The sequence below is a fragment of the Lotus japonicus genome, chromosome 5 (genome assembly GCF_012489685.1).
Source record: "Lotus japonicus ecotype B-129 chromosome 5, LjGifu_v1.2".
Taxonomy (NCBI): domain Eukaryota; kingdom Viridiplantae; phylum Streptophyta; class Magnoliopsida; order Fabales; family Fabaceae; genus Lotus; species Lotus japonicus.
The window spans coordinates 61,625,574-61,768,776 of NC_080045.1; the positions used below are offsets into that span (position 1 = coordinate 61,625,574).

General features: G+C 35.6%; 11 protein-coding genes and 1 long non-coding RNA gene across 25 annotated transcripts; 7 read left to right on the forward strand and 5 right to left on the reverse strand.

Moving 5' to 3' along the window:
- Positions 1–16,379: 16,379 nt before the first annotated feature.
- Positions 16,380–20,383, reverse strand: LOC130719942 (subtilisin-like protease SBT5.3). Its single transcript, XM_057570533.1, has 4 exons — positions 20,337–20,383; positions 17,355–17,466; positions 17,077–17,263; positions 16,380–16,981 (listed from the first exon to the last, which is right to left on the reverse strand). Exons 1-4 carry the CDS (start codon positions 20,381–20,383, stop codon positions 16,380–16,382), a joined length of 948 nt encoding a protein of 315 aa, XP_057426516.1.
- A 2,666-nt stretch (positions 20,384–23,049) lies between these two features.
- On the forward strand, positions 23,050–45,817 carry LOC130718153 (pectin acetylesterase 9). Of its 10 annotated transcripts, XR_009012531.1 has the most exons (16): positions 23,052–23,620; positions 23,716–23,798; positions 25,407–25,536; positions 27,246–27,325; positions 28,199–28,285; positions 28,480–28,604; positions 28,821–28,881; positions 29,298–29,354; positions 29,432–29,509; positions 29,588–29,693; positions 30,144–30,292; positions 30,541–30,651; positions 36,961–37,035; positions 37,165–37,233; positions 38,650–38,697; positions 45,750–45,817. XR_009012531.1 is itself a non-coding variant. In XM_057568647.1 (13 exons), exons 1-12 carry the CDS (start codon positions 23,485–23,487, stop codon positions 30,643–30,645), a joined length of 1,197 nt encoding a protein of 398 aa, XP_057424630.1. In that variant the 5' UTR covers positions 23,051–23,484; the 3' UTR covers positions 30,646–30,651; positions 38,650–38,821. The 10 variants fall into 10 exon arrangements, 6 of the variants coding, with proteins under 6 accessions (XP_057424630.1, XP_057424633.1, XP_057424632.1 ...); XR_009012530.1 differs by lacking the exon at positions 45,750–45,817 and having other exon boundaries at positions 23,050–23,620; positions 36,883–37,035; positions 38,650–38,821; XR_009012529.1 differs by lacking the exon at positions 45,750–45,817 and having other exon boundaries at positions 38,650–38,821.
- On the forward strand, positions 43,541–70,594 carry LOC130718152 (tripeptidyl-peptidase 2-like). Of its 2 annotated transcripts, none has more exons than XM_057568643.1 (34): positions 43,541–44,056; positions 45,750–45,828; positions 45,914–45,987; positions 46,494–46,603; positions 46,704–46,784; positions 47,406–47,492; positions 48,511–48,653; positions 49,522–49,672; positions 49,749–49,871; positions 49,957–50,040; positions 50,140–50,327; positions 50,446–50,620; positions 50,730–50,851; positions 50,953–51,032; positions 51,776–51,834; positions 52,594–52,748; positions 53,496–53,674; positions 53,953–54,065; positions 54,128–54,298; positions 60,829–60,957; positions 61,061–61,161; positions 61,242–61,359; positions 61,499–61,578; positions 61,722–61,794; positions 62,190–62,275; positions 62,347–62,398; positions 62,483–62,617; positions 62,798–62,869; positions 63,500–63,592; positions 63,813–63,908; positions 64,085–64,183; positions 68,632–68,724; positions 69,653–69,865; positions 70,115–70,594. In XM_057568643.1, the coding sequence occupies exons 1-34, from the start codon at positions 43,666–43,668 to the stop codon at positions 70,271–70,273; spliced, it is 4,164 nt and encodes a 1,387-aa protein (XP_057424626.1). In that variant the 5' UTR covers positions 43,541–43,665; the 3' UTR covers positions 70,274–70,594. The 2 variants fall into 2 exon arrangements, with proteins under 2 accessions (XP_057424626.1, XP_057424627.1); XM_057568644.1 differs by having other exon boundaries at positions 69,656–69,865.
- Positions 70,595–72,554: 1,960 nt separating this feature from the next.
- LOC130716735 (cytokinin hydroxylase) lies at positions 72,555–75,506 on the reverse strand. The gene is made up of 4 exons (XM_057566746.1): positions 75,096–75,506; positions 74,610–74,839; positions 73,327–73,935; positions 72,555–73,233 (listed from the first exon to the last, which is right to left on the reverse strand). The coding sequence occupies exons 1-4, from the start codon at positions 75,388–75,390 to the stop codon at positions 72,808–72,810; spliced, it is 1,560 nt and encodes a 519-aa protein (XP_057422729.1). The 5' UTR covers positions 75,391–75,506; the 3' UTR covers positions 72,555–72,807.
- Positions 75,507–84,189: 8,683 nt separating this feature from the next.
- On the reverse strand, positions 84,190–96,781 carry LOC130716999 (uncharacterized). Of its 2 annotated transcripts, none has more exons than XM_057567083.1 (14): positions 96,529–96,781; positions 96,301–96,442; positions 95,913–96,034; positions 95,729–95,810; positions 95,049–95,197; positions 88,775–88,931; positions 88,601–88,662; positions 87,640–87,751; positions 86,542–86,682; positions 86,346–86,383; positions 85,967–86,059; positions 85,332–85,415; positions 85,098–85,247; positions 84,190–84,660 (listed from the first exon to the last, which is right to left on the reverse strand). In XM_057567083.1, the coding sequence occupies exons 1-14, from the start codon at positions 96,595–96,597 to the stop codon at positions 84,526–84,528; spliced, it is 1,536 nt and encodes a 511-aa protein (XP_057423066.1). In that variant the 5' UTR covers positions 96,598–96,781; the 3' UTR covers positions 84,190–84,525. The 2 variants fall into 2 exon arrangements, with proteins under 2 accessions (XP_057423066.1, XP_057423065.1); XM_057567082.1 differs by having other exon boundaries at positions 88,601–88,665; positions 96,529–96,780.
- Positions 96,782–98,192: 1,411 nt separating this feature from the next.
- LOC130718595 (uncharacterized) lies at positions 98,193–99,973 on the reverse strand. The gene is made up of 2 exons (XR_009012721.1): positions 99,886–99,973; positions 98,193–98,446 (listed from the first exon to the last, which is right to left on the reverse strand). It is a non-coding gene; the product is annotated as an uncharacterized LOC130718595 (long non-coding RNA).
- Positions 99,974–109,635: 9,662 nt separating this feature from the next.
- Positions 109,636–111,378, forward strand: LOC130720753 (uncharacterized). The gene is made up of 3 exons (XM_057571447.1): positions 109,636–109,795; positions 109,927–110,253; positions 111,043–111,378. The coding sequence occupies exons 1-3, from the start codon at positions 109,720–109,722 to the stop codon at positions 111,234–111,236; spliced, it is 597 nt and encodes a 198-aa protein (XP_057427430.1). The 5' UTR covers positions 109,636–109,719; the 3' UTR covers positions 111,237–111,378.
- Positions 111,379–111,820: 442 nt separating this feature from the next.
- LOC130720752 (tubulin beta-1 chain) lies at positions 111,821–114,173 on the reverse strand. The gene is made up of 3 exons (XM_057571446.1): positions 113,662–114,173; positions 112,856–113,125; positions 111,821–112,750 (listed from the first exon to the last, which is right to left on the reverse strand). Exons 1-3 carry the CDS (start codon positions 114,053–114,055, stop codon positions 112,068–112,070), a joined length of 1,347 nt encoding a protein of 448 aa, XP_057427429.1. The 5' UTR covers positions 114,056–114,173; the 3' UTR covers positions 111,821–112,067.
- A 4,702-nt stretch (positions 114,174–118,875) lies between these two features.
- Positions 118,876–122,328, forward strand: LOC130716723 (uncharacterized). The gene is made up of 5 exons (XM_057566735.1): positions 118,876–119,279; positions 119,470–119,611; positions 120,089–120,180; positions 120,258–120,360; positions 121,739–122,328. Exons 1-5 carry the CDS (start codon positions 118,986–118,988, stop codon positions 121,906–121,908), a joined length of 801 nt encoding a protein of 266 aa, XP_057422718.1. The 5' UTR covers positions 118,876–118,985; the 3' UTR covers positions 121,909–122,328.
- A 784-nt stretch (positions 122,329–123,112) lies between these two features.
- LOC130716722 (uncharacterized) lies at positions 123,113–127,842 on the forward strand. 3 transcript variants are annotated; one of them, XM_057566732.1, is made up of 5 exons: positions 123,113–125,074; positions 125,231–125,342; positions 126,523–126,619; positions 127,175–127,204; positions 127,446–127,842. In XM_057566732.1, exons 1-5 carry the CDS (start codon positions 123,323–123,325, stop codon positions 127,456–127,458), a joined length of 2,004 nt encoding a protein of 667 aa, XP_057422715.1. In that variant the 5' UTR covers positions 123,113–123,322; the 3' UTR covers positions 127,459–127,842. The 3 variants fall into 3 exon arrangements, with proteins under 3 accessions (XP_057422715.1, XP_057422716.1, XP_057422717.1); XM_057566733.1 differs by having other exon boundaries at positions 127,450–127,842; XM_057566734.1 differs by lacking the exon at positions 127,175–127,204.
- A 1,127-nt stretch (positions 127,843–128,969) lies between these two features.
- On the forward strand, positions 128,970–131,135 carry LOC130716724 (actin-depolymerizing factor 7). Its single transcript, XM_057566736.1, has 3 exons — positions 128,970–129,102; positions 129,726–129,985; positions 130,696–131,135. The coding sequence occupies exons 1-3, from the start codon at positions 129,100–129,102 to the stop codon at positions 130,844–130,846; spliced, it is 414 nt and encodes a 137-aa protein (XP_057422719.1). The 5' UTR covers positions 128,970–129,099; the 3' UTR covers positions 130,847–131,135.
- Positions 131,136–133,168: 2,033 nt separating this feature from the next.
- Positions 133,169–135,934, forward strand: LOC130720802 (protein phosphatase 1 regulatory subunit INH3). The gene is made up of 2 exons (XM_057571501.1): positions 133,169–133,344; positions 135,246–135,934. Exon 2 carries the CDS (start codon positions 135,337–135,339, stop codon positions 135,709–135,711), a length of 375 nt encoding a protein of 124 aa, XP_057427484.1. The 5' UTR covers positions 133,169–133,344; positions 135,246–135,336; the 3' UTR covers positions 135,712–135,934.
- Positions 135,935–143,203: the final 7,269 nt, after the last annotated feature.

The following is a 143,203-nucleotide window of genomic DNA, read 5'->3' on the forward strand; positions in this document are numbered from 1 at the left end:
TGGTGTTTCGAATATATCTCACTAGATCTCTAACCAGACTTAAGTCATAGATTGCTCCCGTCTTCCCACCCTCCTCTTTCTTGACAGAATTCTTCTCCTTCTCTTTCTTGACGAAATTGAAGAGGTAAGTACAATTCCGGTTCGAGTTGATAATGCCACCATGTCTCAATTACACAATCACGTTTTATCGCCTCTACATCATAGTTGTGGGGAATTGTGTTCAACTTGTTTCCAACTTGTGTAAGAAAACCTAGTCTCATCTCTATATTCCAGAAGAAAGGATGAGAGACAACAAATGATATATCCGGCCTTTGTAGCGGAGAATCCTTACCAAAAAAAAGCTAGACTCGACATGAACCTATTCGCTTTTCATGTTACGCAAGACTCTAGAAATGCAACACTCTTAGACTTAAATTGATTTTCCCTTGCCTAATAAAATGATTACGGTTAAATTAAAATTCCACTGATTAACAATTATATTAAATTAAAATTACTAACTAAAATTATTAATTAGAAACTAACATAAAAAATTCAAAATTTATAATTAATCTAATTAACTCATCTCCCTCAACTTCATCAATCTTCAACATCAACATCACCATGACTAGACCCGTGAAAACTTTTCTTTTAAGGCTTCTTTTTACTATCTTAATTTTTTCTTCTTTTACCAACTTTTGTTAGGGAAATTTATTCGCCTTTATACTTCTAAAGGGTAGTTGATGTCACAATATATAGAATTATCTCATCTATTCTTATCTCTCAATGGCTTATCTTTCTCATCACCATTGTTTGCCTTTGTCTTTGGGACTTAAATGGAATATAATATTATATAGACAAAAAAATCCGAACCACTCTAAAATAAAATTAGGCACGGAAAATTAAAGCATTTGAAGGAATAAACGGAGTTAGAGAATTTACTGTGATCATTATCTAGAACATCTCAATCTTCAGTGTAGAGAATCTCAATTTCAAGGTGGGTTAAGGCAAAATGTGTCGGTAGTGAACACTTGTTTATGGATTTTAAAAACACGTGGCCAGAAAATTTCTAGCCTCTATGGATTGTATAAACACGTGACCATATCTAAACTCATAAACATGTGACTATATATAAAACTATGTGAAACTAGAGTTTAATAATAACATGGAGAATGTACAGTTGTTTATAAAAAAACACTTGTTTATACAAAAAAATATCTTTAGTTAATATATCAAAAGATGTCAATAATGACAAACACTTATCTATGTTTAGTTGTTTCTATCTACAGTTTTCTCTGGTTCGTATATATTTTGCTTCATTTTCAGATCTTACAAGTCTGAGAGCTCATTAGTAGCAAGAAGAATCGAGCAACAAGGTACATGTATTTGTTCATTAATTACTGTAGATCAATAGAAATATGCTTAGCTTATAACAGAATTTTCTATGATGCACTTGATTTGTAACAATAAATGCTATGAGAATTTTCTATTTCAACAAATTAGTTTAGAAACGTTATCATAGCAACGCATTTTAAGGATGATGGAAGAGTCCATTCTATGTTCCACAATTTAAGACATTGCTCCGCGTGACCTATTTTAAGACATTGTTCCGCATTTTAAATTTGTGACATTGCTCCCCATTTTAAGACATTGCTCCGCATCTTAAGGAATTTGTCATGTCTGGTTTGCCATATGCATTTCCAATTCCACGTGACCCAATGATAAACCAAGCAGAAAAGTAGAAAATTGCTTGCTGAAAAGTTGGTGAGACACTTGGCAGTAGCTCCATTGAACATAGCATGCAGCTTACATTTGTTTGCCAAATGCATTTCCAATTCCACGTGACCCAATGATAAACCAAGGTGAGTGCACTCCAATTGAGTGTTGAATTTTATGACAATTTCATAGCTAAACTTAACTCCTGTGCTAATACCAAAACAGTCTAAGTTGGAGGGGATTGCACTATTATGGTCAGCATGAAAAGTAGAGAGGTTGATGTCTGGTTTAGTCTTCTTCTCAGTAATAGTCATATCCGCCAATTTCCAAAAAATTTGGATGTGAAATTCTTCCATAGTCTTTTACGATTGACCCAAATTTCTGACTTATTATCCCAGATTATTTCTTTTAACATTTAAAATCATAAGAATTTAGTTACTCAGTTAGCCTTATAACTAAATTTCTAAGTAGTTTTATTCAGTCAAGTATTGTTACAAACATATAAAAATCAATATCAAATGTATTTTTCATTTTTCTGAGTAAGCCAATTGTGTATATATATAAAAGCACAAGCAATGCCATCAATGAACAAGAGACAGACCAAAGGGCCAAAAGGCAAAAAAAAAACAAAACAAAAAAATAGAGGTACAGGGACATAACAAAAATAGGGGAAAATAAACTAGGGAAGAAAACAACAAATACCAAGACCACGTTATAGCAGTAGCATGACCAACAATTACAACACTAGACATTTCCCTGAATAAACTAGGCTACAAAGACTACATAATTCCCCGGGATCAAGAGCCTCAAGTCACCAACAATTTCTTCTCATTCAGTGAGTGCCCGAACCATCATTTTCTGCCCAAACCAGTGAATTCGCTACAATATCCATGAGAATATATCAAATGCATTTTATCATAACTTTTATAAACTAAATTGCTCAAACAGAAAATTCTCATTCATTGTCAGCTACACATTATTGCTTCAATTTACAAATCAGGCGCATCAAAGTTGATTTGAACTAAACATATTTCTACTAGAGTAATTAATGATGCAGTGAATAGGAAACTATGCTTTAATTCGTTGTTTCAGATGCATCGTACTAACTAATTCATGTACTTGTTGCTTGATTATACTACTGAGCTCTCAAATAGTTAGCATCTGAAAACACAGGGGTGAGGTATAATGATTGATGATGTAGAAAACAGCAAATTGTGCTCTAATTCATTGTTTCAAATGTATCATAGTAACTAATTCATATACCTCGTTGCTGGTTCTTCGTGATACTACTGAGCTTTCAAATGGTTAGATCTGAAAACGAGAAGTGTGTTAGAATATAAATCAACCATGGAACAAATTGCAGAGGAGATCAAGTTGAGAAGGATATGAATGCAAGCTTTAAACATGAGCTTTCTGTTAGAGTCCCACATTAGCTAGAGACTTTCCATAGAGAGGGAAAAGATAATTACTGATACTCCCCTTCTCCCCTACATGACTTCAAAACCGCTCTGCACATTCGGTTCTGCAAATTTCGTTTGCACACATTTTGCCTCAAAGAGACTTGCTCTCTCTTACTAGGTATGAAAGAAACACACAACAACAATTACATTATACAACAACTACATTATACACTCACCGTCTTCAACATTTTTGAAGCTTTGCTTGTTTCTTGATGGATCAAAAAGCCGATTCTGCTCCTCCTCCTTAGGTATCTGCGGTAATTAATGAACAAATACATGTACCTTGTTGCTCGATTCTTGCTGCTACTATTGAGCTCTCAAACTTTTAAGATCCTAAAACATAAAAGTGAAGTAGAATAGATACGAACAAGAAAAAACAAAGTACATAGGAAAATTGAAGATATAAACAACTAAAACATAGATAAGTGATTGCTCATTATTGACATTCTTTATTATATTAATTCAAGGTATCCTTTTGTATAAACGAGTGTTCATTGTCCATGTTATTATCAAACTCTAGTTTCACAAGGGTGTATATATGATCACGTGTTTAGACAATCCATAAACTCTCTTGTTTATACAATCCAGTGGGTTTGTATATAGTCACATGTTTATAAAATCTAGAGAGGCTAGAAACTCTCTGGTCACATGTTTATACAACTCATAAACAAGTGTTCATTGGCCATGCTTTGACGTTAAATTTGTGATAGAAATATAAAGAAAGCAAGTCTCTTAACATAAATTTAAGAAAAAAATTGAAAAAAGTTATATCTACTACATCTTATTCTCCAGTTACTATTCATAAGAAACCTCCAATGGCGTTGCGACATCTGTCCTTCTTTTCTTTCTCTTTTTTCTTTTCTTTTCTGAAACGTGGGAAACGACATCGTTCTCTCCATCACTCTTTCTCTCCAAGCAACCCTAGCTGGCTATTGTGTGTTTGCTCTCCCTTTCTACCCACTCTGCTGTACCTTCATCACCTTCTGTCATCGCAGCTGTTCGTTTCCGGAAAAGGTGGGAAAGAGATTGATGTTGTGAGGACACAGAGCATGCTTTTCCTTTTCCTTCTCCTCCAATTTTGAGGATTGGTCAAGTACTTCGCCCTCAAAGCTTGCTTTTCCAGATTTTCCGCAATCTTTCACCATCTCCGCTCTCCATGCTTTGTTCGTACGAGTAGGTGTTGTCAAGTCTTTGATGATGTGAAGTTTGGAGCTGAATTTGAAATTCAAATTGCAAAGGTATGGGCTTCAATGTGTTTCTTAAGTTTTGATTGTCTATAAATACTGGTGTTCATTCTTGCCTCAGAGGTGGAAGAGCCAATAGCAACAAGCTCTGGACCCCTTCCCTGTCACACTAAATGATGTTATTTTCGCTACACTCAGACCATGGCTTCTCCCCTAAAGAGTGTGCTTGATACAACTAATAGATGGTACATTTTCTATGGAAACAAACATCTTGCTCTTTCCATTGTATATATCCAATGTCATCAATTCTTGCTAATGTAATTGTTTGAAACACCATAGAGTTCCTGGATAACCAGTTTTATTGTTTGTTCATCATGTTCATGTTTATTTTTAACTTCTTATTATCATGAGAAAAGCTAAAGTCTTCTCATTGTCTAATGGCCTATGATATTAATAACCAACATACCAAATATAATCAAGATTCACTGTTGCTGCTTTTGGAGTTTAGAAGGAAGGTTTCATACAATTGATGGACCTCTCCATCATATTCAACTAGTAGGATAAGATGAAATTGTGATTATTTCTCTATTTTGAGGATGGGTACTTTGTTCCTTATTTTATTGAACAGTTTGGAATGAATTTTTAATGTTTTGTGATTTTGTAAACATCTACAAAATGGTATTTTGTTTTAAAGCTTTGATTTACAAAGTATGCCTTTGACAATATGTGAACCTTTTCATTTTGCAGGTTATAAAGATTAGAAAAATTGTGAGGCTTAAAGTCAAAACAGAAAAAAAAGATTATGTGGTAACTAATTATACATGTGAGTATCAATCTTGGCTTAAAGCTTGAGAAAATATACTTACTGCTATTTCATTTCTCATTCATCACCAGCAAGTAAATCTTGGCTTTCAGATTAGAAACAATCACTATTTTTCGTCTCATTTTGATATATTTATTGGTCACACAGGTGCAAGTTTAAAGCTGTAGTGGAGGAGGTTGATAGGATGCTCATAGGCTTGAGGGAAAAGTTATTATCCAGGACATTTTGAGATCATCAACGAGCTTCAGAGCTTGGTCAAGTCTATTCAGTGGGAGGTTCATAATAGGATTGGATGAAGTAATAATGGCAAGTGACATTCTTACTTCCCCTCAAGGCTTGCTACCCTTTTACCCTGAGCTCTGTATTTTCTTTTTACTGTACTCACTATAGGATATGTAGTTCACAGTGCTGGAGGTTACAGCTTGCTAGAGATTAGAGAATTAAAAGGGTAGAACATTAGTCCCAAGATAAAGGCATAGATGTAGGGTTTTCATTGAGAACCCTTTTATCCCATGAATTTACAAGATACTGTTAAAACATTTTTTTTGGAGATCTGGCAATCAAAACAGTAGAGTAGTGAAGGCTGATCTGGTTTTAGACATTATCGATGCTTACTTTGTTTATCTTATGCTTTTATGCTTATATCTCAGCCTCATTCTAAAGTTTGATGTATTTTCAATTGTACTATTTGCAACCTTTTTCCTTTCTTGCTCTTTGTTTTAATCCTATCAAAAAAATTCTTTGGATGATGCACTCAACGTGGTTAGTTATATGTTTAAATTGAGTTTCCATACTTCAATTTCATGGCTACAATTGTTCTATTTTTTTCTCTAATGAATGTTTGTTTTGATGTGTTGCACTTCTGGTGACAGATTACTTTTTAACTTCTAATAACAACTTCTACCTAATATCCAGCTCTACCTTCTTGACCTATTAGGTGTTTGTGGAATAAAGAGAGAAGAAAATTGTGTAAGGTTACGGATTGAATGTTATAACTTTCACTTAATGCCAAAATTGATTATAAAATTATTTTCTTTAGCTAACCTTTAAATCATTCACTCAAACCCAAAACTGAAACACCTTAAAGCCCTCATTTTTTCCCCTCCCAATGAGGAGGATCTTGGCAATGGAAATAAAAACCTAAAGTTCTGCATTATTTGTTTTTTTTTTGTCTTTGCAATCCTTTAATACTAACTATGGCTAAGAATCTTGGAGACAAAAATAGCTCTCTTGATATGGCTGTTTTGGTACAACAGAAAGCTGTGGAAAATATTTTGAATTTGGCTGCATATCAAAAGAATTGTGTAACCTGATTCTATGCTATGTTATTATGAAAGGTGTAGTGTTAGCATGAGAACAACATGTTTTTAATTCTTTGACTATCTATCTATATATCCAGTAGCTAAAAGAACAATTCCATGCTTAAATAATCCAGTTTGAGAGGTCTTTGTGGATTTTGATGATGAGTTATTCACAAGTGAGCTTTAAAAAGTAATGAAGGAAGGACATGTCTGCAAATGTAAGTTTGTATCTGCCAAATCCTATATCTCTTTAGTTTACAAATTTCAATATAATGTTATGTATTTTCTCACTAACATTTAATATCAGAAAGATTAAATGTATCTTTTCCCCAAGTGAACTCATTTATTTGTCTAGAAATCTGTTTTCTTTACCTATAGATGGTTGCCGATGTAATTTGGTGATTTTATTGTTATTTTCTGAGAAAACTCATTTGCTGCATTATTCTGCTGTTTAATCTGATTGTATGATTTTTTCTTTTCATTTGGAGAAGTGTGGTGAGTTTTATTGACATAAGTTAGAGTAGTTACTGATAATTATAACCCTATCCTCTTTATCAGGTAACTCTATTACTAAGGGTAGATTAAGAAGAAGTATTATGAAGAACAATTTAAACTTACCTGTCCTGTTCAAAGTAGTAATTCTGATGTAGATGTTTTTAGAGGAGCATCCATAAGGGAAAGTTTAAATTGAATTTATAGTTTTATACATACCTATCATCATTTTTATTTTGCTTTACTATCTCAATAGTAGAAGATTTTTTTAATTAGTTCATGGGAATCACTCATTCACCTATAAAATGATATAATGGAATTTTCTTCGGAAAATGAATTAGTTCTTTGACTCTTTTATTCCATTACAGAGATTGTCTTTGATGTCCTTGATGGTCTTGCAGTTTTTTTGTGCCTAGGTGTGGATTCTTCTTTCTCTTCATATTGATGTCAATCTGTTATTAGTTATGTTGTTTGCCATTAAACAACTAATATTAGCAGGACTGGTAATTAGTAAATCAATATTGAGAGTAGGTTTATTACAAGAATCTCATTCCCCTTTGATTTTGGGATGAATCCTAACTGCTAAGAATGTTAAACTTATTGATTTTCGCCGCTGCAACCGTTGATTCTACTTTCAAGCCAATCAACCAAGAAGTCTTATGTTGTTCCGTTCAGGATTTTTGCACAGTATCAGAATATTTTTTTTCATTGGTTTTGTGAAATTGTCCTGGATAAAGATAACATCGCTTGAATTGAACTGAGGGTGTTTACGCTACAGATTATCAAGGAACTGGAGTTGAATTAGAGGATAAAGTGATTGAAGTTAGTAAAGTTATGGAAGTGGTGAAGAGAAAAGACATTGAGGATTATGAGACTTGGAAACATGGTGTTGAAGATCAACATGACTTCGGACATTGTTGGGCCTTTACTCACTGGAATTGCTGCATGAAGTAAGATTCTATATTTTGAGTAATTAATTGATCACTTTTTAAGTAATACACCTGACATGTTATGATGTAGCAAGGAGCTCAAGGAAAAGCTCCTCGCTTCTTCTGATGCTGCCATGTAGTTTATTCCTTTCCTCGGTGGCGATGGTAGACCTAATGTCGTTCTCTTGAGGTTTATCAGAGCAAGGGACTTTAGGATTGTTGAAGCTCACAACATGCTTCTCAAGTGCTTGCCTTGGAGGAAAGAGTTTGGTGTTGAAAGCCTGACAACATCTAAGATTTTGGGGTTGAATGAGCTGTAAGGAATATTTTGTAACATTGATGAAGTTAATTTAATAAAGTGTAAAACAGTGGATTTCACCACCAACCAAACATTCGTCATGCTTTCGCCTCAGTAGACAAAGTTTTGGGTTCGAATGCATCTTCAAAGGTTGATCTGTGATCAAATGGTTAGTATCTATCCAAATCTCAATTAATTTTCGTACTACTTTTACACTTATGTATTCTGATTACCTACATGTGCTACTGGTATGGTTCTGTCAGTAGTTTATAATTTTTGCTATAAATACCTCCTTGCTGTGAACTTCCAGTCAACACATTTCCCCTCTCATTCTGTATGAAAAATCCCCTTGATTTCCACTGAATTCACTGATCTCTCTGTTTTCTTTGCACCAGTTTCTGGACACATGAGTTCGATTCGAAGCTTATACTCTGGTAGAGAAGCCTGGAAGATAAGAGCAAGAGTTATTAGGAAATGGTTAGCGAAAATTAGATTGTGTGTCTTATTAAATGTTATAATTATCATATGTCAAAACTGTTCTGCAGACCTTTTGTGACTGAGTTTGTGTGTGCTTACATGTTGTTTTAGGGTAAGTTCTCCTTTGAATACCCCCCTGTGATTATGGACTTAGTTGGTAGGGAGTTGTTATTGAAGGTTGAGGAGGCAGCTGATCATGCTGTACGATTTGATGATTCTTTCGGCGTCAAGAAAATATGTGATGATTTTAGCATTATTGGAGCATTTAAGGACAAGGCCAAGATTCAGACTCCAGAAAAGGTTTGCAATATCTACATTGTATAATTCTCATATGTTAATTTTATCTAATGTGCCTACTTTTTTTTCAGCTTAATTTTATCCAATGTCTTATTTAAATTGTGAATGTTCTGTCAACCTTTATGAAATGGGCCCAAGTGTTCCATCCCTAGATGATATTTCACCACATGAACCCTCCATTATTTTCTCATCGGTTTTGGTAGTATTAGCAGTGGAGAAACTATCAGTAGCTCAAGGACTTCAAAGAGGCTGAAAATAAGAAGTGTTAAATTAGATAGGTAGTCTTTGCATATTTGTACTGAAATGAATGGGACCTGGTCTGATTTTATCACAGGCTTTATATAAGTTGTGAATTTTGTTGTGCTATTGTTGTCATGTTAAGTAATTATTGGGATATCTTGGCTATGGTCAGTGCTACTAGATTCAAGACCTTATTTTCCTTTTGCTTATGTGGGTTGTCATGCCCTTTATGTTGGAGTCTATTTTAAATCTACTCTATGTTTGCCTCAATGTTGTGTTACATTACATATATTTGTCTTAAATTATGAGCATGTCTTTTGGGCAGACATTTCAAATTATGAGAATTTTCTTTTTCATCCTAATACACTGTCAGCTCTTGTCATCATGTTCACGAATTCCTTCTTTTATCCAAAAGTAAAATGTGTGGGGGCTGATATCATGAGTGGGGATACATGTGCTTCAGAAACAGTAACAGTTTGAACAATGAAGACTATGAGTTGTCTGAGTACTTTTGATTTTTGCATAAATAAGCGTATAGAAAAAGGCCTTTATACTTCTACTTCTTTTATGTTTGAAATATCAATATTGTGGTTGTAGTTGTGATAGTAGCATAATAACTGAGAAAGACTATTTGATTTTGTATATAATCTGAGATAGTTTTATGGAGTAAGAACTTTTAATGCTCAACCAAATTTAAGTTCCTTAATGAATCACATTAAATTATGAATTACTAAAAGGAAGCATCCAGATTAGTTCTCTGGAACTATGTTTTTCAGGTACTAGTCACACTGTTTGACATGCTTATCTTTTAGATGTATTTTGATCTTTGGAAGGGGTAATCTAGGATGAGGATAATCAAAATGATTTGTAGTCATCTTGATACTTAGTGCATGTTCTGATTTTACTGGACAACTTGAAACTTATACTTCTAACTGCACAAATCCTATGGGTTATTTCCTACTTCATATTTTATATGCATAAGATTATTTTTTTCAATTTACTAGATGCTTCATTTTCTATGATGACTTCAGAAGTGAATATATATGATTAATTGCATTAATTTATGTAGATTCTAAGGTTGGAGTTTGCTCATTATGACTACAAAGCTCGCAAAACCATATCAGCTAAGGACTTTGCACTTTCCATGGTTGCTTCTGCAGACATGAGTCATATAGGCAAGTAGCTTGAATGGGTTGATGAGTTGGGCAATCCACGCTTTAAGGACTTCAAAAGCTTTGCAGAGCTAAGAAAGAAGTTATCTCCACTGTCATTGGCCCTTTTCAGTTTTGGAAAATTAAATGGCCTGCTGACGAGAGATGATTTTCAGAGAGCAGCATCACATGTATGACATCTCTCTTGATTTCTTGCTTAACTTAATAGTGATGGTTAGGGGCAGTTACTACATTTCCATGATGGTAGAGGTTTTGCATCAATACAAAGGCAGAGCATGTGAAACAGGAATGGAATGGATGTTTCTATTAGTGAGGATTCTGTTAGAAGGTTTTGCATCAATACAAAGGCAGAGCATGTGAAACAGGAATGGAATGGATGTTTCTATTAGTGAGGATTCTGTTAGAAGGTCTGCATCAATACAAAGGCAGAGCATGTGAAACAGGAATGGAATGGATGCCTATATTAGTGAGGACTCTGTTAGAAGGTTTGTAGTTTGTACAATTTGCAAGTGAAAGTCGCATACATGAATTATAGGCAGATTTAGACACATACAAACTTACAAAGGAATTATTTGATGTTTGCTTTTATACTTTTGTTGATTTTAGGAGTGGACCATGTTTATCATTTAGTTCCAAACCTTTCAATTCCTCATTTAAGCTATTTTTCCTCAAGGTTAATAGCTTTCTGCTGTCTATCTTTGGTTTCGTAGATAAGTTACAGAGGCATGGACAATAACTTTGCCCAAAATCTCAAGGCCTACATATCACTGTTTTCAGCATCAGGTAACTGCGTTTTTTATCGATAAGACCAATTCAAAGTAATAATGTGATTTTTCAATGTTCACAACTTGATAGGAAGAGAAATAGGATTTTGATTCATGCTTTTGTGCCACTCAAGGCACTGTGTACAGAGATTCTTTTTCTAAAAACATGAAAAGATATATGTGGTTAAACAATTATTTTTTGTTATGAGTCAAATATAATTATCTTCCATTCATATGTTGGTCATGAATGTAAGTTAATAGGTGACTAAGCATGCTCAAATTCAAATTTAAAACATTCATGTAATCACAAAGTTTAATGTTTTTTCTTGAGGGAAAAATAGCACTGTTTTAAATTTAAGCTAATATGTTGGTCATGAATGTAAGCTAATAGGTGACTAATATGTTTTTTCTTTATTAAAGTTTTTTCCCCTTTCCCTTATTAATCTATTATCTAAGTTTCTTGATGAGCACTTGCTTAGATTTGCCATTACCATTTTTTATATCTTATCAACCTGCTGGTAAATTTTGATGCATAATTAACGTCAGCTAGCACTGTTTTAACCCATGGTATTGAAATTGAGTGGTTTAGTCTAATTAAACAGTATTTCAACACAATCATTTTGATATTTTTCTTCGTTCCAGCACAGTTTTAAACCCATGACATGTGCATTGATTGATGAGGCAACTTTGTGAGCATTGGATGCATGCTGCCAATTAGGTCTGCAATCCTGTACATAAGCATAGGGAGCTACTTCTCTAAACTGTTGGGAGTACTAACAGGGGAGCAAAAGGACATCTTTCACAAATTACATCCAATTTTCTTGACTGCTACTGCTATTTTTTTGCCCTTATTTTTGTTAGTATAATCTAAGGAAGCTGAAATATTTATGTAGTGTATAGATTATGCAGTATGTGTTATGTTTCATAAAAATAACAATTAATACAAATATGATATGTAAATGTTTTATTGATTACTAAATTTAACTTTAAATAATATTCCAACAATTTATATATTTAGCTCTGCAATCCGAGGCTTTTTGTTTTTTTTTTCTTTTGGTCAAAGTCTCATTGTCATTAAAAGGAGCCCAAGGGCACTCGAGCCAAACCGGCCCATGCATCCAAGAAAGGAAAACTGCCCATTGTTGAACACCTCCTGAAGATTAAAAATTCATGGTATCCATTTCATTACTTTGGAGGTCTTTTTTGTTTTTTGGCCCAATGTAAATTCTGCAATCTCTATCAAAAAACAATCTCCTACCAGCCATCCCTAATTGGCCCAATAACTTTTATTTCATATGTTATATTTATTTGTGACTTTACTTGCCATGTACATCCAATATTGTGCATAATATCATTCATATAGAGGGTGTAGCTATTACAAACTTGAAAACTATCCAAATAATCTCCACACCAAAGGTGAGATGTATAAACATCGATAGAAAATAATTACAATCAGTAACTACCTTATTACAACATTCCATATATATCAATACTCATCTAAACTCAATCATAATAATTAGTAGTTAATTCAAACGAAAATTTCCCGTGCATCACACGGGTAAACGGGCTAAATACTAGTTTGTATAATAAGTTGCATGTAGTCCCAAATGAGAAAAATATCAATAAAGTAAAAATTTGCACTCACAATAAAAATTGCTAGCATATAAAAGAAAAAGTCATATTTACTGCTCAAGTGTCAGAAGCCCTATTATACTGCTGTAATTAGTCTTTCCCCAGCAAACTCTTAACTTGGTGCTTATGTACTCTATCTAATTGTATTTGAAAAAAATCTTTCCTTGAAGCTGGCAGTTTTGGGTGGATCCACCCACGTTCAACTAGATCCATAATCCGTAAATATTACTCACTCGTACCCCTAATATACACCAGAATGGGAAACTTGGGTTTGAAACCAAATCCCTAATTTAGCTAATGGAAACTCAAGCTTAAGGATAAGTGTCGAGAACAAGGTGGGTGGTGGTGGCTGAGCTAAATGTCTGGGGTTTCTATTAAATGAAATAGTCCTTTAAGACATTGCTCATCTGTCATCTTTGATTAAACAATAGAAAGGCAGTCTAGTAATTTCCACATACATGGTGGAAGACAAAACCCAACAAACCTTCCTGCGTCAGATAACCAACAAATAATTCTATAAAAAGTTAGATGGGTCGTAAGACAAATAATTGTTCAATCCATCCTATGTTGCACCATACTCTTGTGGTTAAAACTGATGGGTCGTAAGACAAATAATTGATCAATCCATCCTGAAATTTAATTTGGTAGAATCGATGAAATGTATGAGAAAGTGGAGTATCAAGAGAGAGAATTAAGAAATATGACGTGTGATGTGATAGAAAAAATAAGTTGTATGAAATGAAATAGAAAGTGAAGTATATATATAATTGGAAATATAAGTTATGTTCTGGGATGCTCTTAAATTTTTAGGCTGGAAATGAAGACTTGATCATACCAAAGCCACCACAAAACAAACGTTAAAAGAGGACATAAATCTTGTTCAGATCTGACAAAATTTACCTATAGTATGGTCATATTAGACTTATTGCCCAAAACCTGCGAGGCTTACTACCTTATGCCTCCGCTATAGATAAAAATAACATATCTGAACATGACTTAAGTCCTTTTGTGTACTACCAGTATATATACATATATATATATATATACCTTATCTAGTAAAAAATTGCTGCCTGCAAAATTTGTGAGACATGTGGTAGTGCCGCCATTGGAAAATGCATGCAAGGTACATTCATTTGCTAATTGCATATCCAATTGTAAGTGGCTCAAGGACAAACCTAGCCGACTAGACTCAACATGAGTACTTAATCTTATAGGATGAAACTTATTGACGATTTCATAGTTCAATTTCACTACTGTGGTAATGTCAAAACAATCTAAGTCCAAGGGTGTTGCATTTCTAGGGTCCTTCGTAACATGAAAAGCGGACAAGTTCATGTCTAGTCTAGTTTCCTTTATGTTAATGGTCATGTCAATTAGTTTCCTAACAATTTGGATGTGAAATTGTGCCAAAGCAGTTTGCCCAAATTTCAAATCTATTGTCCAAGATAACCTCTTCTAACATCTAAAATAATAACAATCTTAATTGTTCAATCACTTAGAATTTAGAAGCTTATAAAAAAACTTAGAATTTATAATTTGTGAAAAAACTTAAATTATCTTTTGGCTAATTGGAGTGCTTCGAGCTGTTTGAAATATTGTTCCCCTAATGATCTATAAGTGTTGCTTTCTTTTCTATTGAAGTTAAGTTTGAACAACAACAAAAAGTCAAAAGCAGTAGCCAAGACTTATTCTCACTGATGATTCTAGCACACGCCAATACACTTGATCACATATGATGTGTTCATGAAGCCCGATGTAACTTAAATCCTATCTCTTTAGCCTTTTTTAAAGGGGAATTACTTTAACTTTGTATCTTCTTACACGCATATATGGATGTCCATCTCAAGCATCCTCAAATAGTCAAATGTATGGGTTTTTATCATTTTCTTAAAGCAGAAATTATATGATAAAAATGTGGATTATTATGATTTAGTTTTCCATGTCTTTTGCATGGATAGGCTCCTTGCTCGTGAGAATTTTAATGCAGAGCAGCTTGCAAGGGATGGTTCCTGCTTGTAACATTTCTTGCAAGCTGCTCTGCATTTAAATTCTCACGAGCAAGGGATGGTTCCTGCTTGTAACATTTCTTGCACTAGGCCTGATGATTCCTGCTTGTAACATTTCTTGCACTAACTTCTCTAACTCATTTCTTGCATTTTCTCTCCTTCGTTCTCCTTCGTTCTCCTTCATTCTCGGCGATCTCTCTCAGCCATGCATTGAAGCTTACTCGGTCATGGATTGAAGTCTCGATCTCACTCTACCATGGATGGAACCTCACTCAATCATGGATACAAGGTAATCATATCGTTCTCATCATCTCGCGATCTGTATTTCCTCTGAAGTCTCAATTTCGCGATTTGTGTTTCCTCTGAAGTCTCAATTTCACAATTTGTGTTTTGTGATTTGTGCCTCTTGGTTACATTGGCTTGTGGACCGGCCAATACATCACCACTTTGAACTCTGAGTTCGTTATTCAAGTGGAAAACGCCATCCTGGTAAGGACACCAAGGTTCTTGTGGCATGTGGTGAAGGACTGAGGTAATTAATTGAATTTGATTTGAAGCATTATTATCAATTTGTCACTTTGTGTGGTGTATGTGATTTTCCCCAATTTACAATATTGTGATTTTCCCCGATTTACAATATTAAAACCTAAAGCAAGTAGAACAAGTTGATTATGGGAATAAAGCGATTAATTGGTTGGTTTTGCTGAGTGAGTCAGGTCAATGGTAGCAGCTTCAAAGCTGTATAATGGTGGTTACAGAAATCTGGGATGGTAAATACTGAACAAAAATTTGGGATTCGGTAAATGCTGATTACTGCCGGTAAGATTCTAAAATCCAATTTTTTTATTGTTAAGTGTAGTATTTAATATTATGCATTGAATATTATATTTCCAATAAAAGCTTCTAGATGTTAATTTCTTAATCAGTGTTCTTATTCTTAGGGTTTTTATTTTGTATCAGTATCTATCTATTTTTTTCTTACAAGCCTTCCATGTTAGAATTAGGAGAGTACAAAATTATGAACGACTCCTACCTCTTACTTGGAGTAAATGGATTTCTTTGTGCTTTCTAATCAAATATACACTTGTTTTTTGCTTTTATTATTGGGGTTGGGACTTGAGTTGAGAGTAATTTGGAAAAATTAGATTGAAGATTTTGAAATTCTTAATTACAGGGAGCTTCAATTATATATAAACAACCGTTTATAATTGAAAAATTGTTCATGCTTTGAATTGTTCAAAGCAGCCCTGAGTTTAATGTTTAGCCATGATCATGAATAGAGTGTGTCATAGGTATAAGCTTGTTCATATATATATATATATATATATATATATATATATATATATATATATTTGAGCAGATGTTCATATATATAAAGGACGCGTTTTGGCATCATGCGCTCACACAAACACATAATATATGCATAGTTCATTCAAAATAAAATAAAATTAAAGGAGAGAAACTTCTCAATAATATTCTTATGATATTACTAATTTTTTGCGGGGTTACATATAGCTAATTAATGATAATAGAATATTTTAGGAACAAAATAATAAATTAAATGAAAGAAAATAGGATGACAAGGGAAATAAACTAATGCATTAAACTAGTGTCAATCAGAATCTGCATGTCTCTTGTACTTGGCAATGATCTTTTTTGGCCGAGTGGAACTAGGACTTGTACGACCCAACTTAACACATATAATGGAGTTTACATTGTGTTTTCCGTCCTTCCAGACTAAACTCCCAAACACGTAATCATTAGTGTCGTTAGGTTCAGAGTCTAGAGTGAATGTAATTTTGTACTTCTCCTTTTGATCCTTCTCCTTAAACTCTAGTTCTGTAGGATCAACCTCAACTCTAACTTGTGGGGGAGCTTCAACTGTCACTTCATATTTTCCTGGTGAACCAACATTTGTCAAGACGCGCGTTGCAGTTTGAGGATGATTAAACTGAAGGTTCGGTATTGAAATTGAAGGATAGTTGTACTTGTAGTTCAATATATTGAGCGTCGACTTAGATTCATCCTTGTCGTAGATGCCACGATGCCAAAAATGGTCCATGTGATCTTTAATATCGAGTTCATATATGAGATCAGGGTCTACGGCGAGATTAGGTTGAATTACGCCAGCACCGTAGGCAAACGGAGTTGCGTCTTTCAATTTTTTAAAATCTGATTCCTGCATAGGATTTCCACGATAATCTTTTGTGGTTGCTGCAAAAGGAAAATGGTTTTTATAAATTATATTGCAATGAATTTATATAGTTATAACTTATAAGTGTATATAAATAATACTATATATCATTTACCAGTAGTCATAAGTGCTGACTTGATAGCAGCGGGACTCCACTCAGGATGAATGGACTTAAGCAATCCGGCCACAGCGGCAACGTGAGGAGTAGCCATTGAAGTTCCCGACATGAAGACAAAATTAGTTGACTTTGATGATGGATTACCGGCAGCTAGAATGTCAATTCCTGGCGCAATGACGTCCGGCTGAAACAGAAACAAAATTACATATAGATGATCACTTAATTATTTTTAGAATCATCTAAAAAAGTGATTGATAATCAATTAAAAAAAAAACCTTTAAGATTGCTGGGTCGACAATATTTGGCCCTTTTGATGATATTCTAGCCACAAAAGGAGCGGGCTGTACATCCGTCTGTATTCTCACTTTCGAAATGCTAGCCGTGGGTCTGCATCATATGTGCAGGCATAATATCAAATATCAATAAATGGATAGGATAAGGAAGAAAATTAAATTAATTACTTTTCCGTGGTGTTGATGTAAGCCAAGAGAGTACGAGTATCTTCATAACTTAAGTGTGACGTCGGAAGCTCAGGAATTGTTCGAAGATTAGTATTAGTTTCAACTAGTTGGTCTCGGATTCTTCACAATTTGCTTCCACTCCCTTATTATATTCTTCATCAGCATTAAAACCGTCATTTAGGAAACCAAATACTATTTTCCCCTTTGCCTTGCTTGCGTCCAGAATTTTAGTTTGGATGCTAAAAAAAAAAATGGTGCTTGCTGTGGTACCTTAAGCCAGACTAAGGTGTGATACCCAAAATGAGTCGGTTCAACAATAATGACTCATGTACCGGTTAAAATTTTGATTGTGTTCTATCATAATAATGCAGCATCCTATTCTTAGAGACGTGAGATTTGAAAATTGTGTTTTCTGAGCTTTGTGCATCCATCAACCATGGTCTTTTTACGCGCATCTCCATCACCATCATTCGTTTCCACCACTCGTACATTTTTCATCAAAAAATGAATTTTATAAGATAAAGTTAATTGACAAGTAAAGTAAAATCTAAAAATGTAGTATTTACCTTAAATAACATGATAATAATCTATAGAATTACTTAATGGGGTACTATACCCAAAAAAAATTAAGGGTACCACAGAATATATATATATATCAATCATAAATAAAAGAGTAAAGTACACTCACCCCCCTTGAGGTTTGTTAGAATTACACTCCACCCCATTCTTATCTAAAATCTACATCCCACCCCATTTTATATAGAGGAAAGTTTAGTGACGAAAAATATTCTTCATTAATAATTAGTTATTATTTAAATTGTTAATCAATAATTTCAAAAAAAAAAATCAATATAATCCAATAAATTTAAAAATGAAAACATCACAATCCTCCTCATTATCTCAATCACGTTTTTCCTCCGTAAATTCACAATGCAAATTATGCAATAACACACCTGCCCGATTTACAAACCATATCTCGAGCATAGTGAAACATGCTTGTGTTTTCATATTTGGTAATAATTCAATTTTAATCAAAATAATCTCTTTATACCTCCAATTTTCAAAATTGGGTTGTAGGCCAAAAAAGCAACACAAATGGGTGAAGAAAATAGAGAAACAAAATTATGAAAATATGAAGTGGATCTGAGGTTATTAGAGCCCAACGAGGCGGTGGAGCATCGTTTTTAACAAAATCCAACAATATCTTAGACCAACAGAGCGTTCGCTCACAACTTAAAGGGGTGAAATTCACAAGAAGTAGTTGAACAAGTGGCTTTAGGGATGTGCGATTCACGTTCTGGGGTTCAGGTCGCAATAAAACTTTGAGGCATGGTGGTGCCATGGGGTTTCACATTGTGGGACAGTGAAGCCGTGTTAAATGGAGTAAAGGCTTGGTGGTGGCCGTTTGTGGTGAGAAATATGATTTGAAGATAGATTGGACGTGGACTTAACAGACAGAGTGGATGGTTTTTTTAAATTTAATTCAGTAAAATTATTTTCATAAATTAATGTATGAGAGTGTATATGCATTAAATTTATTTAAATTTTTACTAATTAGTAATTAGTTTTTAGTAGTGACGAATTTGTTTTCGTCACTAAATTTTGCCTTTATAAAAAATGGGGTGGAGTGTAGATTTTTAAAAAGAATGGGGTGGAGTGTCATTCTTGCAAATCTTGAGGGGGGTGAGTGTATTTTACTCTAAATAAAAAGTTATTTGAGAAGTTTAAGTATTCTTACGCGTCATAGTCCTGAATTTTTCTTCCTTCATTAACTTTGGAGGCAGTGACTATTTCGAAGTGCTCCTCATTCAAGTCAAACTCATGAATGTTTTTTCTCTGATGCTCCCTCCGTTCCTATTTATAAGAACCAAATAGAAATTGTACTTGGTCTTTTTTATAAGAATCAACTTAAAGTTTGTGGAGAATTAATTATTTTTGGACAAGAATGCCCTTATTTAATTGAATTTATCTCTCTTTCCACTTGTTATAGCATTAATGATGCATAGAAATTAAGAATATTGAAAAGTTGATATAAATTGAGAACAAATTTAATGCTTTTATCTAAATTAGCTAAATTTCTTAAAGGGTGTGAAGTGGTTGCTTGGTTCTTATATTAAGAAACGGAGGGAGTAATAAAAGAAAGATTAGATCGTATGCGTGTAAAGGTAGATTTGTCACTTGCCAATAAATATGAACGAGCTTGCGTCATGCATGCATCTTTGGAAATCACTAAAAACTTTAAAAAAATGGTAAAATATATTTATTCACCATGAAAAATGGTTTATGCATTTAAGGGATTATCCGGACTCGTTACAGGTTTGGAGTGTGATCGGTTTTGTGCTCCCGACAACCTTCTTCACACTCCAAGATTTTCAGGAGGTGTTGCGCGGATTTAAGGGGTTCAGCACTTCAGCCTGCTAGTGATTTTATCGACGACTTTGACAATTTGAAAAGTTAGGTGTAGAGCTTTGTTTGGTGGTTCGAACCATTGTGTGGAGCTCGATATCTTTGGGTGTTGGTGGATTCTTCATCGTTCGGCGGCTTCTGCAACAGAGCGTTGGGTTTGATGGTTCCGCCTAGGCCGGGTTTCGTTTCGCTCAATACCGATGGCTGCTCTGTTGGGAACCTAGGTCCCTCTGAGTTTGGAGGCGTGGTGCGCTCTTCTTAGGGCAATTGGATTTGTGGCTTTGCTAGGTATGCAGGTGTTGGTGATAGTCTTCGAGCGGAACTTTTGGCAATCCGACGATGTTTGAGTTTGTGTTGGGAGCATGGCTTTAGGAGTGTGGAGTTATTTACAGATTCAATGCTTGCGTTGAGGCTTTTGACTTAAGGTCATCCTCCATTTCATCAGTATGCTTGCATAATTAGTAGCATTAAGAGTCTTCTTCGTCAGAGTTAGGTTGTCTACTGTCACTGTTTGCTTCGCGAAGAAAATGTTGCTTTTGATTACTTGGCCAAACTTAGAGCTTCTACTATGAGCACTACTTGTTTTTTGGATTCTCCCTTGGCGGGTGTCACGTCTTCTCTGCACGTTGATGTCCTTGGTGTTGCCTTCTTGAGGCAGTGGTTTTCTCTTGTTTTTTTTTTCTTTCATTTGCTCCTTTTATCAACAAAAAAATTACTCTATTTCTCACATATTTCTCTCTACTAAACTTTTCTCTTTTTTACTCTCTCTTCTCTATTTCCCTTCTTTACCAAAAGAAGTGTTAGAGAGGGGGAATAAAACATAAATAAATGAATGATGTGATAGAAATGAAGAAAAATATAAGAAAAAAATCAATAGAAATGAGATGTAATAGAAACTAGAGCGTGAATATGTCGAAGTTATTATTGGAGATAACTCACTCTGAGTTATTATTCAAATTCATATTTCAAGAGGTGTTCAATGAAAAAAGGAAGCAAAAGTTTTAAGATGTTGATGTATAAGCAAAGCATAGGCAAGGTGAATGTGTTTGGACTTGCAATTATTAAGATTTGTTCTCCAAAGTGATATGAAACTTATCAATTTTGTGCAGCCCAAAACAACGAAAAATAACAAAAATTTCAGTCGCTTGCTCACTGGGCTGATTGACAATGGAAGAACGACAGGACTGCTTTCTATAGACCATAAGATTAAAACTTTCAGAAATGTAAATTTTATTTCAGAAAGTTCATGTTTTAATAGCAAAAAAGAAAAATCAATTATGAAACTTAGAATTCCAGAATTCAAGTACCAGATTTAATTTTAAAAAAAAATTCAGTTTATGGAAAAGCAAGTACACATATGAAACTTGTAGTTTTAGATTTTTTTTTATTTAAAGTGTAATTATATTTTAGAAAGTTCAAATTTTGGAATTAATAAAGTATATTTGAAAAGAGGAGATGATTTTAGAGATTTTATAAACACATTATAATATAGAAATTCAAAATGGATAGTTATATGGTGGAACCATGTTTTTACAAGTATGATTCAGTACATGTTTTTGTCAGCATCTCATCGCATTGATTCATCGTAGGAAGAAGAAATAAATATCAGACATATCCTCACTCACATTATCTGCAATATTTTTTTTAGCTACAATATTATCTTCAACCAAAATATTATTCATGTCTATCAACTATTATGTTCTAACCTCTCATCCTCAAGTTGGCCAACAAAATGGACCTACCATGATTAGATTCCTGAACTATAAAGTCCACAACCTCTTCCCCTGCTTTCCCACACCCTCTTCTCTACAAAGACCATTTAGAGTAAGTGGTTAAGTACCTAATCTAACTCGTGCTAAATTTCAAATCTCCAATTGACAATTACATTCTCCTAAACCACGCAATAATTTAATTCAAGATTCTCATATTTCACCTAAATTAGGAAATCAAACTGACCAAAATTCAAAACAAAAGAGAAACCATAACAACCATTACCTGTAAAGAAGGCTAAACAAAGTCAGTAAAATTATTCCTCCAAAGGCGCGTATTCAATTTTTGTTATCGATATTAGAATTGGATTGGTAAGCAATCTGTAAGTATTCCTATAAGTGATATGTAATCTCAGAGGCGTGTAATTTCATGTGGTGGTAACCGGAGTGAAACTCTCAATTTAAATAACAAACAAATTAATCAAATAATGGTCACATTAAGGACCAACGCATATTCTTTAGTGAGTTTGGCACTTGCACAACATGGCCGTTTTTAATGATAGGTTGTACGTGGCCTGTGGAGCATGTTAGGCAACAACTTGCGTCTTCGATTATGGAGTGTGATGAATTCTTAAGTCTTCTACCATCTCAACTTCTTCTCGCTCTCTGAAGTTACTTTGGTTTTGCCCAAGTGGTTCTCTAGTTAAGCTTAACACATATGGCAAAATATGGTTTACGCAAGCAACTTATTGGTTTGGGGGTATTATTCGCAATGCTTATGCTTCTTGGCCCGATGGCTTTCTGAGCTTCTCCAACAAGTCTTGTGCTCTCTCGACTTAGCTATTGCCATCAAGCATGGCATTCTTTTAGCTGTTTGTGAGACTGACTCGCTTGATATATACTATTATAATGTTGAAGTATCCTATTTTGACTTCGTATTTGGGAGCCTTATTGGTGTTGATATTCATACTCGTATGTTTTCAGCATGTTTTACAAGAGGCTAAATAAGTGTACTGACATATTTGTTTCGTGATCTTCAGAATTGGTCTTTACGCCTGACAAAGTTGATGCCGCTTGTTTTGGACTGATAGATGTTGTTGTGTTGGTCATGTTTAGTTGTCAATAAAAATTAAAAACATTAAGCCACTCTCCATGTTACCAAAATTAATGATCTCACATTATTAAAATATTAAGAAAAGTTATGAACTCTCTAACTAACAAAAAAAAGCAACAGAAAAATTAATAGTAGTTAGCCATAGATAGCTTAAAGAATGAACGTCATGACAACAAAAGCACCAAAACCACACGGCGGTAACATGGTTTGGTTCCATCTTGGTCCATGTTCTGTTACGCGGTGGGTCCACTACCCTTGTTTTCCAATATTTACTTATTAATCCTCAATACGACGCCGCACACCTTAATTCCCTTCACGTCTCCCTCCTCTCAATCTCTCAAACAAACACCTTCTTCTCCTCTGTTTGTTTTCACTTTTCACGATTCCAAACAGTCACTACAATACAAGCTACTAATCGCATTTCTGAAAGTGATTCTCCCATTTTCACTCCTTTCACGATCCAATTTCCCTTTCTAGCTTCTAGATTCCGCGTGTGTGAGTGAGATTACTTACCATTACCATTCATAATTACTACTTGTTATCACACTGATTGCGACGGCGACGCCAATCTCTATCCGTTTCTCTTCACCAATCAATGACGCGTCCATTTCACTTGCGTGAATTTCCAATTCCATTGTGATCTCTCTTTCTCCATTGCACTCTGAAAAGTGAAAAAACCAAGTCTAAACAAATAAGAACAAAGCAGCGAGCGAAGATGAACGCCGCCGCCGTGGCTTTGGCGTTGTTCTATCTAACCGCGGCGGTGGTGCCGTGGCGCGTTCTCTCGAAGGCAGAGCAGAGGCTTCAGGTGAACATGACGCTGGTGAAGAACGCTCGTGATACCGGTGCTTGTAAGTCATTTTTTTCAATTATTAATTATCTTATTAAATTATTAACAACAATAATAATTGTTTATTGAAATTTGGAGAGTCTGAGAAATTTGCAGTGTGTTTGGATGGGAGTTTACCGGCGTATCATTTGCATAGAGGATATGGAGCAGGACAAGATAACTGGCTTCTTCAGTTTGAGGTACAAATTGCTTTCTCACACTGTTTTGCTTTTTTCTTTAATTGAAAAAATAAATGAAAAGATTGGTTGCCATGTGAATAAAATACTTCTAGTATTATTATATCCAATTTATATGATCTTGTCTTGTGCTTATGAGTTGTTATTTGCATTTTTGCAAGGCTGACTATTATGTCGGGAAAGTAGAGAATACAAATTGATGTCAAATAGTGACAAAAAGATGTTAGTATTGCTAACCACAAATTACCAACAACGTCTAGTAGAGATACAATAGTTGAGCTAGTAGTTTAATTTTAGACGGTATATGTGAAAAAATAATTTGTAAAAAGAAAATTTATCCATTTATTGTGATTTTCGAGCCATGAAATGTCAGTTTCATGACTGCCGTTGTGAAATATCTTGAAAAACAAAAAAAGTTAATTGTAGTTATTCACCTAAGCTATTAACCGCGAGGTTCGACCCTTGTTTGTATAATAGTACATATTTTTGGTCAGTCGTTTATTGCTTGGTGTAAGCAAACAATGTTTGATATCGTTTTCGTTATGATAGTGCTGATGTGGTTGTGTTTTTCTTTTGTAAAGTTTGGAAAAAATCGCAAATCAACACACAAAATCAAAACAATGTATATGAATAAAAAACTCAGTGTACATTTAAAGAACTTAATGTATACTTTGAACGATCAAATTTTGAGTTTTTTAATTATTTAGTCCAAATTTTGATCATTAAACAATGTATATGAAAAAATATTTGACGAAAAAGATCTCAACTATTTATTTTCAAACCATGTGGAGATTAATCTAATGCCCGCCCGTGAAATACCTTTGTAAAAAAAAAAGTAAGTAGAGATTATGAATGATATTTGAAAAAGTGATTGAAAAATAAAATATCATAGAAGAGTAAAAAAATATGAATGAATGTGTACAAAAATTCTTCTGGTGTTGGGCGTGGTGATTATGAACGACAGTGCTTTTCTGTTGCCTCTGCCTAGAGTTTTGCGCGTGCACTTGCTTTGGGAGCTAAAATCCGCTGTTTCGCTTCCTCGCGCAGCGACACCATCTATGCTGACGTGGTTGCTCCCTATTGGTGACTAAAATGTTTTGGTATTCATCATCTTTCATCTCTATATAGATTTTCAACCTTTTAAAGGACTTCTTAATAAAAATATAACTAAATAACATAAATAGGAGTATCTATTTGGCATGTTATTTCTCAAGACTTCTCAATCCGTTCACATTTTTGTACACTGTAAAACGTACAAGCAATGATTCACCTAACAGCATTCAAATTAAGAAATCATGTACCTGATCATGGCCACAGGGCCCAACTTACATAAGCAGAGTGCTTCGATAACGTGGAGTTAAATTAAAGAAAGAAGGCATTTGCAATTTGACCCATCATGTGTCATGTCAGAGAATGAAGTATCATACCAAACTTTCAATCCAAGCAAGGAATTGGAAATCTGACATGATGGAATGAAATGCCAAAGTGAATAAACTAGCAACAAGTTAGTTCAGTTAGCTTGGTGGAGCCTGAAACCCCAATTGAAGCAATAAACACTTTAGTCCCACATTCAGAAATCATTAATGTTCATCAATTTATGGTATATACCAGGGAGGTGGGTGGTGCAATGACTTGACATCATGCTTGGAAAGAGCCAATACTCGCAGGGGTTCAACACTTTACATGACCAAGTGGGAGGTCTTCTCTGGTATTTTAAGCAACAATGCCACACTTAATCCAGGTAAAACAACAACTTTTACATTCTTTACTTTTTTTCTTCTTTCATATGAGAAAGTTTCTTTAATATATGTCAAGAACTGCTAACAATTTTCTAATTGGAAACATCTTTATATCATAGTAGTAGGTATTAGGGGGGACATCAACTTAGATCAACTCTCACTTTGCACTTTGGCTGTCACAACATATATATAATTGTAACACAGCTGTCCTTTGATTTTAGAATCTACGGTTGACTGACAAACAGGGCAATCCAATTGTTCATGTTCCTCAAGATTCCTTTTCACGTGCTCTTGTTCCTCCATTGTTCTTTCACCTTAATTACTGCCATTTTCTTCCACTAGAAACTGCTCTTGTTCTTCAGCATAATGCTTCCCAATCCTCTCTGCTTCTGTTGGCATTTAGTTAGACCCGTGACTGTTTGTTCTGTAATGACAAATAACACCAATATTCCAGTTTCATAAACACCTGTGTCCTGTTTTCATTTCTTCATCCCCAGATCCACATTCTCCATAGACATACAACATTTCTAAACTAGAGATAATGTTTCTCATTCTAATATTTAAAAATGATCTAGACAAAAGTTATTTTAAAATATTTAGTAATTCTAAAGCGAGTAATTTTATAAAAAAGAACAGACATTTTAACTACAAATAAAAAATTGAGATTATAGTTTAGTTAAAAGATGTTTCAGTGTCTCACATAGGTGGTTCAAGAGCAAAACAATGGTTATAAGTGAGACCTTTTTTTGGTCAAATAAGTGTGAGACTTTGCGTCTGTTTGGTTTGGGGGAAGGGAAAGGAAAGATTTAATTGTGGAAAGAAAGCACACAAACCAATGCACCTTCCCCCGTTTGGTATGAATAAAAGAAGGAAGGAAAGAATGGTTTTTTGTGGACCCCTCCAGAAAAACTTTCATCCCAAAATGAAGAGAAAAGGACAGAATGTGTATGATTTTTGCTCAGAAGACAATTTTATCCCTACCACTTTGCTTATTCTAACTGCCAATTTTTGTATAAATACGTTCTTTTACAAAACACAAAAGCTTTCATTCTTTTATATATATTTTCCATTTGATTTAACTTAAATTATTTTACTTCTAAACTTTTAATGCGTGGAACAATTTATTAAAAAAATATTTTTAAAAAGGTTTTACATTAATTTGGAATAATGAATATAATATAAAAATGTTGAGGATGTTTATGTCATTTTATACATACACACTTTTCTTTCCACCCACTTTTTCTATTCCTTTCTCCCTAAACCAAACAACCTAAAAAATCATCTCACTTTCATTTCTCTTTCTTTCCTTTTCCTTTCCTTTCTTTTCCTTTCTTTCCTTCTACTTTTCTTTCCGAACCAAACATAGCCTTTGAGTGTTGGAAATTGATTGTTAAACTTTATTTTTTTTTGTCAAAGATTGTTAAACTTTTTAGACTAGACCACATGTCACACACTCACACCCATTCTGTTGAACCTTCTCCAAAGTTTTGGGCCACCGGCCCACGTGCATCTAGCCCAAAATATTTAAGCCATCCAATAATTCCTTTTATTTTTACAATTTCCTATTATTCTCTCCAAAAAAAATTGTTCACTATAAGAAAGAATAGGGCCTATTCCCCTATATCCTATTTATTTCTTGCTCTTTGCTTTTTGGATTCTATGGACTGTTTTATTATTAAGTTCCTGCATTTGTCTGTGAATGCTTTGCTAGACTTTTACAATTGGAACCGAGTGAAGCTGAGATATTGTGATGGAGCTTCATTTACCGGAGATAGGGTGTTCAATAATGGGGTAATTTCCTGTTTTCTCAATGCATCTCCCAAAAATCATTTTAAAAAAGGAAAGAACTTGACATATTCCTTTTATATTTCTTCAATACTACTGTAAAAAGAAATTGTTAGTGAATAAAATCTTGAAATTTGGAACTTTGCTTATATGTTCGGTTATTTAGTATAATCTTTCTCTCACAGATTCAATTAGTTTTAAAATTTAAAAAACTTGTGTTTATAATTAAATTGTTTTAATTAATTCCTACTCTTTAAATTTTGAGAAAATAGTTGATGCGCGGTTGCAAACTTCCTTTACACATGTGTTCAATTGATTTTCATCACGTAATAATTCTCTTAATTAAAATTAAAAAGAGATGTAGTTTCTTGGTCCTATGTGATGGAATGTTTATGTAAAATTTCCTTACACGACAATGTATCTATTATATCTTGAAGTTTATTAAACTTTTATTTAATATTGATTTGTATAATGAATCATGGCATAATCCTAAACCAGAACACCATTACTAGTTTTCCAAAATTACAATGAAATCAGGAGTGGATTGGGTTGATTCACGATGATCCCAATACACCCACAATTCAGAACAAATGTTTAAATTCCATCTCACCATACATTAGACAAAGAACTTGAGATTTGTATATATAGTCTAGGACTCTCTCACCGCTTACTATTTTAGACAATGTAAGATTTTTCCAATATATTTTCCTTAACTGTTTTCTTCCTTTAACAACATTAGTAAAGTGTTACTTACATTACAATCAATCACAACAATCAACTTCACAAGCATAAGTGTTTCATCAACGTTTTTCATAATTTCCTTGCTCAAAGTATAAATTCAAGTTTACTGAATAACCTGTTTTTATTTGTGTACAACAGACAACAACGCTTTACTTCAAGGGGCAAAAAATTTGGGAAGCCATTATTCGCGATCTTCTACCAAAAGGTTTAGGAAAGGCACGCAAGGTATATATACATATTTGTGGACTCTGCTTATTTTAATAAGTTATTCATAATTTCATATATTATCTTATGAATAAACGCTTATATTGCATATAGTCTATTTTAGATTTATTTGAATAAGTTTCTCAAATTAGTTTATTAATATATGATTAATTAAATTGGTTACACAAACTCTCTAATATATGTCTCTTGTGTAGGCTTTGCTTTCAGGCTGTTCAGCAGGAGGTTTAGCAACCTTCCACCATTGCGACAACTTTGCCAAGTATTTGCCAGAGAATGCTAAAGTGAAATGTTTGAGTGATGCCGGTTTTTTTCTTGACGAGTATGTTAAATGTTCGGATTAGTTCCACTTTTATCAGTATCAATTCTCGCACCAAAAGCTTCTTCCTACAATAAGTTTTGACTTTAGAAACAATTGTATAAGGATTCCTAATCATTCACTAGGTCTATTTTGAGTCGTTACAACATAATGTCCATCTCTTTTCTGTATTTCTTTAAACTATAAACATTAACATTTCCTTTACTCCCCTTTTTGCAGAAGAGATGTAGGTTTGAATCACACTATGAGGTTCTTCGTCAAAAGTCTAGTATCATTACAGGTAACCCTTAGAAGTGTCACTTGCCTTTTGAAAATTTAGTTAGTTAATCATCTGACAAGAGCTTAGTGTGCTTTCTGATCAAAGATAAACTTAGAAGTTAAAATTCAAGCTGGAGAGCAAGTTTATTTCTTCATAATTCATACATATGCTATCTGTTTATCATCTTCTAAGCTGCGAGAGGTCAGAATAGTTGTAATGTTGTATGGTTATGTGAACAAATCTTAATGAAAAGTAAAGCATAGTGCTCAATTAATAGATATTCTTAACATGGCAAAATAATGATGATTGATATTTCTTAATCATTACTTCTAACCCATCACTTCAATATCTTAATAAAATAGACAAAGGAACCACATGTTACATTCAATTTTCAAATTGCATCACAGAAAGTTACTTGACAAAGTCTTGTGCAACAGGGGATAGAGCAGAATCTGAACAGAAACTGCACAAGTGCCTTGTTCTTTCCAGACTTGGTATGCTTTTTCATGAACCTGCATCATTTTCTCAGGAAAGTTATGCAAGATATTGACTTGTGTTATGTTCCATGCAGTGTTTCTTTCCGCAATATGCGATACGATACATATCAACACCATATTTTATCTTGAACTCCGCCTATGATGTGTACCAAGTAATATATTGCGCACTATCTTATTCTTATAGATAGTTGATGAATTATGAGATGAATACAATTTCTTAATGTCTGCAGTTTAACCATATATTGGTGCCACCTACTGCTGATATGCATGGACACTGGAATCACTGTAAGCTGAACCCAGCAGCATGCACACCAGACCAAATTAAAACATTGCAAGGTTCCTCCTTCAATTTCTCTGCATTCACTCTGCTTTTATTGGAACAGCTTCCACCCATTCAATCTTTTAACAAGTTTCTTTGGTGTTTATAAACATGTTGGTATTTTTTCAGGAGAACTAATGTAGTTTATAAACTAGATAGAATTTGAATTGTGAAAATGGATGCTTTTTTATTTGTTACACTCTATTAACAAGGGAGTATACGTTTATACTAGGATTAAAAAAATCCTTTCCTCAACTAGTTGATACTATTCCAGGTAAGAAATATCAAATTAAATGAAGTAATTACAAATTGGAAGAGATGATTCTGAGTGAAGATTTGCTCAGATTGGCAAGACACGTTTCATGTTATAGTGAGGATTTGATGCAATGAAATCTCCTCAGATTTTTACTCCATACATATGATCCTTCTTGTTGTAAATAAGACCGATTTTCCTCCCTTTTTATCAGGTTTTAGGCTCCACATGCTTGCAGCTTTGAGACCATTCACTATATACTCAGCAAGAGGGGGAATGTTCATAAATTCATGTTTTGCTCATTGCCAAAGTGAATCGCAAGATACATGGTTTGGGGATGATTCACCAAGAGTAAACAACAAGGTACCTATTTATAGTATGTGGAGTGTTTATGAATTCAATCTTGCTCAATAAAATCAATGAAATAAGAAAAGTGACTTCAGATGATTAAGAAAATCTGTAAGATAAGAAAAGGAGTTTGTTTGAATTGTAAAAAAAAACTCTAAGATCTATGAACTGTGTCAATGTGCTAGTCTTATATTGTTTGATTTTCATCCTAGCCTAGCAATTTTCGTAGTAGCTACATGGTTAAACTGCTCTATCTTTTACAGACTATTGCAGAAGCAGTTGGTGGTTGGTATTTCAGCAGAAACAAAACCAAGGAAATAGATTGTGCATATCCATGTGATACAACTTGTCATAATCTTATACCATGACCTCAGGTAATGCCTTAAAAACGATTCTTAGTGTCTGGGATATCATGGTGAATTTATAGCCTATTGGTCTTACTCAATATGAAATGCAGGTAAAGATTGACAGAGATTTTTCATACAAAGCAATATCAATACATAATGAATACTAGGCAGATAGAAAATTCTTTATAGGAGCAAGAAAGGGTGTAAAAGGAACGAAAAGAGAAAATGTGATTGAATGGTTGTTTTTCAATTATTTCTTATTAATTACTAGTTTTTTTTACCACTTAATAAAAATAATTACATTTGTTATCATGCATTATTTCTTGACTCTCTCTCCCAAGTCTCACCCCACCTCGGGTTGGTGGATTATCTGGGTGACTTACCTGATTAAAAAATTAGAGAAAAATATACCAAAACTATTAAAAAATTAGAGAAAAATATACCAAAACTTAAGAAAGCATTGTCAAACTTACATTTTTTGTTTTTTGATTTTAGAACTTAGGCTTAAATAACTTTTTGTCCTTATGATCTACCTTAGTTATGAATTTAGTCTTTGTAAAGAAATTTGTTTTAAGTATCTCCAAAATTACAACTTTCAGGTCTGTTTGATTATGTTCTTGTTTTTTGTTTTTGAAAACTATCTTATCAAATAATTTTGAAACTTTTTTTCAAAACAGAAAATTTAATAAATAAATCTGTTTGGTGCTATTGACTTAAAAATAATTTTAGAAATCAGGCAAAAAGAATTGAGCTGTTCGGGTTGTGAAAATTAAAAATTAGCTAATATCAGGATTGTGTCAAATCCTATTGCAATTAGCACCATCGCTCTTTTATTTTCTTCAACAAATTCTAAGAGCTTTGTTACAGCCTTCTGCACATCATTAAAAGCAACAAAAAAAAAACTCCTTCGTTCCAGATAAACTTGCATGGATGTCAACAGCAATCCAGAATATAACCAGCCCCAATAAATACATTGTCTGTACCGCAACAGAAATTCCCAATAAATACATTGATTGTTTTTTTTTTTATAAGCAATGAATTATATATATTGAATAGAAGTACAATGGGTACTTCAACCCAATACAAGTAGTAATATAAAAAGATACATATAAAGAGGATAATTGTAAAGAGGATCATTACATAATCCTAAGAATCATATGGCTAACGCTGTGAACCCACCCCCACCCTCACCTTGGAAGAAAGATCAAAGAAAAGGGCCTCATTAAAATCTTACTAGGAAAAACCACCTTGGGAAAACCTAGAAAGGAAAAAGAGTACCCCTTACTAAGATCAAAATGTAACTTCCAAGGGGGACAAAAAAACACTACAGATTAAGGTATCAAATTCAGTCCAAATCTACTTGAAGTGTACAGATTAAGGTATCAAAAAAACACTACATTGATTGTGTTTTGTATTTGGATTTTTATTAAGTTCTTAATATACAGTAAACCCATACTACTTACCTTCTCAAGAATGTTCCAAAAAAAATAAGCTTCTCAAGAAAACAACATACTCGATTCCATCAAGTCTAATTCGTAAACATATTATAACAAATTTTTTCCTATTTAAATGAATAAATTAAACTACATCATGCTTGAGATGGCAAAATAATTTGACAAAAAAAGAGATGGCAATATAACAAAATCAGGCATTTAGGAAGAAACGCTATATATAAGGGGAGAAAGAAATGTTTAGTTGTTTATAATTTTTAAATCCCGATTCTTTGCTCCTCCAATCAATGAAGCATTTGTTGTGTTTTGAATTTGGATTCTCTCTAGTTGTTGGATGGTGCAACAAGCGTAAATGTAAGAGAAACATAATTTACACTTGCTTTTTAGTTAAACTAAACATTACTCTCGCTTCCTAGGTTCGTTGTGCTAAAAGGTTATCCCGTGAATCCTTTAGGTCAAATGTTCTTCTTGTAAATGAATAGGCGGTGAATTTTCGCTTTGCTTATCCTCATACGAAGTGTCCAACATTGGGCTAAAGTTACATCAGCGTTTGCAGTCATCTATAAGTCAACCCGGTCAAATGAGGTAACTTGGCCTAGTGTAAGTCAGTTTGCATGAAAGTCGTAACTCAGACTGTATAAGTCAGCATGGATGCAGGTTGTAACTCGACCTAGTACAGTCTTTCAGGATATATGGGGTAACTCAACTAGTGTGTAAGTTGGTCAAGATGTGTATAGGGTAATCTGACCACTGTGTAAGTAGGTCTGGATGTATGAGGTGACTTCACCACGAGAAGTCGACCAAGATGTACGTGCTAAGTTGCACACTAGAACACTAGCTCCTAACTCTGAGTTTCATTATGAATGATGGTCAAATGTACAAAGTATGTTGGGTGAGGTGCAAAGTGCTGAATCGCACACTGAAATACCAATATTTATTTGTTTAAAGAAAATATTTAAAAACTAATTTTAACAAAAAAACTGATCTGCGAAAACTAGTAGTAGGAGTTTGAGGGTCGATTTATGCAAATGAAAAAAATAATGAATAAATTTCATAATATCCTCAACATATTTGTCCTAAGATTGTCGTGCAACTTTAATAATATTGAAAATATTTATTTTATTTCCTAAAAGGAAGATTAATATTTAATTTGTTTATGATTGTTCATTTTATATTCAAATTTTATGAATTCAATGTGAATTTATTTATGAAGAGAATTAATTTTTTTATTTAATAGATAAGGGAAGAATTATGGTGTTTGTTGTGGTTCCTTAAGGTTAAATTAAGGCGTGCTACCTAGAATAATGTGTGCCAATAAATATACATGGTTTGGTTGAGCCAATATTCATATATTTGTATTGAACATTAATATTATCTTTTATAAATTTTAAATATTAATATTATTATCATTATTTGCAAAGTAATCCTTCATACACTTCTCAACTTTTTCTTCTCTACATCACCGAAATTTTATTCCAAAGAAAATATGTCAAAACCTGCATAATCATATTCATCGATCACCGGCTAAGATCTCCAAATGTCGCAATGTCTATCGTCAATAGGTCTCGATGGCCAAAACTCTATCGCACATGACAATAATCTACTGAGTCACTTAATGCGGGCATCACATCCAAAATAATGTTTGGATACCATTTAGAATTCACCTTTTATTATTGGAGATGAGATTTTTCCATTTCGTTTAGAATTTTGATATACACATTTTACTTTCTCTTTCATTTTATTTTTCGCATTCTCTTTTTATCTTTACATTGTTTTATAAAATTATATTTCACATGAAATTTGTAATTTCTAACTTTTCTATTGCTATTTTTCTCCAATGAGTGTGGGTGGAATTGATGTCCAACTTTTTTCTCCTTTCGTTTTATATTTGGAGGGAGAAAATTTGTATAATTATGATTCATACATACCTCTACTCTTTTTTCATCTTATTTTTTATCAATTAAATCATATCACATCTTTAATATTTTTTCTCATTTGGGGACTACATACATGTTATTATACAAATATAACTTTTTTCACTTTTTTTCTCATTTGCTTCCTTTATATTTCTATCACAAATTTAGCGTCAAAGCATGGACAGTGAACATTTGTTTATGAATTGTATAAACATGTGACCAAAGAGTTTGTAGCCTCTCTGGATTGTATAAACATGTGACTATATACAAACCTATAAAAAAAGTTTCTGAATTGTATAAACCCGTGACCATATACAAGAGAGTTTCTAAATTGTATAAACACGAGAATATATATACCCTTGAAACTAGAGTTTAATAATAATATTGACAATGAACACTTGTTTATACAAAATGATATCTTGAATTAATATAACAAAGAATGTCAATAATGAGCAAGCACTTATCTATGTTTTAGTTATTTCTATCTTCCATTTTCATATGTACTTTGTTTTTCTTGTTCGTATCTATTCTACTTCACTTTTCTGTTTTCGGATCTTAAAAGTTTGAGAGCTCAATAGTAGCAGCAAGAATCGAGCAACAAAGTACATTTATTTGTTCATTGTAGATCAATAGGAATATGCTTAGCTTAGAACTGAATTTTCAGTGATGCACCTGGTTTGTAACAATAAATGGTATGAGAATTTTCTATCTCAACAACTTAGTTTAGAAAGGTTATCATAACAATGAATTTGACATTGATTTCTGAATGTTTGTAAAAATGTATCAGTGAATAGAATTAGTTAATCGTAAAAGACTTTGGCACAATTTCACATCGAGTCCTTCCCAAATCAGCCCAACCAGCCCCATAATAGATCCCACAGTAGCAGAAATCGAATCCATGAACCTGTGTGGGAAGGAGAAAGAAAGAGAAGAGAGATACATGAGGTGGAGGAGCAGCAGTGACAATATCTTCTTCCATTCATCTCACGTGTACATGACATGTGTAAATTTTTTATTGTCTAAAATATTCCAAATCACCTTTCCCGCACCTCCATCTCCACATTTCCCCTTCAATATAGAGACAACCCTAACTAAAAATCCCCCTATTGATCTTTGTGCACACGCACCCTTCCACTATGTTAACTAGTTCTCAAAATCAAATAAAGATGCTTTGTTACTGTAAAATGAACCGAACCCAACACCAATTTGGCATTTCAACTGACTAAATCCTTCCTAAGAGTGAGCAGTGTCATTGTCGTAACAGAAGAAAAAAAGAGTAACTAGTGGTGCGAATTTGCATACCTACTGGAGCTGATGATGAACCACAGACATTCTGAGGAAGAGGAGCAGCAATGACATCCATCTGCCACCAGAAACAAACAGAGCAATACCCTGGAAGCAGCAAACATTATTACAAAACTATTCAAGAGGAATGTTTCAATAGACAAGAGACATAATATTACTATATGATTCCAATTACAATCTATATATAGTTCACTAATGAGAATCTGAAGGATTAGGGAGATAGACAAGGGAGATACCTGAGGAGGAAGAGGAGGAGCAAAAATTTCAGGATCTTCCTCCATTGAAAGAGAATCTGAAGCTTCTAGATGTATCTGCAGCAGAAACCAGCGATGAAAAAATGGATGGAACGAGTTCAAAACACAGGGGAATAAGTGAATAACACGAAAGAAATTCTGTGACGCTGAGGGGCAAAGAAATGGGCAAACGAACAGTGCGGCAAGTCACGCAGGGGACGAGGATGGAGAGTAATGATTACTATGATTCTTTTGCAGCAATTTAGCCATATGCCCTTCTCTATAGCGCCAAAGCACAAAAGTATGGAGACTTGCTTCCTTTATATTTCTATCACAAATTTTGCGCCAAAGCATGGACAATGAACATTTGTTTATGAATTGTATAAACATGTGACCAGAGAGTTTCTAGCCTCTCTAGATTGTATAAACATGTGACTATATACAAACCCATAAAAAAGAAAGTTTCTGGATTGAATAAACACGTGACCATAAACAAGAGAGTTTCTAGATTGTATAAACACATGACAATATATACACCCTTGTGAAACTAGAGTTTAATAATAACATGGACAATGAACACTTGTTTATACAAAATGATATCTTGAATTAATATAACAAAGAATGTCAATGAGCAAGCACTTATCTATATTTTAGTTGTTTCTATCTTCAAGTTTCCTATGAACTTTGTTTTTCTTGTTCGTATCTATTCTACTTCACCAACCACCTATTGGGTTGATCATGTTGAGTTTCTCCCAATTGTTGTCGACCAACTAAGGCTTGTACTAGCCATACATGATCAGCCAATCATGCGTGGAAGATCTTTATCACCTCACATATCCTATCACTGACTCTACGACCTAGCTATGAGAAGTAGCGAGAGACTCAAGGCCTAATCCATAATAAAGAGAAGCCCCTTACCGTTGAATCTTGCAAACGGTTGAAGAACATGAAAATCCAACGCTCCACACTCGCTCGAGCCCTAAGAAATCATCACACCTTATTAGCATACCCCTAACCTACAAATGGGTATAAAAGGCCAAGGAAAAATGGATACTAGTGTTATGTGTAGTGGTGATGATCTACCCATGTGGTTTGCTCATTGTAGAAATCACCTAGAATTAGCGTGGCTATTCAGTTCACGATAGTGCTTTTGCACTAAACTATAGAGGAAGGGCATATGAGTAAATTGTTGTCAGCAAAAGAATAATAATCAATACACTTCCTCCTCCTCCCCTACGTGACTCAAAACCACACTGCACACTTCGTTCATCACATTCGTTTGCACATTTCATTTGCTCAGCGTAACAGATTTTGGTTCCTTCCAATCAACTCTCACTCACTCTCTTTCTGTAGGAAACAAACGCTCCAAAATCACATTTCACAAAATCACTGATTCAACCACACTCACCCTCATCAAAACTTTTGCTGCAGATGGATCCAAAACCTTCCGATTCTCTTCCAATGGAGGAACATACTGATATTTCTGCTCCTCCTCTTCCCCCTCAGGTATCTCTTTACTTCTCCTTCTCTCATACAATCACTCATGTGTTTGTTTCTCTTTCGTGTTATTCCCCTATTTTTGAGCGTTTAGAGCTCTATTTCGGTTCATTTTTTCTTCGTTGGTTTCATTTGTAGGTGGAAAAAAAAGCTTCTGATTATGTTGCAATGGAGGAAGATGCTCTCACTGCTTCTCCCCCACCTCAGGTACTTATGTGCTATGTTTTCGTTTCCCCTAATTTTGAACACTTATTGATTGGTGGTTTTTTCAACTTGCTAGATTTGCTTCATTTTACAGGGTTTAGACCCCTTAAAGAAATTTATATTAGCAATTTAGCATCTGTAACTAGTATAATATGATTATGGTCAATTTGGATTTTTGTTGAGAGATAATAGTAAATGAACAAATGTGCAAAAAACTGCAGGAAAAAATGTTTAAAATAAGATTTTCAAATTAAATTAAACATAATTCAATTAGTAAAGAATAATTACATTGAATATATCGGTATACCCTCAGATTGAGGGAGGGCACATCTAGACACCCTACAAATCAACTTTTTGGTTAAAATAAATGGTTAAATCAGTTTTTGGTCATCAACTTATACACTATAATCAGAAAATTTCAAAAATTTGTTTATTTTTTTCTTCTCCAAGGGACGTCATAAATGTGACGTGGATTTTTCACCAAACCAAAGTAAAATATAAATTCATCAATGACGTGACAAATAAAAAAAATAGATTCCCACATACAGTTAAACACATTTCGATGTATAGTTAATCAATCACGTTTCTCAAATCCTAAATTATAATTTCATTTTAGAAAAATTAATTCTCCAGAAAAAGTGATGGAGACTAGAGCGATGAGATTTCGGTGTGGCACTATTGTTGTTTGATTATTTCTTATTATAAACATATTTTACTCTAAAATAAAATTAAGCACGGGAAATTAAAGCATTTGAAGCAATAAACAGAATTAGAGAATTTACGGTGATCATTATCTAGGACATCTCAATCTTTAGCGTAGAGTATCCCAATTTCAAGGTGGGTTAAGGGAAAATGTGTTAGTAGTGAACGTTTGTTTATGGATTGTAAAAACACGTGACCAGATAATTTCTAGCCTCTATGGATTGTATATACACGTGACCATATATAAACTCTTAAACAAGAGAGTTTCTTGGGATTGGACACCTGTACTTTCTTGTGATATAGCTCTAGATTATTAACACATAGGATTCTCTTAACTCTCAAACTATATAATAGTATATTACATATTAAATTAGATTAGATTAATCACTAATCTAGTACGAAATTTGGTATAGAAAAAAAAAACTACCAAATTTTAGGAATTAAAAATCAATCAAATTTGAAATCAGGATAATTTTTATAAATTGAAAATATATCAAAAAATTATAATAAGTTATTAAGAGAAATATCACAATTATCTTCAGTTTCCTATGTAAATTGTTTTTCTGGTTCGTATCTATTCTGCTTAACTTTTCTGTTTTTCAGATCTTAAAAGTCTGAGAGCTCATTAGTAGCAATAAGTTATTTTGTTGGTGCATGTAATTATTGTATGATCACTCATTTGTATCTATGGGTTCATATGAATTCTTTTGCCTGCAGAGTGCATTCTCAGCGAAGAAGACTCGTTTGTTTCAGCTAATTACCACCGTAATCTCTAATTCCATTTATACCTTCAATAAATATTTTATGATTTTAATGTTTTCCTCTCTTAGATAGTTATACATTTTTTTTTTGTTAAGATAGTTATACATTGAAATCGAATATTACTCCACATGTGAATTTATTAGCATAGAACTTAATTAACTGTGTTTATTTATGCACATGAAATTTTTAAAATTGTTATATCTAGAATGTTATAGGAAATGTATAGTAACTCATGCATCACATAGGTAGATATTCTATATTACTTTTTTATATATCTTTTTAAACACTTTTACAGTGTTTTTTAAATAACAACTTATATGAATAAAAAAAACATAAATTTGAAGAACTTAAAATTCAATTAGAAGACAATGAAAAGAATATAAAAAGCTTGAGATATCCTGAACTGGCCTTTTCATCAGCAGTAGACACAGCTTCAAACTAAGATTTTACTTTCCAAAACTGTCAAATAAGTTTTGTCCTCATTCTCATGCAAGTTAGTTGTCTCAACAGTAACATGCTTCAGCTCATTTCTTGTAGCATCCACAAAAAAATAAATTTAAAGCTTTCTTCACTGATCAAAGCTAGCTCTATATATGTTGCCACAAATTATTCAATTGTAGTATTAAACATGTAGAGATTCAATTTCCCACCCGAAACATCTTTGTAGCTGCTTCAAGCTCTCATCAATGTACCGGTATTTTCTCCATTTCCTTAACAGGGTTGAACTCATTCGACATGAGTTTAACAACTGACACTGTCACGGGTAATTTCATTTCAAGCTCACTTGAATCATCTATCACTTCAATGACCTCTTGAAATTCATAAAAAAAAGACCAGGATGACCCCTACATCTCTAGCATTAACCCTCACCTCATCAGTGTAACTACTTCATCAAAATATGACTCACCACGACCAAGACACCTTACACCATGTTAATCCATATGGATAAGCCACCAATGGAAACCAGAAGTGTCTTGCTAATGACCTTCTCTCTGACAAAGAAAATGTCTAGCTCCATGTGTTAAGTGCGAGCATGAAGCACAGGGTTATCAGTAAGAGCTATAACTCCCATATTATCACAATAGATATGACATGTTGTGAAAGGAATGTTCAGCTCTTGAAGAACGGACTAGATTGAGATCAGTTCTGAGGCTGTGTTGGTCAAGCTTCTGTACTCTGCTTCTATGCTGGAGCGAACAACTAAAGAGCTCTCAGACTTGTAAGATTTGAAAACAGAAAAGTGAAGCAGAATAGATACGAACCAGAAAAACAAAGTACATAAGAAAATGGAAGATAGAAACAACTAAACATAGATGAGTGTTTGTCATTATTGACATCTTTTGATGTATTAACTCAAGATATCCTTTTGTATAAACAAGTGTTCATTATCCATGTTATTATTACACTATAGTTTCACATGGTTTCATATATAGTCACATGTTTATACAATCAATAAACTCTCTTGTTTAAGAGTTTATATATGGTCACGTGTATATACAATCCATAGATGCTAGAAATTATATGGTCACGTGTTTTTACAATCCATAAACAAACGTTCACTACTAACACATTTTCCCTTAACCTACCTTGAAATTGGGATACTCTACGCTAAAGATTGAGATGTCCTAGATAATGATCACCGTAAATTCTCTAATTCTGTTTATTCCTTCAAATGCTTTAATTTCCCGTGCTTAATTTTATTTTAGAGTGAAATATGTTTATAATAAGAAATAATCAAACAACAATAGTGCCACACCGAAATCTCATCGCTCTAGTCTCCATCACTTTTCTGGAGAATTAATTTTTCTAAAATGAAATTATAGTTTGGGATTTGAGAAACGTGATTGATTAACTATACATCGAAAAGTGTTTAACTGTATGTGAGAATCTATATTTTACCTTGGGTTTTTTTATTTTGGGTTTGGTGAAAAAGCAACGTCACATTTATGACGTCCCTTGAAGAAGAAAAAAATAAACAAATTTTTGAAATTTTCTGATTATAGTGTATAAGTTGATGACCAAAAACTTATTTAACAATTTATTTTATTGTCTACAATGATCTGTAGGGTGGCTAGATGTGCCCGCTCTCAATTTGAGGGTATGTTGATATATTCAATGTAATTATTCTTTACTTATTGAATTTTGTTTAATTTAATTTGAAAATCTTATTTTAAACATTTTTTTCCTACAGTTTTTTGCACGTTTGTTCATTTACTATTATCTCTCAACAAAAATCCAAATTGACCATAATCATATTATACAAGTTACAGATGTTAAATTGCTAATATAAATTTCTTTAAGTGGTCTAACCCCTATAAAATGAAGAAATCTAGCAAGTTGAAAAAACCACCTATCAATTCCCTCTTTGGGTTTTTCCTAAGGGGTTTTAATGAGTTTCTGAATAAGTTGTCTTTCACACCAAATTAGTTCATAGGTTGGTAAGGCTTTTTGCTTTGTTTTCCTGGGTGGGGATGATTGTATTTTCTAGATTATACTCTCTATCATCCAATCTACATGAGATGATTGTTCTCATGAATTATCCTTATAATTAATAAAATTTGTTTGCTCTCAAAAAAAAATTCCAAAACGCTCAAAATTAGGGGAAACGAAAACAGAGCACATAAGTACCTGAGGTGGATGAGAAGCAATGAGAGCATCTCCCTCCATTGCAACATAATCAGAAGCTTTTTGTTCCACCTACAAATGAAACCAACGAAGAAAAAATGAACCCAACAGAGCTCAAAAACAGGGGAATAACACGAAAGAGAAACAAACACATGAGTGAGTGTGTGAGAGAAGGAGAAGGAAAGAGATACCTGAGGGAGAAGAGGAGGAGCAGAAATGTCAGTATGTTCCTCCATTGGAAGAGAATCGGAAGGTTTTGGATCCATCTGCAGCAAAAGTTTTGAAGACGGTGAGTGTGGTTGAATAAGTGATTTTGTGAAATGTGGTTTTGGAGCGTTTGTTTCTTACAGAAAGAGAGTGAGTGAGAGTTGATTGGAAGGAACCAAAATTTGTTACGCTGAGCAGAGGAGAGCCATTTGGTACCCACTTATGTTGCCAAACATTGACACTCAGCCCATTACCAATCCTCCAAATACATCCTTTCTCAAAGATCTAGCTCGTTTTTAACATGCTAGCCCAAGCGTTGCTAGGCCGATAACCTTTTTTCGCACCACAAATGCTCCCCTTTGGGAAATAAATAGCTTTATAAACCTTGGCCAAAAGCGACCCAGGTTGTGTGTGAATCCTCCACCAGTTCTTCCCTACCAACGCTAAGTTAAAAGATTTAAAGTCTCTAAATCCCAACCCTCCATCAACCTTCAATCTACACTATTTTTTCCATGTTGTCAAATGCATACCCCTTCGGCTAGCATCTCCTCCCCCAAAAATACCTAGAGATTACCATCAATGTCCTCATAAAGACAGTCATGCAATACAAAACAAGACATCACATAAGATGAGATAGCCTGAGCTACCGCTTTAATAAGAACCTCACACCCTGCTTGTGAAAGAGATTTCTCCTTCCGCCCCTTAAGCTTCTTCCAAACTCTGTCCAAGACCCATATATCTGTCATAACTCTCAACTACCTTTACTCCCTTGTCCCTAATTATTATACCTTTTAGAGACATACTTGGTGCTCCTTTATATAAGACTTCTTACTATATTATAGAAATATTAATATCACTTCCAAGTATTCCACACTACTTAGTACATTAATTAGAGGTAAATGTAGAAGATTGTGTACACTTTAAAAGAAAAATAGTTATACGTTTCCATTTTTGATTACTCTTTATATCAAATATGAGTCTCTTAATATATATAATACTTATCTTTATCAGATATTTTCTTATGTGGTGTTAAAGCTCATATCTTATTTTCTTTGCCCATTATTGATATTATAGTGTTAATAATTATTGTATTTTTATTAATTGACAGTGCTATCCAAGTGATAGAATATTTGATTTTTATTTATATCATGTGGATGAACATTAGTCGATTAATTAGAGTGTATGATGTTTGAATTATTGATGTATCAATTAATAAAAATTAATATTAATTATAATGCTTAACCAATTGATGAATATTTCAATGAGAACGGCTTGGTGGCTCGAGTGAATTAAGCCACGAATTCAACGAAATTCAAATAAACCAATTCTATCATGTACTATTTTGAGAGTTAAGCGGTAAAAGCGAAACTAATAAGATGAAATTTCATATCGTGCCATTGAGCATTTCTATGTTCCAATTGAGTTTTTATTGTGAATGACTTGTGATAAGTTGAGTCATTCACTTATAATTCATTGATAATTTTCTTTCATTATCTGACCAGTTATAAAAGTGTTGTCATATTAGACTATGCGAGTATTATAATTAGGAACAGTAACTGAGAAACACATTTTCAACACAAAAATCATCAAACAGATTATGATGTTTTTTCCATTGAATAAAAGTTGATTAATATATATTCAGGAGACTATAATGATTGATTCAGCTGAGGTTGTTAATGCCATGAATCCATCATCTTGCCCTTCAAAGATTCCAGCTGTGATCCAGAATTGTAAAGATCTAAAAGTCTAATTTTCAATCTTTGCTATTATCTCATATTCTCATGTAAGTAGAGAAGAAAACAATGTTGCTCATGTTATAGCTTCTATTTGAACACTCAACTTTTTCTTCCCTACTTGTACACTCAACATTTTATTTTCTAATATATTACGAGCTTTTCCTAAAAATAAAAATGGATTAATATTTTTAACTATTTTAATACAAACACACTTTATATATATATATATATATAACTAATATAACTATAACTATATAACATTTAACAACCACATTTATTTTATTTGGAGTTGATGAAAGTTGAAACCACGCCACTCAAATTACATCCAACTATCCTAACCGCTCCTCCACCGCCACCGCCGCCGCCACCACCACCATAACACCACCACACCACACATTACGTTATGCATAATCAACACACGCTCTTACTCAGATTCCCCACATTGCCCTCTCCCTCTGTCATCGTCCTTCATCTCACAGAGGCAAAGCTCAGCTTCAACACGAGAAGAATACACACTGCGAGAACCTTCTTCAGAAGAAGCAACTGGGTTCTCCCCAAGGCAATGTCTACTAGCTCTTCCTTCAGCTCTCGCTTTGGTGGCGGCGATGATGACACCACCACCACCACCACCAACAACAACAACAACAACAATAACGGTGCTTCTTTCCGCAACTTCAAGCTGAACGAGTCAACATTCTTGGCTTCGCTCATGCCCAAGACAGAGATTGGCGTTGACCGGTTTCTCCATTCTCACCCACACTATGATGGACGCGGTGCTCTCATCGCTATCTTCGGTACCCATTTCGTAAAGCTCTTCATTTTTTGTTGTTGATGTTGATATTGAACATGGGTAGGTGTTGGTTTCCAATTTGAGTACTGGGAGTGGATGATTAGGTGATTCTGCAGCTTTAGCTGATAGTTTTATGGGAATCAGTAATTTGAAATTGAAGGAGGGTTGGGTGGGGCAGGAATCAGTTGGTTTAAAAATTTAAATATCTAATTGTACCCTTTGGTTTTGATCATTGATTCAATATGTGTACTTGGTTGGAGTCTGAATCCAAGTGGGCAAGTGGTAATCTTTCACTTGGTTTGGGTGGTTTATGTTTCATGATATCAGTGGTGCTGGATTCCTTCCTGAATATGGTTGCGGTGAAGCTAGATTAAAATATAAGCATTAACACGCAACAGAACTCGTACAGGCGAGCTTGGAATTATTGGATGTCATAGTATTATGGAGCTGAAATGCTAGTCGAATTTGAATACTCTCAACCAATAAAGAGTTCAGTTGCATTGTTTGAAACATTGTTTCTCGATAAGTTTTTATGTTAATTCAGTTAATTGTGTAGTCTTTTGTCAAGTAAAATTATTGAACTTATAAGTTATCAGGAGTGTAAAAGCACTAAGTAACATTAAGTTCTGAGATTTGAAATAGCAAGTCTAGTGGTTTGGGTTTGTCTCACAGTTATTCAAGTGGGAAGGGAATATCTAGTCAAAGACAAAACTAAAAGATCAGTTTTCTTTTGAAAAGGGATTTTTTTTTCCTGTTGTTTTGAAATATGTTGTGAGGTAAAATTTGTTAGAGTGCCAAGTAGTTGTTAGAAAGTAACACAGTATCTCTGTTTCAAGCACATTGTTTGCTATTGATGCAAACACATGGAATCAGTACAGTAATTACAATGAACTTGGAAAAATATAACCTGCTGACCAGATAATTGGTTGGAAATCAATTGGTTAGAGTAATGTTATTTAATGCTTTAGAAAGTTTATTTGGTTGGAGTCTGAAATTTAAATATCTAATTGGACCCTTTGCTTTTGATCATTGATTAAATATGTGTACTTGGTTGGAGTCTGAATCCAAGTGAGCAAGTGGTAATCTTTCACTTGGTTTGGGTGGTTTATGTTTCATGATATCAGTGGTGCTGGATTCCTTCCTGAATATGGTTGCGGTGAAGCTAGATTAAAATATAAGCATTAACATGTAACAGAACTCGTACATGCAAGCTTGGAATTATTGGATGTCATAGTATTATGGAGCTGAAATGCTAGTCGAATTTGAATACTCTCAAACAACACGCTTGCCCTTTCTGAGCATTATTAGTGATTAGCATTTTGTGTTGTGTCAATATTTCGATGTCTGGGATTTGGTACATCTTGACATATGCAATCATTACTAAGTTCGCACTCTTGTTTTCTTAGTCTTAGCACTGTCTATTCTCTTGTTTTTAAGAGGGGGGTGGGGTTAAAATCGACCCTGCTCCCATTTTATCAATTGTAAATTTTGCATAGATGCAATTTCCACCACTTGTTATGTTGGTCTTGGTTCCCATCTACTTTTCCCTTTCCACAAGTTTCATAGACTAATATCTATTGTGCAGTTGTGCTTGTATTCTGATTTCTGATATGTTTAGTGTTATGCTGTAATTGGTAGTGCCCTGCTGGTTAATATTACAAATTAATCATTACTTCATAAGATATGTGTTGTTTCAGATTCTGGTGTAGACCCGGCTGCTACGGGATTACAGGTTACCTCAGATGGGAAGCCGAAAATTCTTGATATTCTTGATTGGTAGAAGCAACTTGGCACTGTGAATTTTAACTGTTATATGTATCCTGGTTTGCCAATCAATGAGATGCCTTTTTTTAATCTTCAGCACTGGGAGCGGTGATATTGATACCTCAAAGGTGGTGAACGCAGATGCTGATGGTTGTATTTCTGGGGCATCAGGTTAGTGCAAGGGAATAAATTATGGTTAGAAGAAATTGATCAGTATATTGTTGTATTTGCAACTTGCAAGTAACTTCACTAATAAATAATAGAACAACAAAACTTCATGTCTCTAGTCTCTACATGCACAGCTTGTGATGACTGCAAGCTGCTTATTATCCATCTTTGATGAATCAGTGGTGTCACAATTGCTCGCTTTTCACACCTCATTTTTTAATGCAAAAAGGATAGCTATAATAAACTTAAGCAGTTATCCTGATTAGGGAAATCTGAAGTCAAATTAATACCCGAATTATATGTGCAGTAAATACTTGATTTCAATTAGCTCAATGTAGTAGCAAAAATGAAGCATTTTTTTCCTTTTCCTTCTGCCCGCTGGGTGCTCCCTTAGGATTAAAATACATGTAAACATTGTTACATATTTTCCCTTCCTTCTTCCAAGTCAAAGAATGTGCACCACACGTTAAGCTTGTCTGTGCTTAAACTTTCATGTGATATTTGTACAGGGGCATCTTTGGTTATCAATACTTCATGGAAAAATCCTTCTTGTGAATGGCATGTGGGTTATAAATTGGTTTATGAGCTCTTCACTGAAAAATTAACTTCTCGTATGAAGGTAGCATTATAATTTTTTCAAATATCATGGTTTGTCTTACATGTGGTTAATAGGTCTAAATCTAATCCCTCCTTTTCTCCTCCTAAATTTTTTTTGGCAGAAAGAAAGAAGGAAAAAGTGGGACAAGAAAAACCAGGAGGAAATTGCTAAGGCTGTAAAACAACTTAATGATTTTGATCAGGTTAACTTGAAAATTTACTTGATTCTTCATATTTATGCCATTATGTTAATTCACATATGAATATACTGGAAAAAATGTAATATTTTATTCAGTAGAATTTTGGCATCACATTATAGAGCAAGCTGCTGCATGTGTCGTCGTGTTATTCCTTTTTAATTCTTAGTATATTATTTCTTGTCTATCTTTTTCATTTTCATGCATAATTTAACACTTTCTGGAATAAAAAAGCGAAGTTCTTATCTTCTTTTGGGTTCCCTTGTACCTTTTCTGTCATATTTCGGCATGGTACAATGTTCTAGTTTCTTTCTGCAGATACTTGAGAGTAAAATTGTTCACTCTTAAGAGAAGAAGAGAACAAAAAAAACGAGAAAGAAAGGATCAAATGGAGCCTATGAATATAAATTAGCTTCCTGAGATGTGTGCTTGGTTCCTTCTGGCTACTCATGTATAAAGCTGAAATTTATATTTGATTTATTTTGAATTGAAGTTACCAGATGAAGTTGCAATTTATGTTTCTTGAAATTTTGTGAATAATATTATACTTGTCTAGATATAATGTGCTTGTGTGCATTACATTATATCTTCTTTTCCATGCATCTCATAATTTGATGCATTTTTTAGCAACACATGAAGGTGGAGAATGTTAAACTCAAAAAGGCTCGCGGAGATCTACAGAGTAGGCTTGATCTTCTTAAAAAGCAATTTGAGGTGGGTGCTGAAGATGTTACATACTTTTGTTGTTCTGTATATTTATGCCTTTTCCATTCCTTGAAACAAGAAACAAGCAAATAATGGCTATATCCATTTAATTATATGACATTCAGAATTTCTTTATTACCCAACATATTTTGTATGTCTGAATAAAATTCTGTGCGTAGAATGGTTGAATTTTAGTTGTTAGTGATGTACTACAAACCTTTAGTTTACGGGATTCAGTTGTTCTCTTGCTTTACCTGTGGGTGTCGGCTTATGGACTGTGGTTTTCTTGGAGTTTCTATAATGGGTATGAAGAGGAATTGAGGGGCAGAAATGAAGTTTAAGTGACTCCACACTGATCACTTTTTATACTGTGATTACAACCAAGTCCATAAAGTAAAAAAGGCTAACTAGGAGCAAATCATAACTACAGAAACTAGTAGCCTAATTGCTAGCTTAATTGCAGAAATCAGCATAATTGCTCTTGACCTTGGCATGCTAATGACATGTGTGCTAATATTAACAGAACTAAGGATTTCTTTTGGTTTCTTTTTCTTGGTGTTTCAAGGGTTGTTTAGGGGATTATTTTGCTCTCCTGCCAAGCTAATCCCTGTCACTTTAATATATTATTTATTTTATAGAACTTATGACTGAAGAAAATCCAATGGATAGTGTGGTGATGATCAGATGCCGTGATTTCATGTATAGTATGTTTGGATAATCTAGCTTAGTCCAAAATTGCATCCCGCCCATAAGCTACTCTAGGTAGCTTTTGATATTTACGTGATTTTGAGTCTATGTGAAATAATAATGTTTTGCAATAATAATTTGATAAAACGGTTGACACTGTGAAATAATGTTGGATGCACTTCATTCCCGGCAAAAACACACAATTCCCGTTTCTTCCTTCTCTCACATTAAAATAAGGCGTCTATACTTTATTGTGGTTATTTCCCTACGTCCTGGTCCCACTCAGTATTTATTTAATTGGGTTTTCTTACTCAGATGGCAGTGATGTTTTATGTTTTAGAGCTATGATGATAAGGGGCCTGCCATAGATGCTGTCGTCTGGTATGATGGAGAAGTTTGGAGGGTTGCTCTTGACACACAGAGTCTTCAGGATGATCCAGATTGTGGGAAGCTTGCTAACTTTGTACCCTTAACTAACTATAGGTAATCTTGGTTGTTGGTGTTAGCCTAAATTTTACTGTGAAATTAGCAGATACTCATTTTTGGACAGTGGATTTCCTACTTCAGCAGGGGGCTGAAAATTTCACACTAAGTAAAATTAATAATGACTAAGTGAACAAGACAATATAAATAATTTTAGGGTGGGGGGATACTACATTTAAATACTACTTTATTGAGAATTTTTTTCTCGAGGGGGGGGGGGGGGGCAACCCCTTCTTAATATGCCTGGGCCCGCCCCTGTACTTTAGATTCCCCATGTCCTATAGACATAAAACATCAATCAACCTTCTCTTTTTTTGCCATGGGCTTATAATCCTCAAATAGGTACTTTGAGTTGTTACTTAGTTAGAGGGTTAAGGGTTAGTATTGTCAGATTTTCACAACATCTTTTTAGTAGTTTCTCTTAATGTTTATGAGGTCTTCCTCTACCCCATTTAATTGGATTATCTTCTCATTGATCCACTTTTTTGAGCTATCTTGCTGAAGCCTCTATTGATCTCCTTCTCACATGACCAAACCACCTAGTTAAGTTCCCATTATCTTCTTCTATTCAATAGGTGCTATTCCAAAGCACCTCAACATTCTTTTCTCGTCATCATGAATAATGCTGGGAAAAATACAAATAATGAAAATTATTATCTTCGAGCAAGTAACAACCTGATAATCATGCAATAAAGCTCAATGAATCCCCCATCTTTATTTTAGTTGAGAGATATTTCTGAATTGAGTACCCAATTGGTGTTGTAGTTGTACATATTGATGGGGTTTAGATATTGAAACACTTACCAGCCGTTTTAGTTCTAACTATTAAAAATGATTCAAGTGCTAACTATTAAGGTCTATTTTCCAGGACAGAGAGGAAGTATGGTGTCTTCAGCAAACTAGATGCTTGTACATTTGTTGTGAATGTCTATAATGATGGGAATGTCTTAAGTATTGTAACAGACAGCTCTCCTCACGGCACCCATGTTGCTGGTATAGCTACTGCATTCCACCCAGAGGTACATACATAATTTCATCTATAGTGCAATTCCTATGAAAAGCAGTATTCATTGTATGATATGGTATTGTTGTTAGGAACCTTTGTTAAATGGAGTTGCACCTGGAGCACAATTAATTTCTTGTAAAATTGGGGACTCTCGCTTAGGTTCAATGGAAACTGGAACTGGTTTGACTCGGGCATTGATAGCTGCTGTTGAGGTACTTCAAATTAGTATTTTCTGATGTTTTACTCAAATAACACATTTTATGACTGTAGTGATGGTCTGTCTCGGTTCTTTTACAGCATAAATGCGACCTTATCAACATGAGTTATGGTGAGCCAACACTACTGCCAGACTATGGACGCTTTGTTGACCTTGTGAACGAAGTATCTTCTTAGACCTACAATTTTAATGGGCCAATTAAATATTCTCTTTGTTATTTTTCATTCTCTAAGCTCAAGATGCTTTCTGTGATTTTTATCTAGGCAGTAAACAAGCACCGTCTGATATTTGTGAGCAGTGCTGGTAATAGTGGGCCAGCATTGAGCACTGTTGGTGCACCTGGCGGTACATCTTCAAGTATCATAGGTGTTGGCGCTTATGTTTCTCCTGCTATGGCAGCAGGTGCTCACTGTGTTGTTGAACCTCCTTCTGAAGGGCTTGAATACACTTGGTATATTTGCTTCTCTCTGGAAACCTTAAAATTGGATGTCATTGTATACTTTTTGTATTTTCACTTCGTTGCTCTGGGTTTGCATATCATTGCATGATTTATGGAAAATTATTTGCAGGTCTAGCCGAGGACCAACAGCTGATGGAGATCTTGGTGTCTGTGTGAGTGCTCCTGGTGGTGCTATTGCTTCTGTCCCTACTTGGACTCTTCAACGGCGCATGCTCATGAATGGGACATCAATGGCATCTCCGTCAGCTTGTGGTGGAATTGCATTGCTCATAAGTGCAATGAAGGTTCTCGCATGTTGTTCTTATTTATATTGTATTCGTATGATGTAGTGGGTTGTACTTTGCGGTTTGCAGACATATGCATAATTTTCTGATGTGTATGATCTGCTTGTAGGCTGAAGGAATTCCTGTGAGTCCATATATTGTGAGGAAGGCCCTTGAGAATACATCTGTTCCCATAGGCAATTCACCTGAGGATAAATTATCTACTGGGCAAGGGCTGATGCAAGTTGACAAGTTCGATTTTTTTCCCAGTCTTTTATCTTCAGGAAAAAAAAATAGTAAATGGTAATTTTGTAAGATTTGGTATTGATCTGAATCAAATACTCAATTGACAGGTGTTATGAATATATACAGCAGTCTCAAAATATTCCATATGTTTGGTATCAAATAAACGTCAAGCAATCTGGAAAATCAAGTGAGTTTACATTCTTTTCTTTCCTGGAAAATGCCTTCCCATTTTGAGAAACAATAGATAGGAAATCTTTCGGCTTCCCTTTATGTGTTTTTTCATGTTTATACAATTATAAAGCATGTTATATACTACAGATAATTAAAATATTTGAGGATTTTTCAATTTGTTATATATATATATATATATTTCAAATTAGAATTTTTGATGCACTTAATTTGAAATGAACTTTGTCTTGCCTAAATTGTCTTGTAACCCATGATTAGAGTGAAAATGAATTGGCTTCTAAAACAAAATTGTGAACCCTTTTTTTTGTTAGGTGAAAGTGTTTTTGACTTATAGGTAGTTTAGAAAGTTCCATTTTGGCACATGGATGAAAACCTCATAAAATTTTTGTATGCTAAAAGGAATATAATAACACCATTCTCCTCTTGAGATTAATATAATAACACCATTTATTAGCAAAAAAATAATTTAATTATTGGTAAAAACTATCTTGTAATGACTACAATCCAAATCCTGCACTGCACCTATAGTAAAGAGGTCTCTTAAATAATGTGATTAATCTGACGAGTTTCAGACTTTGTGCTTAATTAAAGTGAGAAAAATAAAAAAATGACATAAAATGAAGGTTTATATGAAACTTGGAGGAAAATAATTTGTATTGATCTTAGTAAAATATTATAATAACGTAGGAGCATGTATTGAAAATTGACAAAATTATGTCCCTCTATGATTGTTGATGGCAGATCCTTCATCACGGGGCATCTACTTGAGAGAGGCTGCTGCTTGCCAACAAGCTACTGAGGTGAGAGCATTCTTTTGGTGTGCCTTGATGATCCGAGCATATTTTTGCCTCAGATCCTTGAAATCTTTAATTTGTAAAATGGATTAAAGATTGGATTGTGGGAAAACAAATAACTGATGACCCATAGTTGTATCACTCTCATGCTTGGATAGAATGATAAGAAGTTGTTGATATGAGTAACAAGATTAATTTACCTTGCTTTTTAGGGTGATGAATTGACAATAAAATAAAAGTAGTATTTGCTGAAATTTTGCTTGTTAGAAAAGTTTTCAAGGAGATATATAACTCTTACAATTGCTCTTAGGCTGCCGTGTTTAGGAACCCAAAATTCAGAATTGAAAGAATCTATTATTATTGAATAAAAAAATAGGAGAGTAATCTCCTCCAAGGGTTTCCCCTTACAACTGAGTCAATGCTCTGTTTTCCCAAATCTAAATGTCTCCCCCTCCAATCTCACATTGCCCTAATTATATATCTATCTAATCCCCTCCTAGTAACTACTAACTAAAACAGCCATAAGTCAGACTAACTACCAAGTCCAATCAGGCCCATTAACATTGAACTGTCAGATTATATCCGAACACAATTGGTCCTGACTGCTGATAGATGCTTTTAGTTTTCCACGTTGTGTATATATATTATCAAATCTATCCATATACTAATCTTCTTATCAGTTAAAAGTAAATTTTAGTGTTACCAGTATCACTCTGTGCTCTCAATTGGTAAAATTTCTTTATAATTTGTGGTCCTTATTGACAGTGGATGGTGCAAGTTGATCCAATATTTCACGAAGATGCCGACAAGTTTGAAGAATTAGTTGTGTTTGAGGAGTGCATTGAGTTACACTCATCAGATAGGACAGTAATTAAAGCCCCCGAGTATCTACTGCTCACTCACAATGGTCGTACCTTCAAGTTAGTCAGCTTTCCTTCATCATTATCCTTTCATTCTTTGTGTAAGATGTAATGCCTAATTTTTTTATAATTATGGAATTTTAGAAAATCATTAGGCCTTACCATATGGTGTAATTTTTTAATAGGACCATAACAACATATTTATTGAAATTTTATGATAATGAATAAAAGAACATTCGTGTATAGTTTAGCCGCATTATTTTTTAGGTTTTGAAAGTTGACTTTACATCCATGATTACATGGAAATATTAGTTGTATGGAGAAATACTCTTGATGAATTAAGTAAAATCTGATGACCTTATTAATATAACCTTAATAAATTAAGATAAATTGACATAAATAAATCACGTATGTTCTGACAGGTTTTGGAGAGCTAGGAATGTGTGTGTGTGTGAAGTGAAGTGCTCTTTATTTTATGGTTTAGATTACACGTATAATCAGATTACTCATGATCTCAACTGGTATATGAACTTCCCATTTCCAGTAATGAAACTAGGCATAGTTTTGTGAAAAAAGAGGTCCCCACGGCACTCTCAAGAGCATATATATCATCCCGACATCTATTTATCCTTGGAATTGTTTTACTATAATCTCTGATCTTCCACATTGATCTTTAAACTTTTATTCTTGAATGTAGTTCTTCCTTCAATCTTTCCTTTATATTTCAAGTTTCAACTAAGTTGCTGTTCAGTGATGCTAATTTGTAGTTTTGTTTATTTTGACTTACATGTTGTTTTCTACTTTCAGCATATTAGTGGATCCTACCAATTTATGTGATGGTCTGCATTATTATGAGGTCTATGGTATTGACTGCAAAGCACCATGGCGTGGCCCTCTTTTCAGAATTCCAATTACTATAACCAAGCCTATGGCTCTTACTAACAGATCTCCACAAGTTTCATTTTCAAAGATGTTATTCCAGCCAGGTGTGTTTTAGTCAATCAAGCTAATCTCTTGGCTTCTTTTTCTGGGGGCATATTGATGTTGGAATTTGGGATCTACGTTAATACATTCCAAGCGTGTTGTTTGAGCTATTTGCGAGGGGGGCCTCCTATTTTACCTAATCACTCATACTGAAAATGTTTTTTTTTTGAAATCTTAGAATGTTTTAATTTTTTTATCACATTGCATTGGGATATCTGGTCTAGTTTATATTCTTTAATCCTAAAACCAATGCTTATTGTCTTCATTTTTCACTTATTAGGCCATATAGAAAGGAAATACATAGAAGTGCCACATGGTGCATCTTGGGTTGAAGCAACCATAAACGCATCCAGTTTTGATACTGCTCGAAGATTTTTTGTGGACGCAGTTCAGGTATAATGTGCAGCTTGAAACTATGTATATGGACTTTCTATTAACATGCCTGCTATGTCCAGATATGTCCACTGCAAAGACCTTTTAAATGGAGGAATGTGATATCCTTTTCATCCCCGGCTGCCAAAAGCTTCACCTTTAGGGTAATAGGTGGTCAGACATTGGAACTAGTCATAGCTCAGCTTTGGTCAAGTGGAATCGGGAGTCATGAGACTACCAATGTGGATCTTGAGGTAACAGAATTCATGATTGTATATGAACTCTCTTGGCCCTCCCAGATATTTTGATGGAAACCCAAAACATAAAATAGAACTGAAAGCAATGAAACAGTAATCAGGATTGTTTATTGATGAATTGGAAATCGTTACAGAGAAGGAAAAGCCTTTCCTAGACTGACCAGAGCCAAGCTCCTATAGGAAGCTATTGCTTCCTACCCATTACTACACGCTCAATGATTCCCGGATCCCCTCTCTACCTCTCACTACCTTCCTTATATTATGGAATGGATTACAATCCTACCTCCCCTCTCTCTCACCAGCTCACCAGCTGTGTTGTTAGTTAGTTACTACTCCCTTTGTCCCTTTTGCCCCTTCTAGAGTATACCTTCCACTCTTTGGGCTTCGACCCCACATGGACTAATGACTCACTTGGGCCAGCTGCTGGATCATAGTTCCTAACAATGCCGCCGTCTGAACTCACAACCTTGTCCCCAAGGTTGAAGTTTGGGTATAAACTCATGATGGTGAGGGCATCCTCCCAGGTAGCCTCCTCAGCAGTTTTGCCTTGCCATTTAATTAGTAGCTGCTGAATGGTGTCACCCTGCAACTTCACCATGCGAGTGGCTAAAACAGTGTCGGGTGTGTCCTTGTCATCACACTCTCCCTCCAATTGATCTGGCAAATCTGCTTCTGCAGAGTAGTCCCCAATCGCCTTCTTGAGCAATGACACATGAAACACAGGATGAACTCGCGATCCTTCTGGTAAACGTAACCTGTAAGCCACCGCACCCACACGAGCCACGATAGGATAAGGCCCATAGTATCGGGCTGCCAGCTTTGCATGAACCCGGGTTACTACAGATTGTTGACGATGTGCGCGAAGCTTCACAAAGACCCATTCCCCGACAGTAAATGATTTTTCAACCCGCTTAGTGTCAGCTTGTGACTTCATTCGACCCTGGGCTCGCAAGAGTTGTGCCTTCAACTGGCGCAGAACCTCATCTCGATCAACCAATTCACGTTGCACTGCGTCAACCCTGGTCTCCCCGAGTCCCCAGCGTGTGATTGCTGGGGGTTTGCGTCCATAAACAACCTCGAACGGGGTCATATGTGTGGCTGAGTGGTAAGATGTATTGAACCAATACTCAGCCCAATGGATCCAAGTTGCCCACGTTTTAGGTTGATCAGCCGAAAAACAACGCAAATACGTTTCCAAACAGCGATTTACGACTTCCGTTTGTCCATCCGATTCGGGGTGGTACGCGGAACTCATATTCAACTGTGTGCCCTGCAACCGGAAAAGCTCTTTCCAGAAATGACTCATAAATACTGGGTCCCGGTCGCTCACAATGGATGAGGGAACTCCATGCAAACGTATGACTTCCTTGGCAAACAATTCAGCGATGCTCTTCGCAGAATAGGGGTGCTTCAGCGGAATGAAGTGACAGAACTTGGATAGGCGATCCACGACCACTAGCACTGCCTCGTATCCCCTGGATTTAGGTAGGCCAGTTATGAAATCAATCGAGAGATCTTCCCACACCTGATTTGGGATGGGTAGAGGCTGCAGCAAGCCTGCGGGCGATGAGGCCATGTACTTTTGTCTTTGGCATATATCACAGCTACGAACAAACTCTTGCACCGTGTTCTTCATGCCTACCCAATAGATGTTGGCCGCGAGCCGCCGATAGGTGCGGAGAAATCCGGAGTGCCCGCCATGTGGGGTGGTATGAAATTCCTTTAACATCTGTGGAATTAGAGAGGAAGTGTGTGACAAAACCAGCCTTCCTTTGTACAACAGAATTCCCTGCTGTAGACTGAATTCCGGATGAGTTGATGGGTCATTTTGTAACTCCATGATCACATGCTTAAGTTTTGCATCCTGCTGAATCTCTGTTGCTATCAACTGGTGATCTTCCCAGCGCGGGTACGTGCACACGGTCCTGATCTCACCATATTCCCCAACGCGCGATAGCGCATCTGCTCCCTTATTTAACTTCCCAGGTTTATAAACGATATCAAATTCATACCCCAATAGCTTCGCGGCCCAATTCTGTTGTTCCCCAGTAATAATCTTTTGATGGAGCAATTCTTTAAGACTCTTCTGATCAGTAGACACAAGAAATTTCCGTCCCAATAAGTAAGGACGCCAGTGCTGTATCGCCAAAGCTACTGCCATAAGCTCTTTCTCATAGGCGGACTTAGCGAGGTTCCGTGGTCCTAAGGCCTTGCTATAGTATGCTATGGGTTTCTTGTCTTGCATCAAAATCGCCCCGAGGCCACACCCTGACGCATCACACTCAATTAGGAATTCCTTCTCAAAATCTGGAAGTGCCAAAACAGGGGCCGTTGTGAGCTTCCCTTTTAGAGTTTCAAATGCATTTTGTGCTGCAGCTCCCCACTGAAAAGCATCTTTCTTTGTCAAGTCTGTGAGTGGCCTTGCTATTTTCCCATAATCCCGAATAAATTTCCTGTAGTAACCGGTTAATCCAAGAAAACCTCTCACCCCTTTTACATTCTTGGGCACGGGCCAACTCTTGACACTCGCTACCTTGCTAGGATCAACTGCCACTCCCTGTGCTGTAATCAGGTGCCCCAAGTATTCAACTGAGTCTTGCGCAAACTGACATTTCTTCTTGTTTGCTGTCAAGTGTTGCTGTTGGAGGAGTTGTAAGACCTTCTCAAGATGCAATAGGTGCGTTTCCCAGTCGCTGCTATATACTAGAATATCATCAAAAAATACAAGCACTCCCTTCCGGAGCATGGGACGAAAAACTGCGTTCATCAAACTCTGAAACGTCGATGGTGCGTTCATGAGACCGAACGGCATTACGAGGAATTCGTAGTGCCCTTCATGGGTACGAAATGCCGTTTTATGCACATCCTCTGCCCTTACGCGAACCTGATGATACCCTGACTTGAGATCAAGCTTTGAGAAAAATTTAGCACCATTCAACTCATCGAGCAGCTCTTCAATTACGGGAATGGGAAACTTGTCAGGGACTGTTACCTTATTGAGTGCGCGGTAATCCACGCACATACGCCATGACTGGTCCTTCTTCTTGACCAAGAGCACTGGACTGGAGTAAGCGCTTGAGCTATGTCGTATGATGCCGGCTGACAACATCTCCTGAACCTGCTTTTCAATTTCATTTTTATGGGTATGGGGATAACGATATGGCCTGACGTTGACTGGTCCCTGCCCTTCCTTTATGTTGATACAATGCTCTTTGCCTCGACTCGGGGGTAGCCCCTCCTGAGCTTCAAACACACTGTCATATTCTTGCAACAACTTCTGCAAGCTTTCCTGTTGCGCTGCCTCTAGATGCTGACCTTTGGGAACCTCATGCCGGTGCTCCAAGAGTCCAAACGCTAGCTTGCTGTCAAGGTCAGACCTTCTCAGGATGCTCTGCAACGCCCCCATGGAACTTCCGCCAGCACTAAGACCCTGTAGCCTGACCCACTGTGTGCCGTGCCAGAAACTCATAGTATGCTTTCCCCAATTAGCAATTGTATCTCCCAACGTCTTGAGCCATTCAATTCCCAGCACAATATCGGGGCCTCCCAGATCAAACAAATGGGGTGTGCACGAGAACTTGTAATCCCCAATCTCCAGGTCAAGCTCCTTACACTTACCTCTGGTGTGAGTCTGGAAACCATCTCCCAACTTGATGGACATCCGTGGAGTGTCTTCCACTTCCCAGCTCATTCGTTGCACAACCTTGTGGTCAACGAAATTATGAGTGGCTCCGCTGTCGACTAACACGAGCACGGGCACCCCTCGCACTTTTCCTTGTAGCCTCATGGTTTGTGGCGGCTCACCATGGTCGACGAGATTGCACAAACTCATTATGCTTAGCTCACCATCGACCTCGTCTTCCATCTCGTTCATCTCTACGGCGAGAATGTTCCCATCACCGGCGTCGTCGTCGCCGTCTTCGACGAGCAGCACTCGGAGTTGACGATCGGGGCACTTGTGCATTGGGTGGAAAGGGCCTCCACATTTGAAGCACTGACCCTTTTGTTTCCGCTCCAATAGTTCATGATAAGTGAGATGGGAGAAACCCCTGTCACGTGGACCGGCCCTCCTAGCTTCTGTTGTTGCCCTGGGGTCTCCTTTTGGGCCACCAAAAACTGGTTTAGTAGTAGTCGCGGGCCCATTATCCTTAGTGCCTTTGACCCAGACCCAATCGGTGCTTCCCTGGCGACCCGGCCCCGTTGGGCCAGTCCGAAAACCCGCTCCACCAATCCTCGAACTACGGTTATAACCCGACCCGGCTTCACCCCTTACTTCCTTCTCCACCGCATGAGCGATCAAGAGCAATCTTGAGCGGTTCACTCCGCCCATCGCCACCAAGCTCCTCACCTTTCCCCGTATCTCTTCTTTCAGACCATGCAAGAAGTATCCCTGGTATTGCTTCTCAGGTAATTTTGGGATTTGGGCCGTCAAATATTCGAACTCGGTAATGTACTCCTCCACCGTACCTTTCTGACGCAACTCAGTCAATTGCTCGTACACGTCACCGTCGCCGTGACCGCCATAACGCTCCAGAAGAGCTTGACGCAACTTCTCCCACGTCAGGGGAGCTTCTGATTCGAGCAAAGAGTTGTAAAAATGGATGGTGGGTCCATCCATGCTGAGCTGAGCGAGGCTCACCTTGACCTCCGGTGAAGTCTCTTGCACACGGAAATACACCTCCGCGCGTGAGATCCAGCCCGCCGGGTCTCTCCCGTCGAAGATCGGCAACTCTACCTTCTTTACTGACTGGCGAAACTCCGCCAACGCATCGCCGTGTAGAGGTTGCGTTCGTGGTCCTCCTCCGTTCGCTTCAGGTTGCTCAGGAACCTCAGCGCTTGAGCTTTCTCCCTTGTCTCGGTTTGCACTTGCATCTTCCCTGTGTGACATTTTTCCTAACGATCGTTCCATCATCGCAATCAACGATGCAGGAAGATCCTTCATCGCCGTCGTAACAGCTACCAGCGACGTTCGCATCTCAGCGAGCTCGCCTTCAAGAGCATCAAGCTTTGCTTCCATCGAGTTTGTCGTGTGTTTGGATTTTCTGGGTGGCATTCACTGGTTCCGGCGAATCAATCCGGCAGGTCGGACCAATTTGATGGAAACCCAAAACATAAAATAGAACTGAAAGCAATGAAACAGTAATCAGGATTGTTTATTGATGAATTGGAAATCGTTACAGAGAAGGAAAAGCCTTTCCTAGACTGACCAGAGCCAAGCTCCTATAGGAAGCTATTGCTTCCTACCCATTACTACACGCTCAATGATTCCCGGATCCCCTCTCTACCTCTCACTACCTTCCTTATATTATGGAATGGATTACAATCCTACCTCCCCTCTCTCTCACCAGCTCACCAGCTGTGTTGTTAGTTAGTTACTACTCCCTTTGTCCCTTTTGCCCCTTCTAGAGTATACCTTCCACTCTTTGGGCTTCGACCCCACATGGACTAATGACTCACTTGGGCCAGCTGCTGGATCATAGTTCCTAACATATTTGGTGATAGGAACATAATTTATTATAAAATAATCATACAGGTCTGGTTTTCGAGAGCCTCTCTCCTATAGATTTTGGAATTTAGAGAGTCCCTAAGACAACCACCGAATTTCTGAATGATCACCCATGTGGTTTGAACTCCCTATTTATAACTTTCTAACATCAATAAACTGCTCCTAACAGCTATAAATTGCTCCTAACAGTAATAAACTGACTTAATAACTAATAATATTACTTAATAACTTCCCCTGTTCCAGAATCTGATGGGTATCTCCCTATCATTTGGGCAATTTTTACTTTCTTTAATAAATTTAAGCTTAATCTCCTCTTTTTTGCACTGCCCAATCCACATAATGATCGCCTCATTCATTTAACGGGTGATATTTAGGATGTATCCCAATTCCTTTATTACAGTAGCCTGTTTATTTGATAAAGGTTCCCAAGAGCTTGTTGCACTTGTACGGCGGCACTGTTAGAATTGTAGAGAGAGTGAGAAAAGAGAGAAAGATCAGAGAAACTGAACTGTAATTGTATTGTTATTTCTGAATAGAATGAATGAGCTGTGTCTTGAACAGTACCTCTGTGATATGTATGACTATATGAAGCTTCCACTGACCCATTAATTCAATTTAATTCTCAAACTGAGCATAATTTCTGATCATTTAAACATAATGATGCTTTGGGTTGCATATTTCCCCCTTTTTATTCTTCCTGTATAGTTCAAATTGATTTCCATTAACTAATGGAAAAAGAAAGCATGGCCTTATTTAGCATGCAAATGAACTTTCTATGTAATCCATATTGGAACAAAATTTGTACCAGCATTTAGCTGTGGAAGCATCATATTTTATGAAGGCATACACACTCCTCCATGGCTTAGAACTTATATTCTTTACCTTGCATATAATTGTAATTTGACTGTGATTTTTCTCTCAAACAACTTTTGGTAAACGAAGCATTAAGAAAATGGGAATCTTATCTAGTCTATCTCTGGTCATTGAAGATGCAACCTTTCTAATTTATATAAAATGCCAGGTTGTGTTTCATGGTGTACAAGTCAATCAAGAGGAAATTGTACTTGATGGGAGTGAAGCCCCACTCAGAATTGATGCTGAAGCACTACTGGCATCTGAGAAACTTGCTCCTGTAGCAATTCTAAATAAGGTTAGCTTGTAAAATTTGCTTCTTTGTGTGCTATTCCTTTATTCTTGTGATGTGGGACAATAATGAGGTTAGCCCATTCTCCCAATTTTTGATAAACTTGCAGATAAGGATCCCATATCGACCAATAGATGCTAAGATTAGTTCACTTTCAACTGATCGTGACAAACTCCCCTCTGGAAAGCAGATACTTGCATTGACATTAACGTGAGTAATTAAAATTCCATTATCCATTTCCTCTATCTTTGCGAAATCTAGATGGCTTGTTCTCAGTATTCTGATTTCAGATACAAGATCAAATTGGAAGATGGAGCTGAAATCAAACCTCAAATACCATTTCTAAATGGTCGGATATATGATACTAAATTTGAGTCTCAATTTTATATGATTTCTGATTCAAATAAGGTATTATGATATTTAATTTCCTTTTTTGCTTTTAATAATGAAGGGGGGGTATAGCTTGTCGCTTCAGATAGTATTTCTCAGCCATGTGAACAGTAAGCTTTTTATAATTCAGTTTCATATTTCTACATTCTGATAATAGAAAGTACATTCAAGTGGAGATGCCTATCCGAACCCTACAAAACTTCCCAAGGGCGAATATAATTTACAGTTATATTTGAGGTACGACTCTTTCTTAGTACATATGCTAGATGGCCTCATATCCTTGATTTTTCCTTGTGCTGTCCCATATAGCTGTTCATAGTTATTCTGCTTTTCTGTATTTCCAAAATTCTGCTTATACTAATTGTTGTCTATTGTTTCAGGCATGACAACTTGCAGATTTTGGAAAAGTTGAAGCAGCTAGTGTTATTCATTGAGCGAAATTTGGAAGAGAAGGTAGTATATCTTATTCTCAAAGGCAACTTTATACTATCTCTTGTATCTTTGCTTTAACTGCTGTGTCATTTGTCATTATATGATTGTAAGTCTTTTCAATGGATTTCATCTATTGAATACCAAATCTCTGTTTAGAGGCTTCTTAGTGCTCAATGCTCAATGGTTATGCATTGTACAACTTTTGAACTTTGTTGCTGGCATATTATTTGTACAAATGAAAATTCTAAATTTTACTCGTGATATTTTGACTTCATCAAACACAATATTAGTCAAACAAATGTGAAATGGAAATAATTTAAGTAGTAATTGTATATTAAATTTAAAACTAAGGTCATACATTCCATTCCTTCTATATATTGATTTGATTAGCTTTATATGTTTGTCTTTATTTCCAGGACATCATTAGGTTGTGCTTTTTCTCTCAACCAGATGGTCCACTGATAGGAAATGGTTCCTTTAAGTCTTCGACATTAATTCCAGGGTATGTGACTAGGTTATAATCCCTAAATACCTATCATCTTGTATTGTGGTGCTGACATTGCTTATTGATAGGATAAAAGAAGGCTTTTATCTTGGCCCACCACCAAAAGACAAGCTTCCCAAGGTATACTGTTCTCTTTTCTGAATCCTATAGGTATTTCTATTGGACCATTGTTAGTATGTAATAACATTTGTAGCATTTTGACAGAACTCTCCACAAGGATCTGTATTGGTGGGATCTATATCATATGGGAAACTATCATTAGCCAGTCACGGGGAGCATAAAAATCCAGAAAAGCACCCTGTATCATATCGGATTTCTTATATAGTTCCGCCAAATAAGGTTATTCTCTACCTTATGCAGTTACCTGCCTTGAGGTCTTTTTGTATGCTCTATAATTACACATACATATATGTGCTGGTTTAAGCATGCTCCAATCTGTGCTGATATATGAACTACCATGACATATAACCTATAAGTTAATATCTAACTAACATTGTCCCATTTACCTTTTGATGAAAGATTGATGAGGACAAGGGAAAAACTTCCTCCTCATCTCCCAAGAAGACAGTTTCTGAACGTTTAGAAGAAGAGGTACGCGAAACATATTCAGCAGAAGATATTCCTTGTTCTTTTGTTCTACAATATATTTAACATGAGTTTTGTTTTTGGCGACAGAATATGCACTCTTTTGCAACTATTTTTGCTTAGGACAAAACTTAGACACAGTTTTACACATGCTGTTTTTGTTTTTGTTCAATTACAACAAGACACTTGGGTTGAAAAATGGGAAATTAAGGGAAGTTATAAATTAATAAAATATTAAGAAAGTGGGTGCTTGAGTTTTTCTTTGGGCAACAACACCAACAGTATTGTGGATAAGTTGTCCTTGTGCTTAAACGTGTTTCAAAAAAATACATTTTGTATTGCTACCTACTTTACATTTACAATTTTTTAAATATTTTTAAAATGGGCATATGTATCTCTTCATCGTGATATTTTTACCTTGTCAAAAAAACTCTTAATCTGTACCATCTATTTATAATTGTACTTTCACGGTTTATTCCTCCCTTAAGATTTATCACCCTCACTTTTTCATCTCTCTGTATCCAAAAACATTTTTTTACAGATCTGTCGTCACAATGTTGATTAGATACTATAGATTTCAGATTCTGTATCTTATGTACTGATTATCCTTTAAACTCGCCTTGAACTGTCCATCAGGTACGAGATGCAAAAATAAAAGTGATTGGAGGTCTAAAACCAGAAAGTGATGAAGAGTTCTTGGAATGGAATAAATTGTCTGCCTTACTCAAAGTTAGTATAGAATTTTATCTGACCTCCTAGCTTTGTTAGTTGACTATCTTATCATGATTAATTTGTTGCTTTCCTCTTCAATTTTTTTGATTTGGTTTTCTTTTCGTAAGATATTATATATATTATATGGTTTACTGTTATTCAAAACTATATTCAGCTGTTTATTCTCCACATTCTAAATTATAATTAATAATAGCAAAACTTCTATGTTTCATTACAGACTGAATATCCAAAGTACACTCCGTTGCTTGTGAAGATTTTAGAAGGTTTAGTTTCTAGGAGTAATATCAAGGACAAGTTCCATCATGATGAAGAGGTACATATTGTTGGAATCAAGTAGTACTATTTCCCCTTTCCCCTCTCTGATTTTCCATCCTAACCACAATTTATTATTATCATACTCTTTTGGAAACTTGCAATAGTTGTTTGATTTAATAGTTTGTAAATGATATAAAAGGATGACTATGTGGAAATTATGAATACACTTTGCAGGTAATTGATGCAGCAAATGAGGTGATCGACAGTATAGATAGAGAAGAGTTAGCAAGATTTTTCGCACTAAAAAATGATCCTGAAGATGAGGATGCAGAGGTGCTTATCCCAGTTCCCAATGCTTTAGTTATCCTATCACGCATTTCTGAATTAGTTGTCTATCTGTACAATTTCAAATTGACATGGCATGTTAGTGATATTTGTTCAGAAAATTTTGCAATCTTACATGATGATAGAACCAGCTAAGAATGTTAACAGACAGAGTATTATTATGCAAGATGAACCCTAATCCCAAATAGGAATTAGAATGTACACAGGTGTAAAGCATTCGAGAGGCTCCACTCTCTCCCAATTACTCAAATGATTTAAAGGATACCCAAACCCTCTTAACACTCCCTTATTTATAGGCTAACCCTCTACGAACTAATTAACTCTTCGAACTAACCCAAGCACGCAGTTACCTATCAGGAACTAGCGATCTGGCGTTCCTTATACCACTCAATGAAGTCATTGAAGATGGAAAAGTTGTCGAAAGGAGACTCAAGAGTGTGGGTAGTGGCTCCACCTTGTAATCACAGATTATGATTAGGGCTTCCTCTTGTTAGGCTCTTGATACCATTATAAATGAGAAGAAAACAAGAGGTATTGGACTATCTGTGTGTCTCAACTGGAAAACGAAGTGTATTATATATAATAGGTACAATAAAGTCATAACATCGTTGTTTCCCTGTTTACAATGATTACGCTATCTAATTACAATTAACTAGACTACAACCCGCGCGTTGCGCGGTGGTAAAATTATATTAATTATGCAGTTAATGTAAAATTGAAATAGATAGATGATTATCTCCGTCAAGTATGAACTATATGGTGCTCTAAAAATAAGAATGAACAATTTAGAATTCATTTCAATAGTGACCAACACCTAAATGCAAAAGTAGAGTTAGTAGTTTATTGGGAATAAATTTGTACAACTAAATAAGATATAGCATTGGATAAATTTTTAACCATCGTCCTAGAAATAAAGGCCAAATTCATGTTGGATGAAGACATAACCCAAATAAAGAAGAATGAAATTCACCACCAATTATTTACTTTACACTATAAATATGAAAGCTTAACAAATTTGCAATACACAAACACAAATGTCCTCATAAGAGTCATTGTTCTGGTTACCCAAATTCCTTATCAGGCTCTAAGAAGTTTTCCCATCTCAGAATCCCAAACATGAATATAACATCTTCTCTAGCACTGATAATGGTGTTGTTGAGTGGTTCTAAAATAAGCTCAATTGATTCTTCATTCTGGACCCTTAGTCGCAAGAACTGATTCACAGAATCACAAGTCTAGTATGAGGGATCCTTGGTAGTGCATTTAACGTGGATTGCAGAAGAAAGTTAAACGCACCGATAACCTCTGATCTGATAACCTTTTCCATAACCAAAATCTGTTGTTTTGTTGTGCCTAAAAGTTCTCGACTCAAGGGCCCACTCAAACTCTTGTTTCCATTATTTCTGCGTCAAAATCAGCATCATAGCTCTGCACGAAAAAATAGATTAGGTTTTCAAAACTTTTGGATTCCTATCTAAATTAACGACATAGGTGTAGAATGTAGATAACTAAATGCTACTACAATAAACCTTCCACAGTATGTCGGTATCCCTTAACCTTTAATTACTCTATAAATATTATCTGCTTTCGTTCTTATCAATCCAGATAAACAGCCCCAATCTTTTTCTCATTCCATTTACCTTGAGTTGACCTTCCCAGCCTTACATATCTAGTTCCTTCTCAATCATCACCAATCAAAACAATATTTTGGAAAATGGTGTCTCACATACTTGCAGATTGGATTTTTTACCAGTTGCTTGCTAAATCATGGTGTCCCTCACACTTGCAGATTGTATTTTGCACCACATGTATGCTAATTCATGTTATACAACTGCAAGTAAAATGAAACGCTATGGTTTCCATTTGAGCTATATGTCATCTAAGGCACCACACCAATCTTTTTCCCTAGTATTACCAAATCTCACTTGGAGGTTATTTAACAACATGCAGGGAGCACTTGTATGAAAGAAAGTGCAAGGAGCAGTGCCTAATAGGAAAATCTTAAAAGTAAATATAAGAAAATCTAGAAGGTCTCACTCTATATGTATTTTGTGGTCACTTCCTCATCACTCCAAACAAATTGTCTCAGTCTTCTTATTCCATATACTACCTTAACTATCTCAGCCTGGCATTCTTAGCTTCTTCTCAAACATCACCAACCAAAACACAATTTTGAAAGACTGAAAACTTAAAATGGTGTCTCTCACACTTGCATACTGGATATCGTACCAGCTGCTTACTTAATCATGTTATACAGCTGCAAGAAAAATGAAAAGTTAATGTTTCCATTTGGGCTATCTGTCAACCAAGTCACCACACCAATATTTCTCTTTCCCTAGTATTACCAAATGTCAGTTGGAGGTTATCTAACAACATGTAGGTAGCACTTGGAAAATGCAAGGACCAGAGCCTAATAGGAAAATCTAAAAAGTACATATAAGAAAATCCAAAAGGTCCCAAGTCTAAAAATATTTTCTACTAACTTCCTCTCATCACTCCACACAAACTGACCCAATATTTTTATTCCATCTACTGCCTTGACTATCTCAGCCTTGCTTTTCTAGCTCCTTCTCAAACATTACAACAAAACAAAATTTTGAAAGTGTATGATGTTCCCAATGAGTTTATACAGTTATCCTATAGATACTAATCCATATGTGATTCCTCTTGCATCTGATTGACTTAGACGATAGATATCAAGTGTATGTTATTTTTAGAGCACTCCTCCAACTTTTGTCTTGTTCTATTCTTTGGATTTATTAGACAATGAGTAAAAGCTCATGGTTAATACTTTCATAAACTTTTCTGGTTTAAGAGTAGAGGACATGGAAAGTATTTCAATGCTAATGTCACCCATGTTTTATTTGGAAAATCCAAATCTCCTGGTTTTATATGGGGTTGTCTTCCCAAGTGTGCCAAGAGTGAAGTTGAAGGAATTCTCAAGCAGTATTTGAGGGCTGGAGTTGTTCTAGGCACAGAGTTGCATTCTGTTGGTTCCCACTTTAGTAGATAGACACAATAATCTCACAATTGATTCAAAAAGTTTCAAACAAACAATAAGCACAAGATACAAAGTCACATAAAAACTCACCGAGGCATCAAAGCATCTCTAATATATGGGTATCTTGTATATGGCCTTTGTTGGGTCCAGGTGGGCCAGCATCCTGCCTGCTAGGTAGCGTTCGAAACGGGGCGCTGTCTGCTACGCTATAAGGAAATAACGTTGCGCCCTCACTAACACCAATTGGTTTTGGCGTAGTGGTAAGCGCGTGATCCTTCAGCCTTTGTTCACAACCATTTTCATGCGCGCCATTTCAACCTCTATATTTCTTCTCAATCAAGAGACCCTTTTCAAAACTGTGGAGAAATGAATGTATCAAGTATAATATGAAACACATTAGTGAGCACAAACATAGAAAGATACACTCTTAGAAAATGAAACAAAATGGGAGCTGAGCCTGAGGGGGCAACCAATAATGTTGAAAACCTTTGGTGGCTAGCCATGACTCCCCTGTGCGAGTTGTCTTATTCATCTCCACAACTTCAACGCTATCAATTAAACTGTCAATTTGATTCACCTATATAATAGATAGTAAAAATTGAAAAAATGCTCATATAGTTAGAAGAGAATTTTCAGAAGAAAGAAAGTTCTTTGAGAGGGAAGTCAGACAAATAAAAAAAGGAAGGCAAAAACAAATTATTTGAACGGGAAAAACCACTCACTCAAAACTATTTTAGTCGTTGGCCGTTCGTTTGAAGATGAGCTTACTGCATTAGTTGACAAAGGGCGACGAAGATGTTGGTGAACCGATGGAGGTTCCTTAGGGAGTCGAGTCCAAGGGCGGCGACATTGCAGACGTCGAGGGATTTGAGGATCCGGTTGAGGGTGGCTTGCAGATCTGGGAGGGGTCATGACTTTCAGTGTAGCTTTGAATCAGAGGAACTCGTCGATTGCATAGAAAGGGGTAAAGGGAAAAGAAAAGGTGTAGGGTGTGATACGAACAAGAAGAAACCAAAGAGGAGATGTGTCCAAGGAATTGGAAGAATTTGGAGGTGTCCACGTTGGATTATTTTTGATGTGGCAAAATCTGTATTATGTGGTGCTGATGTGTCAGCGTTACACTCCGCGCTTCACAATTCCTATATTATAATAGATTCAGGATATTCTACCTACTTAGAAGATATAACAATGACTAACTATGATTTTGGTACTTGGCTTATAGAAATTATAGAAGTTGGTTATGTAATTGTTCAACTGGAAACTATGGCATGATGGTGTAAACGTCTTTAAATGCTTAGAGTAGTGTGTAAAATAAAATGTAAATCAATCGTTTGCTAAATTTATTAAACACAAGTTCATTCTAGCAAAATGAATTTTGGGACTGTGGATTTTCAGTTTGCAATTTGTTTGCATTGATGATATAATCTTACTATAGAAAATCAAGAAAAAGATGGAATCAACCAGGGATCAGTTAGCGGATGCACTTTATCAAAAGGGGCTTGCACTGGCAGAAATTGAGTCTTTAAAGGTTAGAGCTTTTATTTCTAAAATATTGATAAATTCTATTTAAATTTTGTAGATACAAATGTGTTTTCAGGTAATCATAATTTTAGATTTTTAGTTGATTTTGAACTCTTTCCAATTTTAGTTGAATATCAAATATTTTATTTAAAGTCTGAAATAGATCGTAAAGTAATAAAAGTAAATAATTATATATTAAAAAAAACTAAAAAATTAATATGATAATTAATATAAATCTTTACGATCCTACTAATTGCATTTTATTTAGGGATTTGCAGCGTGAGTCATTTTTAAATAAGAAGGGATAAATGAGAAATTTTATTACTGTATTTAGGTTAAAAGAGGAGCATAATCTGTTATGGTATAGGTTATTAAAATATAATAAGCTAACAAGGGAAAAGTGCTTATGAGAGAAAAGCTATAAGTTACTGAAATAAACTCGTACTTGTCTACCAAACACATCCATTTTGGTCAAACAAGCATATAAGTTAATCAAATAAGTTAGAAGTTTGCTTAAATGTGATAAAAAACACACTCTAACTTGAACACTTGTTTTGACCTAGTAGGTTTTCAAATTCAAATCAATGTTTGATCTTGCAAAATATAACTTATATTAAACTTCAAAATTAGAAAATATTCCTGCACACAAAGGAAAATTTTGTTTTCCTCTCGAGTTCAAACCATGGATGTATGTCTTCCTCTTGTAACAAAAAAAAAACCATGGATGTCATGTGGCATGAATGTGACCCTTTTTTCGAGTTTGGTATTACAATAATTTTCATGATTTTGCCTGCTTGTGCTATGTAGAATATAGAAGACTGTTTTGTTGTTATGCACGGTGTTACAGTGTTAGAACAAATCAATGTTTCTCATGATGATATTAGTGAAGCTTAATTATTGTTTGTCAAATAAAAGTTACTTGTATTTTGTTAAAGCAGGTAGATGATTCCCTGGATTCGGCGGCAACAGAAGGTGCAAAACAAGATGTAGAAAAAACTGACGAGAAATCCAAGGATGATGGTGATCCAGATATGTTTGAAGAGAACTTTAATGAACTGAAGAAATGGGTTGATGTTAAGTGCACAAAATATGGAACCCTCTTGGTCACAAACGAGAGGCGTAGTAAAAGGCTTGGGACTGCATTGAAGGTATTTTCTTTTTCTCAGTCTTGTATTGGTTTTATTTGTTAGTCACACATTAATGTTATCTGTGTGATTATGGATTAAACTCCTGGCATGGTTAGAATAGATTCGTTGTTGTATTCAACCAGACCGTAGTTGTGAAGCAGCTCTATTCTTTTCTACCTTTTCTGGAAAGTGTCTTTCCTTTTGGTGATCATAGACTTATCTTAAATTTTAAGATTAATCTTATCTGAACCTTTGCTCGCCTGGATTCAGGTACTGACTGACATAATTCAAGAAGATACCGGGCCAGCGAAGAAGAAAATGTATGAACTAAAACTCTCTTTGGTTGAGGAAATTGGATGGACTCATTTGGCTACATATGAGAGACAGTGGATGCTTGTGCGTTTCCCCCCTAACTTGCCCCTTTTCTAGAATCCGAGACACTGAGAGGTACGCGAGGGTGAGGACGTGAATTAGTCTAAAAGATGACCCTGGTCTAAGGGGTCACCTGAATGATTTATATTATTATTTGTAACAGCTATGATCTTGATCTTGATGTTGATGTTGGTGTTGGTGTTGGTGTTGAAGTTCAATTCTCTAGGAAGGAAGCTACCCTTATGAGATGAAAAAATAAGAAGGGTATTGCTATCTAGTTTCTAGGTTGGGTCAAATAAAGTTTTTAAGAATTTCAACATTCTATATATTGGAAACATTGTAGTCTACACTTTTCAATAATTTCATTTGATTTTTTAACTAGTGCTTTTAAGATATTTGTTAGAATAAAATATGAAAAAGAAAATGACCATTTTATACATCTTGACAAGCCTTTAATCGAGAGCTAGATTTGCCACCCCAACCATTAGATTTCACACCCCTCATTTTCAGATTTTTAAGTTCCGAATTATTTCGGAATCTTAGATTCCGAAATTAATTCGTGATTTGTAGTGCAAAATACATGTAACACCCCATTTTTGAGTGAAAAAATTCTTCGGAAACTTTATTTCCGAAATATTTCGGAAACTAAGTGTCCGTAAGTGGGGTGTCATTTCTAATGAGTGGGGGTGCCAAATCTAATGATCCCTTTAATCTTTTTTGGGGGGTCAAGGATAGGCCTTTAAAATGGCTTCGAATATATGGCTTGGGTTCTATAAAACTTACATATATAGTATTAAACTTAATTTTATCTAACTGCATAACAAACCACCCTTAAACTAACAAGTTAAGGGATTTCTTTTCCATTATTTTATATGTTGCTTTGGTTGCTTTCCCATAAAAATATATGTATGAACATTTTTATGTTGCTTTTGTTCTTATGCCATAATCAAACGCTTACCTAAAAAAAATGCCATAATCAAACTAAGTTTTATGTACAAAGCAAGTTATACACATCACACGAGTTATTTTGAATTTAGATGTGAAATTATCTTAAGAAGAGATATATGAAGAGAGTTAATGGTAATAGAGCGATGAAAAACTTAATTGTAAATAAATCAAAACTCTTTACTAATCAAAACGGAAAACATATACTTTAACCAAAGCACCAAACTTCCAATTCCAATGGACTAGCTATAGTTCCTAGCATTTGGCATAGTGGGGTGCTTTATTTTTTTTCTATAAGCAAAAGAAATATTATAAAAAAATACAAATTCTATTAACAACAAGATATACTCAAACTTGTTCATTTGTATAAATCTAGGGAGTGCTACAAAACTCCCAGCGAATTGACAGAAATATCGAGTCAATGAGTCATCGATATAACTAATGAATCATTGGTTGAGTAAGTTAATTAAAATGTGTTTTTTTCTTGTGATATAGTGGTTGATTACAAAATTGAACTTTTAGGGGTCTAGTATTCGAACCACAATCATTGTGATCATTTTTTTCCGCAAGCTATTAATTAAAGTGGATCTAGCTCTAGAGTAAGCATTAGTGGTTGTTAACATCATTGCATGGGTGGTGTGAGGTCATCTACTCCCTCCGGTCCTATTTATAAGTAACAAAAAAAAATTCACATAGTTTAAGAAATGTAGTTAAACTAGATAAAATGCATTAAATATGTCTTAAATCAAAATAAACTTCCAAAATTACCCTTTGTTATTAGTGTTGGAAAGTGGGAAAGAGAGAGAATAATTAAAGAGACACATTTTACAAGTTAGAATTAATAAGGGCATCATTGGAAAAAAATAATTAATATAGCTCAAACTTTCATTTGGTTCTTATAAAAAGGACCAAGATTTTTCTTCTCTTTCATGCTTATAAATAGGACCGGAGGGAGTAATTTTTTATGTATATAGTATAAATTTGGAGTGATTCATTGCATATATATTTTTACATTCACTTGATATTTTTCTTTGGTTTAAATATGGTTTTAGTCTACTGGTGAATAGGTTCCCGAAACTTTTTTGCATAGCTTTAGATCTCTAAAATAAATTTATTTGAAATAAGTCCTTAAAATGTGACATTATTTACATGGCTTAATTTTTGTTCTGTTGCGTGTTAATATCCTAATCTTAGTTAGATGATGACTGTTTACGTAGACATTTTACATCAGTTTTGGTTGGTGAAAAAAAAAATCATTAGTGCCAATTCTCTTATCATTCTTCTACCTCTAACACCACTTCTAGAGGTGGAGGTGGTGGAGGTCATAGCTTCATAAAAGAAAGATAAAAAAAAAAAGTAAAAATAGAAGAGAGAATAATGAACTCTTGAGATATGTATAATAACTCTTTTATTAAAGGTAACTCCATCATGTACAATCCAATCAAACAAAGCTAGGGATGCTAAAAAGCTTGGCTCCTCAAGAGCCAAAAAGGGGGGCGGGGTTGGAACATGCCCTTTCCGGTAAACATATCTACTTGTACAATTGAGTTGTACATTCGTGAAGGGGTTAATTAAACAAACTATAACATATCTTCTTAATTAATTTGTAAATATTATTAGTTGAATTAAATAATATTCTAAATTAATTAAAGAGGCTGAACTATGAGTTGGAGTCCATGAGTTGGCCTTAGGGAAAGCATGGTAGCTGGAGAATGGTGGTAACCTGGTGAAACCTTGAAGCTAAACTTAGAGAGAAGCTGTGTCAACACAATCTTGTACTCCATAAAAGTCAAGTTCCTACCAACACACATTCTCCCTCCAAAACCAAAAGGCAAGTAACCCATCTTGTGGTTGCACCCACCATTCACATCATCCATGAACCTCTCTGGCTTGAACTCATTAGCATCCTCTCCCCAGAACTCAGGGTCATGGTGTATCGCTACCAAATCAATCCATAAGTTGGTTCCATTAGGAACTGTTAAATCATCAACTTTAATGTCCTCTCTTGCCTGTCTTTGTACGTTTGGTGCTGGCGGGTATAGTCGCAGAACTTCATTCATCACACATTTCATCTGATGATTCACAAATTAAAAGAGCTTCTCAGTAAATTAATTTTAACACAAAAAACATTGTAAATAACATGTACAATTGAATTATAGACGTACCTTTTTCAAACCGGCAAGCATAGAGATATCAAGTTCGTTCTCTCCCACCACATCTCTAATCTCATCTCTCAGCTGATTTTGCCAATCTTCATGCGTAGCAAGAAGCAGCAAGGTCCAAGTGATGGCAAGTGCGGTGGTTTCATGGCCTCCAAAGAAGAAAGTCTTGCACTCATCCACCACTTCTCGCGTCGTCAACGGTTTCCCTGACCGGCCTTCAAGGGTATTCCGTTGAAGCAACAACCCTAACAAATCTTGTTTAGAATTATTTTTTGACGATTTCATCCTCGCTTCAATGATGGATAACAAGAGTTCATCGATTTCCTTCCCAAGCTTCTTGGCTTCCAAAGTTTTCTTCACACTCATATACTTGCCAAAGGGAACACCTACATAGCGATTGGTTTTGAAGAGAGTCATTTGTAAAGCTCTTAGTTTGTGAAACACCTCTCTAGCATTTTCATCTTCCATGCTAAAATTAGTCTTTGCTATGATCTCTCCGGCGGTTGCTATGATCTCTTTCTCCACGTCAATTTCGGGGTTGCCGGAGCTTATTTGAGTAGTCCATCTTTCGATCATTTGATTTGTGGAATCAACCATCATGCTTCCCATGACCTGAATATCAAGTTGCACAAGAATAGTTAGAGATGATAAAAGAAATGTAAAAGTAATTAGAATGTTAATTATGAGTATGACCAAAACATTCAAAGCGTTTAACGTCAAGGAAAGAAAGAACACTATAATTGAATTTGCTTGATGAGCCATTTCGTAGTACTTTCCTATAGGATAATGTACGGAATTGGTTAGTAGAAAGCTAAACATTCACAACCTGTCCTCAAGTTTTATAATCTGGAATAAAAAATCATTTTTTGACAATAGCCCATATGTACTTTTATTTTTATTATATATAAATAAATAAAAAAACTTATATGATGAATGAAATTTAAAATTGGTATACCCATGAACCATACTATTATTTGTTCTAAAAAATACTAATATTTAGTATACATTATTCACAATATAATTCTTATATGTTAAAATGAATTTGCAAAGAAACTAAATTTTTAAAATCTAAAATATTGTAAAAGGATAGAGTAAAAATTTGAAAATGTGATTTTTGTGTCTAACACATGAAAAACATGTACGTGAACTATATATAAAACAAAAAGTGCAAAGCACATTCCGACATGATGCTCTATATGTGGATAGATCTTTTTTCCCTTAACTAGAAGCCATGGTAGGTCCAAATTCCATGTGATAGAGAGAGAGGGGGGGGGGGAGAGACAAACCTTGAGGTTAAGGGGATTAAATGCAGGGGCGATAATGTGCCTGTGACGAACCCAATCGTTGCCTTCAACCATGACCAAACCACTTCCAAACATTGGGTCTCTGTCATTTCTAAACACACTTGGTTTTCCCCATCTCTTTGCCATAACCTCTGTGGACATTTTCTTCAAAAACTCAGGATCTGCAATGTACAAAAATGGCTCCGTACCAAGCCAGTACACAAACACCTTACCTACACAAACATATACAAGCAATCATGTGTGAGTGAAACTGAACATCATCTTTTGAAAAATATTCTTCAATATATGAACATACACTTGATTATGTGCATGTTTGGATAGACAGTAAAAAAACACAATGAATCAAAATTGCGATCAACAGAAGCAACTTCATTTAGTTTTTTAGGATTATCCGATGTGAATATGATTTTATTGTAATTCTACACGTTTATCCAAACATACATTATATAGGTTTATAGGAGGACTTACCATGTGATTTCTGCCAGCAAGAAAAGTAGGGAAACACGTGTGAGTGAATATCATGTTGGATCATATTAGAGGAGGATGAAACTGAAGATTGAGTAATGCTGCTATTTTTTCTTTTCATCTCTTTAATGTTTCCAAGTGGAAAACTTGGGGTTGGTCCTCCAAACCCACATAACTTAAGCTTCTTGTGGGTTTGATTAGGAAAAACCCACCAGTAAAGTGTTAGTATGAAGAGCAAAAACAGGCAAAGTACTGCCATGAAGGCAATAAAAACTCCAAATAGCTTTAGGAACTCCATCTCTCTATCTCTCTCACAAAGTGTGTGTATATATATATATATGTGTGTGAGTTATATATATGTGCTTCTATATCTCTATGACTCTTTCTTAAGCTTCTGTATATTTCTTGGTTGTGACTTGTGATGTTGGAATGAAGCAAAATGGTGTTGGTATTTATAGACGAAGGTGACGAGTATTAGAATACGTGGATTTGACTTTTGACTAAAAACAAGTAGGTGATTTTGGACATTATATTTATTCATTATTTATTGTTTGTGAGTCTGCTGAACCTTTTGACCCTCATATTAGACTTGAATCGTTTCCTTTTCTGGTCCAACTTTTGAATATTTTTGTAATTCCAAATATTTTTCCATGGAACCAAAGAATTTTAGTTTAAAGCCAAGAGGTTTAGTTGATTGGTGAATAGTTGCAGCTACATTTCACACATACTTTAGAATAGTTTATTTGTGTTTTAACTTTTCATAAGTGTTATACAAGTGTTTGAGAAAATTTATATAAATTATTGAAGATTTACCAATAAATTATATGAACTTGTTTAATTTTTAAGTTTAAATTAACTTTTGAATAAAAGCTTGTAATTTAATTCTTTAAATTTCTTAAACTAGCTTATGAATTATTTATGTTAAGCCTTATTGCGATAAGTGTTTAGTTAAGCAGTTTAAACAAACACACCATATATATCATGCTTTTATATTAATATATTTTATCTCCAAATAATGTCTATTTTTATATTCTATCAATAAAATTATATCATCTCAAATAAAAATAAATGTAAGTTTATAATTTCCATTTTTTTCAATTGACCTAAAATGTTTTCATTTGTGGGATTGGAAATAAAACACCATTGAGTTGCTTTTTATGCACCCAAAATTACTAATAATACACTCAATTTATTTTCAAAGTTTTACAATTCCAAAAATACCCTTTAATTTAAAAAGTAAACACACTTTTAATGAAAAAAAACTAAACCCAAAATTACTATATATTATAGCTAATGCGTTAATTCTTTATCCAAAAAAAAAAATCTCCATCCTTTCATTTTTTCAGGAATTTTCAGTACTCCCATAATAGTTCGGATTTCTATTTACAACATAATTTTTTCAAGTTATCATTTAATTATATGTGGAAAAAAATCTATAGATCTTCTATAAAAAATTATCATTGAGAACGAATGCAACAAAAGTTTTCTGTTCCGAAACTAAAATTTCTAATCGCTAGTTTTTGTATTAAAATATTTAAGACCAAAAAGTGCAAAGAAAATACATTTTCGGTAAGTTGAACTTCCAAAATAAAATTATGAATTTTTGGAAGTGTTGCTTAGTATTTACACTTTCAAAAACTAACTTTATTTTAAAAAATTTCAAATTTTGGAAGTGCGAAATCACAAAAATTGAATTTTTGAAAGTGTGTTTTTTGCACTTTCGGACATGAACTTGAACTTTCAGAATGCAAACAAGAAACAAATTCATTTTTAGAAGTTTAACTTCTAACTCCCGAAAGTGTTCGAAATCACTGAAAGGTATTTTAGAAGAGAAAAAAAATTTCGTTTTGGGTGTGCACATATCACTTGGAGTGTGTGTAATTACAAAAAATTATCCCCATATTATTTAAGGATAGAAGATCTCAATCCTATTTAATTTCTGCCAATTTTTTCTTCGCATCTCTTTCTTTCTTTTTCCATCACATTAATGTAATATCTTTTTTTTCTATTTTCCGATGTACCAAAAAAAAATATCTTTTTTTTCTCTCTTTCCTTTTCTTTTCTTATCGCATTATTTTTCATTTTTTTCCTATTAATATTCTTATCCTTTATGCATGTGATCAAGTTATTTTCCGTTTTCAAAAAAAAAGTTATTTTCCGTTGTAGTACGGATGGATAAAACTTTAAAAGAAAAAAAAATAAAGGGTTGACGAAATAAATAAAAAAATCATGGTACAACGGATTGACCATTTTGTGTTTGGTCAACTCAACATACTACACACGAGAATGAGAGTTGCCGTGTTTTTTTGGCTCAAATCAAAACAAGTAATAAAATGTGTACTTCGTGTATTGTGAACACGACCCCTACGCGCACACACGAGGAGCAGCATCACTATATATATTTTTACAACAATAATACATCCATACATACATGTATTGAAAATTCTATTCTTAATTATATATACACCATCCAGTCACAAATATAAGCAAAAAATAATATTTTAGGTTCATTCAATAAATGCATGTGACTAGATACATGCATTTATTGAATGAACCTAAAATGTTGTTTTTTGCTTATATTTGTGATCAGAGGGTGTATGTCATTTCCTTGAATTCTTTTTCAGTGTAAGGCTGCTAATTTTATTTAGCTGGGTTGGTAAAAAGTTAGAAAGGAAAGATGGCTTTGAAGAACATTCTTTGTGGTTTCATGCATTTGCATGCAAAAACATTTCAACTGTGCGGAATCACCTCATCTTCGTGGAAACTCTATTAAGAAAGGAAAAATAGTTATAATAATATTTTATAAAAAGCTAACTCAATATGTGCCACTTGCAGTACTACTACTGATTGAAAATAGTTATTTAAACTTTTAATGTTGATAGTTTAATATTTATGAACCACATTTTTTTAGAGATCATTAACCTTTATCATACTGAGTCGAACACAATTGTCTCATAGTATATACTTGTGTTAAAAAAGACACAAATATAAAAGCAACACACTAATCCGAGTTTCAGATCAAAATCAGTTTTTCTTCCTCCTACTAGTTGTATTTTTTTTTCCACTTCATCCTTATGATGAGCATAGGAAAAAGTCTAATCACTCTAGATCATGCATCACATTTAAGATGACTAAAAATTTTACACCATAAAAGTTAGACAAAATTCAATGTCAGGAAAATCATTTGTTGAAAGACAAAATCCTACAAAAAAAATTCTGAACGGATACATCAGTTAAAGGAAAAAAATATTAAGACCGACATATACTAAAGAAACTCAGGCAAATACAAATTAAGTTGCACGAACGGTAGACTATAATTAACTCCTCTTAACTCAAATTTGTTTCTCATCTAGAAGTGAGTATATAAAGGAAAAAATAATTTGTACTTTTGTAGGCCTACTTGGTTTACCGCTAGATAAAACTATATTTGATAAAATTAAGTTTAATAAAACTAAGTTTAAAAAATGAATTTGTGTTTGAGAATGATATGTAAAATATTAAGTTTAAAAGAGTTGAATACTGTTTTGGTAGAATAAAGTTAAATCACTTATAAGGATAAAATCACTAAAATGGACATAAATGATAATATAATATAAATGTGTAGTTTTAAAATGCTAATATTGTAAATGAAGATCTAACACACTTTTTTTAATTGAACAGTAGTATTTAAAACATACTTTTGTTAAACACATTTTCTAAAGCTTAAAAGCACACTTTTATTTGATGACAAATACCCAAGTGAAACGGTATATGTTATAATGTACGGTAACACACTTTATTATTTTATATGAAAACGAAAAAAAATGGTAATCAAACGGAATTTATATGATAAAAATGTCATTTTTAAAGGGCAATAAAGTAAATATACAATCTCTCCATAAAAAAAATAGTTATTTGATTATTTCAACTTGTCTTCACTCATGAAATTTGAAGAGAAAAGAAAATGTATAAAGAAACACAAATTTCAAAATTGTTTTTCCTCTTTTGGTACATATGAAAATATGATCACAAGAGAATAATTATGGTGGGGCCACACAAACTTTGTTCTCCTCTGATCGGTGAGAAAACATGTTCATTAAATTGGTAATTCCAATTTCTGCTGAACCCCTTCACATCCTGTTCATTATAAACCATCAATTCATGGGTACCATTATTGCTAATTCACATCCTGTTCAATATAATAAAATGATAACGAATCATAGATCTTCTCATATTACTTAACACCGTCATGTGTGAAACTTGGTGTATCTCACTTTTTATCAAAGAATCTCACTTTTTGATTTTAATATAAGTATGAATAGAGTGGTATACACAAAATTTTAAGTAACACATCAATATTATGTAAATTTCACACATAAAATGATCATAAATCATTACCTATAAATAGGCATGCTGATTTACTTGGCTATTTTTCTAACAAATAGTTAAACAATAATGCGGTCGGTCATTCACCTCTTTCCCTGGAGTGCAAGAGTGAGAGTTTTCTTCAGATCTATGCCTACTGCCTATTACAAAGCATTGCAAACGTGCATCTTCTGCTTCTTCACATGTTACCTTAGGCAAAATCAAAAGGTGCTTTCTATTTATTTATGGAATGGTGTGCTCAAGTTGTGTTGATATAATTGACCTCATCCCATTCTACATTGTTTTTCCTTTTATTCTAAACATAAACAAGACAGAAAAGGATAATTTTTTTATTCCCCTTCTGTCCGACCAAACAAACATTAAGGACTTGTTTCATTCAATTCTCAATTTTCTTGATTTAAAAATTAATTTCAGAAATAAATTTTATTTTTATTAAAATAAAATCCGTTTTAACAAAATAAAATCCGCAAGTTAAAAAATATATGTTTAAAAGGAAACAGAAATCATTGTCAAAAGATGTTGTGCAATTTTTAGTTTTAAAAAGTAAAAAACAGTATTTATCTTTCTTCCTTTCATACCATAAAACAGGTTCCTTTTATAAGACTAGAAAAAACCTGAAACTGAAATTACAAAAACTATAAACTAATTTGTATTTTTAACATTAAAAGTTGCAGTGATTGGATTTAGGCCCTCCAAATAACCAACAAAAAAAGTTGCACTAATCGGCCCGGCCCTTATATCAGAATCTAGTGCAGATGGAGGCCCAAATGTCACTAGAACATATCCAAAAACCAAGTTTGGAAAGCATTTGACGAAGAAAATAAAGAGTTGGGAAAGCACTCTAAAGGATCACGAATTCCAAATATCTATTCTGGAAAGTAATGATGTTACTTTCATAGAAAGCTACGTTTGGTAATTATCTAGCTAACTGGGAAACTAACACAGTATTAGTAGCAATTAGCAAAACAGTGATCCTTGTATTTCTCACACCATAAAAATGGGCAATCAATGTATAGGGAATCTTACAAAGATGGGCACAACCAGTTTGGATAGGATCTTTGAAGGTTCTGTAGGAATACCTGATATTTTTGTTTAGTTTATTTTGCTTTCTCCAAACATGTATTTAAAAAATATTAGTAGTCAATTATAAAGGCTAAATTATAAATATATGTTTTTCACATCTATTATAATATATAATTTCTTAAGCGCGAGATAATATGGTGACATATTAACCATTTGACTCCAAATACTATTTCCACATAAGCTTTTTAGGGGCGGTGTCAATTTGAACATTATCCCAACCTTTCAAATACCTTTGATATTCTACAACTCTTGTTATTTTAGCTTGTGTAATCCATGGGAAATATTTTTTTAAAACAACTCAAATTTTATTTTGTAATAAATTATTTTAAATATAATCTATATGATAGGTTTAAAATGAAATAGACAAATATATTATAAATATAAAATATTATTAGATTAAATTTAATTTGTAACAATAATTGATACGAAAGCAATTTAATATTATATTGAGAAGAACTAAAATAATAATAAAAAAAATGTAATGTTATCATATATGTTTATATTACAGTGATATATTTAAATCATTGAATCGTTATCATTATACAATATATTTCAAAATTAGTTAATGTTTTATGTAAAATAGTCAATAAAATAAGACTTCAAGATTAAAAATCATTTTACTAATTATATAACACTACAGAATAGGAGAAAACATGAAAATAATATGACTATCATTTAACATCAAATTCATTTTCTACTTCATAATGTAATTGAGAGTTGTTCACTTGTAAAAAATTTGAATTTCATTATAATATTTCATTTAGTATGACTAAAAAATATTCAATTTTTGACATACATGAACTGTAATAATAAAAATAACAATTGCATTTTAATTAACCACCAACATATCATGAGTGCACAAAATAAGGATGACAATAATATATAAATTGGCATAAAATACAAGTAGCTCTATTGTGGACTATGCTAAAATCGATCCACCCACGATCACAAACCTAATTTTTTTCTTGGCGCATAGTAGACAGTCATAAGATAGTCAAAAGTACTTTCGAGAGGGACGTTTTAAGAAAAAAAAATTATTCATGCCAATTTTTTCATTATTAAAAATTATACTACAGTAAAAATTTATTTTTTAATTATACTACATTTTATTTAGCCAAACAAATGTATATTAGTATCTGTCTGCGCAACGCGCGGGTCAACATCTAGTTTCTTTTATTTTTTGTAACTTCTTATCCGTGCAATCAACCAACCGCAAAGTCTTATATCTCAAACATGTAAACATGTTTTCCCCTTTGTATCTAAAATATCTCAGGATAACACATGTTATGGGTATAGGTAATCCAGAAGTCATGGAAAAGCATCAGAGCATCGTCAAGTTTCATCAATGATGATCCTAGAAGTAACAAGCCATTTTTAACCGTTTGTAACTCTATAGTTGTGTCCCCTTAAGCTTGTCTTGATGGACATTTATAACCTGAAACAATTAGCAACATTTCAGTAGAATAAATCAAATCATACATGATACATGACATTACCACCAACTAACAATCATGTCAAACATTTCACGTATAGCTGTGCTAATAGTATAGCAACTACGAGCCTACGAATACTTACTACTTAATGATAAGTTTCTCTTCAGATAACATAGCAAAAAGAAATATAAACTCTACAGTCACTTAGATGAAAAATAATTTTACGCATGGTTGTTAGACATCAGCTGCATATTATGCCTTAATATAAACGTGAGATAGCAAGCAGTTATGCTGGTTTCATTTTCATACGTACCTCCTATGCTGCAGACTACCCTTCTGCTTAAAACCAGTGGCCCATCAGAGAAATAACTGCTCAATCCATCATGTGAGTAGATATGAAATAAAAAGAAAAAGTGGAGTATTAATAAGAAATCTAATGTGTAATATGATTGAAAATGTAATTGAGTAGATATGAAATTATATAGAAATTGGACACCTTATCAAGTGAAATTTGCTTGCTGAAAAGTTGGCGAGACACTTGGCAGTAGCTCCATTGAACATAGCATGCAGCTTACATTTGTTTGCCAAATGCATTTCTAATTCCACATGTCCCAATGATAAACCAAGGTGAGTGCACTCCAATTGAGTGTTGAATTTTATCGGATGAAATTGATTTACAATTTCATAGCTAAGGTTAACCCCTGTGTTAATACCGAAACACTTTGGAGGGGGTTGCACTAAGGTCAGCATGGAAAGTAGAGATGTTGATCTCTAGTTTACTCTTCTTCTCAGCAATACTCATATCCACCATTTTTCCAAAAAGTCTGGATGCGAAGTTCTCCCATAATCTTTTACGGTTTGCCCAAATTTGTGACCTATTATCCCATATGATTTCTTTTGACATCTAAATTAACATACAAAAATCAATATCAAATCAGTGAATACTCCACAATATCAAATCAGTGAATGCTCCAAATTAGATTAGAAGAAGTACTAGGTGTCAAAGGAAAAAAAAAAGTCCTACAAGCAACACAAAACGGCATCATAATGCAAGAGAAGCAAAGTTACAACAACATGCTAAAACGAGCATAATGCAAGAGAAGCAGAGTTACAACAACATGCTAAAACGTGCAAACAACCTGAGGAATATTCAATGTAAAAACAGAGAACAACAATGGAGGAGTGTAGCTTACACTGCAGTAGTATGCTTGAGGAAGAAAGTGTGAAGGAAGAGACCTAGAAATTTTTGAATTAGTAAGAGCAGATATATAGGAAGCGGGAAATGGGAGGGAGAAAGAGATGGACATGTGCAAGTTTCGCGTTCCCTCTATTTTCAACCATTATGGCGTGACTTTTTTTTTTAACGAATGACGTGACCTTAAAAATGAATTAATATTTTTAACAATTTTAATACAAACACACTTTATATATAAGCACATTAACAACCACATTAATCAACACACACTCTTACTTCAGCTCTCGCTTTCACCCAGAGGTACATACATAATTTCATCTATAGTTCAATTCCTATGAAAAGCAGTATTAATTGTATTATATGGTATTGTTGTTAGGAACCTTTGTTAAATGGAGTTGCGCCTGAAGCGCAATTAATTTCTTGTAAAATTGGGGACTCTCGCTTAGGTTCAATGGAAACTCGAACTGGCTTGACTCGGGCATTGATAGCTGTTGTGGACTGTAGTGAATAGTGATGACCTGTCTCGGTTCTATGGGTTATGGTGAGCCAACATTGCTGCCGGACTATGGACGCTTTGTTGACCTTGTGAACAAAGTACCTTTTTAGACTTACAATTTTAATGGGCCACTTATATCTTCCCTTTGTTATTTTTCACTCTCTAAGCTCTAGATGCTTTCGGTGATTTTTATCTAGGCAGTAAACAAGCACCGTCTGATAAACTAATTTGTATTTTTAACATTAAAAGTTACACTAATTGGATTTAGGCCCTCCAAATAACCAACAACAAAAAGTTGCACTAATCGGCCCGGCCCTTATATCAGAATCTAGTGCAGATGGAGGCCCAAATGTCACTAGAACATATCCAGAAACCTAGTTTGGAAAGCATCTGACGAAGAAAATAGAGTTGGGAAAGCACTCTAAAGGGTCACGAATTCCAAATATCTATTTTCTGAAAAGTAATGATGTTACTTTCATAGAAAGCTACGTTTGGTAATTATCTAACTGGGAAACTAACACAGTATTAGTAGCAAAACAGTGATCCATTTCTCACACCATAAAAATGGGTAATCTATGTATTGAGAATCTTACAAAGATGGGAACAACCAGTTTGGATAGGATCTTTGAAGAGTTTAGTTTCTTTTGCTTTCTCCAAAGTCCAAACATGTATTAAAAAAATATTAATAGTCAATTATAAAGGCTAAATTATAAATATAAGTTTTTCACATTTCTTTTATTTTTGTAACTTCTTATCCGTGCAATCAACCAACCGCAAAGTCTTTTATCTCAAACATGTAAACATGTTTTCCCCTTGTATCTAAAAGAATCCCAGATAACACATGTTATGGGTATAGGTAATTCAAAAGTCATGGAAAAGCATCAGAGCATCGTCAAGTTTCATCAACGATGATCCCAGAAGCAACAAGCCATTTTTTAACCGTTTGTAACTCTGCAGTTGTGTCCCCTTAAACTTGTCTTGATGAACATTTATAACCTGAAACAATTAGCAACATTTGAGTAGAATAAATCAAATCATACATGATACATGGCATTACCACCAACTAACAATCATGTAATCAGAGAACGTCAAGAAAGAGAAAACTATGTCAAAAATTCATGGAAACAGCTGTGCTATTAGTATAGCAACTACGAGCCTACGAATACTTACTACTGATAAGTTTCTTCAGATAACAGAGCAAAAAGAAATGTAAACTCTACCCTCATTTAGATGGAAAATAGTTTTAGGCATGGCTGTTAGACATCAGTTGCATATCAGAAGATGCCTTAAAAATCCTAGAGGGAACTGGAACCATAAATCCAATCTTGCCAGATTGAGTTTTGCACAACAAGCAACACATACTTCAGAGTTATACTTGTATTAACTTAATTTAATTGAGGTCAAGTTATGAACAAATTTAGAGGGTTACTAACCCCTTCACCCCTTTCCTGCTCATAAGCCATTCGTAGGCTCAAATTTAAGGCAGCTTTGAACATCTCGTCCAGTACAAGTCCCCAAATCTGAGGCTTATTAACTTTCCACACTGAAATCTGTGATTGCCTGGATCCTGGCACAGTTACTCTCTGCAAGGAAGAATAAGATGCAGAAAGATTAAATATCGACTGATTTCTAAGGAGTTTGTAAATGTTAAAAAGGAGTTTAGTCACCTCCATATACAAGTAGTTATCCGTCCATAACTTGTTAAGTAACCTAGGAGCTTCCTTTTTCTCAAGAAGAATAGACTCTGCTATCTACCAAAAAAGGGAAGCATTCAAAGGTCATAAGAGTAATATAGTATTTGACTTATCTGAATTTCATTGTTTTCAGTTTAAAAGGAGGAATTCGTAATCACTACATATAATACCAATTTAGCAATCTATTTGATAGGTTTTCTGGCACATGCGAAGCATCATAGAATGCCAATGTGGACAAATGTTAATAGACATCCTACTATAGCAGCTTATACATGATACTAGTGGTCATTTGATTAGGTTTTTATTTGAAAATAAAATATCACATGTAAGCTTGTCACTCAATTGGCAGTGCTCAAGTCTTTCTTAAGACCACTTGTGGATTTACTTTGTCTAACTTTTCACTTATATCAAACATACCCTAAATGCATTACTCTAATGGTTCATCCTTCAAAAATCAAGTGGCCACTACTGCAGCTAACAATAATCCAGAAGCATCGAATTAACTGGATGGGAATCTCAAACTGCCTACATTCAAGAAGTTCCATAGAGCTCCTTTTGTTTATCAGCAAAACTAATGTTTGACGATTTTGTCAACAAGAGTTTCTCACCTTATCTGTTGGGCAAAACATATCTTCTTTTGACAGATGCCTGAACATTCTGTAGGCATCCATTCCATACCTTTTTAACACAATTGACTCAACCTGCAGTATAGTACACAAAAATGAGACAGTTCAGTGTGTGTGTGTGGGTGAGAGAGAGCGTGAAAGGGGTAAATCTTGATCATACAACCATACATAGGTGGTCAAAGGTAAATGTTATTCAAGGCTCACATGACCACTTAAAAATGTCAAGTGACTTAAAAAGGTCATATGACTTCATGTTTTAATCTCAACCACTCATGGTTGGATCTAATGGTTAAGATTTACCCCTCTCATTTGATACACCCTCTATAGTGTGTGTGTGTGAAAGACATAAAGATGATAAAACCTCCTCATTCCGAGCCCATTGGATAATTCCCTTCAAATCTGGAAAGGAATAGAAAAAATTTCAGAGTTACAAACTATTAAAGGAACCATAAACCTGAACTAGGATAGAGTTGTTTGACATAAACAAATGATAAAAAAAAAGACGGGCATTCTATATCAAAAATATATCCTAAATGAGGATAAGAGATAATTGGTACCAATTCTACAGTGATCGTCCAACACCATGCTTTTTGGATAACCCAACTGATGAAGATAATCTTTGACACGTTCCATGGTCATAGTACGACCATTTCCAGTCTTAATCACCTCGTCGTAAATTATATCCATTGATAGGGGAACTGAAACACAAGATAATAGTGTAAACCACGAGTGGTCGAGTGCCATGAGATACTAGTTGTGGAAGTCTTTCTTTCTTTCTTTTCAATAAAAGAAGGCATTCACTAATACAGAAAAAAATCTCAAAAGAAAGGGAGGACAAGGAACCCCCTCCTTATGAAATGAATAAAACAGAAAATAAAAAAGACAGAGGGACCAATGGAGCAAAGCTGCCGAACCCTTCGATAAATCTACTATGGAAACCCCGATTAAAAAGGCCATATGCCTTAGACCAAATAGAAGCCCACTGACTAATTTAATCCCAAGTTTAAGGGGTGGGCCATAGAAACCTCCTTAAACTACAAGAGTCATGCTCAAACCAAACTTCCTTGTGTCATGTGTCCTCACCTAACATCTTAAACTTATGGGGTAGTTGGTTCATGGATCAATCTCAGCCAGATCAAGTATGAGAAGTTGTCTTTTGTGGGCCCATGGATTTAGCAGAAATTCGAAAGGTTGACCTATTCAATTCAGATATTCGCCAAGAGCGTCATTATTAAGAGATGCCTATTAGGATATATCTTGTCAAGATAGATTTGCTACAAGCTTAAAGCTAAGTAAGCTTTAGCTTGAAGGGGAGTGTTGAATATCTCTTAATATTGAGTTTGTTATTAGTCTTATCTCATAGAAATAAAGATAAGCTTTAGATATAGTTTCTCTATTTTAGATTGGTATTAGTTTTTATATCTTTGATATGTCTATAAATTGTACAAGTATATTGATGAAATACACTGGGAAATATTTTCATCAGATTCTTAGTGCATGGCACAAACATTCATCAACTTCATAATTTATATCACTAAAATAGTTATTACTATCTAAATATTAATCGACAAAGAGACATTATTACAAACATCGTAGGCTTATCAAAAAAAAAAAACAGACATTGTAGGTTCCCAAATTCACAAAACAAGGATCACCTGAGTATTCCATTTTCACTTTTTCCTCTGCAGTTTTTTTTGCCTCTAATATTGCACTTAAGACTGTAGCAGCACCATCATCCATTCGTGCTCTTACATTCTCAATCAATGCCTAGTATAAGCATAAAATATTTCAAGTGTACTTTCCAATAATTAATATCAAGAAAGCTAACAGACGACGAAGAAAAAAACCATCTCACTCAGTCAAGCACAATAATAATAAATTATAAATGTAAGATCCATGAAAATGTTTTGCTCATATGATTAAAAAGAAAACCAAGATCAAGAAACAATAGTATGATTCAGACTTAACACAAAAGCAAGAGAAAATACAATAAAATCAACAAGGAAAAGTAAATAAACGTTGAACTTCTTTACGAGAAGCACTACACAATGATTCAGTGATGTGAATAAAATCCCCCACCCTACCCATTCCCGCTTGTTTCTTTAGCTGACTCTGTAAAACAATTTTTTGTAAGTTTGTAGACTAGTATAGAGAACATGTGAATCTAATTGATGCTAGTTTATTTCAAAGTTATCCATTGAACGTAGCTTCATAGACATTGTCAACTTCAAACTGACCAAGCCCACTGTTATGTCACAGTTTCAATCAGTAAGTAATATTTGTAATTCATGCTGTTCATATCCACCTTTACATTCTATCATTACTAGTATGTATTTGACAAATTGCAAACAGCATTTTGGATTTTGAAAGACCAGGAGGAGATTTAAAATTAACTTCCATCAGTTATATAACTCACACTAGAATATAGCTTCTGCAAAAAAATCATCTGTAATTTTCATTCAAAATTGGCAAGGTAGTTCGCTTGTTAGGACTATCAAGTTCAAATCCCTGTCTCTGTTTTCTTAATAATAAAGAAAATGAAATATTTCACAGGAAAAACTGGAAATGGGTAGCAATAGCGCTAAGTTCAAATAAGAAACTTATAGTAAAACAAACCTTATGTCTAAGATAACGTATAAACTCCTCGAAATTCGCACGCCAAAGAGTATGCTCCTCTTCTGCTGCAACAAATTTTGCATCCAAGTTAAAATATTGAACTTATTCTTAAAAAAATTGTCAGTGGTAAATTAGCAATAAGGCTGTGCTCACATGAGATGAGAATAGTCTTACCAACATCAACTTCAACACTTATCATTTTGGAATCATCAGAATTTGTTTCTCTGTCAGCATTACATCCTGTATCTGCAGTGAGCGAAAACCTTATCACTTCCTTAGGCACTGCTGCTTCTATGACACGTTGCTCTAAGGTCTTTGGTGCTACAAATACCTATAAGCCATAAATTATCAAAAAGAACAGCATTAACAAAGTTCTTGTTCAGGTTACAACAGTGAACACTATGCCGCTGCGACTTAAACCAAAATGATCACACTAAAGGCTCATTATTTAACCACTTTCAAGAACTCATTTACTTTTTCATATATGTAACTGATGAACTAGAATTTTAAATGTAAACATCCTAAACAGGAAGCAATAAAAGAAGGTTGTTAGGACTGGTTCTGCAAATGGGCCAGAGGATGCATTGATTCATTATGGACCAAGCGGGCCAAGGGTTTGGAGAGTTTATTCTAGAAGGGGTAGGAAGGGAATAGCAGGGTAGATGATTAACAGAATGGAGAGAGAGTGAGAAAGGTAGCAACGTCATACTATAAGGAGAATAGAGAGAGGTTGAGAGGTTATCGAATCTTTTGAGCTAAATTGAGTCATGGAAAGGAAGCTGTAGCTTCCTTAGGAGCAGTGCTCTGGTAAGGATTGGAATACCATTCCTTCTCTGTAATTTTCCCTTTCACACATTAATAAGCAATCTACATTGAGTCTCTTGGTGTTTTTCCTGACTGTTTACTTGTTGGGATTTAGCATCCTAACAAATTGGTCCGACCTGCCGGATCTCTTCGTCGGAACCGGTGAATGCCACCTAAGAAGACGAGGCAAGTAGTCACTCAGATGGAGGCAAAAATCGACGCTCTGGAGAACGAGCTCGCCGAAATGCGAACATCGTTAGCGGCGGTGACTCTGGCGGTGAAAGATCTTCCTTCATCGATAGCTTTGATGATGGAGAAATCCATGGGTAAGAAAATTCCAGGAGAAGACGAGAGTGGGAATCGGAGTCATGCGATTCCGATTGGAGATAAAACTCCAGAAAAAACTGGGAGCACATCGCGACAACCTTCACTCCAAGGTGACGCGCTGAATGAGTTCAGGCAATCCATCAAGAAAGTGGAGCTTCCGATTTTTGATGGGACAGACCCGGCTGGGTGGATCTCTCGGGCTGAAGTTTATTTCAGGGTTCAAGAGACATCACCTGAGATTAAGGTGAGCTTGGCTCAACTGAGTATGGAGGGGAACACTATTCACTTCTATAACTCGTTACTGGAGGCTGAAGAGGAACTGACGTGGGAAAGGCTGCGTGATGCTCTCCTGGAACGCTACGGTGGCCATGGGGTTGGGGACGTCTACGAGCAATTGACGGAGCTGCGACAAAGGGGATCTGTGGAGGAGTACATAACGGAATTTGAGTATCTCACCGCTCAAATTCCCAAGCTCCCGGACAAACAGTTTCAGGGATATTTCCTTCATGGGTTGCAGGAGGAGATTCGAGGAAAAGTGAGGAGCCTAGCGGCGATGGGTGGCGTTAGCAGATCAAAATTGCTGGTGGTAGCTCGTGCTGTGGAGAAGGAAGTCAAGGGAGATTCCGGGTCGGGTTATGCAAGAGGAAACCGATTCGGGGCAACGGGTAAGGCCGGAGGAAGCGGGTCTGGCAATGGTTCGGGTCGGAGCGGAAATGCTGATTGGGTATGGGTTCGAGGAAATAAGGAAGCGGGCTCTCTCCACACTAAGCCCAACACAACTAATCCAAAAAACGATCAGCCAAAAAATAATGGAGGACATCAGCGAATTGGGCCACGCGATCGGGGCTTCCACCATCTAACCTATCCCCAATTGATGGAAAGAAAAAAAAAAGGTTTGTGTTTTAAATGCGGGGGCCCTTTTCATCCAATGCATCAATGCCCCGATAAACACCTGCGTGTACTGATCTTGGACGATGGTGACAGTGAGCTCGAAGAAGGAAACATTTTGGCTTTGGAAGTGAATGAACACGACGATGAATCGGAAGGAGAACTGAGTTTGATGTGCCTGAAAAATCTCGCGGGAGAAGCAAATAATGAACACCCACACACGATGAAGCTTCTGGGTAGGGTGAATGGCGTTCCGGTGATAATTTTGGTGGACAGCGGTGCCACCCACAACTTCATTGATGCCAAACTGGCTCGAAAAATGGGATGGGAAATCAAACAAACTCCCACGATGACTGTAAAGATGGGAGATGGGTTCCGTACACAGATTCAAGGCCGTTGTCCACGCATTGAGGTGAGCATTGCAGAAGCAGGGTATAATTTCAGTTGCAGTCCACATTTGTTTGACCTTGGAGGCCCAGATATTGTGTTAGGCATCGAATGGTTGAAAACACTTGGTGATACCATTGTCAATTGGCAGACTCAACACATGAGTTTTTGGAGTGAACAAAAGTGGGTAAAGCTTCAGGGCTTCCGAGCAGAGCACGAGCCATATGGAGCTTTGCAGAGCCTTTTTCAAACGACGGGGAAAAAGGGGCAGAGAGTATTGCGAGAGTTGGAACAACCAAGGATCCCAGATGACAAGATGGGGCACCTTACGAGTGAACAACAAAGGGACCTGGCACAACTATTACAGGAATTTGCACACGTCTTTCAGGAGACAATGGGCTTACCTCCAGGAAGGGGTAGGGAGCATCAAATTCCCATTATGCAGGGACAAGGACCTGTCAATGTTCGTCCATATCGATATCCGCATGTTCAGAAAGCTGAAATTGAGAAGCAAGTGCGCGACATGCTAGCAGCAGGAATCATACGACCAAGTACCAGCTCCTACTCAAGTCCGGTGATCTTAGTCAAGAAGAAAGATCAAACGTGGCGTATGTGTGTGGACTATCGTGCACTCAATAAGGTAACAATCCCTGATAAGTTTCCTATACCAGTAATTGAAGAATTGTTGGATGAATTACATGGCTCCCGTTACTTCTCTAAGCTTGATCTTAAATCCGGGTACCATCAAGTGCGCATGAGGGCTGAGGACATCCACAAAACCGCTTTCAGAACGCACGAAGGACACTACGAATACTTGGTCATGCCATTTGGATTGATGAACGCTCCCTCAACTTTTCAAAGCCTCATGAATGACGTGTTTCGTCCAATGTTACGCAGGGGAGTGTTAGTATTTTTTGATGACATCCTTGTTTACAGCAAGGATTGGACTTCTCATCTGACACAATTAAAGCTGGTGTTGCAACAATTAGCACAGCAGAGTCTCACTGCCAATTTAAAAAAGTGCAGCTTTGGTCAGACCACAGTGGAATACCTAGGCCACATTGTCTCGGCAACAGGTGTAGCAGTGGATCCTAATAAGGTTGTGAGTGTGCAGCGGTGGCCAACACCTAGAAACGTCAAGGGAGTGCGTGGGTTTTTGGGTTTAACCGGATACTACCGTAAGTTTATCAGGAATTATGGTAAAATTGCGAAACCTCTCACTGACCTCACGAAGAAGGATGCTTTCATGTGGGGACCAGCGGCACAGGAAGCTTTCGACACCCTCAAAGTTCAACTGACTCAAGCCCCTGTTCTTGCACTACCAGACTTTAATAAGGAGTTCCTTCTGGAATGTGACGCATCAGGGCTGGGAATTGGGGCAATCCTATTACAAGACAAGCACCCCATAGCATACTTTAGCAAAGCATTGAGTCCCCGGAATTTAACAAAATCAGCTTATGAAAAAGAGCTGATGGCAGTGGTTTTAGCAATCCAGCATTGGAGGCCATATTTGCTGGGAAGGAAGTTCATTGTGTCCACGGATCATAAGAGCTTAAAGGAATTGCTGCACCAAACCGTGGTGACATGTGGCCAACAGAATTGGGCTGCCAAATTGCTGGGGTATAATTTTGAAATTGTGTACAAGCCCGGGAAACTAAATAGAGGGGCAGATGCACTATCACGAGTAGAGGAAGACAAGGGGGAACTGCAGGCCATAACTACCTACCCCCAGTGGGCTGAACAAACACTCATTGCAGCAGAAATTGCAGCTGATGCACAACTCACCAAGGTTATCACAGATCTGCAGCAGGGGAAAGGGGATCACCCTGGGTACAGAGTTCATCAGGGAATCTTGCTTTATCAGGATCGACTGGTTTTACCAAAGTCCTCTACACTCATACCCAAGATGCTGCACGAGTTCCACACCACCCCGCACGGTGGCCACTCGGGATTTCTCCGCACTTATCGACGCTTGGCAGACAATTTGTACTGGAAGGGAATGAAAAATGACATACAGGAATTTGTGCGCGCGTGTGACACCTGCCAACGTAACAAGTATATGGCAACAGCACCTGCGGGTCTCTTACAACCGTTACCAATTCCAGAAAGGGTGTGGGAAGACATTTCCCTTGATTTCATCACAGGGCTACCAAGGTCAAAAGGATTTGAGGCGATCTTGGTGGTGGTTGATCGACTGTCAAAGTACTCGCATTTCATCCCTTTGAAACACCCCTATACGGCTCGAAGCATCGCTGAATTGTTTGCCAAGGAGATCGTGCGTCTACATGGTATTCCAGCCTCAATTGTGAGCGACCGCGATCCGCTGTTCATGAGCAATTTCTGGAAGGAGATTTTCCGACTACAGGGAACACAATTGAGGATGAGCTCGGCGTATCACCCTGAGTCTGATGGACAAACGGAAGTGGTAAATCGCTGTCTGGAAACGTACTTACGGTGTTTCTCCGCCGAACAGCCAAAAGCATGGGCCACCTGGCTCCATTGGGCTGAGTACTGGTTCAACACCACGTTTCATTCAGCAACTCAACAAACCCCTTTCGAGGTGGTCTATGGACGAAAGCCACCAGTTCTAGTACGATGGGCCCTTGGGGAAACGCGTGTGGAGGCTGTGCAAAAAGAATTAGCAGACCGAGATGAAGCATTACGCCAATTGAAGGTTCACTTGGCCAAGGCTCAAGATAGAATGCAAACCCAGGCGAATACCAAGAGGGTGGATAAATCGTTTACTGTCGGGGAGTGGGTGTTTGTCAAACTCCGAGCACGCCGACAGAATTCTGTGGTCACACGAGTGCAACCCAAGTTGGCTGCGCGCTATTATGGGCCTTATCCTATAGAAGCCAGAATTGGAGCAGTAGCTTATCGCTTGAAGCTTCCACCGGGGTCGCGGGTGCACCCTGTTTTCCATATCTCAGTGCTCAAGAAAGCAATTGGCAACTATGAAGTGGAGCCTGAATTACCTGATCACTTGGAAGGAGAGACTCAACCCGTGGTCCACCCTGAAGCAGTGTTGGCTACTCGTTTGATTTCAAGGCATGGGGTGGAGGTTCCGCAGGTGCTCATCAAATGGGAGCAAGGCAAGACAGAGGAAGCCACATGGGAAGACGTTCTGACAATTCAAAGCCAATTTCCAGAATTTCACCTTGAGGGCAAGGATGCAGAATCAGAAGGGGGCATTGTTAGGACTGGTTCTGCAAATGGGCCAGAGGATGCATTGATTCATTATGGACCAAGCGGGCCAAGGGTTTGGAGAGTTTATTCTAGAAGGGGTAGGAAGGGAATAGCAGGGTAGATGATTAACAGAATGGAGAGAGAGTGAGAAAGGTAGCAACGTCATACTATAAGGAGAATAGAGAGAGGTTGAGAGGTTATCGAATCTTTTGAGCTAAATTGAGTCATGGAAAGGAAGCTGTAGCTTCCTTAGGAGCAGTGCTCTGGTAAGGATTGGAATACCATTCCTTCTCTGTAATTTTCCCTTTCACACATTAATAAGCAATCTACATTGAGTCTCTTGGTGTTTTTCCTGACTGTTTACTTGTTGGGATTTAGCATCCTAACAAAGGTCATCTATGCATATACATAATCCAATAGTTAATTAGTAAATTGAACTCATTGTTCAAATTATCATACCCTAACTCTGTGTCTAGTTGATGCTAACATAGAATTGGATCTCAAACTTCAGTTATTAGCAGGAATATAGCCTTGTTCAAAAGTCAAAAGAAAAATAAATAAAAGAGTAAAATAAACTCAGTTTCTTTTTTTAATGACGAAGAAATACAACAAGATAAAGTGCAAAAATAATAGAGAGAAAGGAGGATAAAGAATCCTCTGAAACAAAAGAGCAAGGCATAAAACTAAAGAAAAAGATAAAATCAATGGATCCAAGTTTCCCAATCCCTCAACATAGCTGTTAGAGAAACACCAATAGAAAAGTCATGTTATTTATACCAAATGCCAAATCTTACCCCAAATCATTGATCAAAGATCAATGAACAACCTATGGAATTTATCATGAGTGAAAGATTACCTTGGCAGCCTTAGCACCACGCTTCCTAGTAGTAGTTTCTTCTGTAGAATCTGTAGAAACACCAACCTCACGAGCAGGGCAGCGTTCAACATATCGAGCATTCAGAAGTTTACGTAGGCTCTCTCGTACATCTGTAGCCACTGAATTTTCTGAAAGTGAAACCACATGATTTCATTTGAGATGGACAAATTTGAGAGGATTCATGACATGAAGGGGAGCTGCAGCATGTTTTAAATACAGTACCTTCAACAAATTATTGCTAGCAAGTAGCAAGTAAATGTTTGATTAAATTGAATATACTGTTCAGTCATAGGTTCAGTAAAATCTTTCTCTTTAGCATAATTTAGAACGACTACTGATATTCCCTGACGGTATTATTACCTTCTACTGCAAACCAACCAAGCCCTCTCCATATGTAAAACAAATTTAGTAAGCAATATTTCCTTTATTATTCCGATAATCCGGACCAAAGTATACCAACCACACTCCTATCTTCACCCTTCCCAAACAAATTCTTTTCATAGTTTTAAAATTCAATTATAGTTCTATCACCAGATTAAAAAACTAATTATGATTAAACCATGTACTGTTTTGTTGCTTAAAACATGCATTTTCGGAACTAATATAAGCAAAACAATGCTCAACAGGGCACATGCATTTCAAAAAAATAAAAAACTTGCCTTTTCCTTGACTTGCTCTATCGATCATTTGTTTAAGGGTAAGCCTACCATCACGAAGCAACCCTTCGAGAAGATACACACACTGCAAAACAAAAAGTGGAAAACACTTTCAGCCTTTTAAGCCTTAAAAACATTTTTTTTTAAAAAGGCTTCAAAGAGACACAAGGATGAAGTTGAAGCAGACCTTCTTGTCAAGCTCCCGCGACACAATATCGACGAACTTGGGAAATCTTAACCGGTGGATTATGTTATCAAACAATGCCAAGTACTGTATTCCTACTTTCGACCCATTGTCATCATCACCACCTGCATTAACAAATCCAGAACCCCATCATTCATCACCAATAAACTTCAATTTTTTCACATATAATTTCATTATACTCCAATCCAACATGTTCATCGCGACCACATAATCAATAAAAAAAATAAAAAATTGTCTTCCCAGGAAACGCGTAAGTGAGGACAAAGTGCATTGAAAAGACTATGTTATTAGCGAGAGGTCAGTCGTGTTGTTAGCGTGAGGTCAGTCGTCAGATCAGGATGTTACAATAAAACTATTGCTTGCTATTCACCTAGATAAACAAAAGGTTGAACGCAATTGTGTTGAATCAGGACTAATAGCGAGTTCTTGACATCCTTGTGGTTAAGCTCCGTGTAGCGAATCAACAGTTCCAATGGGAGTGGTCCTTTGCGAAGTAGATTTTCGCATACTTTCTGCACACAAACATACAAATTTCAATTTCAACATTCGTCATAGCAATCAAATTAGGGCAGAGAGAGAGAGGAAGAGAGAGAGTTACAGCGACGGTGGTGCCGAAGTGGTTGGTGATGAAGTGCGCGGCGAGCTTGATGCCGTTCTGGGAAACCATATTCTGCAGAGAAAACGGGTTCGAATCGAAGGAGAGGAGGCGCGGGAAAAGGACTTAGGGATTTTTGGTTCAGTTCGGTGAGATACTGAGATTGTTATTGAGTTAAACCTAGAGGGCGAAAGCTAGTTTGGGCTGTGTTGGTTCTATGGTTTTGGGAAAGAAGGTTAAGGTTTTTTCGAACTGATGATCACAAGTTCGATTCCAACTTGTTCACTTTTTATTATGGATATATTTTTTTCGGATATGAACCCTAAAATTAAATGTTTTTTTTATTATGAATATATTTAATTTTTTTTTTGAAAATGATGAATATATTTTTTTCAGATTTGATTGAGAGAATAAAATTGATTCAGTTAATAAAACCAAACCATGTAAATAGTTTGGAAGATTCTTTATCCTTTAGAAATTTAAACCGAAACATCATGTGACTGTCTTTATTGTTTTACACGTGGCTTTTGTTGTTCCTTCAAATATTAATTAATGCACAAATTGCAACTTTTTTTTAACGTTCGGAAGATAATTCGTATGATATTTTTCAGAGGATATAGAAACGCTCGAATAGTTTTAAACTGGATATGATTTGCTATTTAAAAAAACCAAACCATAGTCACCGCTAAAGTCGATAGCTAGCTACATCAAGGGGGTTTAGTGTTTTGATCCTCTCCTTGAGGGTGTTAATACCGGATAGTTCGGTATATATGTATACAAGTCTTCAAGTTTTAAGCATTTTGCTTAGTGGATTTGTGAATTTCATCTCTTTTTTTTTTTACCACATCAATATCAATAGCTCAAATATGTAGAGTGGAAATACGCTATAAAGAATATGGTACCTCTAAAATACCTCATGAGTCTAACAACTACATCATAATACAATAAGTTGGACATGGGTAGCAAAACGTTCAATTTTCTTGATTGTTAATATTATCAAGATAAATTTTGAAGTTTCTTCAGAATTAAGATGTGGTCTTTTCTAAAAACAGAGGTGATAGACTGTTATTGAAATTATTGTCACAACCTCAGTGACCACTAAAAACATGTACCCGTGTGCTTAATTTAACAAAAATACATGTGTTTTTCAATATGATGTTTGTAATTGATCTGCATTTTTAGCCAATTAGGAGAATTGAATAATATCAGGATCACCGAGCTTCCAACACGTGTATGGTACTAAATTTCTATTAGGTTTTGAATTTAACATAGAGGAAATAAACCTGTAAAGCAAAACCAAAAAATGAATGGAAGTTCTAATCATAGGAGTTATATATGTCATTATCAACAAATAGGCTATATGTCTAGCTTCGCCCCAGCAGCATTTGCTGTTTGATTGCAACTTTTGTAACACCCCTTTTTCCCATTGTTTTATTTAAAAACGTTTATCAGAGTTTAAAAACATATCAAGGGAGTATTACACTTCTTCACGAAAACTCATTAAAATTAACACTGATTGTGTTTGAAAATTTATAAGTTCATATGCTTTTCAAAGAATGAATTATTCCTGCCAATGAAATTTCTAAACCAGTCAGATAATCCTAAGATGCATAAAATCACTTATTTAAATAGGTTTATCTTCCATGATATTCCAATAAAATTCATCATACTCAGAACTGAATTTCATAAGCACTTCGGCCGTCAACAGTACGACATCGCCATCATTTAGAAAATTATTCAACAACTTCCATAAGAAGAGATTATAAAATCCTCTCAACATAAATGTAAAAGTAACGTAAAATATCTAACCAGTGTTACATTACAGAGCAAGACACTTATTTTATAATAATAATAATAATAATAACATAAGCTAAGACTCTCCGAAGCTACTCCTCATGAGCCACATCTCTACCTCCTGTACCTGAGCGATGTCGCATAGAACATCATTCCAACAGAAGGGTAAGAACTTACATTGTATAAAATATAACATAACAAAGAGCAAGTAAACAATTCAGATCCTGCTTTATAAACTCTTCACCTTTACTTTAAAATCTGAGTGATTATAATATTTTCTCTCAAGACAGTTTCACAATTCTTATTAATGTTTCGAAAAATTATAAGCTTAAAGAAGAATAATAATTCGACTTTACCACAACAGCAAAACAATTCACCAACAAATCACCAAACACATAAAACCACTGAAAACGTGAAACTTAGTTGTGTGAGACTCTAATGTATGCATGTGGTACCAATTGTTAACCTTAGCGGTATCACCGCGTCCACTCCAGACAGTTAACCACCAATGAAGTCCACTCCAGACTTCCAGAACCACGCCAGTTCTGGGACAAACCTCAGTTTTCCGATGAAAACCGACACGTTGCCTCTTGACTAAATGAAGTGTATTTCGTGCAAAAACTCATAAATTAAAACATGCAATTTTGAGACCACTCCAGCCCCAAATATATAACATATTTTCTCACCAAATTCCATAACGGAAATCACACCAAAATTGCACAAAATAACACTTCAATACAATTATCAAATCATTCACTATTCCACTGACAAAATAGCAACACAAAATCATCAAATGTCTCATATCAATTACTAGAATCAGTTTCAGAATCAATCTCAGAAATAAGCAGAAACATAGCAAACTTGCATATAATCCTGGTACTAAATGAGCAGTCCAAAAATTATGAAAATTTTACCAAACATAGCCTTATACGTTAGCTTTCATATAAAATTGGTTTCACCTAATTTGGAATTCTGTAGAGAGAGTTATGGTCTCTACAGCACAGGCTGTTAGGGTTTCTGCGAGCAGAAACAGAGTGAACTTGCAGATAATTCTGGTATTGAACCAGCAATCTAAAAATTATGATAATATTACCCAATATAGCCCTATGAGTTAGCTTTCATACAAAATTGGTTTCATTCAATTCGGAATTCTGTAGAGAGAGTTATGCTCTCTATAACACAGGCTGCTAGGGTGTCTGCGGGCAGAAACAGAATAAACTTGCAAATAATTCTGGTATTGAACCAGCAATCGAAAAATTATGAAAATATTACCCAACATAGCCCTATGAGTTAGCTTTCATACAAAATTGGTTTCACTCAATTTGGAATTCTGTAGAGAGAGTTATGCTCTCTACAACACAGACTGTTAGGGTATCTGCGGGCAAAACATAACAGAACCCAATTTTCCCCGGAACCTCAATTTCGCTCAAAATCAATTTTTCTCACCACATGTTAACACTCAACACAGTCTCTCAGTTCTGAATTTTCAAAAAAGATGAGGGTTCCTTCATGTTAAACTCAACCTCTGTTATTCTACAATTATACAAGATAAATTCAAACCCTTACCTCTTGAAGATCAAATTCTAGGTTTTTTTCTTCTCTTTTCTCCCCTTCTCTCTTTCACGCTTCTTTTCTTCTCCTATGCTAACTTCTCCAATTCTCAAATTCTGATTTCTCTCTTTCTAATTCACTCATATCCCTTAAATAGTCATACTAATGGGCCCCACTCTCAATTACTCACACAAAAACCTAACAAACTTATTTATCTAAATCTTATTCTATATCACATGAGATTTAAATTATAATCACATAATTCATCAAATTACCATATAGCATAATAATAATTAAGATAAAATAATAAATAACCTAATAACGAAAAGTGGGGTGTTACAACTTTCACCTGCTTAAGACCAAATTATATTGCATTATTATGTTGGTTACATATATAATCATTAATACAAGTCACTGCAGATTAAATGGACTCATCTTTTGTGAACAAACGTCTATATATTAAACTATATAAAGTTTACTTTTCTATATTCAAATATATAAATATATTTCTGTTTCAAAGTATACCTGAATACTCATGAAGAAAGCTACATCAGTAATTTCACAAATCAAGCAGTTTCGTCTGCATCTAAATTTCAGGTCTGTCCCAATGCCATGTGACAATTGATTTTAAAGGTAAAATCAATTTTGAAAGAGAAACTTCTGTGAGTAGTTTCTGAGTGATATAATCAATTCAAAGCAGAAGCTTCATTTAGCAGCTTCTTGATCACGAATTCAATTCCGGAAGAAGCTTCTCTGAGTAGCTTATGTGTGATATTATTGGGGAAAGAGATGTTAAACCAAACATACTAAAAGTCATAAACAGTAACCCATTGCCTCTAGGACCACCATATATACAAATCATTCAATAGAAGCTGCTGTGTTCTGGTCCTGAATCATGGAAGCTCTTTGACAACAAAGGATTTTGATGGGGTACAACTTAGTGTAGGTGGAGAGTTCCAAAGGGATCGCATTGATCTAATTCTTCTCCTTCCTCCACTTACATGTGGTTCTGATTTTGAGCTTTGTTTTGCTGGTTCACTGATTTGGATCATGCGATCCCTTAGGAATTATCCATCAACTCTAATTAAATTTGTCCTGATTCAACACCCTCCTGAGTGAAACTAGCTACTCCAAGTAAATCTTCTCCTCTTTATCTATTGTAAATTTCTCTTGTTATCTTGATGAGTGTTGTAGCATATAATTTTCTGATACTGCTTGGTTTAGTTAGTTTTATGTATATGCTAATGACTGCTTAATTCAAGCGACACTTGCTAGCATGAAATCTTATCAAAACTATGGCATTCCAAGAAGATAAATCTTTGGTTATGTAAATCTAAATTAAGTGTGGTACTTTGCTTGAGATAAGAAAAAGAGATTTAATTCATGAATTTTTAGTGAACTGACAGGAACACAGTCAAGTTCATTAATCTTTACACTTTTAGTTACTCACCAAAATTCATTAGTGATAAAAGTAAGGCTTAAATAAGTTTTTGGTCCCTAACCTTTACCAAATGCTTGGTTTTCGTCCCTCGCCGGAGCAAAGGTGGGTTTTAGTCCCTAACATTTGCCACAAGATTTGGTTTTGGTCCCTCCGGAGCTCTGGGTCAACGCCGGAGCTCCGGTGGCCCATGTGGCATGACCACGTGGGATTAATGAGCTGACGTGGAATTTCTTTTTCTTTTTCATTTAAAATATTATTAATTTTAAAAAATGAAAATGTTTAAAATTCTAAAAAAAAAAAAAAAAAAAACTTAATTTATTTAACTTTAATCCCTAATAAAATCTTTAAGCTAGTCCTAAATTTTTTAACTCTAATCCTTCTTCATCATCTTCAACCATCATCTTCACCATCTGCTTAAAAAATCACCTACACCATCTTCATCCACCATCTTCAACAAAACCCAGAAAATAAATTCTAATCCTCAAAAGTTAAAACTCAAATCTTTATTATAGTGCATCAAATTGATACCTTTTTTTTGAAATATCAAAATTTCATTAAGAAAGGTCCAAGACCACATTACACAGCATCATACTAAGTTATCTAATAAATCCAAAAGCATAGCAGCTAAAAGAGTCCCCTAACGAGCATCGCCTCAAAAACCCAAGAAAAGATACCAAATCTCACAATGTCCTCTGTAATGAGCAAACAACCAAATTCACTGAAAAAAGCCAAGAGTCCCAAATTTAATGTTGGAAAATCTTGCAAATTTAGAGAGAGGAATGGAAAAGAGTGAGTGGTGGGGGATCAAAACCAGCAAACCCAAATTGAAAAAGCAAACCCAGAAACCCAAATGAAGAACCCAGATGAAGAACCCAGCAAATCCAGATGAAGAAAACCCAGAAACCCAAATGAAGAACCCAGCAAATCATTTTAACCAGCAAACCTAGAAACCCAAGAACTACCAAAACCCCAACTTAGAAAACCCAGATCGGGAGAGGTAGAGTGAAGAAAAATGGCACTGATTTCCTTCAATTCTGAAACCCCAATTTTCTCTCATCTCCTCATTCATTCCCCTTCCATCCACCATCGCCGTTTCTCAAGATCGAGCCCCTGTCTGTCAAGGTCGTGGCTGTCGGGGTTGAGTTCGTGGTCGCCGAGAGAGGATGATGAATCGGAGGAAAGCTGGAGGCTTTGGGGGTTAGATTCATTGGAGGTTGCAGGCACTGACGGAGAATGGTGAGATGAAGGTTGAATTCCCATTTTTAATGTTTTTATTTAAATAATATATGCAATTAATTAGGGAGGTTATTTAGGGACATTAAATATTGAGGTTTAATTATTTTTTAATATTTTAAATGAAAAAGAAAAAGAAATTCCACGTCAGCTCACTAATCCCACGTGGCCATGCCACATGGGCCACCGGAGCTCCGGCGTTGACCCAGAGCTCCGGAGGGACTAAAACCAAATCTTGTGGCAAAGGTTAGGGACTAAAACCCACCTTTGCTCCGGCGAGGGACGAAAACCAAGCATTTGGTAAAGGTTAGAGACCAAAAACTTATTTAAGCCTAAAAGTAATGCTCTGTTGATACAGTCTTATAATAGTATACAAGTTTGAAAGCTCTCATATGCTAAACTATATAAAAAAAAACGTAAATTATAAAGAGGATATATGATGAATATAAACCTTAAAGAAAAGTGAGACATTGAACAAAATTGTTGAATAGGTTGCTGGATGCCAAGAAAACTAGTGTATGTTGTGAAAGTATGGAAACTCTTGACTGTTGCTATTATTGTCCTAACTAGAATTTATCATCATCCTCTAGAACAAAATTGATGACTGAACATTGTAAATTGATGACTGAACATTGTCAGAAAGATGAATTGGATCAGTTAACTCCAGGTACAGTGCTGATATTTTTCATAAAAATGAGTCCTGTAACATATTATGCAACTTAATTTGCTCTTTGTTATTTGCTTTACTAAATTTGTGGTTGTTGTATGTGAACTAAGTAATTGGCTGGACTAAATTGTTTGTTTTGAACTAAGTTTTCCTCTTTAATTTAAACCTAACTTCTCTTCTTATTAAAACCTTTATATTAAATCAGATTTCAATTAAATTTATAATTCTCCATTCTAAAACCATTTCACATTTTAAAATTATTATAGTCTCCATAAACATTGAAATAAAAAAGAACAATGGAGAGTTCTAGATTGAACAAAATTTATATGGTCTTGATTTTCTTAATTTTAAAATAAAGAGACTGATTTGTTTAAAATAAATTCAAAAACTAAAATCACACATAATTTAAACTAAAATAATCCAAAGATCATTTAGATACAAATAAAAATAGTTTAGTCAACTTGGGTTGGCACAACTGACCACAGATTCCGGGTTTAACTCTCACCTCCCCATAAATCAAGGTTTAAATCCTCTTGTGACTTTCTAATTTAGCTGTTGTGTTGAACTTGTTGCCATCAGCTTCATCATCCTAGTATGTATCGGGTTGGGGCACTCCTTATGCTCCTAATTAATTTGATTTGGCCTTTCAAAAAAAGTCAATGTTCAAATCCTCATGCGTCCAATAGAATCTTAGTTGCCCCTTCTTCTGATAGCCTAGGTATTTTCTTTCCGTTACCACTTTCAACCAAATAAATAAAAAAAGTTTAGAATGATGAAGTTGATAAATGAGTGGGTAGTGAGTGATTCAGCAATTCGTCGGATAAGTAAACTTCTTTTCTCCTTGGGCAGCCTCATGATGCTTATTGCCTTGATCATAGGTGAGAGATGAATTAGTTTCACAACTATTAGATGTGAGAATATCTTCCTACAATAAAAAGTATGATGGAGTTGAACATCTTATGTAACTTTTCACATGATCAAAATTTAAAATTACTTTTCAATATTGAAAAATGCTAACAACTTCAACACTACTATTTTTACTATAAAAATTCATTGATTGGTTGAGATTCATGTATAGTCCACTTAATTATGAATCTCACTTCAAATTTAATGAGACTAACATGAATTTGAACAAATCAATGCGAGTGTGTTGGAAATAGAATGTTAAAGTGATCAATGTTGCTAGCACCTCCACAATACAATATGTATTCAAATCAACAATTGCTTTATTTTTCAGATAAGAAAGTCAAGACGATAATTAATATAAATTTTGAATAGTTAAATACTTAGGTTGCAAGTTATCTTGTTATTCATAATTGTTTTGAGTATATGGTCACTTGTAATCGTCTAATTAATCACTTACTTTATGAAGTTTGATCAATGTAAGTTAAGCTTATGAAAACAAATTGATGGCATGCAGTTGCAGTGACTGGGTGAGAAGACTTACATGGACAACCCCATCAACCTCCAACAAGAGTGCCCCAGCTAACAAAGACAACCCCATCAATCAAACATGTCGATTTTTGTTCAACTCTGCTGAATCATACTTCAACAAACATTTGCTGCTTATTTATGTACTATGTCTCCACTCTGTATATGCACGTGTGGTGATGCTACTTAATGACATAATATAAGTTGGAAAATAATCATTTAAAGGAATATTTGTTTATAATTAAGTAAACGAAAAAAATGTGATTATTCTAAAGCTTAAAATAGTGTGTTATAGACTTATATTGTATCCTTAAAAAACGTGTATGTGTTGTTATCACTTTTCGGTGGTGAAGGATAAGGTGCAATAGGTTGTGGGTCTTGCACCGGTGCATGATGTGCTATTAACCACAGAAATAGAATATTCCATAAAGATGCTGAATTTGTAACTTGGTGAACCTATAATATTATATTTGTAAATTTTTAAAACTTTATTTCTCTTTTACTGAAATGCCCCCACCCTTTCCCTTCTCTCTCCCTTGTCTTTTCTTCTTCTCTCCATCACCTCTTGCAGTGGTCGTTTATTTCAGAAGAAGAAACGCAGATAACTTTAAATCTTCAATTCAATTTGATAGTTTATTTCTCTTTCACATTGCATGTTATAGCAGGTTCTGCATTTGAAGAACACGAGTCCATGACATGATCACTATGTGTGCTTGTAAAGCAACTAATTTGAAGAGTGAAATCCTAGATGACCCAGAACTCTAAAAACTTTAACCCATAACCCAGGAAATTGAACAAGGATTTGGAGCGTAAAAGAGATTTGAGAGAGGGCTATTTATGTGCTGTAACAACCCACATAACAAAATTGAGATTTGAGATCAGACCTCCATGTGCTATACTATACAAATTTATATGGTAATCCCTTTCTGTGCAGTCACCACCGCGCCGAACCACCTCCCTGCTCTACTGCGAACACGAATATTGTTGCTGAACCATTAGTGCTTCTCCGTCGTGAGCTTCCACTTGGGACCAACAACACCACATCCAGATCCAGATCTGATATGAATCAAGTTCAACAACATCACCCCGCCTTTGGATTTCTCCGTCATTCTCCGCCGCCGGAAACCCCACTGATACAAGTACACGATGGAGGTGCAAAAAGAGAGGGAAGGAGAGGTAGAGAGATAAGGAAAAAGGGTTCTTTCGTAATCTTGTTTTTTTAAAGAGCAGGTCACTAGACTCACTATTATAGGTCACTTTTGGTCTTGCATGGGTGCACTTGCACCCTAACAACCATCTCACTTTTCAGCAATAAATTTATTTAAACTGACTAAATACCAACATATTGTTATTTTAATGATGCTAATCTTACTGTAACAAAAAATTAGGTAAGGATAAAACTCAGAACAAAAAGATAGTTCATATATAATTTTACACTTTTTATTACATTCATTATCAAATTTACTTCCCTATATATAAAATGATATTTAGCAGAACTTCCAATGGCATACCACATATACTAAATTAGAAAGGCATAAATTATTGTATTAGGACAGGGAACATCTCAATAATGGTGGTGGTTAAAATTGCATGCATCAACTACTGTATTGGATCTTACAAGTTGCATATATAGCCACAGAGAGAAAAGGATCGAGGGACTGAGTACAGCATACGTTTAAATCAATTTGGATCATTATATTTTTGTCAAAATTTGGATCATCTTAATTAAGCATACTTTCTCTATGGCTGATTTTTTTTGGAAAGCCAATAAAGTTGGGGAGCACAAGGGGTGTCCCAATCCATGTTACATAATGGCTGGTTTTTTTTAATAACCCGTCTGGGCTTAAACAAAGGTGGGCTGGCCCAATTCCTTAGGTCTACCACATTCTATTACTAGTGAATGTTTCTTAGCTATTGTTTGGTTAGATTCAGGCATTCAGCCAAGTTTATGACTCTCCTTAAATAAATTCTGAGAATGTGATGAGAAAGGAAGTAGGAAAATGAGCAATTGCTCTAAATATTTCATTTGAACTTTTATGCTCTCAGAGTTTATTCTTAATTTTTCTTAGTATTTGCTATCGAACCAGGCTTTAAACAAGCAGGGGTTGGTTGGATATTGGATAGGATATCTTGCATTCAAGGTTTTCCCTTTTATCATCATCTAACCAAATTGCATTGAACCGATAATTTTATAATTGCTTTCATTTCTCTCTGTTAATTTTGTTGCTTAGAGATACAAGCTCACTTTTATTGTACAAAGAAGTAAGAGCCTCCTTTAACAAGGGTTAATTTATGTTCTGCTCACCTTCCTTAATAGGGTTTGGGAAAGCAAAAAGAGTCTTTTTTTTTACTCTTTCCACTCTCTCATTCTCTTCTATCAAGTTTGAAACGGAATGAAATGCATCAAGTAGAAATAATGGGGGCATAGACCACTACATCAACCTGGATTAAGGAAACAAGTTTCGTTAAAACTTCCTCAATCCAAACAAAATCAGCAAACAAAAATGTAAATTTGGGTCATCCTCCAAATAATTCCAATTTTACAAATAAAAGATAAATCAATAAAATCAAAAGACAAAACTAAATGAGGACAATTACTAATAGTGGCAGATAAATAATAGCGTCATCGGAATGTCTCCCCCAAACCTCAAACAGGAGTTGATCACATCTTTTAGTAGATCTGCCTTGATTGGAGTTTTTCATAACATAATAATGCATGTGTATAGAGACATTTATATTAAAAAGAAGTTTTTAAATATGGTTTTGGTTCATTCATATTTTCCTCCTTCCTTTATCTCATTTCCACCTTATCTTTTTATATATATCTTTTTTTTTCTTTTATGGTAGATGAGAAATATAAACTGCACCCTCTTAGAATTGATCCATTAATCTCATCATCTCAACTCATATTACCTCAACTTTTTTTTTTTCTCTTATACATAATTCATCACATTTCTTATTTACCTCATTTCTTTTTTTACATCTCACTAGCTGTGAGTGGAATTTTACAGAAGTTTGACATTTAATCTATGATTGTGGGTGGTGGGATATAAAAAAATGTGAAAAGGGGACAAAAGGAGCCAAGATCTTCTCCTTAATCGTGGGAGGAGGTTCAGACCAAATTCTCTTCTCTTGTGGTCAAGGCATGACCAAATCCGCTGCCGCAGACTGTGCCATGACATAGAATTTCTTCCGCAAACAGCGCTATCAAATTAAAAATACTAAATACTATACTACATTAGTCATCTTTTGTCCTTGGAATGTTTACAGTTACCATGAAAATGATGGCAAACTAGCATAATGTTTAAAATATTTCTTACTTTTGCCACATACATCTGGTTTAATCAAAGCATTGGAAAATTGTAAAATATAAGTATTTTAACTGAAAATTCTATTACTTATCAGGACAAATTACTTACTAAGATTAAACATTATTGAAAATCTAATATAATATGTTCAATTTCCACATGAACCTAGTAACGAGAAATCTGTTTTTTTCTATGTTCTAACATGGACGGTGAAGGGCAAGTGGTAAATTGTGGAGCCACAGGGTCCGCCACTAATGACGGTATTGGTTCACTATTTTCCAAACTTAATTGCTTGACTATTCAGTTCCACCATGAATATGTTTCGCATGAAATGAAGACCATGATTTTTCAAGATTAGGTTTTTTTGACGGATAAATTCAGTCAAATCAGTACTAAAATGTTGATTGAGGAGAAAGAATAAGCTTTTTGATGGTTTGAGCTTCGGTGGAAATGAAATTATCGTGATTCGTCGTCTTTAATGCCTTAAAAGGATTCATGTGAAAACACTTTGATGCATAAATTAGTGGCGGAGAAAAGAAGGCGATATCACATATTAGGGTTGGAAAAGAGTTTTCATCTCTTTAAACTTGACGTTAATGTAGCGAGTTTTTTTTTATATCAATGAAGTAATGAGGGCGAGGTACGACCTCGCTTGTGAGCTTTTGCCCATCATCTGACTCGGTTGGCTACGGTCAGCTGGTGCGTGTTCTAGTGTCTCAAGCTTAACATTTGTGCCTAGGGATATAAGGAAAGGACGATAACCTAGGGAAATGCATAAACGTCATTGGTCAAGAGACCGGTGAAGTCATGGGTGGGGATGGTAATGTTCATCTCTTTGGCAAAATGAAGTCAGTTCACAATTGGGACTATAAAGTTATATGATCGAAAGTGCGTGATAATTAAATCGATCGTCGGAATAGTTCTTTCAATTTTTTCTGTCACCTCCTTCTACTAATTAAATAGCAGCATATAAATAAAATTTTCACTAAATTATTATTTTTTTCAATTGAAAAAACTAGAAAATAATGAGTAAAATGGGAGGTCATACAACTGGTATAACGTAAACAAGTTACACCTCGTAAATATGAGAATACACGGTTTAAACTCTTAGTAAAGTCATATACTTGAAGATGTTGATATAGTTTTCAAACCACACTTGTGAAAGATAAAAATAATTTTGAAAAAAAAAAACATAAAGATTACGGCATAAGAAAAGCTATTTCGAGCCACCAAAAATGAAGAGAGGCTCCTTGGCGGGACGTCCCAAATTGTCAAAATGAGAAATCATAATTGAGTATGAATAATAGTACTCTTTATTTTTATTTCTATGTCAGTTTTACCTAATTCACATAGATTAAGAAAATTAGTTAATAAGGTATGACTCATTCACACCTCAACTTCATTTTCACTTCACTTTTTATCTATCTCTTCTCTTTCAATCATATCACCAATCACATCTTTAGTTTCTTTATTTTTTAATATGATCTCTCTTTTTTCTTCATTTCATTTACACTTTTAATGAAAAGTGTGAAACAATATTAGGTTATTAGTATTAATGAATGAGTCATACCTTATTAACCTTATTAACTAGTTACGAGTAGGTTATTAGTATTGAAATTTGGTGCTGACTACCAATATTAGTAGGCAGGGATCCACTATAACTGCCATTGTAAAACCATTATAAAAACACAAGCCCCATCAAACCTCATAACATCCATTCCTCCAAACTCAAACACAAGTTACCAAAGCCTCTTCTTCTGCTTGAAGCCATGGCCTCTAACTTTAGCTTGATGAGTTTGGCAATACTTGCCCTCACATTTTCTCTCGCCGTGCAAGGCACTCTTGGTAAGTCTCCAAAACCTCTCAAATAATCTCTTAAACAAGCACACACATGACACATATGACTAATGAAATTCTTAATTCTTGTTCTTACAATCTAAACATCATAGTTAATGTTGAAATTAACATTGTTGCAGGAGGGATAGAATGTGAGAATCTGAGCGAGGAAACGTGCTCATTTGCCGTGTCATCTGGTGGAAAACGCTGTGTGCTTGAGAAGCGTGTGAAGAGAACAGGGGAGGAAGCATACACATGCAGGACATCTGAGATTGAAGCTGATAAATTGAAGGATCACATTGAAACTGAGCAGTGCGTCAAGGCTTGTGGATTGGACAGAAAATCCCTTGGAATCTCATCAGATTCTCTTCTTGAGTCCCGCTTCACTCACCAGCTTTGTTCCCCTCAGTGCTACCAGAGTTGCCCAAATGTTGTTGACTTATACTTCAATCTTGCAGCTGGTGAAGGTAACCAAAACAAAACATTTATGTTAAAAGGTCTTGCATTGATCAGAGAAATGGTCAAAAAACGATTAAGTCTACTTGAAAACTCATTTGAAAAACACACTAAAGCCAAAAGCATGGTAGTTTGTTTTTATTCACCACTATGTGTTGCCTTCAAACAAGTTTTCAAAGATGCATTTAGGACAACTTTTCATTTATGAGCTAACTTTTGATATTAAGTTAGACTCATTTGGAAGAACTTATCATATGACTATGCATAAGCGCTTATAGAAGTGTTGAAGAGCTTATGTAGATTGTTTTAGATAAGCAAGAGCTTATGTAGATAGGTTTTTTTTTTTTGAAATTTTATGTAGATAGATTACAACCTACCTATAAGTTGTTTTGAACTTATTTTCGTAATTTATTCAGATTAATTCATGAGTGAGAGCTTATGCCTACTTATAACTTAATTTCACTTATTTCAAAAAGTTTCTCAAATTAACTAATAAAGAAGTTTTATAAGCACTTAATTAAGTTATTTACCCAAAATCACTTCAAAGCCCAATTGGGACATAGATGTGAGATATGTCAAAGTAAAAAGGGTAGAGAGGTAATTTCCTCATGAATAACCTTTTTAAGGTTTAATTAGGGTAAACTTGATTAAATTCTCAAGACATGTGCACATTCAACATATAGAATATGGTTGATTATGTAAACAATATAAGTGTCATGCCTCACAAGATAATTTCCAATAAATTGTTCCAAATATGTTATATAGGTGTTGAGCATGAGCATTTTGTTGTGTGTTTGTAGGTGTGTTTCTTCCTATGTTGTGTGAAGCAGAAGGTGGGAATGCTCGTCGAGGAATGGCTGAACTCAAAAGCTCTGGCATTGTGGCACCAGGACCTGTTCACTTTGTGCAGTTTTTAGCTACACCTCCAGAGCCATTTAACCCTGTGGAGTTCGCAGCTGAGCCTGCGGCTACCCCATCATACCCACCATACTAAGTTGTAGTTTTTAGAGCATGCAAAAAAATTGAGTGGCATAATAAACAACTCAACGTCTTATTATTAAACAGGTTGAGTTCAGAGGCACACCATGTTTAGTTTGTAATAGCTAATGAAGTTGTTCCTACATATTTTGCTGGCAGTGGTGGATCTTCTCATAGTACCAATAAGGTGTGGCATCCACAATATTAGAGAAATAAAATTGCTGGTTATAATTAGAGACGTGTCTCTTATTCTGATCACATTGAGATAGCCCCTAATGAAAACGGCTTCTCGAATAAATTTCAATAAATAAGGGTCACCAGAAAACAGAAAGAAAATTTGAATTCGGATTTTAGCAAACCTCGCATGAACTTCAATAATTCAATGAGTGAATGTTGTAACAGGATTTTTCGATTCAAATTAACCGCAATTAAAACACCAAAATCACCACAGCTATATGAATTACTAGTCCTCTTTTGGTGCAAACTTTCCAGAGCAAAAACATATAAAATGTTGGATTGAAGTTAATGGGAATCTCATTAAACCCGCAAAAAAATGTAACTTAGTACTACTAAGCATAAAAAAACATAAGCAGCAACTGATTCAATCCAAGAGCTGAATATATCCAAGTCATCATTTTAATATCTAGGTCAATCCAGAAATTAAAACTGCATCATCATCTTAACAATTATAACAGAAACATGCAGAAAAATAAAGACCCACCCTACAAACTAACATATCAGAAACCCCCTGAAAAAGGTATTCAGGTTGAGGGAGAAAAAGACAACATATGGCAAAAGTCTCATCATAACACACACACAGACAAAAACACCATTCAAAACATTACAACTAAGAATCCTCCTCCTGAACTTCATCCTCATCTTCATAGTCATACCCCTCATCATCTGCAGTTGCATCCTGGTACTGCTGGTACTCCGAGACAAGGTCGTTCATGTTGCTCTCTGCCTCAGTGAACTCCATCTCATCCATACCCTCTCCGGTGTACCAATGCAAGAAAGCCTTCCTGCGGAACATAGCTGTGAACTGCTCACTCACCCTCCGGAACATCTCTTGAATGGATGTGGAGTTGCCAATGAAGGTGGAAGCCATTTTGAGACCAGTTGGAGGGATGTCACAGACAGTGGACTTAACATTGTTGGGGATCCACTCGACAAAGTAGGAGGAATTCTTGTTCTGGACATTGATCATCTGCTCATCAACCTCCTTGGTGCTCATCTTCCCACGGAACATGGCAGAAGCTGTCAAGTAACGACCGTGTCGAGGATCAGCTGCGCACATCATGTTCTTGGCATCCCACATTTGTTGGGTCAACTCAGGCACAGTGAGGGCCCTGTACTGCTGTGATCCACGTGATGTGAGTGGGGCAAATCCCACCATGAAGAAATGCAGACGAGGGAAGGGAATGAGATTCACGGCCAGCTTCCGCAGATCAGAATTGAGTTGACCAGGGAATCGAAGACAGCATGTCACACCACTCATGGTGGCTGAAATGAGATGGTTCAAATCTCCAACTGCAACCAAACAACAAAAACAAAAAACCCAATTAGTTGATTTTAATCACAAAGCAATGCAAGCAAATATAGAAATAGTGCAAACATGAGTTGATGTGAACATACAGCTTGGAGTAGTGAGCTTAAGGGTTCGGAAGCAGATATCATAAAGAGCTTCATTATCCAACACCATGCATTCATCAGCGTTCTCAACAAGCTGGTGCACAGAGAGTGTGGCATTGTAAGGCTCAACAACAGTGTCAGATACCTTAGGCGATGGGAACACAGAGAAAGTGAGCATCATTCGATCAGGGTACTCTTCTCTGATCTTGGAAATCAAAAGTGTTCCCATTCCGGAACCAGTTCCACCACCAAGAGAGTGGCAAACCTGAAACCCTGAAAGAGTAAACCAGAAATGTTAAGAACCCTATTTACAAGCCAATAAAACAGTGAATAACTCAATCAATGCATGCATGGAACATTTCTACAAACTGTGAAATAAATTCACATATCAACAAATATGGTAGTTCATCCTGATTTCACAAATCTCACACCAACTTCAATTGAAAAATAACTGTTCATACAGTAGCATAATCAAGTTTGTAAGAACTACCAAACTTCAAAATCAGCACAAACAAACGCTATTCACCAGATCAAGGTCCCATACTCTACGATTTAACTTCAAAACTTGATAACACAGCGAGATTTGCAACTCAGAGTTCATCATTTTCATTCAAAACGCAGAGATCACTAAATCGTTAACAAACAAACAAGAAAATCATCAACAACTAAAAATCAAATTGAAAAATAAACCGTAAACACAGAGTATACAACATTGTGGAGAAACAAACTGCAGAAAAAATTCAAAAAACAAAACCCTAAAATCTCAAAAAAACTTGGATCAGAAATTGAAGTGAAGTAGTAAACAATACCTTGAAGGCAATCACAGTTCTCAGCCTCCTTTCTGACCACATCGAGGACCGAGTCAATCAACTCAGCCCCCTCGGTGTAGTGACCCTTAGCCCAGTTGTTTCCGGCGCCGGACTGTCCGAAAACAAAGTTATCCGGCCGGAAAATCTGGCCGTATGGACCAGATCTGACACTGTCCATGGTGCCAGGCTCCAGATCCATGAGCACCGCCCTAGGTACAAACCTCCCGCAACTCGCTTCATTGTAGTAGACATTGACTCGCTCGAGTTGCATGTCAGTGTTCCCCTGGTACCTTCCGGTGGAGTCGATCCCGTGCTCCGCGCACACCACCTCCCAGAACTTTGCTCCGATCTGGTTCCCGCATTGTCCTCCCTGGATGTGAAGAATCTCACGCATTTTGACTGAGTTCGGAGAACGAGTTTTAGAGAGAGAGAGAGGTGAGTGACGGAGCGAGTTCTAGAGAGAGAAAAGCAGAAAATGATGTCAGCGGGTCTGTGAAGTGAGAGGGAACAAGAATGACTGAAAGAGGTTCTTTATAGATGGGATGTGACGGGACCGTGACGGCGTTAGGCGGTTTACGGGGGATTTGACGGTGCCGTTAGATTTAAGGGGGAATTTAAAATTTGAAAAGCGAACGGATGCTAATCGTATGCGATCATCCCTATTTGGTTGGACACGTGGACGGTTTCGATTACGTGTGATTTCGGCCGTTAATGCCTTGGAGGGTGTGAGAGCAGCGAGGTTTAGGAATGAGGTGGTGACGCGCGTTGTTGGCAGGTGAAGAAGACGCGCGGGTGCATGTGGCGTTGGGAATAAGTTGGTGGGTTTTTTTCAGGCTTTGGGCCACGCTGCACATGACAAAGCTGGCAAGAGTTACACGTGATTACGGGCTGGGTCATGTCATGTGAGCTGCACTTGTTATTCTAGGCTTCTAGTAAAAGCATGCAACGTGACTATACTTTATTTTTTGGGTTAAATATAGCTATTGAGCTAATCTTATTCGAGACAAGACGAGGTTTGAGAAATACCAAAATTTTCTCTAATAGTGCGGTGTGTCTTGTTAATAGAACTTTAGACATTAGAGGTCAAACAATCACTTCCACAGTCGACTATGAGACTAATTCTTTGAGGCTCTTAGATCACGTTAAGTGGGTAAATCTCTTCCAACAAATGTTTCTTCATACGCACCGCTCAAAAACCGAACCATGGATTGGATGTTTAAGGAGCCTAACTATATATCAGGTGTGCCACACTTTGTTGGTATATCCTACATGTTATTCAATTGATTGTTTCGGGGACATAAGGGTTTTGGAGATTAAAGGGTGAAAAGTTTAGAGTTTAAACTATGATGAAGACTAATTTATTAACAATTAACATTTACCTATAAAAAAATACTTATAAACAATTAGGATTTGTACATTTTAATACAATCCATGTTTCCTGTGTTCCTAGCTATCATCAAAATGGGCAGTTAGGTGTCCTGAAAGATCCACCGTGGTGTGCAAACCTGTCTTTCACTCTAGGAATAGATTAATGGTGGACCCAGCAAAAAACCACATAGCAAGCAGGAGGGTCCTTCTTTTTTTTGCTAATGCAAGCAGTAGGGTCCTTCATCCATGGCTAAAAATAGAAGCAAAATAAAGTAGTCATCCAACATCCAAGAGTGACATGAAGTGAGAGCAGATGTAGTGATCACAAAAACCCTTCATGACAAAGTAATCTCCTTTCATTATGATTCCTTTGTTACGGATCCAATGTCTCACTCTCAGCTATAAAATAATGATCAATTATAAAAGTAAGTTGGTACTTGTTGTGGTTTTATGACTTTATGCTCCTAAGTTGCATACTTAAGCCTTCTTTGATATAAATGTTTCTTTAATTATTGTTACCAGATATATTGTTGGAAATTTGGGTATGATAATCCTTGATAACTTCGAAGATTCGTGTTCGTACACTTTCCGAACAAAGTATTTCGACTCTATTCTTGCCTGGGTTCACGAAATCCTTGTTGGGATAATTCTTGAAGAACAACTTGTTTCTGGCAATAGAGAACAGATCAGGAATGTAGAGAGAATGTATGTTTTGTTTTCTGTGTGTCAAATCTGAGGCCAAATGACTCTTTATATTTGAGTTTGTTTCAGAAACCGAAAAACAGTTAATTCTAACAGTTTTCAAAATTAGGGGTCGTTTGGGAAAATTATAACTTTTCAGCCAGGGGCGGAGCCCCTTGGAACCCTGTTTTGTATTCGCGGTCAATTATACGTTGGCTCAACGAGCGTGCACTCCGCACTACCCTAACTCGTTTTCGAGCTTAACGCGTAATCGCATCGGCCTATAGTAAATCACATTACTACTAAAATCCATTGATGATACTAAAATCACCAACATATATGTGATGAATGATAAATGAACGAGGGAATATGGTTAAACTTTCAATTCTCATCATCATCAACAACAATTATGTCATCTAACCTTTTTGGTAGATAAAAATTTAGATGAAGGGATATGTAGTGTCTTAGTCAATGATAAACAAAACTGTACTGTTAGGCTTAAAAAACATCCAAAGGAGTTGGTTAGGGCTTAAACCTACAATTTGAACCCTATCATCATAGCAATATCTTAGAGTTATGTAAAGTACTCCCTCTGTTCCTATTTATAAGTCACAAAAAACTAATTCTCTTAGATTAAGAAAAGTATTTAGTAATAATAAATTTGTAAAGGAAATGATTAGCTTTCCTAGACTACCCTTATTTACTTTTCTATGATTTTCTCTCTCCAAGTTAATATTCCAAAAGTTCATTATCTCTTTCATATTAAATATGAGGGTGAATTTGGAAAAAATTATTTAATGCTTCCTAGATATTAGAAAGTGACTTATATTTAAGAACAACTTTTTTTCAAAAAATGTGACTTATAATAAGGAACGGAAGAAGTAATATATTGTGTTTATATCTCTGCTGAACAAAAAAGTATGTGACTATGCTTGGGTAACAAGCAACGATAGACAATGGGATTTTCAAGTACAAAACATGGGCATTATATTATAAATTGGAGAAAATGTAAGTGTAACGTTTGATATACTCATTATTTTAAGATGTGGTGTCGTTGTACCAGTAATGATATATACACACCTCATATGTTATACACTTCATTTTCACCTATTTTTATTTCTATCTCTCTCCTCTTATCATCTATCATATCTTATACTTTCTCTCTCTTACTTTTTCTTTTCTTCCTATCTCTCTCATCCTCCACCTCTTTCCACCTCAAAGATGAGGTATGGACAAATAATTATCCGTCGTTGTACTATGGTCTACTGTGCTCTATTTTTATTTATTTTTTAACTATTAGAGCTTTTCCTTTCTCAATTTGAGATTATATCTAGTCTAGGCTTGTCCATAAGTGTATATGTTGTACTTTATTGCAAACGTTGCTTACAACTTACAAATGAGTTTATACAGCACAATACGTAGGGGTCGGAAAATTTTTCAAAGACTAGAAAATACATTATTTATCATCAGATTTTAATTTTATCAGTTGCCAAATTATTACATACTGAAAAACAAACAACTTCAGCTTGTTGAAATTTGGTTAATTTTCTTTTGTACGATGATACATGGAGAGCTGGATTTGCCACCCCAACCATTAGATTTCACACCCCCTATTTTCGAATTTTCAAGTTCCGAATTATTTCGGAATCTAAGATTCCGAAATTAATTCGTGATTTGTAGTGCAAAATACATGTAACACTCAACTTTTGAGTGAAAAAATGCTTCGGAAACCTTATTTCCGAAATATTTCGGAAACTAAGTTTCCGTATGTGGTGCCAAATCTAATGATTTGATACATGGTGTCTCTCATGCGACTCTCTCTTCTGTGCTCACAACACCTATCTATATAGTGTCCACACACATCTCACACACACAAGTAATCAATTCTTACATTTTTTTGTTGTCTCTTATGAAATGCATAACAATTGTCTACAACCTCTCATATTTATAAGACTCACAAGTGGTTTATTGCCATCAATTAGCATCACTAATTCTAGCTGGACATTGAACATTAGGTCCAATATTTGAATTTTAGGGGTTCGCAATATGTATTCAGCGGCGGTTTTTGGATTGCTGCTAAATACAAAGATTAAAAAAAATTAGTTGTGGTGATTAGGGCAGGGGGTTTGAAATCGCCAAAAACATATTTTTCTTAATTTTTATATACTTAACAAATTACGGTGGTCTAAACTGTTACGACATGTGTTTGTCAATTGGATGACTAGTATGAATTCAAAAAACCACTTTCCTTTAACATTTTAAATAACTCATTTTTCTTTACAATCTAGTAGATTTATTAAAGCTTACTCATTACATAAAATAATGCTTGTTACCGATGGCTAAAAAGTCGTGGTATTTGTTTGGTCGATAATTTTTTTTCCGACGACATTCAAAAACTTTTGGTAATCACCGATGTACTTTTCCGTGGATGATTAATTTGGTACGCACAAGAAAACTCATTTTGTTGCGAATAAAAATGTCGAAGAGACATTCTTATATATATATAAGAAGATGACGAAGAACGACTAAAAAAGTTGTGGTATTTGTCTCGTTGATAATTTTTTCCGACGACTTTCAAAAACTTTTGGTAATCACCGATGAATTTTTCCGTGGGTGATTAATTTGGCATGAACAAGAAAACTCATTTTGTTGCGAAGTGACATTCTTATTTGCAAGAAGATGAGGATGAGGTAGATGAAGTAAAACCGTAACTAATTTTTTAAAGTCTGCATTAGGCAAAAATTTCAAATTTTAACATGAATAATAATGACTTTGACCATCTGTAACTAATTTTGAAATTACTGACGCCTTTTAAGGTTACCGATGTCAAAAGCCATTAGTAACTAAATTTTAAAATTTTAAAGCCTGCCAAGTTATCAGTAGACGACAATTTCAAAATTTCAAATTATAAATAATTAAAATTGTCATTAACTAATGCTCTAAGAAAAAATTTACCATTAGATTATCGATTATTCCTTTTTTTTATACATCAGAAAACATTATCGATTATTACTTTTTTTTTTCAAAACACTTTACCCATGAAATATCTTTAAAAAAACATGAAATATGCACAAATTTTTCGCCCTATTTTGACCCTATTATTTCATTATTTAAAATTATGAGTAAACAAATAAAGGAGAAAACAATGGGGGTAAAAAGGAAAAGAAGAAGAAAAACCCTTTGGATTTGTCTTGCGGCCGCACTCAGCACCAGTTCCTTCGAAAAACGGTGGCGGCGATAGAGAAACCCTTGCACTTGCTTGCTCGTTATCAGAGATGGTGAGCCAACGGCAGCGACTCGCTCGGAAGCGGTTCAAAGCAGAGAACCCTGAACTCTTCCCCAAACCAGAACCCACACCCCCAAAAGACCCTGACAAGAAGAAGAAGAAGAAGAGAAAAACCACCCCGTTCAAGCGCACAAAGGATGATTCAAAGGGAGTCAAAAGCAATTCCAGAAAACACCCTCTTCGTGTTCCCGGTATGAGGCCCGGCGAGACCTGTTTCATCTGCAAGGCTAGAGACCATATCGCCAAGCTCTGTCCTGAAAAAGCTGAATGGGAAAAGAACAAGGTTTGGTTCTGATCAATGCTGTATTGTTAGTTGATATGTTGCGGAGTGTTTTGGTCACTGGAGTTGTTAGAAACAGTTAAGAAATAATGGGCATGCTCTATTTGATGAAATTAGTTGATAGGTTTGTTGATGATGTAACTGGATTACTGGATTTTTTGTGATTTGATGGAATGGTGTTTGGTATTTTCAGATATGTTTGCGGTGTCGGCGACGTGGTCATAGAGCTCAGAACTGTCCTGAGGTGAAAGATGGCCCCAAGGATGGGAAATTCTGCTATAACTGTGGGGAAACTGGGCACCCGCTTTCGAATTGTCCGCAGCCTCTTCAAGAAGGTTTGTTAATATATGTCTTTTGTATGCTCTCTGTGATGTTTGAGTGTCAGTTTGAAAACCTGGTAGGTTTACTTGCTGGGGGTATAAGTGATTCTGAGAGGTTTAGTGTGTGTTTGGTTGAGTGGTTGTCGCAAAAGCTAATGCACTTATCCTCAAGTGATTCTGTGAGGTTTAGTGTGTCTTTGGTTGAGTGTGGTTGGCAGTTGGCACAAAAGCTACACCAAGGAGCTTCTAGCTAGAATTGATTTTCAATAGCTAAAACAAACACATATTAAAGATTAATTGTGTAGTTTAAACATGCTGGTTTGTGTTATATCTAAGCATGGCATGTTGAAACTTGAAACCTATCAAGTTAGATATGTTATAGCATGCACATTGCTGGTTTTGGAGTTTCCAATTGAAATTTTGAATTTAATATGTAGCAGTTCTTTAATTTCCTTTATCATGATATAGTAAAGGGTTTTATTGGTGATGCAGGAGGGACAAAGTTTGCTGAATGCTTTGTCTGTAAACAACGTGGACACTTGAGTAAAAACTGCCCTCAAAATGCTCATGGCATTTACCCAAAGGTAATCATTTCTCTTTCCAGTTGACCTTGTCCCTTGCAAGCTGTGTCTAATCTGTTACAGCTATTTATTTGTGATAGGGTGGTTCTTGTAAAATATGTGGTGGTGTGACACATTTGGCCAAGGATTGTCCTGACAAAGGGAACAGAGGATCTGTTGCTGCTAATAGGCCTCTTCGTATATGTAAGCTTTTTCAGAAGAAACTTCATGGATTTTCTACTGCTATATTTCTGGTTTTGAAATCAAATGCTGTTTTTGTTTACTTGTTTGCATCCATGTTCCTTTCTGCATTTGCTTCTCTAAACCTATGGACTATGGTTGACACTGGCCCCATTTTTCCTCTATTGAGCTGCATTGTCTAAAAGTATAGTAATGTCTGAGTTCTGACCTTAAATGTAAATTAACTTCAAGTACTGGATGTTCCCTGTTTTTGGTCCAATGCCATGTGATACTTTTGCGCGATGACCTAAATTAGAACAGTTAAACCTTAAACGTGTGATACTTTTGCCAGGATGACCTAAATTAGAACAGTTAAACGTGCTACAAATTAGTGATACTTTTGCTCGAAAGTCTATTAGTTTAGTTCGAAGCAAATGCTATTGAGTAATGGCATATCATGTAGTGGCTGATTGAGCTGAATAAGGGTTCTTTATATTTGAGATGTTTGAGATTACTCAAGTCTTGTCGTGATACACTGATAGATTTTGGTTGATTGCATATCATGTTAAACTTGGGATTCATTAAATATCAGATATTAGGGAACATAGTTTGTCAGTTATTATAGGCTTCAAACTTGATAGTCACGAGGACATATAAAAGCTTCTTGATTTTATTGGTTGCTGATCTCATTTTAAAAAGGGCAATCTAATGCTATGAAGCTTCCATCATGACTGGATCCAGGGAAGGTTTGGCTCATTGCGAGTCTATTCCCGTTTGGATGTGGATCAAACAACACTTACTGGAGCTTATCTACTAAAAACAAGCACTAGATAAGCTCAAATAAGTGCTCTTTGGTCTTGCATCCAAATGGGCACAACACAACCTTACTTTGCATTTTTAAGAGAGTGATCCCACAACTTAAACATATGAACTCTTACTCTCTTAGCCACATGGCAGTAACTCCGACTATTTACATCAAGCCTCCCCCTTTTTAGCTAACTTTATTTTGCCTAATTTGTTTAGGTGCACCGTTCTTATTTCAAAGTAATGACTACCTTTGTTTTAATCCTTGTTTGAGATGTCACCCATGAAGAGATGGTGTTGTATTGTAATCAAGCAAGGGGAGTAATATGCACCTCTTTTAAATACTTGGACTCGTGCCAAGCATGGGTTGAAGTCTTTCTTTGAACACAAATGTTCATCATAGAAATCCAAATGAACTAAATTATTTGGAATGAAGTATGTACGCTAAATGTAACTTCTTGCAAGTGATCTCTTGCTCCTCTTGCCTTAGCCGGAGCTCTTTCTATATATGTCAAATTTAATTGCTTTCACAATATAAAATATCTCAGTCACTACACTAGTTATTAAATATGGCTGATAATTCTATTCTTTCTTTCAGCATCGAGAACTGAAGAGAGGCCCAGTAGTCATACCAGATTTGTGAGCGGGGATGACATGGAGGACGACTTCATGGCAGATGACATAAATAGTGGTGACAAGAACACGTCCTCAAACTCAAAAGATGGCCATGTAAAACCGAAGAAGGGTCCTAAAGTTGTTAACTTTTAACCAAGGATATTACCTGTCAATGCATTTAATGGATTTGATTTCTACTCTCCATTTGCTTTCTTCTTCTATACTTAAGCCTGTACTCTGCAGAATCTCATCCAGAATGAAGGCTGCATCTGCAAATCTTGGGTTGCCTTGAAGTTTGGAGAGTTGGCTTGAAAATTTTGCTCCTTATTGGTCATTTATCCTAGAGTTCTCTAAAAAAGGAAACTAAAAATGTAACAATATATTCTTGGGTACATTTACTAGGTCACTGTATTTGCTTTTTAGTCTTTTTATTTACTTATTAAGGTTCATTTTGTTGCATTATTTCTAAATACTTTATCTTTGAAAAAGGTTGATGTTATATGAACAACCTTTAGATGCAAAAACTCACAGTTGTCAAATTTCACCCTTTAATGATTGATTTTAATTTTTTAATTATTAAATACACAAAAATCAATGGTTAGATGTGTAATCTTTACATGGTCAATATATATATATTTTTACAATTGAGAGGATCATTTCCAAAACTCACTTATGCATGTATTAGAATTGTCTCTAGATTGAGGTTTCACTTTCTGCAAATTATTTTTGTAGAACTTATACTTTTTCAGTAAAAGCAACTGTTGGTTCCGGCTTAAGTACATAAATCAGTTCTTAAATTTCATCAATTAAAGAATATAAAAGATATCACTTACATTACTTAGAATATGTTTTGAGATGTTTAAAAATTGAAAATTTTAATTATCCACATGTTTATATTTTGTATTTTGTTATTATTATTAAAATATATTTTACTAATTACATAAGCTATTATATTTTTAGTTTATATCCTTGTATAGATTCACATGTCAACCATTTTCTCTAAATTATATTTAAAATTTTGCATTATACAAGTGAAACTTTTTGTTACGTAGACAAAACGAACTCAAGTATCCCGCCGACAACAATGACTAATTCTCTTGCCGCATGTGCTTGCAGTAAGCGGTACACAACTTTGTCTATACTATTTTTTGAAAGTGAATTTCATAGTTAGTTTATTTCTCTTCAAATAACCCACTTTATATTATTTTACACGACTACTAATCGAGTTAATACACGATCATTGAAATAAATGATTCATTATCCCCAACATAAAAATTTTAACTTTTCTTTTTGAAGGCATTCCTAACTTTATATTCTAAATAAAACAAACATTATTATTTTTTGGTCTGCAATACGAAATTAGACGGCTCAGAACAGAAGTGAGTAGTGACTGAAAACAAAACAAAGCAAACAACCTTCAATAACCCTAATTCCCTTCACCAATCAGGACGGATGCAGTAGCATTGCCTATGCAGGCTCGCCGTTCTTTTGCCTCCTCCGCCGCCGCCTCCGCCTCCGCCACCGCCACTGCCACCCGTTCTGTTCATCAATTCTAATCACATAGAAGATGGATAGCCATAGCCAGAGCGAGTTATTGCACTCGAAGAAGAGGCGCAGAGAGGAAAAGCCTGAACCCTTGCCTTCTCCGGAACAGGATCAGGAACAGAGTTGCAGCAAGAAGAAGAGGAGAAAGAAGAAGAAAATCAAGGAAGAGGGGATTGAATCACATGAACACGATCAGGTATTGCTCCCTGAACCCGTAGTAGTGGCCACAGCAATCCCCATAACCCTAGAAACCCCTAAGGAACAAGGTGCAGAACCAATTGAAGCCACTGTAGTGCACCCTGTACCTGATCAGAGACCTGCAAAGACGCATAGGAAGAAGAAGAAAAAGGAGACTGTGCTCGAACCCCAACCGGAACCCGAACCGGAACTGAAGGAAACTAGCAATACTGATCACTCTGAACCTACTCAATTGTGTTCTGTTAAGAAAAAGAAAAAGAGAAAAGGAGCAGAATCGAATGAAGCTGTTGCTGAACTTGCTACTGTGTGTACTGAACCCCCTGCAGTGCAAGGGGGAGCACTGCCAGAACCGAAACCGAAGGAACCTTGCAGTACAGAGCATCCTCGAGTGTGTCCTGAACCCCCATTAGGCTTAGCAATCCCCATAGACCCAGAAAAGAATAGAAAAGAGGCAGAACCTAATGAATCTAATGCAGAGCATCCTCGAGCGTGTCCTGAACCCCCATTAGGCTTAGCAATCCCGATAGACCCAGAAAAGAACAAAGGGGAAAATCTAACTCCAACTGATGAGAACGAATTGAACAGGAGAAATAGAAGAGAAGAACTAGTGGCACTTGTGACCTCGGACGAGAAGATAGTCAACCCAAGGGATCATCTAGTTCCTTTGAAGAGTATCCCGGGCTTTGTCCTGGAGCAGCAGACTCAACCGGGTCCAGTAATCCCAGTTTGCCCAAATTCAGCATCACTGATTGGCCAAAGCCAAACAATCCCAGTAGTAGACACAGAACAGAAGATAAACAAGAGAAGTAGGATGTCGAAGATGAAGAGGAAGAGGATGAATAGCATGCCAGATAAACACAATACAGAACCGCCTGAAACGAAGAAGAGGGTGCTAGACAGGGAAGAACCCAATAAATGCAATGCAAAACTGCCTGAAACCCTGATGCTGGCATCTAACTGCCATATAGACCAAGCAATCCCATCGGATTCTAATCCTGCAGTTCCAACCAACCCGGAGCACAAGACCCCAAAGAAATGGAAGAAGAGGGCAAAGAAGAAGAATGTCCTCTTAAGTGAAGGGGGGAAATCCAATGAACACAATGGACAGCCAACTGAAACCCCTGTTCAGAAATCTGTAAGCCCAATAAATGCACCCTCAATAGACCCAACACTCCCCACAGACCAGCCGGTCCCAATAGACCTAGCAACTCCAAAACACTCAGAAGGAAAGATGTCAAATGCACAGAGGAATAATGTCCTCTTAAGTGAAGGGGTGAAATCCAATGAGCAGCCAACTGAAACCCCTGTTCAGAAATCTGTAAACCCCATAAAAGCACCATCAATAGACCCAACACTCCCCACAGACCAGCCGGTCCCAATAGACCTGGCAACTCCAAAACACTCAGAAGGAAAGATGTCAAAGGCACAGAGGAGGAAGAAAAATAAGAGGGCACTCAAAAGTGCCTGGTCAGAGTCTGTCCACCACAGTTCTGATCAAAATGCTAAAAACCCAGTTCAGAGAACTGAATCACTCAAACTCGTTGAAGCTAAATCCGTTAAAGCTAAAAGTTTTATGGTATGTTAGCTGGATTCATCGATATAGTTTCAGTAGTTGTATTCTATGTTGCTCTAGTTCCGCAAGACTGCCCCCTCCCCCCTTTTGAAATCTAGAATTTCCTTATTGTATATTTGTATTATATAAATGGTAACTGTGTGTTTCCGGACCTGCCAGGCGTCCCGGCAGCATGGTCACAAGCTGAAATATCCCTCCAAGGATGTGGAAATTTGTTTCTTTTGTGGGGAAATTGGGCACTCACTTGGACGTTGCTCAGTGTCTCGAGCAGGTATGCTAAACTTATTTTGCTTGTCTTTTTAATATGAGAACCATATGAAAGTTGTCTGTTGCTTGAAGTTTGTTAATTTTACAGTTTTTGATTGAAATTTACGTAACAACAATTTCGGTCTTGCCTAAACTTAGTTCTTGACTTAATATTGTTGGTAACCGGCAATATCATATTGGAGAGATAAATATTTTAATATTGTACCATTATCTAAGAATTTTAGCCGTTCTCATAGTATAAGTACCGTATTGAATATATTTATAGCATAGCTAGCGAATGTATATTCCATCTTTTTATCTGCTTGTATGGGTCTTGTATGAAAGAGGTGATCTTCTTGTAAATTTGTAATGATTTATAGTTAAATAATTAACGGTTGTTATTCTTTTGTAGATTTTTTTTACAGAATAATATGATGTGATAGGAAGATTGGGTCTTTGTGCTCCATAAAAAATATGCTATTGTTCATACAAGCACCATGTTTCAAATTGATCCTTTTATCTTTGAAGTTTATATATGTTGTGGTTGAAAATGTAAAGAACTTATTGTGGCAATAAAAGCTCCCTTGACTTCAGTTTTTTCTTGTGGCAATAATGAAAAGAATTTATTATTGTTATTTTTTTGTTTTTGATATTTTCATTATTATTTATTGGCTTTTGTTGATTGGAAGGGTTTTTCAGAGGGTAAGGAAGGGAAGGGCAAATTTTGAATTAAGAGAATTATATAATGTTTATGGTAATAAATAAAGCATTAGAGTATTAAGTTTATTCTAATCTACCATTTTATATCTTTTATTTGAAAAAATGAATCAAATTGAAAAAAAAATTACAATGGAGAATTTTGCCCTCCCTTCCAAAACCCATGTCCCAAACAAAGGTCCTATCCAATCCTCTGATTATATACTCTTTTCCTTATTTTTCAGTAGGAGACTTTTATCCTTTTATGAATTGAAAGTATATAAATACAGTATCCCTCTTGAAATAGTATACTACTCCTTATAGTAATTGTGGAAACTGAAAGTTGTATCATTTGTTGAACTAGCAGAAGAGGCTAGTTACATACTCCTTAAGGAACTTAAGTTTGTCCTCTGTTACAATGTAAACTTCACAAATCATTAATGGAAACAGGCTTCACTTTATGTTCTTTCCCTTTTTTAAAAATTCAAAATTGTTTGTTGGTGATGCAGGGGGAGGACTAAGCAGGTTTGCCAAGTGCTTAATATGTCATGCGCAAGGACACTTCAGCTATAACTGCACTCGACATGGTCATGGATTGATCCAAAGGTATTCTTATCTTTTATGTGCGTTTTATGACTTTTACCAAATTTGTTAAACAGTAAACACCTCCTAGAGCTGCAATCTGGTATACATGTTCCCATACGCGGTGCATTTTCACTCCTATTTGTTGTTGAACATGTATTGGGATACAACTGCAAGCTGTCTTTTCTCTCTTTTCGTGCCTTGGTGCATTCTCTAAATAAATGTAAGGAAACGGGGAAGGGAGAACCTAAACTCAGAAAATAGAGCGTGCTTCTTTGCAATTCAATTAAAAGTAGGAAAAGGGGGGAGGGTAGACTTATTCTTTGGAATTCTAATAAAGAGCAAAAGGTAGAGGTGAAGAACCCATGTTATGCAATACATATAAAGAGGGGGGGGGGGGGGGTACAGTTTTGTGACTCTCTGAGCGTTGGATTAGGAAGAATTTTTTTTTAAATGTTTAATCAATGCAACTTGATCTAATTTTACATTTTGTTTTTAACTTTTGTATTAGTTGAGTATAATCTGTCTATATAGTCCTTAAAACATTACACTGCTAATCCCTGTCGTGTGGTTATGTAGCTGCAGTTACATCCACTCGGGACTCCAAAGGTAAACTAATGTGTTATATGCTTTGGATAACATTTCATTCAAATGATCTTATCCTGAGTGATGCCTTCATAATTCTCCTATTTAATTTCTTCTGATCTACTCACTAAAAGCATTCTGTTGATGCCTGCCTTCATAATTCTCCTGAGTGATCTTCATAATTATTTTTTGGTTATTAGGAGGGACAAAGCCCAATCTTAATAATTATTATATGTCTGAAAATTGTTTGTTACATTATTTGTAGCCAGCAGTGGTAGCTGAAAGGATAGTCTGAAGTTACAAGTATGTGAGCAGTGTGAGCAGGGACGATATTTAGGATGACTTGAAGTCAATTTTCATATGTTATTGTCGATCTTGGTTCCTTGGCCTTGTGATCTTATGATTAGGTGGGCATGGTTTCCCAATTTTGTTGGTTCAAATTCCCTATGTTGTAGAAACGGTAATATATTTGTACACCTTGTTGAGGTTCCACATTCCATTTTCATTTTATGTTACTTTTTCTACATTGGGATTAGTTGATCAAAATTAAAGGAGTTAGTGAATTTTTTTTTGATAAGCAAAGGTTGTATTAATGGAGTTAGTGATTTGGAAGTCGATTACCCTGAATATAATAATATTTGAAAATGTTATTTATAGTTGCTTTTTTGTGTGTATAAGAATTTTAGGTTAAGTGGATGACACTTGAATGCAACGCCTCTGAATTTGAACTAGTAGGGTTCACTTAAGGTACACAAGTGACAAGCCAGAATTGTGTACCGAGACTCAAAGGACTTTCAACATCGATTCAACTATTTTTAATAAAGAATGAATGAGATTATTCTAAGAGTTAAAAACTGGACCGGTCAATGAATCGATATAGGTACTGATTTTAGTAGCTCAAGTGCTTAGAATTGAGAGATATATAGGTGTAGGGATCGATCCCGGTAAAGGGGAACCTCCTTGAGAAAAATGGCCGATAAAGTAAAGTAGCGTCAATTTAAAGTTTTTATTGGTTTTGACTAGTACGATCCATTCTTGATAGTTTTGAGATTTAGTGGTTTTTTCTTTTAGATGGTTTGTCATTTTACTAGTTCACACCCTACTGGTTGAACCAACCAGATTAGATTATATAAAATTAGAATGTCCCAGAAGGTTAGCTCAAGTGGTAAGAGTTAGGGGACATAAGGGTTTGTGAGGGTGAAGGGTCCATGGTTCGAATCTTGACTAATTTACTAACATTACTAACAACTAACATTTGCCTATACAAAAATATAAAATTAGAATAAGGTAAAGACTAAAATAAGTTAAAAGGAAAAAAAACAAATTAGTCATTTGAAGTTTGAGTCACGTACGACTTAGACTCTGACGTTTCAAACGGTGCATTTGTGTCTTTAAAGTTTTTAATATGTATAAAATGACCCTTATGTTAATATTAAGAGAAGGGCTATTTCACACACTTTCCATATATGAGATTATGGCATAGCAATTTGAAAGTTGATCGCCAAGTATTATTTTTTGAACAGAAAAAAAAATCGGCTTTCATTTTTATACGATAAAATGAAAATAAAATTTTATTTCTAAAAGAAATCAAATTTAGTGTCTAAAATGAATGAAATGCAAACCACTTTCTAATTACTATTAACAGATATATTTGTGCAAACAATGTTATTTCTCCTAGAACATAGACATGCAATCTATGTGTATACATGGTTGGTTCTACCTTAGTGGACATCATAACCTATTGAAGTTTTGAGAGATTTCAACCTTTGTTTCTTTCCTCTAAATTCTCTTGCTCTCCGTTTTTGTCTCCAAGTTCTCATTGCCTTCCCACAAAATAAGGATCTGTTCCTCTGTTTCTCTCATTTCCTTGTTTGTGTCTCAACTTCTTTCTTTCTCATTTCTCCATCATCCGCAACAACATGGTATGTTCTCTCTGTCTCTCACTCTCTACAATGCTAAGGATACATTTTTTTAGCACAAACCATATCTGTCCCTTTTCTCATTTGATGGAATTTACATAATTATTTGCTAAATCTTGAGAGAATTTTCTGATTTTGGGATTTCATTTCTGTAGAATCATTGAATTAATTGATGCAGAACTCTATACGATTTTTGGTAGATGTGTTGTGTAGTACAAGTTTTAAAAGAAAGAATAAATTTAATCCTAATGAAAGGCATGCCTAAGGAAATTTTGTATGTTGCAAACTTGAATGCTTCTAGTAGTCTATTACATAATGTATGGATTCACGTTCCTTTCCTCAATATCAATTCTGACATTCAGAAGAATGATTCAATTTGATATTAATGAAAGACATGCCAAAGGAAATTTTGTATGTTGCAAACTTGAATGCTTCTAGTAGTTTTCATATAACATAGCATTTTGAATCACTTTATTTTCCTCATAATCAATTATGACATTCAGAAGCTTAGGTAAGTTTCTTTCGAAAATTGAATTTGTTTTTAGAATAAATTGAAGAAGAATTTTCAAACATACAAATATTACATCACGAACATGTTATTCTTGTCTTTGAAAATGTGTTCATAGGCGAACGCGGCATCTGGAATGGCTGTTGATGATGAATGTAAATTGAAGTTCGTGGAGCTAAAGGCAAAGAGGAACTACCGTTTCATTGTGTTTAAGATTGAGAGTCAGGATGTGGTGGTGGAAAAACTTGGAAGTCCAGAAGAAACCTATGATGACTTTGCTGCTTCTCTGCCTCCTGATGAGTGCCGATATGCTGTCTTTGATTTTGATTTCACCACTAATGAGAACTGCCAGAAAAGCAAGATTTTCTTCATTGCATGGTAATTTCATATTCCTCACCAGCCATTTTTACTGTAGAAAAGCTAATACCATAATGAAGTATAGCATGCTTATTTTATTTGGATTCACTTCAAAATCTGTTTGAATAACTTTTTAGTATATGTTTGGATATGTAGCTGGAAAATTACGGTGAAACTAAAATCATGATATGAATGAACAACCCGAAAAGCTAAAAGAAGTTGTTTATGCCCACCATAATTTTATCTCACTTTTATTTCCCACCGTGTATCCAAACATGCACTTAGAAAATGAAGTTACAATACATAGCCTCTGCCCTTAATGTGTCTGGGTGTGTCTGTCTGTTACACTAACAATTAATAATGTAGATGCTTGAGTGTCATTTTGGACAGTTAATTTTGGCACTAAAATCAGTTCTGCTAGAAACTAGAGAGAGTAGCTTCTGCATTGAACATAATCAATTCGTAAATTCTATATATAAATCACTTCACTTTCAAGTCACTCTTATTATCAAAATCAAATTTTCTCAAAATCACAAACGTTGATCCAAACATGCACTTATTAAGATTAAGGTTGAGGTTGGAGAGGGGTTACTCTCAGTTACTACTCACGTGCATACATTTTATCTTTCCTATCATGTATTGCCGGATACTTCCATTTTAGAGGTGAAAAAACTGTTTATTGACATTGCTAATTTGCTATCATGTATGTGCTTGTTTTTTCTGATATTTAGGGCTCCTGATATAGCAAAGGTGAGACACAAGATGGTGTATGCTAGCTCTAAGGACAGGTTCAAGAGGGAACTTGATGGCGTTCAAGTTGAGTTGCAAGCAACAGATCCTAGCGAGATGAGCCTTGATATCATAAAATCAAGAGCACTATAAATGTGTCACACCCAGCTAATCACATTTCATCCTTTTCCAGTACAGCTAGCTTTTGCAGCAGTATAATACTCATTTTATTTTCTTTTTTCTCTGTTTTGTTGTTGCTGTTTTTTCGTTCTTTTTACTGAATGGTCTACATTCTAGACCCATAGTTTTTCAATACAATGCTAAGAAAATCACACTGCCTTGCATTTCAAACTATCTATAATTAGATGGCTTGGCTTATTGTATACATATACATTCTTTGACTTCTTATAAAATTGCACTCTGAGTATATTGGTGTGTTTGGTTCCAAATTTTAGATTCTTAAAATTAATTCTCATTGATTGGAATTACTTTTAGGCGGTTATATAGATGTTTGCTAAAAGACTTAGAGTATCGATATTAGTCCCAAAAATTAACCATGTAGAAGAGTTAGAGAGAATGACTTCTACCTTAGACATAATCAAATGTGAAATTTCATATCACAATGTTACCATACATAAATCATTTTCTTGATTTGTCATAAACGTATCTAAAAATAAATTACTCCATCCACCATCAACTCGTCTTAACTCACTTTTACTACAATCAATTTTATCAAAATCAAATGTACCTAAAATCAATTCTGAGAACATTTATCCAAACACACACTTTGATCTAGTGTTTATGTAGTTTTTTTGAGTTTGCAAAGGCTCACTGTTCATAGACACTCGAGAAGTTAATGAAAACTGTGTAATTGGTTGGCTTGTAGTTTTAATCATATAATGAATTGCTGATGCTAACCAAAGGTTGAAGTTAAATTCTTTATCCTGGCAGGGCATTATTATGAATGAAAAAGCAGAAAAGGATCTCCAAGATTTCAACACTCCCACAATATTTTCAAACCTGTAAAATACTCTAAAATGCTCGTTTTAAAACCGGTATCAAATATGTATGTACTTTAACACTATATTCGAATATCAAAAGAGATAGGAAGTGGAGAAACTGAAAGAAAGAAATGACTTGAAAGAGAAGGATTAGATATCAAATATGTATGTACTTTAACACTATATTCGAATATCAAAAGAGATAGGAAGTGGAGAAACTGAAAGAAAGAAATGACTTGAAAGAGAAGGATTAGATAAAGATTATAAATTGTTTAGATAGGTAGAAATAAGAAAACAAAAGATATCAAAATTTCTCTTTGCTTCTTTAAACAAATAGAGAAATTAATTAAATTTGGATAAGAAGTCGACTTTATCCTCTAGATTTAATGTTTAGGAAGAAAATAAGGGTAACAATGACAAAAGATTCATTTCTTTCTTATTATTTTGGTCAAAATTTGGTTTTTCTTAATCTTCTATTAACCAAATGAGTGTCAGACTTATTACTCTTTCATTTCTTATTTCTTATGTTCTTAAGTACTCTTATCTATAAATATGGGGTTGGATGGTTAGAGCGGTCCATTGAAATACCCGCCCTAAGTACACTTCACGTTGATACTTCAGGAAGACGAGACAAAAGGTATCATGGCAAGAGATTGGAAAAGACACATTTGGCCTTTGCGCTTTAGACTCGATGTCTTTTTATGGTTTTTTGACTAGTCAAGGGTGACAAGGCTAAGAGGTTTTCCAAATTATGTGCAAATTAGGGCATTATCTTCTTTTGGTTGCCTCTATTAGGCCCTGGCGGGTGGAGGATCCGTTGAAAGGCTTGAGGCGATCGTGTGAAGCTAAGGAGCATTTGGAGATTTACTTCATCATGTGAGCGACCATCCACCGACGTCTTCCTCATCCAACTAGAGATTTCTTCTTGCAACATGTAGTGTCCTTATTGGACGAGCTACAACATCTTGTAGTGGTTCATGTAGGCTTGGGCAGTTGGACCGCATTTGTTAAGACCAAACCTTAGGAGGATTTAGGGTTAGGGTTATATGCTCCTTACTATAAAATGAAAACATTTATTGTAATTAAGGATGTTTAGTTGATATACTAAAATGACCGCTAGGTTTAGAACCCCTATTTCAGCAGATTTTGACATGATCATCTCCTCCCTTTACACAACTTGAACAAGAGTAAGTCTAATTTCAACACAAGATGCAAGTGAATATTTTATTACATTAGAGTAAACAACTTAATGAAGCGCTTATAATAATAAGCGTGTATCCCATAAATGTTTATTGATAAATTAATTTGATAAAATTATTGAAATAAACTGAAAATAAGTTATAAGTAAACAAAAATTCTTATCCAATAAGATAATCCGAACAACTTATGAAAATAAAATCAAAATAAGTTATAGAAATTTAATTACTTCATAACCTTAATTTATTATTGGAAATGAACTTGATTCTCTCTGGAATTTTCCCTTCCATATAAACTTGTGTTGTTGCACTGTGCATTTCTTCTTCCTTATTCTCTCCCTTGATCATCAACCCAAAACGCTGTCGTTTCGATCTCTGCAGCGTTCCTCTCTTCCTCTCACGCGCGACGCCACACCAACCTCTCTCTGAATCTCTGCTTCTTCTGGACACCAAGGTTTTCCCTCTTCCTCTAACCTATTTCATCATTCGTTTCTTCGAATTAGGTTTTCAAGCGCTGAAATAGGGTTCAGTTTTGATAAGGGTTTCAATTTCTCTGCAAATTCTGTTTTGATCGATTTTTAATTTTCTTTTTGTGTATCAAGAATGTTATAAGGATTGGAAATGGTGTTTATTACTTGGTTTGTGATTAAAGGTCTCTGCTTTATTTTAGTTTTAGGTTTTGGTACTTGTATTTTGTTCCTTCTTCAAGTTTGGATTAACTGTATTGGTGAAATCTGTTTGGAGAAAATGTAAATTAGGTATGGGCATGAATTCCCTAATTTTCTCCTTAGGTTTATCTAGGTGATTGGATTTAGAGGATTGTTGTTTTTAGAGTAGGAAATAGAAAAGTAGACATATGGGTAGACATTCATCTTTACCACATTCAACCCTAATGCTTGCTTTCCTTTCATAAATCGATGTAGTAGTATTCCCATTTGTACAACAGAATGTTTGGAAACTCGTTCAGAAATTACGGTGAAGGCAAAATCATGGTGAACACAAGTTACTTCCCTTAGCTTGTCCAATAGTTGAATCGAGTCTAGCCAGGTCTCCAAGACATACAACCAAACATACACTAGGTTTGCATGAATGCGGATGAAAATATTTTGAAATTATCTAAAAAAAACGGTAGTTATTAGGTTAGTACAAAAAGGGGAAATTTTGGAAAGGAAAAATGAAGAGAATAAGTTATAGACACATAATTCTGTGGTGCTCTACTAATGTGTGCGATGTTTGTAACGCATGTTAAGGACAAAGAATGTACCACATGATAACAGAACTTGATTACGCAAGCTGAAAACCATCTCTAAATAGATTAAACAAAAAAAAGGGTACGATGGACAAAGATTCAATTTTAAAAATCCAAGTGATGTGAAATCCTTTGCAAGTAAGGCATCATGTTTTAAACTTCAAGAGCATAACAGACCCTCAAATTCTTCCAAAACAAGACTCAATTTTGAATCTGGGATATGAAGAACTAACTAAGAGTTAAATGCATCTGAAGCTAAATTCTCAATTTCTTATTTAACAACTAACCAGGAAAAAAAAAGGACATGGAAAGAGAGATATACAGGGTATTGGCATACTGAATATCAGCTTCCAGAGCTTTCAAAGATTCTCAAAATAGAGGTTGGTTGTAAGAAATACAGGTTCTTGTTTCGGTTGATGACCATCCCACAAATATGTGGAAGTCACTCTCTCGGAGTGTTAGGCTATGTTTGAGAGTTTTAGAGGGAGGGGATGGGATGGGACGGCTTCTAGGGGAGGGAAAGGAGTAATGATATATACACACCTCATCTTTTAAACACTTCATTTCCACCTATTTTTGTTTCTACCTCTCTCATCTTATCATCTATCACATCTAAGTTTTGGGTAGTTTAAGGAGGTGAAGATACTGTCTGTTGTAGGTAATTTCCCATTTCCCTGGACAAATGAAAAAAGTATTTATGGATAAACCTTTGGTATGCACATGGAGTTCCCTTATGGATAAGAATTTGATCCTTTAACCATTTTTGCATTCCCTTTTAATGATCTAATTGAGGTGCTGGTTAATGAGTCTAAATAATGATGCTTATGTTTCTGTTTTGTTTTTGTCTGCCCATGTTCAGATCTTCTTGCTTAATACGTTGCCTACATGTTTTACATTCAGAAACTGCTGAGAATCTTCAGCTTTGCATCCACTCAAGATGTCTCTCTTCTTCATTATCATTACCTTTATAAATGCAGCTTGATCATATACATTATGCCTAAAAATAATAAAAGAGTAACTACACATGTGAATATTATGTAAGTTTTATCAAACCAAACCTTGGTTATTAATCTCTAACGTTTTTTAAATTGCTTTCTTGAAATCAGAATTAAGGGGAGTAAAAGAGGACACAGAGAGCAACCTACAAAAGCACTATAGTCAAGATCCCATAAACTTGCTAGTTCTGTTTTGCCAACAATGGACAGACGAAGAAACTCCACTAGGCCAGTAGCCTTGTCCCCCCCTTCTATCACTGCCACCACCACCATAACAATTCAAAACTCTGATGCGTCGTCCTCTTCATCTCAGCATGAGCAACAGCAACCAGAAGTCCTTTACCTCCCCCTCAATCGCAAGAAGAAGAAGGTCTCGTGGAAAGAGGGCACCGTAGACAATGAGTTCATGCAGAAGAAGAGTTCCAAGAAGTGCTGTATCTTCCATAAAGAGAAGCCCTTTGATGAAGATGATAGTGATGAGGATGACATACCGCATCACTCTGATCATCATCCCCATGATCATGGTGACGGTGGGTTTTGTTGCAAGAATCATGATGAAGCTGGCCCAAGCAGTTAGGGTTCTGATTGATCAGAGTGGCTATTATTGAACCAACAAATGCATACATTTTGCAGTGTAAATGTTTCTATAAGTGGAAGGAATTACTTAATTTTGGTTGTAAGGAAATTATTTCATCATTTCATCGGGATTAGAGGAATGTTTAGCTTAAGTATTGATATGAACTACTATCTTTTATACTTTCAGTGTTTCATATTCTATTTTAGTCATCTTGTTATTGCTAGTATTGTTTCACCACCATATAGAAGAAAATAAGGTGTACTTCATTTATTGGGTTCTTTGTCCCCATAAAATTAATATTTAATTGATCATTTCCTCTAACGCAGAATGAAACACTTTCCTACTGAATTATCTTTACATCCCAGATAATTCTTGCGTCCTCTGTCTTACTGTGGCTGCTCTTCAGTTACCAGATGCTTATTCCTCGTCTTGTTGATTGATTATGATCAAATTTTATCCCTTTTGGAAGCATTCAATTTAAAAATTACACTTGCACAGTGATACATACTCTAAGACACTACCCTTAGAATATGTAAATGTATTATACATAGTAATTAATATGTAAAATAATACTCTTGAGATCAAATTTCCAATACAATTTCAACTTAAATTTATTGTCATAACATTTTTTTATGTTATGACAAGAATTGTGAGCTAGTAATAGATATATGTTCCGGTATGGAACCGCAGACTACGGCTAACCAATATCGAGAGTAAGCGAGAGTAAACAAAGTGAGTAAAATGCGTGAAAATGATAGGATCCCTGCCGCTTGGGCGGTCCTTCTTTATTTATAGTTGGGTTTTGATCCGGCTGGATCATGGGTTACCCGGCCCATTTAATACATGATTCGGTCAGCCTAAGTAATATACATATTGATCAGCCCATACCAGACCACAAGCCCTCAAGACACTAAGGCTTAGTATAAGGCGAAAGTGTCTTTGATAAGCCCTCAGCAATTTACATCACATAAAATGTCAATAAAGGCGTGTAAATTCAAATATTTATAAATCTTAACTAACACATAATGAATATCATCTTTGCACGCTGAACCAACCTTGTCACATCCACTCAGCTGTCACTTCACATGCCCTTACCGTGGCAGATTTCGAAATCATTATTACTTTACCTGCTTTAAGTTCATCAAGTAGATCTCCTGCATATTTTTGGGAACTTGATACTACAATACTATCATATATATTGAAATTCCACTAACACAATCATCAAAGCTGCAATAAATGTAATAAAGTGTTATAAATTTAAACGAAAAATTATACCTCCTCCTGAAACGCACCTAGTCTCGAAACGTCACGCCCTTAGACTATAATACCCCTCACCACTTCTCCCTTAACAAATCACATCCCTTCAAATTCAAAAAATTTCAGACCAACGTATCCCTTTGGTCCAAACGTCAGAACTTTTGCCTCGAACACAACCCACACGCGAGGACACGCGTCCCTTTACTCACCATTCAATTCACCTTTTCATCTCCCCTCCCCCTTTCTATATAAGATCCGAAATTCTTACCCTTCTCTCACACTCTCATTTTCACTTTTCTTACCCTTATCATCCTCTCCGATCATCCACAACGGTAAGAATTTTTCTATTTTCTCCACCAAGTTTGCCTAACGTTCGACGACCCCACTGCACTCATCACCAAAATCCCAGAAATCGCTCAAACTTCTCTCCTTCGCAGGTAAACCTCATCCTCTTCTCCTTTCTAATTTCTACATTTCTTTTTTGTTTTTAAAACTTTAGCCTCACATGCACAAACTTACTCTACTAAACCCAGAAACTCAACACAATGTTCTACCTTTCTACCTAGAAAATCAAAGTTTGACATTTCCACCCAGAAATTCAAACTACTTTTTCTCTTCTTCTCACACTTTGAAACTCTTCCTTTCAGGAATCCTTTGAAAATGACTACCAAACGTACTCGTAAGGAAGCTTCTGACTCCACCATTCCATCTCCTGCTGATTCTCTATGGGTTTCTAGTAAAATTAAAAAACAATTTTCAAAGATTTGCACCCCAAAAGCTGTCATCGACTTAGTCACTAAATATAATTTTAGGAAAGATGGCCTAGATGCCCACCTAGACATAATACCCTGCGCCCCTGATGAACCATGTTGTTTCGGGAAAACAGATGGTCAAGGGCGAAACTTTACCTACTTATTCGAAAGTCTGTTCTCCGATCTAAAGTATGATTTGCCATTCTCTGACTTTACTTGCTCGGTTCTAACCCTTTTGAACGTTGCCCCCACTCAACTCCATGGTAATGCCTGGGCTTACTTAAAAGCTTTTGAAGTCCTGTGTCAAACCTTACACATCATACCTACCAGCAACAAATTTTTTTACTTCTTTGAAACATGCGGACGAAATGTGAAGGGCGAATATGTCTCACTCGCCACCGCTAGGGGTCTAGGATTGTTCACCCTGTATAAAAGCCATTACAAACACTTCAAAGGTAAATTTTTCAAACTTCGCGAATCTGATGCTTGCAAAGACATATTTTACTTTGCCGATGGAAGCCCAAAATTTCCTTTCTATTGGACGAACCAATACGAGAGCATCATCAAAATTCCCGATGATGCTCTTACCCCCGAGGAATTAGTAGACTGCAAATTTCTATCTGGCCTAGGCTTAAACCTTACAGATTTTATGGTTGCTCTCTCTAAAAATGCAGTTGACAAATATGTTGGTAAGGCATTCTAACCTGTTTCGCCCCTTCCTTAAATTACATAAGAAGACTTTACCAAGTTCTAACTCTTGCTCACTCTTTTGCAGGATCAATGGCTCGCCTAACTGAAGAAGACATCCTTCGATTTCGCCGCGAACAACAGGCTGCTCGCGAAAAAAGGAACCCCGCGAAGTCGGTGGACGAACATGCCACCAGCCACTCTGGTACTGAATCAGGCCGCCCCGCAAAAAAGAAAAAGAAGAATGAAGATCCTACCTCTATCAAAAGCAAAGCCTCGAACCAAACCTCACTGGAGAAGTTCATGGGCAAAGGCGAATCTGCGTTGGCGAACAAAGGCTGTTCATCAAGCACCCCACCCGTTTGTTGGAAAAACTTGCTGAAAGAGTTTGAGGAATTATCCTCGGATGATGTAACTTCAATTTGGGACTCCAAAATTGATTTCAACTCCCTGGTGGAAACAAATCTGGTGTTCGAGGCGGACCGTGATAAGATGAGGAAACTAGGTTTGAAGGAAGCTTGTCAAGCCATGATGACAAAGGGCTTGGAGATTGCTGCTATCTCCAAGATGATCGACCTTGAATCAGCCGGATTCGATGGTCTCGCTTCAGCCAAACTTGTTGAAGAGAAGGAAAAAGAAATTGGAAAAATGAAAGCTACACTCAAGTTGCTGGACAAGTCGAACAAGGCGAATGAAAAGAAAGCCGCGGATTTGGCTTTAGAGTTGGAAAAAATGAAGAAAACCTCTGATGAAAACAATGCTACCCTCCAAACCTTGAATGAGGAAAATGAAAAAATCAAGGCTGACTGCGCTCAATTGACTACTGTGCATAATCAAATGCTTGAAGAAAATTCCCAGATGAAAACCGAAATCGCTGACTTGAAAATTTCCGTTCTGGATCAGTTTGAAGCTGGATTTTCTAAAGCACTTACTCAAGTCACTTTCCTTAATCCTGACCTGGCGATCAACTTGACGGGAACAGACCCTTACGCCCGCATTGTTAATGGCAAATTGATCGGCCCGGATAACGCGGATGAGGAAAGAGTTGATGAAGAAGAAGAAAAAGAGGAAGAAGAAAACCAAGAAGATGATGAAGGAAATGTCAACGACAAAGAAGGAGGTGGCGAAACTATCTGAATGATCTAGGCTCTGAGTTTGTTAGCCCCTTCTCTTTCAACCGACAATGTAAAAGGCTACAGGCCTCTTCTGCTTTAAATTACTCAACGTTCCTTACCTTATGTAACAATTTCCTTTATCATAATGAAATTTTCTTCAGTATCCACATGAGTGCCCTCTATCTAATCGTTTCGCCCAATCAACTGTAATAACTTCTGAAATTGTCATAACTTCTATAATAACACTATCCCTTACTCACCCGAACAACTATCACAATAACTAATTCTATAACTAAGCATATCCTTATTTAGTCACCTGGATTATCATATGACTCAAAAAATATAAGCATAACTTTACCTAGTTATTCAAGTTATCATATAACTTCAAAATATAACTTAACATAAATAACGTTTACTAACCTTTCACCCGAATCGGTCCGCCTTCGTCATTTAATTGAACTCGTTACTCTCACATTTTACTGTACATAGTAAAATACTCTGGAATAGATCTCTTTAAATGTTATAAAATTTAAACTTAATCAACTACTTTGGAATCATAAGGCCTTTGTGTATATAACTTAGTCAAATTTTCATTTTTGACATAGTTATTATTCATGGAAATCAAAGTCAACATATTTGATTTCATTGGTATGCTCGCGTGGAGACTTGTGCTTAGTTTGGACAAGCTTAAATCCAATTTAAGACTGTGCTTATGAATTCGTGGCCGGATGCTCTTGTTTTAAGAGACTTACTTTTTTCTCAATTGTCTGACGTCGCCCAATTGATAGACCTTAGTTGATAAGTTTCCGCTATGGGTAAAAGAGATAAGTAAAATGATACGCCCTTGATCATTTTTTTTTTAAAAAGGTTATGCCTCGTTAAAAACTCTCCCGCCTGGGGTAGAGAAAAGAGTGCATACCTGTTATTCATTAATAATTGATGCCTCGTTAAAAACTCTCCCGCCTGGGGTAGAGAAAAGAGTGCATCGAATTTAGTCTTACACAACAAACATAGTCTTAAACAATACAACCAACAGACGTAGACTTCAACACACACAAACTGAAACAACGAAACATAGTCTTGGACAAACATACACTGAAACAAACTGTACAAAACCAAACAAACCGAACGAACCACCCTGCACTTCAACTGTAATAATAACGGAGATGCTGTGCATTCCAAGCCCTTGGGACCCTTCGCCCCGATAACTCCTCCAAATGATACGCCCCTTGACCAAGCTCACGCAGAATCCTGTAAGGTCCTTCCCAATTAGGTGATAACTTCGAATCATCAGGCCCCTTTGCCTTCCTGCGCAGAACCAAATCACCAACTCTCATTTGCCTCGGAACCACTCTAGAATTATATCGCCTTTTCGACCTCTGTTTTACCATTGCCTGCCTCAAACGAACCTCTGCTTGCGTTTCCTCTGCTAAATTGAGATCAACCACTCTATTCATGTCGTTCTGCTCTTCATTATAAGTTGCTACCCTGAAAGTTACATCTTGTAATTCTGCTGGTATCATCGCATCTACCCCGTAAGTCAACTTAAAAGGTGATTCGCCAGTAGTTGATTGAGGAGTAGTATTGTACGCCCAAATGACCGTGATTAACTCTTCAGCCCATAATCCCTTAGCTTCGCCTAGACGCTTTCTAATTCCATTGAGAATGACTTTATTCGCTGACTCCACTTGTCCATTTGTCTGAGACGATAGTTGCTGGAACGCCAAATCTGCAAACCAATTTTCTCCAATAAAACTTTTTGACTTTTTCTGCTGTTATTTTCGCCATTGATTCCGCCTCAATCCACTTAGTAAAATAGTCCACCGCCACCAAAATAAATCTGATTTGAGAACCTGCCGGAGTGAACGGTCCCAGAATATCTACTCCCCACATTGCAAATGGCCACGATGAACTCATTGAGCTAAGAGTCTCAGGCGGCGCCTTATGTAAATCTGCATAAATTTGACATTTACCACACTTCTTCACATATTCCATACAATCCCCTCGTAAAGTTGGCCAATAGAACCCTGCCCTGAGCACTTTCGCCGCCAAAGATCTTCCCCCTACATGACTTGCACACACACCTTCGTGAACTTCAAACATGATTCTTTCCGCCTCATCCTTAGAGACACATCTCAATAAAGGAACTCCAATCCCTCTTCTGTACAATTGATCGCCCAACAATGTGTAACGACTCGCCTCACGAATTTGATCCTTAGAGAATGTCAACACATTAGAGCCTTCTGCCTCCAAACACTGTTTAATACGCCCCATCCAATCTGAATTCGCTAAATTTAACACCATCATTGTCTCATCTTCTTCGATACTTGGGCTACTTAAAACTTCCTGGATAACTGACTTATTGTTTCCCGGCTTCTTGGTGCTTGCTAACTTTGATAGAATATCCGCCCTTGTATTCTCCTCCCGCGGAACATAATTGACCTGCACTGTGCCTATCTGCTTTATCAATCCCTGAGCTTTCAATAAATACTTAGCCAGCTGTGCGTCCCTCGCCTGATATTCACCCTGAATTTGCCTGGAAACTATCTGAGAATCTGTTTTAATCATTATGCTCTTAACCCCCATCTCGATCGCCAACTTCAAACCTGCAATTATAGCTTCATACTCTGCCTGATTATTGCTTGCTTTAAAGTCAAACTTGAGTGACTGCTCAACTGTCACGCCACCTGGCCCTTCTAAGATTATTCCAGCTCCACTTCCCTTGACATTAGACGAACCATCTACAGACAAACTCCATTCGCCAACTTCCATATTTTTCTCACTGGAAGACATTTCATTAACAAAATCCACCAATACCTGTGCTTTAACTAGACCTTTCCTGTCAAAAGTGATTTCAAATTCTGACAATTCAACAGCCCAGGAAACCATTCGTCCAGCCAGATCAGGCTTTTGCAAAACTTGGCGAAGTGGCAAATCTGTTTTTACCACAATTGGAAAGCCTTGGAAATAAGGTCTTAATTTCCTGGCGGATATGATTAGAGCTAATGTAGCCTTTTCAATTTTTTGGTATCTAATTTCAGCTCCTTGAAGAGCATGACTCACAAAATATATGATCCTCATATCATCCTTATTTTCTTGCAACAAAACTGAACTAACTGCATTATCAGAGATGGAAATAAACAGTGATAATGAAATACCTGGAACTGGTTTGGCTAAAATTGGTGGCTTGGATAAATGATCCTTCAAACTTTGGAACGCCCTCTCACATTCTTCAGTCCACTGAAAAGTTTTGTTCTTCCTTAAGCATTGAAAAAATGGTGCTGATTTTTCCCCAGAACACGGAAGAAACCTGGATAAAGCTGCTATTCTTCCTGTTAACTTCTGCACATCTTTAACTGAGGTTGGACTCTGCATATCGAGTATCGCCTTACACTTATCAGGGTTCGCCTCAATTCCTCTCCTCGTGATCATGAAACCCAAAAACTTTCCGCTTTGAATTCCAAACGAACACTTTTCCGGATTAAGTCTCATGTTATGCTTTCTTAGTTCGCCAAAAGCTTCTTCGAGATCAGAACAATGCGCCACCATTTCCTCTGACTTGACCACCATGTCGTCTACATAAATCTCCATGTTCCGCCCCACCTGCTTGTCAAACACCTTATCCATCAACCTTTGGTATGTTGCTCCCGCATTCTTCAGCCCAAACGGCATAGTCTGATA

Coding starts and splice junctions, on each gene's coding strand:
- LOC130719942 (XM_057570533.1), bottom strand. CDS start 20,383: ATGGAGGATGACCTTAAGTCAAAAGCCTCAACGCAAGCATTGAATCT. Junction 17,467..20,336: donor TCAACGCAAGCATTGAATCT/GTAAATAACTCC, acceptor CATATGATGCAG/ACCCACGGCTAGCATTTCGA. Junction 17,264..17,354: donor TCGACCCAGCAATCTTAAAG/GTTTTTTTTTTA, acceptor TTTCTGTTTCAG/CCGGACGTCATTGCGCCAGG.
- LOC130718153 (XM_057568647.1), top strand. CDS start 23,485: ATGAACGCCGCCGCCGTGGCTTTGGCGTTGTTCTATCTAACCGCGGCG. Junction 23,621..23,715: donor CGCTCGTGATACCGGTGCTT/GTAAGTCATTTT, acceptor AGAAATTTGCAG/TGTGTTTGGATGGGAGTTTA. Junction 28,882..29,297: donor AAAGTCTAGTATCATTACAG/GTAACCCTTAGA, acceptor CTTGTGCAACAG/GGGATAGAGCAGAATCTGAA.
- LOC130718152 (XM_057568643.1), top strand. CDS start 43,666: ATGCATAATCAACACACGCTCTTACTCAGATTCCCCACATTGCCCTCT. Junction 51,033..51,775: donor CAAGCAATCTGGAAAATCAA/GTGAGTTTACAT, acceptor TGTTGATGGCAG/ATCCTTCATCACGGGGCATC. Junction 61,579..61,721: donor AATTTACAGTTATATTTGAG/GTACGACTCTTT, acceptor CTATTGTTTCAG/GCATGACAACTTGCAGATTT.
- LOC130716735 (XM_057566746.1), bottom strand. CDS start 75,390: ATGGAGTTCCTAAAGCTATTTGGAGTTTTTATTGCCTTCATGGCAGTA. Junction 74,840..75,095: donor TTGCTGGCAGAAATCACATG/GTAAGTCCTCCT, acceptor ATGTTTGTGTAG/GTAAGGTGTTTGTGTACTGG. Junction 73,234..73,326: donor TGCTTGCCGGTTTGAAAAAG/GTACGTCTATAA, acceptor GTGAATCATCAG/ATGAAATGTGTGATGAATGA.
- LOC130716999 (XM_057567082.1), bottom strand. CDS start 96,597: ATGGTTTCCCAGAACGGCATCAAGCTCGCCGCGCACTTCATCACCAAC. Junction 96,035..96,300: donor TCAACCTTTTGTTTATCTAG/GTGAATAGCAAG, acceptor TTGTTAATGCAG/GTGGTGATGATGACAATGGG. Junction 88,932..95,048: donor GTGGTGCTAAGGCTGCCAAG/GTAATCTTTCAC, acceptor TATGGCTTATAG/GTATTTGTAGCACCAAAGAC.
- LOC130720753 (XM_057571447.1), top strand. CDS start 109,720: ATGGCCTCTAACTTTAGCTTGATGAGTTTGGCAATACTTGCCCTCACA. Junction 109,796..109,926: donor CGCCGTGCAAGGCACTCTTG/GTAAGTCTCCAA, acceptor ACATTGTTGCAG/GAGGGATAGAATGTGAGAAT. Junction 110,254..111,042: donor CAATCTTGCAGCTGGTGAAG/GTAACCAAAACA, acceptor GTGTGTTTGTAG/GTGTGTTTCTTCCTATGTTG.
- LOC130720752 (XM_057571446.1), bottom strand. CDS start 114,055: ATGCGTGAGATTCTTCACATCCAGGGAGGACAATGCGGGAACCAGATC. Junction 113,126..113,661: donor GAACTGTGATTGCCTTCAAG/GTATTGTTTACT, acceptor TTACTCTTTCAG/GGTTTCAGGTTTGCCACTCT. Junction 112,751..112,855: donor TAAGCTCACTACTCCAAGCT/GTATGTTCACAT, acceptor GTTTGGTTGCAG/TTGGAGATTTGAACCATCTC.
- LOC130716723 (XM_057566735.1), top strand. CDS start 118,986: ATGGTGAGCCAACGGCAGCGACTCGCTCGGAAGCGGTTCAAAGCAGAG. Junction 119,612..120,088: donor TCCGCAGCCTCTTCAAGAAG/GTTTGTTAATAT, acceptor TTGGTGATGCAG/GAGGGACAAAGTTTGCTGAA. Junction 120,181..120,257: donor CTCATGGCATTTACCCAAAG/GTAATCATTTCT, acceptor TATTTGTGATAG/GGTGGTTCTTGTAAAATATG.
- LOC130716722 (XM_057566732.1), top strand. CDS start 123,323: ATGGATAGCCATAGCCAGAGCGAGTTATTGCACTCGAAGAAGAGGCGC. Junction 125,075..125,230: donor TTAAAGCTAAAAGTTTTATG/GTATGTTAGCTG, acceptor CGGACCTGCCAG/GCGTCCCGGCAGCATGGTCA. Junction 125,343..126,522: donor TTGCTCAGTGTCTCGAGCAG/GTATGCTAAACT, acceptor TTGGTGATGCAG/GGGGAGGACTAAGCAGGTTT.
- LOC130716724 (XM_057566736.1), top strand. Junction 129,986..130,695: donor AAGATTTTCTTCATTGCATG/GTAATTTCATAT, acceptor TCTGATATTTAG/GGCTCCTGATATAGCAAAGG.
- LOC130720802 (XM_057571501.1), top strand. CDS start 135,337: ATGGACAGACGAAGAAACTCCACTAGGCCAGTAGCCTTGTCCCCCCCT.